The sequence below is a fragment of the Rhinopithecus roxellana genome, chromosome 8 (assembly GCF_007565055.1).
Source record: "Rhinopithecus roxellana isolate Shanxi Qingling chromosome 8, ASM756505v1, whole genome shotgun sequence".
Lineage (NCBI taxonomy): Eukaryota > Metazoa > Chordata > Mammalia > Primates > Cercopithecidae > Rhinopithecus > Rhinopithecus roxellana.
In genome coordinates, this window is record NC_044556.1 from 40,605,319 (window position 1) to 40,745,235 (window position 139,917).

The window sequence follows — 139,917 nt, forward strand, 5'->3', positions numbered from 1 at the left end:
CCTAGCTGACAACCAGACCTATGAGGAAGCCTTTGAGATGACTCCAGCTGCTGTCTGCAACCACATAAGAGACCTGTCAAGCGACAACTGCCTAGTTCAGCCCAGTAGAGCCCAGGACCATAATAATAATGAAAGAATGTTGTTTTAAGCCTCTAAGTTTTAAGGTGGTCTGTTACATAGCAATAGATAAATGGAAGAGTGGAGCTGAACATTTGCCACTGTTTTAATCTAATATAGTCAAGTGTTTTTGCACCAATAAGCCACCTTCTTGCTAAGTCTGTCTTTTCTCTTTCCAGACAAAAGTGCTAACCAGGACAGGGCAATGTATGGAGCTACCAGTGATATCTCTCCAAGCTGACTCAGATTTATTAACAAGATTTTCTGGGTATAACTGTTCCATTAACACACAGTAGGCATTCACTGACTATTTGTTAAATGAATGAGTAATGTTGTCCATGTTCCTGCATCTTTTAAAAAAGATAATATAATCAACCTAATGAAATGCTTTCATAAAATTCAGATGCATTATGCAACACTCCTCAGCAATACCAATCTATTAAACCCTTTTATTATAAAAAGCCTACAGCAAATGTTTCTTTCCTGAGTTCCCTTTTCATTAAACAAATAAAATAATGTATATATCATCTCAATGTAAAAGATTCAAGTCATACATACAAAAGTAAGGTAAAATATATCTGCATCTTCCCCAGAAATAAACCTTGTTGAGAATTTGGTACAGATCCTTCCAGGCCTTCTTTCTATACATTTGCCCTCATATATATGTTCATATTGTGGCAGAATGTATTTTCCAAATATGGCCACAACATTTCCCATTCCATGGGCTCTTCCAAAACCCTGAGGTTTGGAGCCTCCACATGAGGTGGAAGGCTCTGTCCTCTACCCTAGAACATGAGCAGGACTCTGTGACTGCCTCCACTAATGTATGAAAGCGATGCTCGCTGATACCCAAGGCTAGGTCATAAAAAGCAATATTGATTCCCCTTAGCTCTCTTTCTCAGGATAATGCCTTCGGAGCCCCAGTCCTCCTTATAAGAAGGCTGGCTACCCTGAAGCCCCTGTGCTGGAGAGACCACAAGGACCACGAGGAGAGACCAAAGACAGAAAGAGACTGTAGCTGTTCTGGACGCCACCTGCTTAAGTGTTCCCAGCCTTGGTGGCAGACATGTGAAGAGACCCCTCATTCAAACCTTGTCACACTGCAACAGCATGAGACCCTGAGGGAAAATCACCTGGCGGAATCCAGTCAATCCCCAAAAACAAAAGCAGTCATTGCTGTTTTAAGTCACTGAGTATAGATAGTTGATGAATACACACATACCTATACATGCTTATTTACATAAATAGACTATTCTTTTTTTTTTTTTTTTTTTTTTTGGAGATGGAGTCTCACTCTCCCGGGCTGGAGTGCAGTGGCCGGATCTCAGCTCACTGCAAGCTCCGCCTCCCGGGTTCACGCCATTCTCCTGCCTCAGCCTCCCGAGTAGCTGGGACTACAGGCGCCCGCCAGCCACCTCGCCCGGCTAGTTTTTTGTATTTTTTAGTAGAGACGGGGTTTCACAGTGTTAGCCAGGATGGTCTCGATCTCCTGACCTCGTGATCCGCCCATCTCGGCCTCCCAAAGTGCTGGGATTACAGGCTTGAGCCACTGCGCCCGGCCATAAATAGACTATTCTATAGATTGCACTGATAATTACTTTTTTCTTTTTTTTTTTCTTTTCTTTTTCTTTTTTTTTTTTCTGAGACAGAGTCTCGCCCTGTCACCCAGGCTGGAGTGCAGTGGCACGAACTCTGCTCACTGTAAGCTCTGCCTCCCAGGTTCATGCCATTCTCTTGTCTCAGACTCCCGAGTAGCTGGGACTACAGGCGCCCGCCACCACTCCTGGCTAATTTTTTGCATTTCTTAGTAGAGATGGGGTTTCACGGTGTTAGCCAGGATGGTCTCGATCTCCTGACCTCATGATCCGCCTGCCTAGGCCTCCCAAAGTGCTGAGATTACAGGTGTGAGCCACCGTACCTGGCCTTTTTTTCTTTTTTGAGATGGAGTTTCACTCTTATTGCCCAGGTTGGAGTGCAGCGGCGTGATCTCAGCTCACCGCAATCTCTGCCTTCCGGGTCCAAGCAAGTCTCCTGCATCAGCCTCCTGACTAGCTGGGATTATAGGCACCTGCCACCATGCCCAGCTAATTTTGTGTGTGTGTGTGTGTGTGTGTGTGTGTGTGTGTGTGTGTGTGTGTGTGTATTTTTAGTAGAGATAGGGTTTCACCATGTTGGTCAGGCTGGTCTCAAACTCCTGACCTCAGGTGATCCGCCCGCCTCAGCCTCCCAATGTGCTGGGATTACAGGCGTGAACCAGCACACCCGGCCCTAATTTTGTATTTTTAGTAGAGACGGGGTTTCTCCATGTTAGTTGGGCTGGTCTTGAACTCCCAACCTCAGGTAATCCACCTGACTCGACCTCCCAAAGTGCTGAGATTACAGGCGTGAGCCACCACGCCTGGCAGCTGCTTCCATCTTTCTTTCTTTCTTTCTTTCTTTTTTTTGACAGTGTCTCACTCTGTCACCCAGACTGGAGTGCAGTGGCGTGATCTCGGCTTACTGCAACCTCCGCCTTCCTGGTTCAAGCGACTCTTGTGTCTCAGCCACCCAAGTAGCTGGAATTATGGGCACCCGCCACCACGCTCAACTAATTTTTATACTTTTAGTAGAGATGGGGTTTCATCATGTTGGCCAGGCTGGTCTTGAAATCCTGACTTCAGGTGATCTGCCCGCCTTGGCCTCCCAAAGCGCTGTGATTACAGGTGTGAACCACCACGCCTGGCCTGAGACTTGCTTTTTTCACTAAACAATTTGTCTCTGGGACCACTCTGTCAGTGGGCCCAGATCCAGTTCATGCCTCATAAGGCTGTGCAGCATTCCATAGCACAGATGTTCCACAACACGGCACAGACGAGTTTCAAACATCTTTGGCTGTGGCCCGGCTCTTCAAAGGAAAGCTTAGTTGGAAGCCCACTGTGTAAAACAAGTGAACGAAGCCACGGGGCAAAGGAGGCAGAACCCCGCCCTGAACAGTGCCCTCCAATCCTCTCCTGGAGGAAGAGGATCCTGAAGGAACTCTTAGCTTTCCATGGCACCTTTACAATCACTCACCTATTTATAGGGTTCAAGAACAGGTTACGGGCTGGGCACAGTGGCTCACGCCTGTAATCCCAGCCCTTTGGAAGGCTGAGTGGGCGGATCACAAGTTCAGGAGGTCGGGACTAGCCTGGTCAACATGGTGAAACCTCGTCTCTACTAAAAATACAAAACTTAGCCAGGCATAGTGATGCACCCCTGTAATTCCAGTTACTCACGAGGCTGAAGCAGCACAATCGCTTGAACCCAGGAGGCAGAGGTTGCAGTGAGCTGAGATCGCGCCATTGCACTCCAGCCTAGGTGACAGAGCAAGACTGTCTCAAAAAACAAACAAACAAACAAACAAACAAAACGAGCAGGTTATGGCAGTGCATCTCGGTCTTGAATGTACATTTGAATCACCTATGCCTCTTGTTAAAGTGCAAACTGTGATTCACAGGTCTGGAGTGGAGTGGGATCCTCTGACATCCTGACAATCTCCCGGGTGATGCCCATTTAGCCAGGGATTAATTAGTGAACCCCATCTAGCTCCTGATCGTCCCTCTTTTTCTCTCTAGTCTTCCACAACAGTCGTGGGAATGAAATCCCAGAGTTTTGAAAATATCTTTCCCTCTTCTTAAAGATTAGAACCTCCTATTTTCATCTATAGTATTTTTACACCTTTTCTATTCTCCAAAATTCTTCACACACCAGGGACAATGCCACCACAACCATCTGGGCAAGTTCCCTCGGTGCCTCTGGTGAACTTCACAGGGTGGAGATAGGAAGTCACTGAACGAATGGGGCTGTAGATTTGTTTCTCACATTTTCAGAACTCCAATTCTCTTATTTCCACTTCAAACATCTGTCTTAGGAGAGAAACGAGAAGAAAATAGGAGTTGGGAGTTCTATTCACTCTGTCATCTGCCACCGTTACTCTACCTGCTCCAGCAGAGGTCCCTTTTTTGGCTTTTCTTGATACTCTTGCTCCAAAAATGACTCCCTTCCCCTGGTTCCCTCCTCCCACCCATCACCCCCCACCCCCTCGAGAGAGAGAAAGGGCCTTTTGCTATCCTTTGCCTGTTCTACAAACCTCTGCCAGGCTTTGGGCTTCCTGATACTATACCAACAGATTTGCACCCTCTTGAATTTGTTCTTGGTTACCTCTTCCTCCTTCTGTAGAGGACGGAAGGAGAGGCGCCATCCATTGCTGCAAGGCAACGAAGTACATTGCACATAGTTTACATGATCTATTGTAATTTTGGCAGCACTTCACGAACATTACTGTCACATAATCATTGAGAAAACTGAGACTCAGAAAGGGTGAGTGACTCACCCAAGGTCACACAGCTGGAAATGACTGAGCTGAGATTGGATCTCAGGTCTGTTTGACCCAATCTTCTCTCCCCACCTTCTCCAAATCTGAGCAATTGAGAGGTCCCTGGGTGACTGGATCTTTCAGTGCCCTTTCTGTCTCATTAGCACTTTATTTATTTATTTATTTATTTATTTATTTATTTATTTATTGAGATGGAGTTTCACTCTTGTTGCCAAGACTGGAGTGCAATGGCACGATCTTGGCTCACCGCAACCTCCGCCTCTCGGATTCAAGCGATTCTCCTGCCTCAGCCTCCCGAGTAGCTGGGACTACAGGCATGCGCCACCATGCCTGGCTAATTTTGTATTTTTAGTACAGACGGGGTTTCTCCATGTTGGTTAGGCTCAAACTCCTGACCTCAGGTGATCTGCCCACCTTGGCCTCCCAAAGTGGGGGGTTACAGGCATGGGCCACCACGCCCAGCCTTCATTAACACTTTCAACATTGAATTTGTGAGGGCATTATCCTAACAGTATTCTATGGGTTGAAATCCCAGAGCCACTCACTTTGTGCTGTATGAACATGAACATCCTCCTTCAGTTTCACCATCTGTAAAATAAGGCTGATTGTTCTTTGTCAGATGTCAAAGTATTATGGGCTATTGTCTGATGATGAAAATAGTGCACACAATGCCTTTCAGAGTGCCTGGCATAAAGCAGGAATGAAAGCAAAACAAGCCTGTACCCTTCTTGTCCTCAACTTGGCATCTTTCTCGTGGGCCTCACGTTGCCCCTGTGTCTTCTCGGCAATGCAGCCTCTGGGGTGTGTGAGATGGAAGACTCAAAACTTCCTAGCCCTTAGTGAGAGAGGGAGGGGGCTGAAGCACACCCTGTTCCCTGCGGAATTTGGGGACCGTGCCAGGGTGGACAGCAAGAAGCTATTCACCAGTATGTGCAGCATGTGTGAGTGTAGCGTCTGATGGGAGAACAGGAGCCTGCCAAGATACCAGAGAGGAGACAGGCACTGTGGAGGAGGGGCTGGGTGTCCGCCACCACGGAACACACCCCTCATCGCTTCCCCAGCACCCTGGCTGGCAGGTCATGAGTGCTTGATCCATGCTTGCTGAATGAAGGTGCCCTCTTCTGGATAGGGGTTGAGGCAATGCAGGAAGTGACGGAAAAAGGGAGGCAATGGCCCTCTGTCAACCCTGAGCTGCTCCTCACATTTACAGGCCCACAGGCCTGTTAGAGATGCAGTGAGGCAGGTGACAGGGTCAATCGACAAGTCTTTCCCTCTTGATCATTACCTCATTCAAACTCCAGTCCACCAAAAAATAATAATAATAATAATAAAAGAGAAGAAAAATAATGGCAAATAGTGCAGCACTTCAGTTTTGAGGACACTGAGACTTCCAGCAGATGGCTGATGGGTGCAGGGCCCCTATTGCCCCGCCACCTCCCTTCTGTGTAGGCTCCTCAGTAGCCTCTGTGACTGGGAGGCTGGCCCAGGGTCCAACTGGCTTCCCTTCCCATTCTGTCACCTCCCTACCAAGTTTCCTCCCTCAGGCCTTTGCACTTCCACAGAAGTTCCTACCTTTTAGCAGACGGGCAAGTCCTTGACCTTCCTCCAAGATTGGTGTGAAAGATGCTCACCCTTGTCTTTCATGTCCTAGCCCTTGCCCTCTCCAACTCTCAGTCCATGGAATGTCACACAGGTTCGCATGCACAATCGCAGCCTCCCGGAGGATTGTGAGCTAACTCAACAGGCTTCCTGAGCGATGGGTCCATACCTCTGTAACTGTCTTGGGGAGGCTGGGAGAGGGAGCCTTGAGCTTGGTCAACCCTTTACTGTCTCCCTGCCTCCCCCATACCATTGGAGACAGGGTCTTCTCCTAGGACCTCCAGGTGCACAGCCTCTCGTTGCTTAGTGATGGCGTACCTCTTCCCCATAGCTCAGCAACCTCCCACAGCAGCTCAAAGAGCAGCCGTGAAAAGGAGAGCTGAGCTGGACCTTGCAGGAGCTGCCACTGCTGCTGACGGAGATGTGTGGGAACAAACCCCAAAATAGGCCTGAGTGTGAAACCCAAGGCTCTTTTTAAATACTCAGGTCCCACACTGACTCTTGGAAAGCCCTGCCATGCTCCCCTGTCCCCGGCTTCTGCCACGATGCTGCCTTCCCCCGCCACACTGGGCCTCTTACTTCACTTCTGTGCTCTTGGCTGTCTGCCCCTCTGTCTGCCCTGGGTCTCTGGGTCTGCTCCTGGGGTCTCTCCCTCTCTTGGGGCTCAAGTGTCACTTTTGCTGCCCCTTGTCCTTCTGTCCATCCTATAACTCCTGTTCATGTGTGGGTCTCTGGGTCTCTGTGGCTGCCACAGCCTCTCTTGCCCTCCTTCCTGCTCAAGCTGTGTAACTGCCAGTCTCTCCCTCGCTAGCAAGAATCCCCTCATTCCCAACCCCATGGGCTGCTCACTGTGATAACCACACATTGCCAGAGCCATCATGACTATAATCCTCTGTTACTACCTTTTTAGGAAAGGCCTGTGGTAGGAGGGGTCACAGAAGTGGCCCTCAGGGAGACCTGCCTTTCTCACTTAGCCTGCCCTGTGCTTCTGTTTCAGTGGAAACTGACACTGGACTTCAGCGTAGTCCAATTAGAAGAGGACCAGGCCCGGCTGGGCACGGTGGCTCACACCTGTAATCCCAGCACTTTGGGAGGCCAAGATGGGCGGATCATGAGGTCAGGAGATCAAGACCGTCCTGGCTAACACGGTGAAACCCCATCCCTACTAAAAATACAAAAAAATTAGCCGGGCATGGTGGCAGGCGCCTGTAGTCCCAGCTACTCGAGAGTCTGAGGCAGGAGAATGGTGTGAACTTGGGAGGCGGAGCTTGCAGTGAGCCGAGATAGCGCCACTGCACTCCAGCCTGGGTGACAGAAAAAAAGAAGAGGACCAGGCCCAGGAAAGAAAAGAAGGACTGCCTTACCTCCATCCCTTCAGCTACCATGTCAGAGTTCCCAAGAGAAGCTCCTGAAGAGGCTCAGCACCCGTGACAGCCAAGAACTGCCCCACCCAGAACAGTGTTCTCCACCCCCAGCTGATGGTGATGCCACCCAAGGGCCTGGTGCCATCTCCCGGTCTCTGTGTTCACCAAACTAGTCCTCTGCCATCCCATCTCCCTCCACTGCTGATGCTTGGGTCTAACAATATCATCTGCGGATTAAGAATCCTGAACTAGGGAGTAGGTTGGCAAAGGGACAGCTGACAATAAGTATGGCCAGAGTCAAGTGGGGTGGGGTGGAGGACAGTTCTCAGGAAGGATAGGGGCTGGAGGGGTGCTGAAGTGAGAGCACGAGGGAGCTTTGGGAGGGAGGCCTGGGTTCTGCCTTCTAGCAGAGGAAGCAGCCAAACAGCAGAAGGAACTTTCAGGCCGGAGGCTGGACCAAGTGACCTCACCCAAACACTGTGGTCTGCTGCTATTGCAACCTGGCGAGTCTCCCAGCTCTCCTGGGTCCCCAAGTAGGAGAGCTTTTTATAGTTCACTCCCCAACTTAGGTTTGAATAATTAAACAAGACGGACAGAAATAGCAGCCGGACAGTGAAGGCAGGTTATTTTGGGGTTTTCTGGAACACAGTGCTCCTGGGTGTCACCCCACCCCTGCAGGGGGGCGGAGCTAACATCAAGGCTGATGGGAGATTCCTGTGGGGGAAACCCACCCACACCCCCAGGGTTCCTTGTGTTGAGGAGGTTGCTCTCAGCCAGAGGAGGGTCTCACCACTTCTTCCTCCTCCTCAAGGAAAGAGAGGGCTCTCACTGCCTTCTGATCATAGCTATTCCCCTGGCAGGAAGTCCCTCCTGTTGTCTGTCAGGCCTTCTACTTCAGAGATGGTGACAGATATTGAAAATCAGATCAATAAGCAGCTGCAAGACAGGCTGAACAAGGACAAGGTGGCTACTGCTCCTCTGGCCAAGGAACTGGAACCAGGTGATAGGAGGTCTTGTCCCCCTCCACTATAATCACTGGGGAGCTGTGGAGGGAATGAAGGTGGGGGTGGGGAGTGGGAGCCAGAGCTAGGGACAGGAGAGGAACTGGCTGGGGGTCAGGAGTAAGATGAGGCTCCAGAGAAGAAAAGCTCAAACGTGGGTTAGTGTTTGGACGAAAAGCTCCCCTTTTCCATCTCTCTTTTAGTGTCCTCTGTCCTTGACAGAAGCCCAGCCTGGGTTTCTTGGGACAGGGTTTCAGTAGCTAAACTGGGGATGAGGAGAGGTCAGAAGCCCCCTTCCCCACCCAGGTCTTCATCGCAGACCAATCCTTTGTGGCTTGTTTGCATAATACAGTACTTTTGGTTCAACTGTAGAGATTAACCTCAACTCTACCTTGAGGTTCTACCACAGAGCCTTAAAACCTGGGGCACAGAAGGGGCAGAACAGGTGGTAAGGGGGTATTTATAATGTTTTCTTCCTTTGGATAACAACTTCAGATTTGAGTTTGGAGGTCAAATTTCAGGGAATACTGAAATTGTTCACGTATTCATTTAATTTTTAAAATTTTTATTTAAGAGATGATGCCTCACTGTGGCCGGGTGCAGTGGCTCATGCCTGTAATCCCAGCACTTTGGGAGACTGAGGTGGGTGGATCACAAGGTCAGGAGTTCAAGACCAGTCTGGCCCATATGGTGAAACCCCATCACAACTAAAAAGATAAAAATTAGTCAGGCATGGTGGCACTCACCTTTAGTCCCAGCTACTCGGGAGGCTGAGGCAGGAGAATCGCTTGAACCCAGGAGGGGAGACGGAGGTAGCAGTGAGCCGAAATTGTGCCACTGCACTCCAGCCATCCAGCCAGGGCAACAGAGTGAGACTCCATCTGGAAAAAAAAAAAAAAAAAAAAGAGATGTTTATTCATTCAAAAAACTTTTTTTTCCTCGAGACGGAGTCTCACTCTGTCGCCAGGCTAGAGTCCTGTGGCACGATCTCGGCTCACTGCAACCTCCGCTTCCCCGGTTCAAGCGATTCCCCTGCCTCAGCCTCCCGAGTAGCTGGGACTACAGGCACGTGCCACCACACCTGGCTAATTTTTTTGTATTTTAGTAGAGATGAGGTTTCACCATGTTGGCCAGGATGGTCTTTTTTTTTTTTTTTTTTTTTTTGAGACGGAGTCTCGCTCTGTTGCCCAGGCTGGAGTGCAGTGGCCGGATCTCAGCTCACTGCAAGCTCCGCCTCCCGGGTTCACGCCATTCTCCTGGCTCAGCCTCCCGAGTAGCTGGGACTACAGGCGCCCGCCAGGTCGCCCGGCTAGTTTTTTGTATTTTTAGTAGAGACGGGGTTTCACCATGTTAGCCAGGATGGTCTCGATCTCCTGACCTCGTGATCCGCCCGTCTCGGCCTCCCAAAGTGCTGGGATTACAGGCTTGAGCCACCGCGCCCGGCCGGCCAGGATGGTCTTGATTTCCTGACCTTGTGATCTGCCCACCTCAGCCTCCCAAAGTTCTAGAATTACAGGTGTGAGCCAACACACCCGGCCTTTTTTTTTTTTTTTTTTTTTTTTAAATAGAGACAACGTCTCACTATGTTGACCAAGCTGGTCTTGAACACCTGGCCTCAAACTCCTGACCTCAAGTGATCCTCCCATCTTGGCTTCCCAAAGTGTAGGGATTACAAATGTGAGCCACTGCGCCTGGCCGAAAACGTTTTTAAAGCACCAATTATAAGCCTTTATCTCCCAGCTTGATGCTGGGGAATAAATCAGGATGGCAAGGTCCTTGTTCTCAAGAAGCTCACACTTTAGTGGGAGAGAGGGCCATGTTAAAACCTACCCCCACAATTATTGAATGCTTACTATGCAACAGGTACCATACTAAAACTTCACAGAAATTGATGCATTTAATTCAAACAGCAAGTCTAGCTCTAAGTAGCATTAACCCCATAGGACAGTTATTACAACTAAGATGAAGAGACTTGTCTAAGGTCACTCCACTAGTAAACAGTATTAATGGAATTGTAACCCAAGTTTATATTATTCCTAGTTCTGTGCTCTTAACCACTGCTCTCATGGTCTCTAATGCATGGAAGGAAGCGACAGGTTTATTAATTGCTGTGAGCGTTCAAAAGACAGTGCAATTGTCTTTAGCTGGGCGTGTTTGTGCTATGCATGCTGGGTGGGGCAATCAAGGAAAGCCACCTAAAGGAGGTGGTTTTGCACTGGACTCAATGGATCAGTTCATTCATTCTACAAATACTGTGCATCCATGGATTCAACCAACCTTGGATGGTGAATACTCAGAAAAAAAATTGCATCTGTACTGAACATGAACAGACTTTTTTTTCTTGTCATTATTTCCTTAAACAATACCGTATAACAACTATTTTCATAACATTTACATTCTATTAGATACTAAGTTATCTAGAGATGATTTAAAGTGTATCAGAGGTGGTGCATAGGTCACATGCAAATATTACATTATATCACAGATTCAGCAGATTTTGCTATGGGAACTGTCCTGGAACCAGTACCCCATCAGGTACCGAGGAAGGACTGGACTTAAATTGAGTCCCTACTACATGCTGCTTTCTAGATGCTGGCGACACAGAAGTGAAAGAAGTCCTTGTGCTTATGGACATGCGGGGCAAGGATAAGGGAAAGGCTAAAATTACAACTGGGCGAGTCTCAAATGCCAAGCCTCCACTTTCACAGTGGTTCTGCTCTCCTGCTCCTGGGTTTCTCTCTCATGAGCAAATACACCCTCCTACTCTGGGAAGTCCTTCTTAACGTCTACCCTGCATTTCTTTTTTCTTGTTTTTTTTTTTTTTTTTTTTTTTTTTTTGAGACGGAGTCTCGCTCTGTCGCCCAGGCTGGAGTGCAATGGCTGGATCTCAGCTCACTGCAAGCTCCGCCTCCCGGGTTCACGCCATTCTCCTGCCTCAGCCTCCTGAGTAGCTGGGACTACAGGCGCCCGCCACCGCGCCAGGCTAATTTTTTGTATTTTTAGTAGAGACGGGGTTTCACTGTGGTCGCGATCTCCTGACCTTGTGATCCGCCCGCCTCGGCCTCCCAAAGTGCTGGGATTACGGGCGTGAGCCACCGCGCCCGGCCTTTTTTCTTGTTTTTGAGACGGAGTCTCGCTCTGTCGCTTATTATTGTTGAATGCTTACTATGCAACAGGTACCATACTAGAACTTCACAGAAATTGATGCATTTAATTCAAACAGCAAGTCTAGCTCTAAGTAGCATTAACCCCATAGGACAGTTATTACAACTAAGATGAAGAGACTTGTCTAAGGTCACTCCACTAGTAAACAGTATTAATGGAATTGTAACCCAAGTTTATATTTATAACCCAAGTTATATATATAACCCAAGCCTGTCGCCCAGGCTGGAGTGCAGTGGCGCAATCTTGGCTCACTGCAACCTCCACCTCCCGGGTTCAAGCGCTCCTTCTGCCTCATCCTCCCGAGTATCTAGGACTACAGGCGCGCGCCACCACGCCAGGCTAATTTTTGTATTTTCAGTAGAGATGGGGTTTCACCATATTGGTCAGGCTGGTCTCGAACTCCTGACCTCGTGATCCGCCCATCTCGGCCTCCCAAAGTGCTGGGATTGCAGGCGTGAGCCACTGAGCCCGGCTCTACCCTGCATTTCTTTCTGCTCCAAGACATTTCCCCACACCCCATTTCGTTCCTCCCAGGCCAAATCTCATAGCCAAAACCTGGCAGGCCGTGAGCGTCTGGCCCTTTAAGTCTACCTTCTTCCCCCCACGTGCCGTCTGGTTGGGCTGGCGACGCTGACGCACGCGTGACGTCAATGGCAGCTGGTGGAGTTTGGGCACGAGGAGCGAAGTTGGGATGGGGGTGGGGGGGGCGAGAGAGAAGGCGGTTAATTTGCATTTAAAGGGGCCACTCCCTGGTTAGCGATCAGGGCTCTAAAGAAATGTGTATTCGGCAAACTTTCTGTCCTGGGTTATGGGGCAAGAAAAAGGCGTGGTACAGCTGAAATAGGCGGCGACTGGAGTTTGCGATGACAATTATGTCCTTCCGCGGAAAGGGGGAAATAGTCCGTCGGTGCCCTGGCTGGGAGCACGTGACCGGGAGGGGGCGGATGTGGGGGGGGGCAAGAGAGAAGGAGGGAGGAGCTGGGGAGACGACTGTCAGGCTGTGTTTCAGCTGCCCCCACCCCCACATCCTGCCCACTCTCCTGCAGCTGCCACCACATCCTGCCCAGCCGGGGGCAGGGAGCTTCTGTGGGGGTGATGCACTGACCGAGGACCTGGCTTTGGCACCCCCTCCCTGCCCGCTTCAGCTCCAGGGTGGGCCGTCTGCCCTTTGCCCCAAGCACCCTGATCCTGAGCTTGGGGCACAACTCTGCCAGTACAGCCTGACACCTCTCTGCCTGACTGCCCTTTCCCCCCAACTCTGGCCTAAACTTAAGTGGGACTTGTGCGGAGTGGTGGGACAGGCCAGACCACAGCCCCATCCTCAGGCTAGCACAGTTTTCAATGGACAAATGAGGTGTTCAATAAACGGTTTTATAATCTGAACTCAGATACATAGCTGCACACACATACACACACACACATATACAGATTCATGTTAACACATTTGCTGAGTGCATTCTATGCCAGGTCCTGCAAGGCCCAAAAGACTCAAAGTCGAGTTAGATTGCTGCCCTCAAGGGGCCCAGGATCTGGTGAGGAGTGTGTACAGAGGAGGCAGATACACAGAGCAGAGTGCACTATATAAGCAGGTGCAGAATAATACCCAAGTCCACACAGAGCATGTATATACAGAACTGCTGTACACCTGCTGATGGCCTTTCCTCTCACAAGACAAGGTGGCAGATGTAGGGACTGCTGGGATCACTTGAAAACTGGGGGAAAAATGATCAGCTCAATGGAAGGGATGAGGTGGATGGACATAGGGGACTGGAGATTGTCCAGATGGCTGCAGGGAAGGTGAGAGGGGGCCAACCAAGGTGCTAGACAGATTAGAGGCTGGACCAGCAGTAAAGGCTTCCCAGGGCTACGGGATAGGCAGGCAGAGAAACGGCCCTTGGGGCACGAGGATGAGGAAGACTTTTACAAATTTAAGTTGGATTAGGGATGCTTGGGAAGGGGTGAACAAAAAGAGTTGTCTATGTCCCTCTGTCATATAAACTTACGAAGATGATATGGTGGAGAGGAGTTTACACACACTTTTAAAAGACTTCAGTGAGCATGTAAGTGATTCCTAAAGGATTTTATAGCAGCTTTGGTCTGTTAGGTAACTTTTCTCTAGGAAAAATGGATGGGTAGCCAGAGTGGGAGGAGGAAAAATGAGACCTAGGCATCTGAACTTGCTCAGGTATACCCTACCCAGGGGATTCTGGAATGGGAAATCCAGGAGCCAGAAGAAAAAGATTTAGCGAGACACTTTGAGGAAGTCCTTATTTCAATCTAACTTCCAGCAACATTACTCCCAAACCCTTTCTTACCCCTCCATGGGTATTAAGGCCCTACGTTTGTTACTTTTGCTCACTCATTTGGTTTTCTCTATATTCTAAATTATACCCCAGTTGTAGTGTCTGCCTTTCCTACTCTGTTCTCTAGGGAATTCTGTCAGTATCTTGGGGGTCCAGCACACTGCATCTCACCCACTGAGCTCTTCCCTCCTTTCCCTTTTCCCTCCTGCTCCTGGCCCTTTAAAACCCTCCCCAGGTGACTCACCTTCCTTCCTCATTCCTTTGTTAAGGACCCAACATTCCAAGACTGGGAGGATCAATCAGCCAATCACAGCCCTGGCAAGCCTACCTCAGGCTTGAGATTGGCTGTAACTGTGGTTGGCGGGAGGCTCACCACGCTGATATAAAGGATGTTGGGGGAGGGGGTTTCTGGGAATCGGCCCTGGGAAAGAATTTGTTCTGGTGTTGGTTAGTTTTTGGAGAGATTCCTTCAAGTAGAGCTGGAGCCAGAGGGTTCTTCGACTTGGAGAGCCTCGAAACTGAAGGCGGCTGAGAACCCAGCTCTCTTGGTCTCCTGGGGACTTGGCTGACCCCTGCCCACTTTCTTTTCTTTCTTTCTTTTCTTTTTTTTCTGTGATCTGGGACCCAGAGGTCTGAAGACTGAATTCCCAGGCCTGATCCTAAGAAGTCTTTTCCAGCAGCCTTGGATCTCTTCAGTCTCAACATTCTGCTTTCCCGACGTCGGAAACAGCCGGAAAATAAACACCCTGATGACTAAACGGTTTCTCCAGCTAGAGCCTAGGGAAGCACTAAAAATAGAGGCCACAAGTGAGGGGAGGTTCCCCACTTGAGGGGGGTTGGCACTTTCCCATCCTGCTACTGCCATAGCCTCAAGCCTGGCACAAGGCTCTGTTCTTCTCTGTCCTTGGGGGAAGAGGCAGATGGGCTCCCCCTGCCTACCCTGAAGTCTTTTGGGCAAACTAGCCCTGCCTGGCAGGGGTAACTCACATCTTCTGGTGTTGGGGGCCTAGCCTCCCAGACCCAATGAGGAACTGAGAAGCTATATTTGGGGACACGGTGGGACACTGTTTCCTGAAACGGGGGTCAGGTAGAAGGGTTGGAAACTGAGGACAAGGAAATAGGAGCTTGCTGGCTTCCTGTCTTAGGACACACAAGATAAGTCTCCAACCTATTTGCAGAGCAAGTCCAGTGACCTCATCTCCTTTGAGGCTTGCATGGGCCAATGGAGGCCTAGAGGGTTCTTTGCAGACCAGCCCTTGGCCCAACGGTCTGGTTTGGGTTATTATACAGTATAAGACATTGTACTAAGCAATCTGCCTAGAAGAACTAATTTAATCTTCACACTAAATTTCTGAGTTAGCTACTATTATCACCATCTCTTGTCTACCCATGAGGACCATGAGGTAGGGGGAAGTTAAATAATGTGCCTGTGTTCACAGTTAATGAATGGTGGAGTGAGAATCTGAACCACAGCAGCTTGACTGCAAAGTTGACATTTCTAACCACCATGACATGTTGTCTCTCCCTATATATTGGAGTCTTTGTCCGGTAAATCAGATCCAGCCAGATAGAAATCAGGGTGTGTGTCTGGGCGCGGTGGCTCACGCCTGTAATCCTAGCACTTTGGGAGGCCGAGGCGGGCGGATTGCCTGAGCTCAGGAGTTCAAGACTAGCCTGGGCAACACGGTGAAATCCCGTCTCCACTAAAATACAAAAAATTAGCCGGGAGTGGCGGCATGCGCCTGTTGTCCCAGCTACTCGGGAGGCGGGAGGCGAGGCAGGAGAATAGGTTGAACCTGGGAGGCGGAAGTTGCAGTGAGCCAAGATCGCGCCACTGCACTCCAGCCTGGGCGACAGAACAAGACTCCGTCTCAAAAAAAAAAAAAAAAAAAAAAAAAAAAAAATCGGGGTATGTGAAGAACTGAGTGCCCTTCTGTTCTGCAAGGTTCTTTGAGATCTAAGCCAGATGCCATCATTTCCTTACGCTCCTGGGACAAAGCAGCAGGACTTGGAAGTAACACGGATACTGAAGAGGACGGGTCAGTTGTCCAGTAGGCATGGCACCCACACTCCTGTTGTAGGGCACGTAAAGATTCACCACACCCTGGAGCAACCAGGAATTTGAAAATAAAAAAAAAATTGAAGAGCTACTACTGCTCCTTTAATAAGATATCTCTGGGTGTTTACTGTGCGGCGGGAGGTGGGGAGGAATTAGGGTCCCGCCCCTTTAAATTGCCCCCTCGGCAGTTAAGTGCTGTGGGGCCCCGCAAGCACTGGAGATTAGGTCACCCAGGAACTATGAGCTGTCGCTTTAAATTGCTGGGCGTCTGCCGAGCCGGGCCCTGGGACGGGAGGGGGCCTGTCACAGGTAGAGGGAGCAACTGAGCTCCCTAGGTAACCCCCACACCCCCAAGAATGTCGCCCTTTTAAGTGGGGCTTTGTCACACACCAAGTGGGGGAGATGGGAGCTTTTCACCACTTCCAGTCTTCCCTTAATTTATCTACTTAGACTCCCACCTCCCAACTCTCCCGGGGCCCGGGGCTGGGAGGAGGTCCTGAGGTGGCGCGTGTTGAGAGTGTGCGTGCAGCTCGCACGGCCTCCCCGGAAAGGACCTCCTGGAGCACGCGGTGGCAGCAGCGCCAAGCGGGCGGCCGGCGTGCTCCGAGGGGCACCGTGGGATCGGACCGATCCCTTAAAGGCCTCTGGGTCTCGCTTTCCTACTTTGCCTCGCTTCGTCCCTTCCTCCCTCCCTCCCGGCAAGCGGAGGGATCCGCCGCTCCCGGCGCCACAGCCTAGCTTGAGAGGGGCGGTAGGGCGGGGGCCGACCTGACTCGGCCCGGCCCGGCCAGCCCTGGAGAAGCGGGGGGCGGGGCCGCGTCCTCGGGACCGCCCCAGCTCCGGCTCCGCCCCGCAACACCCACACGTGCCTCCCATTGGCCTCCACACCTGTCCGTCACCCTGTTCTCCCCACCCCTCAAGCTAGGCTGAGCTGTGCCTACGTCGGCCTCGACTCCCGGGGGCTGGAGGAGTTACCTTTGGAGCCCGAAAGGAGGAAGGAAGCAAAATATCAACAACAGCCAAGGCGGCTCGGGCGCTCGGCCCCGGTTCCCTGCTTGCCCGCCGCCCGCCTGCTGGCCCCCGCGCCCACGACGGGGGCCCAGGCCCCACGGCGCCGCCCAGGGCCCGCGCGGACGCCGGCCTCATTTATTATTCCCCCCGCCCGGAGCTGCGGCTTCCTGGTGTTGAAGATCCCCAGGACCAGGGGCGAGGGCTACCCGCTCTTTGCCGTGACAACACCGTTCCCCCAGGCGGGCTGGTGAGTAAAGAAAAATAATGCGCCTGCCACTTTAAGAGGCCCCCTCCCCCACCCGGGCCAGGGGTTGGGGTGGAGGGTGGTCTAGACCGTCCCCCTGAGGGGTGGGATGGGGCAGCCCCCGGGCCGGGAGCAACTCGCGATGCGGGCCATGTTTTCGTGTGGCGTTGGCGGGGATTACCTAGGGGACTGTTTGTGTCAGGGAGTCTGCCGTGGGGGACAAGTGGAGTGGGCTGCAATTCCCTTGGGTGTTGGGAGTACGGGGTGGGGACGGGCGGATTGGGGGTGCGCCCGCTTGTTCGCCTAGGGGGTTTACGACGGCCTCCGAGCGGTCTGGGACGGGGCGCCATCCTCCGAGGGGGTCTCCGGTGACAGCCGGGAGCGACTGACATTTTAACAGCCGGCCCTCCCTCCCTCTCCCTCCTCTCGCCGCCTGTTCCCTCCTCCTTGGCCCGAAATGGTGCAGAAGGGGGCCTGGGAGGGCGGCGGGAGGGTGGAGGCAGGGGGAGCCGCAGCTGTTTGGGAAGCGGGGGAGGGAGGGGGGATGTTGTTCAGATGACACCGGGGTGGGGGGGTTGGGGTGTGTGAGTGTGTGTGTCTCCGGGGCCCGTGTTTGCCGGGTGCCTGTGGAGTTGGGACGCGGAGTCGCCACGAGGTGGGCACGCAGGACCCTTCCTTGGGACCTCCTAGCCCCGCTTCCGAGACCCCGATGTGGTTTGTCAGCAACCCCAGCTGGAGAACTCCCTGGCCAGAAGTTTACAGCTGTTCAACATCTGGGCAAGAGTTCTCTAGTCCCTCTCTCCACCTATGGCAGGCGGAGCTGGGTTGCGAGTGGGGGTTTAGGGAGTTTGGGGAGCTTTTGGGAGGGTGGGCCAAGGAGACCAAAATGCATTTAGTCCCCCACTCCAATGCCAGCCTCCCTCCTACCAGATTTGGGTCTTAGGGGGATGGGGGAAAGGGGCCCCCTCCCCTAGTGAGTCACGCTGTCCTCTCAGCAGCCTTCTGAGGGCTCCCCCTGAAAGGAAGGCACTCTAGGAGCCACCGACTGGGTTATCCCAGGTTTGCCCTTCTGAGTGGGAGCTTCCCTCTGCCTCCCCTTACTTGGTGCACTGTTGATGGATTGGGGGAGGGTATCGCGGGCTTGGGGAGATCCTGTGTCCCTCTTTGCTGTGCCTAACCCCCATTTGAGTTTTCCTCAGAGTCCTGGTTTCTTTGCTTTGGGGTGGGGGTGGCGCTTATCCACTCCTCCTCCTATCCCTTCAGTGGGTCTCCGCAGCAATTCAGGGTCCAGCCGAGACTATGGGAAGTTTGCCGTCTGGGGCGGTGACCTTGGGCTGCTCTGGCCTGGAGATACGAGGGAGAGTGCAGGTCAGCCTGAGATTGGGTGTTTTGGCGTTTGGGAGCTGTCCACCTCCCACTCCTCTCCCAGCCCCAACAGGAAGGTCTCAGTAGCTGAGGAGAGCACCGAAAAGGCACATGTCAGTGTTCACAGATGTCCACTGCTTGTGGCCACGGGGTCACACCCGCCCCAGGACTTAGTCTGGCTCTCCCAGCTCCCACGGCCCTGCCTGGGAACGAATTTCCTTCCTGTGGTTTCCCAGTGTGTTGGGCAGGAGATGGGGGTGGGGTAGGACTATTGTGGGAGTGGCTGAGGACCTATTTATGTGGGGTGATTGGGGGACACTGGAGCTTATATGGAACTCCTTCCCCACTTGCCCCAGCATAGGCATTTGGGCCCTTGGGTCTCAGTGATTATATTCTCTTTGTTGTAACTCCCCTGCCCCCGCCAACACACCCTGTATGTTTGCATATGTGTGTATATGTATGTGTGTGCATGTACATTTGTAAAGGGAGGGGTCTCTGGTCTCTCTGGAGGGAAGGGGGAAGGGAGGAGCTTTTACTCACTCCTGTAGGGACCAAAAAGGTTGAGTTTTTTACCTGAGATCACACAGCAAATCTGTGTAAGAGCTTTCATCTTTCCACTCGTTTAGGCACAACTTCGTAGTAGGGAGGGATTCTAGGAAGGGAGACACACAGTCCGTGTTCATGGAAGCCCCAGTCCAAGGGGAGAAGCAGGACCCAGAGAGCGTCATGATCCTTATGTTGGGGGATGGGCGTGGGGAATTGGCTAGAGCTTCTGTCTGCTGTACTCAATGCCTGAGAGAGTGGTGGAGGACTTGGAGGGGTGGCAGGTGCTGTCCGTGTCCACTCCACTCTGCACTTGGTGCCCCTGGGCTGCAGGGCCTGGGCATCCTGGCTCTGCCCCCTTGGCTCCTGGTTCTCCTCATAGGCTGGGAGATATGATAGTCTTTCTGGCTGCTGTTATATAATCTCTCTGTAGCAGGGTTGTTTTTTTTTTTTTTTTTTTTTTTTTCAGTCTTTCCTGGGAGATGTGATGGGGAAGAGAAGGCAGAGGGAGACTCTTCAGGTTGGGGGGCGCTAAAGGAGCAGTAGTAAGGAAGATTGGGGTGGGAGGTACCTTGGCCCCTGAGGAGGCCTTGGGGATAGGCCCTCATTGATTATGGCCAGCCCCTCCGACCCTTCTCCTCTACTGTGCCCTCAAAGGGTCTCTCTGCTGTGGTCGTCCCTTGCTCTTATACCCCCAGAGAGGCCTGGACCTCTGCCCGTTTTGTCAACCTTCTCTTCCTGGCCAGCTGGGCCCCCTGCTCTCCCTGGTTGGCACTGGATCCAGAATCTCAGTGCTTTTGCTGGCCTGGTGTGGGCCCTTGGTTGCACACTTTGCCATACACCTGAGTACCTCTATGGGGACAAGGGAAGTCCAGGATCTGATGGGTGGGCCCAACATTTCCCTAGTTGTATTTGAGCCAGGCCCCCTGTTTCTTTGCCTCTTTAGTCCAGAGGGTGGTGGCCTTACTGGAAAAGAGGAGTTGAGGGCCTTGACTTAATACAGGCCTTGACCTCTTGGACACATCGTTGGTGTTCATCAGGTTCTGTAAGTGGGTATGAGGATCCGATGTGAGCTTGGAACCTGTCATCAAGGGTTGGGTTCTCAGTCTCCCGGCACTGTGGTGGTGGGATTCTCCCCATCCTGCGGGACCATGGCTGGGACTCTCAAGACTCTCTCAGGCCAGCTGGTTTAAGGCAACTATCTCTCTTTTATAGGGAAGGAGGAAATGGTGGCAGGCTGGCACAACCTCAGCATCACTGTAATCGCTGGTGGCTTTTATGAGCCAGTCATGGGGCCGGAGTCCGGCCAACTGTCTGTCCTTCTGTCCCAGTTTGGTGACTTACTCATGGAGGGAGGGGCGGTTAGGTACTAGAAGCTGTGTTCTAGAAGCTGGACGGCTGACTGTATTGTGGTTGATGTCACTCGTCTATCCATGATCACATGGATATATCACATATAATCTCTCTGTAGCAGGATGGAGGTAGGATGGAGCTTAGACTTCAAGAAGAACTTCCCAGTGGGGAAGGTGGGGAGAAAGAGATGGCTCTAATTTGGCATAGGAAAGGAGGGGAACTCAAAGCGCTTTCTTTTCCAGTGGCTCTCCCGAAAGGCCTTGACCTTTGGCCTGGTGGGGTCGGTGCTGTTTGGATCTTGGAATATTTATTTTCTTTTTCCTCTCCCTGCTTGTCGCTGAAAGTATTCTGAGGCATTTGTCCTGGAACTGTGGGAGAACTAGCCATTAGGCCCCTTTCTCCTAGTAGTGGGAACTAGATAGGGGTCTCATGTAGACAGGCATGCCCAATGCGGTCCACAGCATTTAGTGGTACACATGCAGGAAGGTGTGCAACGCATACATACTGGTATATACACACCCACAGAGCAGCTGCTGCACTGCGGGAGGTGGGGGGTAGTGAATGGCAAAGATGATTAAAGGATTGGAGAGTTGGGATGGGTTTGAGGGGACCGGAGGCAAGAAGGCGAAGGGCATAGCAAGAACTTTGAAGAGAGAAGGGCTGACTGGAGCAGGAGGGATTAAGGTTAGACCACAGATGGGCAGGCAGAGCCCTGTCTGCAAAATAAAGAGCATGGCTTGTGAGTCAAGGAGCCTTGGCTGACGTCCATCCGTGCCCCCTACCCCCGCCTCACATGCTCCTCTCTGTGGTCCTGGCACAGCCTGCCTCTGCCCCTCACACTGACCGTGTGTCCCCGGGTCACTCCTCTTGGGCCCCAGCTTTCCAGATGTACAGAGTTTCGCCTTTCGGTGATTAACACCTGGGTGTTTTGGTGGTTTGTCGCTGGTCTCTGTTGCCCTCCCCACTCACCTTGATGAGCAAGGCCACTGTGAGGCATCAAGGCTACATCAAAGCCCTCAGGCATTTGGGGGTAGGTCCTTGGCCTAGGTGATCCCCAAGGCCCTCTTCATCTGAAATTTTCCTTTTCCTGTGGCCGAGGCTAAAAGCCTCTCTTTTCTGAGAGCCAAGTCATGCTTCTGGTTAGTCCTGACTGGTGTGGAGACAGGGGAATGCATTCATTGATTCTGCACAGGACCCTGATAGCCAAGGCGGTGAGAGGCTCTTGTGCCTGTCTTACTTCTCTTCTTCCTGCTGTAGGCTGGGAGGGGAGGGACATGTCCAAAGCTCTGGCCTGTCGCTTGCCACACCCAGGCGGGACCATATTTACTCATTTAAACTTACCCTCCCAGGAGGCTCTAGGCTCTAGGCCTGGTCACTGACCTTGGCTTGTTGCCTCTGGCTAGGTACTCTGGCCACTCTCCTAGGAGCTGGGCAGACCAGCAAACCATACAGGGGGAGCTTTTTTTTTTTTTTTTTTTTGGTCCCCTGGTCAAAGGAGCTTCACCCTCAGCATTACCCCACTTGCCCAACTTTCCAGTATACTTTGAAGACCAAAAACCAAAACTTTTTAATTTTTTTTTTTGAGGCAGGATCTTGCTCTGTTGTCCAGGCTGGAGTGCAGTGGTGCCATCATGGCTCACTGCAGCCTCCCATTCAAGCGATCCTCCCACCTCAGCCTTCTGGGTAGCTGGGACTCCAGGTGTGAGCCATCGTGCCCCGCCCAAAAACCAAAACTTTTGAGATCCCAGTGGAGAGAGGTGACGGGTTCTCAAAAGGGAGGAAGGAAACTTCCATTTCTTGTGTTCGTGTGTACCAAGCTTCGTACTGAGCATGGGAACATAAGAAGACTGTTTCTCTCTAAAACTGTTATTTTGGATTGGAAAACAGAGTCTCGGAGATTTAAGTGACTTATTTAAGCTTTCCTAGTTATTAGGTGTAAAGGGCTTTTGTCTGAGATTAAAGGAGAGATCCTGCCCTGCAGGACAGGGCAATGGAAAGAAGGCCTGAGAGGAGGAGGAGAAATTGAAGGGAAGAGAAAACCAGGATTCCTCAGCAGAGGGCAGAGAACCAGCCTTTGGTGGCAAGGTGAGGGAGGTATTGCTTTGACTTGAGTGTCATGGAGAAAGCCCCCAAAGCAAGGGTTTGAGGGCAAGATCAAATGACACTCCAAGACCCCTCCTGCTATCCCTGTGAGCTGCCGCATGGGAGTAATGAGAAGACACTGGAGTGGGAAGGCTTGAACCACAAGAGGCTGGGCTTGTCTCAAGGCAGACACAAGGCCAGTGTGAGCCTGCCAGGCCCAGACCTGGGGAGTTGGCCCTGGAAGGAATGTGCTAGAACTCCCAGATGGAGGGAGACTCGCTCCCACTCCCATCCAGGTTGTGAGCAGAAGCCCTGTGCCCAACAGTCAGTCTGCCTCTGCCCCTTATTTCTGGTGACGTTGAGCAACTCCCTGCCCATCTCTGTGTGAGTTTCCATACCTGTGAAAGGAAAGTGGTGCTACCTGCCTCACATGGGAAGGTAAGGGAAGGAGGTTACGCCAGAAAAAGTGTGATGGTTGCATCTTTTCTCTCAGACCTTGAGCTTTAGGCTGGCCCAGGACTTGCCTGAAACAGGGGTGGGGGCAAGCAATGCCTTTGGTGTCCAGGTAGGGATTGAGGAGGCCTTGAGGGTTCCTCCTGGCCTAGGGCTCTGTTTGGCCCTGGGATGGTTTGGGAAGCTGAGCCCAGCCCTCCCCTCCCCATCCAGCCATCTCCTTGTCTGAGAACCTGCCTCCTCCACACTTAGCCCCACGAGTCTTGCCAGATCCCTCTGGCTGCTTGATTGCTTACCCCTCATGATTCTCTCATCCTCAACCCACCAGCGAATACCTAGGGTTGAGGGTTGAGAGAACAAAGAATACGGAGAGAGCCCATCCCTGAGTTTCAAGTAGAAATGCGCGGCAGGAGGCTGGAGTGAGGAGAGGGCGCTTGGTCCCTTTTCCTGGGGTCTTTCCACTCCACCTGGATCAAGTAATGTGTAGGCAGGGGAATAGAGCAAGGGGTTTGAGGGATGATCTCAAACCTTGAGATTTTCCCTTTAAAGCGTGCGTGTATTGTGCATTTGGTGAGAGATGATGGTTGGGGTAGACTAGGAGGATGGGAATGATCTGGAAGTGGGTTTTTCAGACCTTCCTGTCACCTCTCTCCTTAACTTATGGGCCCCTTTCCTCCAGCCACCACCACTGCCTCCTCTGTGCTGAGTCTCCTTATGCAGGCCTCTGGGGCCAGGGATGGCTGGGTGGGGACAGGTGTCCTAGCCCAGCTGCTTCCTCTTGTCTCCCCCACCTGTCAGCCTGGGGGTAGGGAGCTAAGGGGGCGGGGAGTTAGGGGAACCACTTAGCCCCTCACCTGTTCTGAGGGGTAGGGCCCTGGTTGTAAACTGTAGCAGGGGAGTCAAGAGTAGACAACAGGCAGGACTCCCCTCAGAGGAAAGATAACTGCAGATCATAGTAATGGCAGGGAAAACTTGATAGGCAGAGGTCCTTGCTGGCAAAAATCTGAAGGGTCCCTGCACAGCATCCTCATGAAAGGGTTAGAAGCCAGGTATTGGTAAGGGGCACGGATTTGGGGACATGTATCTGCATAGCCTTGTGCAGGTACTGCTCTCCCTACCCCCTTCCCTCTGGGCCCCCCCTCCATCTGGCTGGGCATCTTAGCCTCACCTGGCACCTTTCCTGAAAGCAGCAAGCTAATCCTGTAAGAGCTGCCTGGCTGGCCGCCTCAGCAGGCCCACGCAGCCACGATGCCCGCCCTCCTTCCGCTGCCAGGGGCTTAGAGGACTGTCCTTCGAGTTAGAAGGAGACCCAGCCATTGCCCTGAACAGCCCCTTTAAATCCTCAGTGGCTTCTCGAGGTCATGATGTCTCTAGGAGGATTTGCTTTCCCTGATTGGATTGGCCTCTTTCGGGTTCCCTGTCATCATCGTAGGTGAACCCTTCATGTTCTCCACCTCCCCTTTCCTCATAATTAGTGCTGTCCAGTCTGAGGTCCCAGACCTTGGACTCTCTCCCCTCTCTCTTTGCTCTCATGTCCCAGCAATGAGGGCTCAGACCCCTTCATCTGCTTCAGCCAAAGCAGCCTTGTCTCAGTTCTGTGGGTCAGAAGAAAGGATCTTGCTGCTTTAAGAAAGGGGACAAACACTGCCCAGGAAGAGAATGCCCTTCTGAGACTGTCTGCTGCCTGCCTCTCTCCATTTTTCTCTCTTCAGCCTGCCCTTCCTTTGGCCAGGGGCCCACACTCCTCATTACCCCATGCCCTTATTTCCATGGAAAGTCCCTCCCCTGGTCTAACCATTAGCCCACCCGCTGCAATGGCAGGCAGCCCAGACCCAGCACTGGTGGCATTATGCTCATTCCAACGGCTCTCAAGCAGATCCGCCCCCAAGGCCCCAGCTGCCACTTTCACTTCTGTCTCCTGAGACCCCAGAGGGAAGTTGGGTTGGGGAGGTGGAAGGTGACACACTAACCGTCCCAACGGCCCCCACCTCTCCTCAGTCAGGGCTTCTGATGGCTAAGGGCCCCTGTCCATTTCTCTTGTCTAGATGACCAAAGTGGGTTAGGTAATAGTGGAAGGATTGGCTGCGGTGGGAGGGACGGAAGTTAGATAGCAGGAAGGACTTCCTAGGACTGGAGACCACTGCTGGGCTTCATTGTTTCAGAGGATATGGGAGCGGTGTAGATACTCTGGACAAATGTAGGTCAGACTTAAAGGTAGGTAGGAGATTGGTTGTCTGCAGCTCCCGTTGGTTGGCATACAATGCTGGGGCCTCCATGCCCTCCCACGTGTCACCAGCCTCGCATGCTTGGTTGGAGGGCTTCTGACAAAGCAAGTTTGAGCCCCAGAGACTACTTTGAGTCCAATGACTCAGCCCTGAGAAGTTCTTTCTGTAGTCTTATATCTATCCTACCTGCTGTCCTGGGCCATTTCCTCCCACCCTGCGCTGTGGATGGGTTTTGGAAATGGAGATAGAAATGGAAGTAAAGGACAGCTCACCTCCATCCTGCTGCTGCTGCCCCAACCTTGGCACTAAAGAGGGGAATGGGATTCTTCTCCTGTGACGCCTCAAGGCAGTGACAGAGCCACGCTTCACCCTGTGAATCTTACCAAACTCCTGTAGCGGCCATGCTTGCTTATTCCTCGTGATTTCACACCCCTCCCCTATCTCTGCCTAGACAAGAGTAGGGGACCCAGTTGGACTGAGAGCTCTAGACTCTATCACTGTGGATTACTATAAACCCAATAATGCTTTCTGGTGGGGAAAGATGGGAACAAAGGCCTGAGGTGCCAAGAACTCCACTTGGTGTCCCCAAGTGCCTATGGATCCTGGGTGGGGGTGACCCACGTCCTAGAATGGGAAGTTGAGCCTGAAGGAATAAGGTCAGAGACACTATGCAAATCCTCATGCAAATGAGTGGTGGTGAGTCATTGCAGCTTGGCCTGCTGGGATGGAATCTGAAGACAGCCTTAGGCTTGGGTTCTAGAGCTGGTCCCACCAGGGACCAAACAGTGACCTTGGGCTAGTTGCTGCTCAGTAACCACAAGCAGGTGGTCTGATAGGCATTCCCAGTGTGTGAGGGGATTGGGATGGCTGAGCCTCTGCCACAAGGGCATTGTGTGCCCCACTTGGTACTTGTTCTGGCTGACCAGAGCCTTTGTCAACCCTTGGCCATCTGTTGGAGGGTTACTGTTTAGAAGACACCTGCCCCTTCACCAGCCCCATCCTGACTCTTCCTCTAGCACCCTCATTGCCTTTCCTCCCCAGCAGGAGGATGACAGACCCAGCCAGGCCATCTCTTTGGTTCCTCTCCATGAATTACACAATTCTGACCTCCCTTCCCTTTGGGCTTCCCCAGAGAGCACAGGAGCCATGTGTTTGGGCCAGAAGGGCATTTGGGCACCTAGTCCACCCAGCTACCCATAATACGGGACAGTGGGGTAAAGCCTGTAGAAGGCAGTGACTTACTCAGGATCACGCTTTAGACCAGAGCAGGGACTAGAACCCAGGTATCCAGAATCTCAGCTTAAAGACCCCATATTTCCCTAAGCTGTTCATTCCCCTACCTCACCCATCCCTTCTCTACTGGGACTCAATCTCCTGTTGCCCCCAAATACTTCCTGAGATCAGTCTGGGTAGCACTAGGAGCTTGTTTTGCGGGGTGGGGTGGTTACCTAGGAGCCAGTCCAGAGGCCATAAGGGGAAGGTCAGAGCTGGAGTGGGAAGTGCTGGACCCTGGGGGACAGGCTGCTGCCTTGTAGGGAGCCAAATGGCCTCACAGCTGCTGCAGGAAGGATGAGAGCTAGACTACAGGAAGGACAAGCTGGGGTGGGGAAGACATGGAGGAGGCTCAGGAGACAGACCCTCACTGGAGAGGCATCTCCTGGGCAGAGAACAGGATGACCCCATCCCAGGAGACTTGCCAGGGAGAAGAGGGCGGGAAGCCTAGGGTGGGGCTCAGGAGAGTTGTCCAGCGGAAGCTAGGGGGAGGGCTCAGCCCTGCTGTCCATACCGGGTGCTCCCCTTGGCAAGTCAGTTCCTGTCCCTTAAGCTGAGACTGCAGGGCCTGCCCCCCACTTGAGTTCCTAGGGTGCCTGAGGCCTGAGACCACCCCTGCCCCAGGCCCAGCTTTCCTGGACTGCCTGCCCCCACAGCCCGACAGCCCGCCCCCAGGTCCCCTGTCGGTGAGTTAAAATTAGCTCAGTGCCCAGGCTAAAAATAGCCCCTGCCCAGCCCTGAGGCTGCTGGACTGGGGGAGGGGAGTCCCCAAGGGAGGGAAAGACGGTGGGAACCAGGGATTTGGGTAGTGAGCCTGCCAGACAGAACTTTGAAGGGTTGGGGCTGGGGCCCTGCTTTGAGATCAGACCCTAGAAGCACTTCTGGGGTAAAGAAAAGAGGCTGCTGTGGGAGGGGGCGGGGACAGAGAGGGGGCAGAGAGAATGCAGCATGAGAGGGAGACCCGAGAGGGGCCCAGGAGCAGGGGCGTGGGGAGCAGGCCATGCAGGAGGGGGTGTGAGAATTGGGCTGTGTGTGGGATGGGGAGAGGGACAATGTGAGGCTCCTGCCTTGGCTCAGACTTCAGAGGGGTAATGCCCCCCACTTCCTTTGTGAAGGAAGAGCTCACTATGTGAACCACAGAACATCTTGCCTGGGTGTTTGGGGGCATCACCGGGTTCACCTCGCCACCCTGTCTCCCAGAGCTCCTTAGCCTGTGTCTCTGCACTAGGGAAGAGGTCCCAGGGCTGAAGTTGGGAGAGAGAAATGACTAGAAAGGTTGTGAACCTGGGGGTAGACTGGGTAATAAGGCAGGGCCTGGGGATCGAGCTGGGCAGCCATGGTCCTTGGTCCTCGGTCCTCACTTCTGCTGCCTCTTAGGGCTGGCCTGCCTGCTCTGGGATGCTCCTTCCGGGGCTGTGTCTGGGTCCAGTCCAGGCCCCCGAGGGCCCCCTTTCGTCTCCCTGCCCTTGCCCTGGGTGGGACCTGCCCCTCCCTTGTCTGTCTCTTGGCTGGACTGCAAGTTCTCAGAGGGCAGGGGTGGTGTCCTGTTGAGTTATTCCCCCAGCACTGGGCCAGGAGTCAGTCCTGGAAGCCGTTGTTGAACCTGTCTCTTGTTCTCTACCTGCTTCTCTCTGAGTCTTTGTCTCTGCAGGTCTCCTGCCTCTCCCTGTCCTCTAGCTCTCTCCTTGTCTGTCCCTGCTTCTGCCCCATAATGCCTTCTGGCCTTGCTGCCTCTTTTTCTCTGTTATCTTTCCTGTGTCTGTGTGTCTGTCCCCCCTCTGCCACCCTCTTCTGTGTCTGCCTCACCCACGCCTCCTCCTTCATTAGTGAGCAGGCTGCTTGAGGCCGCCTGACTGTGGGGGTGACAGGTGGATTGGATTGTCACCCCCTCCCCCAGTGCCTGCTGCTTATTTCATGCCCTGCAGCCCAGCCACAGGGAAGGGGCGGGAGGAGGGATGACAGCTGTCTCCAGCGCCTCCTGCCTTACCCTCCAGTCCTCAGCCTGCAGCCTGGAGCAGCCTGGGAGGGAGAGATGAAGGGCCCGCCTAATGAGAGCTCCCTTTCTTACCTTGAGGAAGAGCAGGTTGAGGCCCACTGCTCTGTGATGCGTGGCTGCTCACTCAGCCTCTCTGGGCGTCTGCTCCCTTTTGACCTGTGCTGGTATGGGAATTCTGGAAGCAGATGCCCTGTGGTTTCTTTGAGCCTTGGGACTACTAGGATGGGAACAGATATGGGTGGAAGGGTTTAGGGGAGAAGGAAGGTAGGTACTCCCCTGCCAAGAGCAAGAAAGAGAGGATAGAGGCTGGCCATGGGAAAGGAATTCCCCTGCAGCTCCATGGGAAGGACAGCTCTGCTCAGCCCTGCTGCAGCTGCAGGGAGGCTGCCCTGACCTCTCCCCTTCACCACTCTCCCCACTGGCCCCAGGCCACCTTCACACAGGAACTGAGATAGCATCATTCTGAAACCCGAGAATGGTTTGAATATTGCTCAGGTACCAAGAGGTGTTGCATTGGGGGAGCCAGGGACCTGTTTCTTCTCCCATGCCCCTTGCAAACTAGTCCTCCTTTAGGGTACCTTTTGCACATCATTTGTAGCTCATTTGTATGTAAACACAACCCACAGGTTCTAATTGGGTCTGTACCTGGGCTTGGAAAAATGGCTATCAGTGGGGTCCTTCTGGATTCCCCCTTGGTCCCCTCAGCTCTCCTTCTTGTCAAGGGTGTTGTCAGAGGGGCCTCCTGTCCTGCATCCTCCCTGCTGTCCATTTGTGAAGTCTTCTCCTCAGCCACCCTTCTCTATAGTTGGTAAGTCTGTGCCTGCTTCCCTCTCTGGGCATCTGCTCCCTTTTGACCTGTGCTGGTATGGGAGCTCTGGAAGCAGATGCCCTGTAGTTTCTTTGAGCCTTGGGACCACTAGGATGGGAACAGATATGGGTGGACATTGCCAAATGTCTTCCCCGTCTTTGCTTCTCACATGTCTACCAGGAAGGCCCTGCCTCTGCCTGTCCCAGCCCCCTGCCACCCACGAGGTTCACCCTGCCCCACCCTTGTCCTATCCACGGAGTCAGGTGAATCAGAGTCAAGCAGCCAGAGCCTTGAGAGCCTTTGAAGGGGAACTTTTGGTGACATAGATACTGTCAGTCCGAGGAGTCATAGCTGTGGCCTGAGGTCAGGATTCGGCAGGCCCTGGGGCCATCAGAACAGGAAGGCCATCCTGACCCACCCCATCTCTTTGGTAGCCCAAGCCCTCCTGAGCCCTGGGCTCCAGATACCAGGCAGGGTGAAGGAGAGAGGGTTAGAAAAGAAGCAGCCAAGGGCCAGATCATCTGCGAGGGCTTCCTAGAGGAGGAGTAGACCAGACAGAAGAAGAATGGGGCCAGGGGAGGCTGGAGAGGAGAGACTCACATCTGGAGAACAGATGCCCAGGCCTCTGGCTCCTGCCAGTTGGTTAGGTAATTAGGCAGAGGGCTAATTAAGGAGGTCCAGGTGTTCATTAAAACCTCCCTAATTGGGTAGGAGGGAAGTTTAGCCAGGATAGGCCTCCAAACCTTGGATAGGGTCAGGTTAAGGTATTTTGTGCCTACCTAGGCCCCAGCTACCCCTTCCTCCAAAATCAGGGTCGAGTTCATGTTGTTGCCTCTGGGCTTTCAAAGACCCTGCAGCAATGTGGAATGGAGAGCAGAAGGAAAAAAGGTCAGTACACACTACGCCTGCTTTGTAGAGAGATTTGTGGTTAGATGGGAGGAAGGACTGCCTAAGGCAGGGGCATCTCCTCCTCTGGCAGTGTTGGCACAGAGGTGGGAGCAGCAGTGGGGAAAGGGCCCTGGGAAGCATGGAATTATAAAAAGTGCTTTGGGCTAGCTTGATAGGGAGTGTGGATAGATGGGGCCTGGTCTTTTTAACCCTGACTTCTCTCTGTCAGACGATGCTCAGTGAATCTCTGTGGCTTCCCTGTCTTCTCAGCCCTGATCCCTCTCTCGTCCTAGCTCCCCCAGCTTGAGGCGGGGGTGGGGGGGGGGCGGTGTAGGAGATCAGCCAGGGAGCTGGTTGCCAGGCGACAGTTGCCTAAGCAACCCCATCCTCTCCATCTCCATGTGCTCAGGGCTGCTCCTTAGAAGACTTTAGAGTCTCACCCTCTGCACCAGCCAACCTGAGGGTGGGGAGGGTTGAGGACTAGGATACCAGGCGTGGTTGGAGGGTGGGTGGTGTCCAAATCTTCAGGGGCCGTTGGGAGAGGAAGGGTTCTAGCTCCACAGAGGATAGAGTGAGAGGAACTGGTACTGCAGCAAGACTATTGGAGGTTAGACTGCAAGAAGGACTTCTCACAGCGCCACAACAATGAAATAGTATTTTCTTCTTTTCAACAGACATTTCCTGACCTCCTTCTTACAGGAGATAGAATAGTGAAAAAGACAGATGTGATTCTTGCCCTCATGAAACTTTAGCCTCATGGAGGAGCCAGGCGTTAAATAAAAGCACAGAATCATAGTTATTCACAATGGCGATAAGTGCTAGAAAGATTACAAGAGTGACTTTTCTGAGGGTCATGAAAACAAAGAGAGGTTTATCTTCCAGTTCGGAGGAAGAGGCAGTATTGGTCATAAGCTGACAGAGGTTACATCTCAGCAAGAATTTGGTTATGAACTAAAGGTGCTGAGAGGGAGATAGTAAAGGGGAGAGAGGGAAGGTAGATGCTCTAAATCGAAGGAGCCCAGTAGTTCCTGCATTTACCAGTCTAGATTGAGTTTTCAAGGCTAAGCCAGAGAATCCCATTTAAAAAGCCAACTATTGGTACCCCCTCCCCTTGCCCTCTGTGTGCCCTCCCCTACCTTCCCTGCCAAAGCCCACACCACTGTAGCTCTAGAAAGCGCGGTCTTTGGATTGCACCGGGAAGGAGGGAAGCTGAAATCCCTGGGCTGGAGCCTTTGCAATGGGAACTTGGCAGACACTGGGGTCACAGGTGAGGAATGGGGTGTCTGGAGGTGTTTGGGGCCCAGGTGTCTGGTGGGCCACTCAGGACTGGCTGGGCTGGTGTTGCTCTTGTCCCAGGGTACCAGTAGGAGGCCCAGGGCCCATGGAGCACCTTGAGGACAAGGAGGAGGGGAAGAGGAGGCCGGACAGGTGGCTCACACCTCTAACCCCAGCACTTTGTGAGGCTGAAGCGGGAGGACTGCTTGAGCCCAGGAGTTCAAGACCATCCTGGGCAACATAGGAGGAGACTCTGTCTCTACAAAAGTCAAAAAATTGGCCGGGCGCAGTGGCTTATGCCTGTAATCCCAGCACTTTGGGAGGCTGAGGCGGGCGGATCACGAGGTCAGGAGTTTGAGGCCAGCCTGACCAACATGGTGAAACCCCGTCTCTACTGAAAATACAGAAGTTAGCCAGGTGTGATGGCGCGTGCCTGTAATCCCAGCTATGCAGGAGGCTGAGACAGGAGAATCGCCTGAATCAGGGAGGCAGAGGTTGCAGTGAGCCGAGATCATGCCACTGCACTCCAGCGTGGGCAACAGAATGAGACTCCATCTCAAAAAAAAAAAAAAAAGTCAAAAAATTAGTTGAGCATGGCAGTACACACTCATGGTCCGAGCTACTTGGGAGGTGAGGTAGGAGGATCACTTGAGCCCAGGAGTTTGAACCAGCCTGAGCCACATAGCGACACCCTGTATCTACAAAAAAAAAAATTATTAATAAATTATCTGGGTGTGATGGCACATACCTGTATTCTCATCTACTTGGGAGGCTGAGGCTGGAAGGTTGAAGCTGCAGTGAGCTGTGATTGTACATTCCAGCCTGGACAACAGAGCAAGACCCTATCTTAAAAAACAGCAACCACCACCAAAAAAAAAAAAAAAAGGTAGGGGATCATTTGAAGAGCAATGCATTTATCTGCATTGTTTTCCGTAGATATCCAGGCAGAGCAGAAGCTCTCCAGCTAGGCTGGGGAGCAGTCTTGGTAATGGGGCCGGTATTCCCAGCTCCTCCCCAGTTCATAGATTCCATGTCTTCCCTCTCCCGCTTCCCTCATGAGCAAGAGACCAAGGATGAACTTTAGCATCTACTGTGGTACCTTAGGGGCCATGTTGAGTTGGGCTGGAAAGACTCCAGGGAAACTCAGCAGCCATTGGCAGTGGGAGCTGGGGGGTAGGGGTAGGGGTTGTTCTCTGTCATCAAACACCTCTACCCAGGTAGTGGGCAGTGGGTGCAGAGGATCAGACAGTGGATGGGGGTCTACATCCCTAGACTCTGCAGTAGGGTCTCTGGGCATGGGGCTCTATGGAAGGGGAGCTCTGGAGGGGAGGGTGGGCATTCTCTGGTCCAGGCTTCTCCCAGGACCCAAATAGAGTGGCTTTAGAAAGCCTGGGCCCCAGTTCACTGTCCTCTTCCAACATCTTCCAGAAAGCTCCACTTTTGATGCAAGGACTCCTGGAATCAGAACTGGAGGGGCCCTGAAGTCATTCCAAGCCTCCATCCCATCCTGGGCCCTTCCAGTACCCAAGGACTCACCCAGCCTGTGTAGGCACTGCCCACACTGGAGAGAATGCACCTTTTCTAGCCCAGGCTGTGCTGCCATCCTTGAGCCCCCTCCCATCCTGTGGTGCCTCCTGGAGTTGTGCAGTGCAGGGGCTGTTTCTCCTCCTGGCTTTAGCATGGAGCTGTTCAACCAGTGGGCTGTGAGGGGGTTACAGGTGTCCTGAGACAGCAAGTTCTCTGCCTGGTGCCTGCATCCGCCTGGCTGCCAGTGGCCTCCCCAGGGTGTATCATTTGGCCCTGTATTTTCTCTGTCTGCTTCAAGATGTGCACGGTTGGGAAGCACTACTCTTAGACTGAACTTGGATTCTAGATGTGGCCCGTACCGCTAGAGCAGAAATCAGCAAACTATGGCCCATGGACCAAATTTGGCCCATGCCCATTTTTTTTTTTTTTTTTTTTTTTTTTTTTTTTTTTTTTTTTGAGGCGGAGTCTCGCTCTGTCGCCCGGACTGGAGTGCAGTGGCCAGATCTCAGCTCACTGCAAGCTCCGCCTCCCGAGTTTACGCCATTCTCCTGCCTCAGCCTCCCGAGTAGCTGGGACTACAGGCGCCCGCCACTTCGCCCGGCTAGTTTTTTTTTTTGTATTTTTAGTAGAGACGGGGTTTCACCGTGTTAGCCAGGATGGTCTCGATCTCCTGACCTGGTGATCCGCCCGTCTCGGCCTCCCAAAGTGCTGGGATTACAGGCTTGAGCCACCCCATTTTTGTAAATGTAGTTGTATTGGATCACAGCCATGCTCATGCTCATTCGTTTGTGTGTTGCTGTCTGTTGCTTTCATGGTACAGTGACAGAGTTGAGTAGTTACAACAGAGATTGTATGGTCTGCAAAGCCTGAAATATTTACTATCTGGCCCCAAAATGTGCATCTCCTGGTCTAGAGGAATGGTTTCATTGTTTTAAGCAGCACAACTCTTTCTTTCCTCAAACAAAAATCTTAGGCTGGGCGTGTCCGAAGGTAGCGAGTTAGCTCAATTGATTGTTCACAGTCAGTTACAGATCGAACTCCTTGTTCTACTGTTTCCTCTCTTCTCATTACTGCACTTGACTAGGCTTTTAAAAATAAAAAGAAACCTTAGGCTTAAGCTCACTGAGGAAACAGATTGGTGTGGAGGAACTCTAGTTGAAGGGAGATGTGGGTGCTACAACCCCAGGCCCCACTACAGGATCCAGGCCCCAGCTCTGGTATGTTCTTGAGCCAGGGGCACCAGAGACATCCCATCCTGGCACCAGGTATACCATGCTTGTTGTTCACTGACTGGGCAGATGTCCTCTCAGCATTGTCTCCAGTCCAAGCTCCAGAGTGGGAACCATAGTTCTAGGCCAGAGGAGCAGCTGGAGCACCCGGATGTCCATACTACAAGCAGGTTCTAGAGAGAAGAATGGGCCATGGGATATTCTCTGAGACCTGGACCCTTGGAAGCCAGGAGGTCCATTTACTCTGACCTAGAGCCTGAGGACAGCAGTGACCGAGGAGAAAGAGCCTGGGCCTTGGTGTGAGCTCCAGCTTGTGCCTGGCTGTGGCATACCATTCCCTCAGACAGCATTGCCTCATGTTGAGGGTGGAGCTCAGATGCTGCCAGGCTCTACAGGGGTGCTGCGAGCCTGGCCTGTGTGCCTAGGGAGCAGGGCTGGGGGTTTTGGGGGCTCAGAGTCCTCTCATGACCCTCCCCTTCCAGGAGGCTGTGCAGAAGGTATCCTGCAGACCATGAACTGAGCACTGTTCCCAGACTGTTCATGAGCACAGTGTAAGGTGTGCCAAGATCCACCACCCAGCGAGCCCCTCCCCTCCGTAGCACGAGGACCCTCGGAGAAGATGGGGAGGAAAAAGATTCAGATCCAGCGAATCACCGACGAGCGGAACCGACAGGTAGGGAAGTCTTAGAGCCACACGAAGCGGGTGAGGGCAGGGAGCAGGCCTCTGCCTCTACTCCCTCCAGGCATTCCAAGAGGGCTTTGTGGAAGAGGGGAAACTATGAGCTATTACAGAAGGGGAAGGGAGATTGGGAGAAGAGGAACCCCAACCTCTTCACAGTTCTTGGAGCTCTGTGTCCCAGGACTTCAAGGCTCATCTGCTGCCACAGCTAGATGAGCCCATGTTCCCATCCCAGAGCCATATGCAAGCCTTAGGTCATACCCCCAGGCACTCCCCATTTCCCAACAGGAATCCTCCCCCTCTTCTTCTCCACTGACCTCTTCATAGCTTCCAGCACAGAGGTGTGGAGTTCTGTTCACCTGACTCCTGCCCCTTCAGTGAGTTGGGCTCTGGCTTGTATCTCAGCTGTGTGTTGGCCTACAAGCACTAGCCTGGTCCTTCCCCAAACCAGGGACTCCTGAGACCAGGGGCTGTGTCACACTGAGAATGGGGGCTCCTGAGGGCAGGGGCAATGTCCAGCCATCTGTAGGCTGGGACTCCCAGTCAGGCCTTAACTGAGCCAGATCTGGCCACCCACCCATCCTTCTCTGCAGGTGACTTTCACCAAGCGGAAGTTTGGCCTGATGAAGAAGGCGTATGAACTGAGCGTGCTATGTGACTGCGAGATCGCACTCATCATCTTCAACCACTCCAACAAGCTGTTCCAGTACGCTAGCACCGACATGGACAAGGTGCTGCTCAAGTACACGGAGTACAATGAGCCACACGAGAGCCGCACCAATGCCGACATCATCGAGGTGGGCCCACACACACAGGCACCAGGACACACCCCCTGCCTGCATCCACATGGACACGTGCCCGCGTTGCATGTACACGCAGACCTGCCTATGCACACACCGTGGTATACATGCCCCTTGTAGCCCCTCACCTGTGTGCACACACATACAAACCCTCCTCCCATCACACAAACCCAGGGCCTGAGGAGGAAGCAAGGGCAGTTCAGGTGAACAGGCCAGTGCCAGGCTGCCGGCCCACACCCACCCTGACCTCTCCAAAAGTCTGTCTTCTGTCGTCCAGCGTGATGTAACATCTCTCTTACCTTCTTGCATCCTGTCTTTCTCTTTGTCTCTCTTTCCCCACTTCTCCATCTTTTGGTGTGCTTCTGCACCTGCCTCTTCCTTTTTTAAATCTCCCTCTTTGTTTCCATCTCTCCTGCTGTCTCTGTCTGTTTGTGGGCCTGGTGGTTCTATTTTCTGTTTCAAAGAGAGCCAACATTGTGAACTGTTGAAGGACATAGGCTTTGGAATTCAGCTCTGACCTTTATTGGCCACATGGCCTTGGGCAGGTGCTTAGGCTTTCCTGAGCCTTGGTGCCCACCTCCACAAAATGGGGCCAGTACCTGCTTTGAAGGGTGCTGTGTGAATTGAATGTCCCTGCTTCTCACACTGAGGTGCGTGCACCTTGGGGGTACAGAACTTGTGCTGACGAAGAGGGTGCCCGGGAAGCCACAGGCCTACTCAGAGATTTGGAGGAAAGTCCCTTATTTTTATGTTAGAGAAGACAGATTTACTCTAGACTGGAAGGTAAAATTTGCATTCATTTTAAAGACAAAGCAAGTATCTGTAAAGCTATTTTGAGCATGAAGAGGGCAGCTTTGGAGTCTACTGCAGATCCCCCAGCTGTGCCTCCACTAGAGTGTGGGGTGGTCACAGTAGGGACTCAGTGTTCATCCCCTTTCCTTTTCCACATCCCATTCCCCGCTCTCTCTTTCTCCATCTCTATTTCTCCCTTCCTCCTCTTCTCCTAAGCAGAGCCCAGGGGCTGGGATGAGCAGACCCCTGCCTACCTCTCCCTGGAGAACTCAGTACCTTCTGGTCAGGGCTTACCACAGAGTGGTCAGGCAGGGACTGGCCCAGGGCACCAGCCCCTTAGCCCATCCCCTGGAAGCCCCCTCCCTGCCTGTCACTTTGGAAGTACGTGTCTCCCTGCCAAGGGCACCCCCAGGTTAGGCTCACCTTCCAGCCTTGTTCTCTGTGTTCCGATGGCTCCTACCAAGCCGATCTTCACACGGTGCCCCAGGAGGCACTGTCAGTGGGGAGGGGCAGGTTACATTGAGTCGGCGGGGGAGATTCTGGGAACCCTGAGGAAGGAGGTCCGGGAAGAGGAGGGGGCCCTTAGGGAGGGGCTGGAAGGAACTCAGGTGAGGCGGGTGGGAAGGACTCTCACCCAGCTGATGGCAGTGGTGCGGTTACAGACCCTGAGGAAGAAGGGCTTCAACGGCTGCGACAGCCCGGAGCCCGACGGGGAGGACTCGCTGGAACAGAGCCCCCTGCTGGAGGACAAGTACCGGCGCGCCAGCGAGGAGCTCGACGGGCTCTTCCGGCGCTATGGGGTGAGCCCCACTCACTCTGTCTCTGTTGGCCCCCCCTTCCGGCCCCTTCCCCCCAGGCGCTGCACAAGAAGCACAGGGAATGTGAGAGCCCTGAGGTGGACGAGGTGTTTGCCCTGACCCCCCAGACGGAAGAGAAATATAAAAAGATAGACGAGGAGTTTGATAAAATGATGCAGAGTTATAGACTGGCCGTGAGTAGTCGCATGGAGCAGAGCCTCCCTGTGGTGCATGGTGTGGCTTCGCGCCCTGGCTCTCGGCTGCCCTGATGGGTGCTCCGCTCTGAGCCATGCTCGGGTTCTTAGTGACCTCTGAGGAACCTCTGACCTTGGTCATGATAAACCTGCATCCCTTGCTGAGACTCTACTGGGATGGAGCACAAGTTGTAAGTTGGAGAGGCCTGAAGTGTCCCCCTCGCCAGCAAGAAGTGTGTAGATGACATGAGATCCTTAGAGGACAGCAAAGTGGAGTGTGCTCTTTGTCCAGATGTTATTTTGGGGGAGAGGCCTGCTTGGGCTTTCTTTGATAGCCCAACCAGAGACACTCAGCCTTGTGTAGGGAAAGCAGAACTGCTGAAAGGGAAGGCAGCGAGGTGGGGGTGAGCTCTCTCTGCAGCAGGCCACATGGGTGGAGACTGCAAGAGAAATGATGTCCCGACTTGTGGCACAAGCCTTTAACAGCCGTGTGTGTGAATCTGGGTCTGTTCTCAGGGCCTCTAACCTACTCCCCGTGTGTCCTGCCTGGCTGAGGACTAACCCACCTCCACTAGGGGGTGTCCCTGGTCCTGTCTGCAGTGAGCAGAGCCCTGTTCTCATTCTCTGGGCCAGAAATGGACCCAGAGCTTCTCCCCAAAGTTCTTCCTTGTTGGGAGTGGCAGGCAGGACTCCACAAGGGCACAGGGCAGGGAGCTTGAACTGCTGGCCCTAGGATGTGTAGCCCAGAAATGAGAAGAACCCTTGCCTGCCCTCCCAGGAAAAGTAGGATCCATGGAAGGGGTTGACCTGGCCTGATCCTGCCCATCCATCTTTCTGTCTAGTCAGCTGTCCCGGCCCCCAACTTTGCCATGCCTGTCACGGTGCCCGTGTCCAATCAGAGCTCACTGCAGTTCAGCAATCCCAGCGGCTCCCTGGTCACCCCTTCCCTGGTGACGTCATCCCTCACGGACCCGCGGCTCCTGTCCCCCCAGCAGCCAGCACTACAGAGGAACAGTGTGTCTCCTGGCCTGCCCCAGCGGCCAGCTAGTGCAGGTGAGTGGGCTGGCAGGTGGGTAGGTGAGGTGGAAATTAGATGTGACGGGGACTTTGGGATTCCATTTTCAACGGCGAGTATTTCTTTTCACCTACCACAGCATTCTCCCATTTATGTGACTCCTGAGGGAAGGGAGTATGACTCTTCCTCCTGGGGTCATCTCTTCATGTTCAGTCCCGAAGACTCACTCTTGAAGGGGGAGTGCTGTCAGCTCATGCTGGTTCTGTTTTTCCTCCAGGGGCCATGCTAGGGGGTGACCTGAATAGTGCTAATGGAGCCTGCCCCAGCCCTGTCGGTGAGTGCAGCTATCCTTCTACCTGGAGGTGGGGAGGGTTGCCCACTCAGTGGCCTCAGCAGGTCCAAGGACCAGGAAGGACCTAGATGAGAGGAGGGGAGGATCCCAGAGCCAGAACTGGATGAAGAGTCAGTTAGAGATTTTAAGCCCCTGGATTTTGTTTTCTGTAGCAATGATTGGTGTGGGTGATCAGCAGAGATGGAGGCTCAGGGAATTCTGGGCAAACTGTGAGAATGGGCCAGCATTTCTAGTTGGAGGGGAAGACCCAAGTTTTTGCAGTTGAGTGTGGTTGGGATCTGGAAGATGAGAATGCCGGGCGTTGCCCAGACAAACAATAGGGACAGACTCACGTAAACACTCACACAGTCTCTCACACACATACGTGCATTCTCCCTCTTACAGAAGTATCCAGATGTTAGATGTGCACTTGTGAGCACACATACATAAGCCACAGAAGAGGCCGGGCGCAGTGGCTCACGCCTGTAATCCTAGCACTTTGGGAGGCCGAGGTGGATGGATCACCTGAGGTCGGGAGTTTGAGACCAGCCTGACCAACATGGAGAAACCCCATCTCTACCAAAAATACAAAATTAGCTGGATGTGGTGGCTCATGCCTGTAGTCCCAGCTACTCAGGAGGCTGAGGCAGGAGAATCGCTTAAACTCAGGAGGTGGAGATTGTGGTGAACTGAGATCATGCCATTGAACTCCAGCCTGGGCAACAAGAGCGAAACTCCGTCTCAAAAAAATAAAAAAATAAGCCACAGAAGAAAGGCTGTCCCCTACCCGTGGCAGCCGACAGCCCCTCCTACCCTGTGCCGTTGTCCGGCTGGGTGACTGTGACTTCGAATGTCATGATTGACGTCACCCTGACATTCCTGCCATTCCCAGAGTGATCCGGGAATTGGGATGGAGGCAGGCACACACTTCCAGAGCAGCAGTGTGCTCTTAGGGGACAGAGCAAGGAGGCATTTCTGACTGTGGTCACCCTCACATCCTTGGACCTCAGCATCCCCCTGCTCAGTTTTGGAGCACTATGTAATACCTCCCTGGTGATAATTGTGTCACAGGGTCAGAGGAAATTAAAGGAGTGTGTGAGTGTCACCCTCTTCAAGGAGAAGGTCAAAGAAATGCTTGTAGAACTCAAGGGAGCAGTGATACGTAGAGACCCTTGAGTCTAGCGTGTGGAAAGTGGGAGAGAGCACTCACTTGGCCTCCAGCCAGCTTTGTGGCCCTGGGCAAGTCGTTATACTTCTCCCAAGCATGCTCTAGTTTCCTCTTCTGTGAACAGGGCTAATGTCCTGTCTGTCTTGCAGAGTTAATGTGAGGATTAAATAAGATAATACATGTGTGAAAGGCCTGTGTGGATTGTAGAATAGGGAGCAGATATAAAAGATTGTTATTACATTTATTATTACCAGGCTAATTATGGTGGTGGCTGTGTTATCTGTCTACCAGTGCCAATAACACCATCACCAACAGTGAATGGCTTGTTTCTCCCAAGCTGTTGGCAACTTGTCACGTGTTGATCCAAATCACATCATCCACCCCCAGCTCACGGCAAATGGAGCAGTCCGAGTGGTTGTTGGTTTGTCACGGTGACCAGGCTTCTCAGTGAGGCCCAGATTCCAGGCTGCCGCCCCTTCCACATCCTGGTCATGGTGGGTCCTGTCTGGGGGAGACTGTAGGATCTCAAAATGCTGGACTTCCTGCCTGTGGAGACTAAAGAAGAGAGAAAACAGGGAGAGGCTTGGGTACAGAAGAACCTCTTGGCCGTCGCAGAGCCTAGAGGCAATGGTTGCTTTCCAGTTCTTCCCACGGACCTCAGAGTCCCATCACTGAGTCCCATCACATGCAGCTTGGAGTTAGGGAAACGAACCTAAAGATTCAGGAGTAAGGGGTACTTGCCTCCCATTATTCCCAAGACATGAAGTGTTTAGGGAATATCAGATAGCTCAGCCCCCACTCAAAGCCTGAGTGTGGCTTTGACAGGTTCCAGGTGACAGGAGTATTGTGTGGGGAAGTTAACAGGGCTGAAGGGTAGGCCTATGTTTTTCCTTTCACCCTCATGTTGTCACTTCTCCAGGGAATGGCTACGTCAGTGCTCGGGCTTCCCCTGGCCTCCTCCCTGTGGCCAATGGCAACAGCTTAAACAAGGTCATCCCTGCCAAGTCTCCACCCCCACCCACCCACAGCACCCAGCTTGGAGCCCCCAGCCGCAAGCCCGACCTGCGAGTCATCACTTCCCAGGCAGGAAAGGGGTTAATGCATCACTTGGTAAGTGGGTGTCTGGGCCAAGGGTGGGGGCTGGGGAATGGAAGAGTAGGGACAGGGAAAAGAGCAGACCTCTAGCAGGAGAGATGAAGGCTAGCCAGCAGTTAGGACTTCCCGGGAGAGATCATGGAAGCATGACTTTTTATGAGCTTTTTCTTCCCAGAGGGCCTTTTAAGAGGTTGCAACACAAGAAGTTCCAGCCTAAGGCACTAAAAAGGGACAGGAGGTGAGAGAGAAGGTTCTGTGATGGGGAGGATCATAGAAGGATTTGCCACTACAGCAGAAGGGATGGGGGATTAGATTGTGAGCATTTCCTAACTGGTGGAGATTGGGATGGAGCATCTCTGGAAATCAGTCAGGACAGTGACTCTGCCTTTGTAGGCTGGGTAGAGCCATCCGACTCTCATGCAGAGAAGTGACTCTAACGGCTGTGGGGACAGAGGTGTGGGGGAGGGCAGTGGCCAGAGACTGAACATGCCCTTGGTTTTATTTCTGCTCTCAGACTGAGGACCATTTAGATCTGGTAAGTGAGGCTGTGAGCTTTTTGCTGTGGCTTTGAATTCTGGGTGTTGCTCTGTGGTCCCTCAGCATGAAGTACGTGTGCGTCCTTGGCCTCTCGCCTGTGCGCAGACTGTTGCTGCTTCTTCGCTTAGTTGCCAGGAGCTGCGCTTAGGTGCCAAGTGGGATTCAGAGGTGAATGGGGCGGGGGTGAGAGGTCAGGCGTGTGTGTGTGTGTGTGCCTGTGTGTACATGAATGTCTGCATGTGGTGTTACATTCATTCAGGCATGCCTTTCTCTGTATGTACGTGTGCGAGGGAGTGGGCCAGCCCAGGACTCAGAGGCCCCACCCTGATCCCTGTACTAGGCCCACTAGTCCTCTGACTCCACTCAGGCCCACACTGCATTCTTGGGATCCAGGACAGGATCCTTCTCAGGAGGGAAGTCAGCTGGAAGGAGAAGTCAGTGTTTCAGAGGAAGCCAAGGCCCAGGACCAGGCTGGACTTGACCTTCTTGGTGGGGGCTTCCCACCTCCCCTGTCTCCCTGTGCTTCCTCCTGCCCTTAGCCCATGGCATGGGCACTCAGAGGCATGCACAGCTGCTCATTTTCCTCCTCTCTCTCACACACTTACATACACACCCCCAGCCAGGAGTGGGGCAGGGGCTCCTCCCTCCCCATCTCCCTGACGGGAGGCCAGAGAGGCTGGAAAAGGCAGGCAGGCTTTGGCGGCCAACACGGCGGCAGTTTCGGCCCCAGCGTGGAGTTGGAATAAACAAGTGACTCAGCGGCAGATGGAGCTGACAGCCCCACACACGTGTGTGCATACGCGCAGGCACACGCCACACCAGGCCCCACATTCCCCTCGCAGATGCCAGCACGGCTCTGCTGGGGCGTGTACTGCGGTGTGATGGATGGAGAGTGGGCTCCAGAGGGACAGGGCATGGACGATGTCTCCCTTCCCTCACTCTGCACTGGGAGGCTGGGCGAGTGTCAGTGCTGGGGCCACAGGGCCAGCACACGTGCCTTTATCTTTGCATGTGTGTTGGTGTCAGTGAATCTGTGTGTGCGTGTTTCCCTCCGTGGATCTGAGTGTCTCTGTGAATGCACCAACGTGTCTTTGTGTATCTGTGGGGGCCTCTGTGCTAAGACACCCCACCTTGGCTTTGGGATTCAGGGAACCCACCTTGGCCTCGGGATGGAGGGCCAGCATGAAGCTGCCCACCTATCAGCCACCTCCTGACAGACAGTTTTCTCCTACAGAACAATGCCCAGCGCCTTGGGGTCTCCCAGTCTACCCATTCGCTCACCACCCCAGTGGTTTCTGTGGCAACGCCGAGTTTACTCAGCCAGGGCCTCCCCTTCTCTTCCATGCCCACTGCCTACAACACAGGTGAGTGTTCATGTGACATGTGCATGTGTGCACCTGGGCTTGGGGCAGGCAGTGGCCAGACAGAAATGCTAGATATCCCCTGGACAGGCCCCATCTGAGGAGGGCCATTGATTTGGGGGAGTCCGCACCTAATTATGGTTAACAGATTTAGCAAATAAAAGCAAAGAATGCTTTTAAATTTGAATTTCAGACAAAATAAGTAGTTTTTTAGTACAAGTATGTCCCAAAAACATTCTTCTGCTAATGTATGTCCCAAAGACATATTTTATTTTTGGGTTTTTGTTGTTGTTTTTTTTTCTTTTTTGGAACAGGGTTTCACTCTGTCACCCAGACTGGAGTGCAGTGGTGCCATCTTAGCTCACTACAGCCTTGAACTCCTGGGCTCAAGTGATCCTCCTGCCTCAGTCTCCTGAGTACCTGGGACTACAGGCACATTCCCCCATGCCTGGCTCTTTTTAAATTTTTTTTTGTACAAACAGGGTCTCTCTGTTGCCCAGGCTAGTCTCAAATTCCTGGTCTCAAGCAGTCCTTCTGCCTCAGTCTCCCAAAGTGCTGTGTTACCGACTGTGCCCAGCACCAAAGACATACTTATGCTAACAAATTACGCATTGTTTCATCTGAAATTCAAATTTAGGCTTTTTTTTTTTTTTTTTTTTTAAGGCAGTCTCTGTCACCCAGGTTGGAGTGCAGTATTGTGACCTTGGCTCACTGCAACCTCTACCTCCTGGGTTGAAGTGATTCTCATGCCTCAGCCTCCTGAGTAGCTGGGATTACAGGAACGCGCCACCATGCCCAGCTAATTTTTATATTTTTAGTAGAGACAGGGTTTTGCCATGTTGCCTGGGCTGGGCTCAAACTCCTGAGTTCAAGTGATCCACCAAAGTGCTGGGATTACAGGCATGAGCCACCGTGCCTGGCTGGCGTTGTTTATTTTTTAAATAGTACTTAATGGAAGAGGGAGCCCCTGTCCTCAGGAAGCCTGGAGCCTGAGGAGGAGACAGGACAGAGGCAGGTCTGCAGATGGTTCAGGCTGACCAATCTCTAGGCTCCAGGTATGGGGAGTGGTGAGGGGGACATGGTCAGTTCAGAAAAGCTTCCTGGAAGAGAATGAAGGAATGAGGGAGAAAAGATCAAGGAGGCTGAGGAGGCCAGAGAGAAAACACAGTCAGGGTCAGTTTGCCAGCTTCCTGGGAAAGCCAAATGGGGGCTCCAGGGCAAGGCGGAGGGGGAAGAAGAGCGTCTCTCCTCTAGTTTTGGCATGGTGGTGGAATGATGATGGGGGAGGGAAGGAGGAAGAGGGAGGAAGGTTGGAGAAGGGGATCTGAAGGTAAAGAGTCACTTAAGGACATGAGAAAGGTCTCTGGATAGAAGAATTCAGGTAGGACGCCCAGTGCCCAGGCTGTCCTGGGTCCCTAGGGCCATCCTGGACTGTGTCACCCACTCACACCTGCACAGGAACAGTCTGTGATACTCTCAGCCATCCTTGCCTGTACTCTTAAGTCGCTGTGTCAGGAAGGACTTGCCATAAGGAAACACCTTGTCCCCTGGTTTCAGAGCATTCATGTGGCTGGGGAACCTGGGCTCTTTCCGGCTAGAGACCTCTGCCTTCCTCAGGTTCTCTCACATGTGAATGGTTATGTCAGGCCAGTTCCTATGGTGAGTTTAGTCTGGACCAAAAGACCCATAAACCTCTCCCCCTTCCCCAAGCCTCCCAGAGTTGCACCATGCTAGGTACCAGACACCAGTGCAAATACCCACAAAATCCCACCTCCTCCCCACGTGTAAAAATCCAGAACCCAGGCCGGGTGTGGTGGCTCACACCTGTAATCCCAGCACTTTGGAAGGCTGAGGCGGGCGGATCATGAAGTCAAGAGATGGAGACCATCCTGGCCACATGGTGAAACCCTGTCTCCACTAAAAATACAAAAATCAGCTGGGTGTAGTGGTGTGTACCTATAGTCCCAGCTACTCTGGTGGCTGAGGCAGGAGAATCACTTGAATCCGGGAGGCAGAGGTTGCCATGAGCCAAGATCGCACCACTGCACTTCAGCCTGGTGACAAAGTGAGACTCCCCCTCCAAAAAAAAAAGGAAAAGTTCAAACATAAAAAGACCGGGCACGGTGGCTCAAGCCTGTAATCTCAGCACTTTGGGAGGCCGAAGTGGGCAGATCACGAGGTCAGGAGATCGAGACCATCCTGGCTAACACAGTGAAACCCTGTCTCTACTAAAAATACAAAAAATTAAGCCAGGTATAGTGGAATGTGCCTGTAATCCCAGCTACTCAGGAGGCTAAGGCAGGAGAATCACTTGAACTTGGGAAGCGGAGGTTGCAGTAAGCCGAGATCACGCCACTGCACTTCAGCCTGGGCAACAGAGTGAGACTCCGTCTCAAAAAAAAAAAAAAAAAAATAGCTGGGTGTAGTGGAATGTGCCTATAGTCCCAGCTACTTGGGAGGCTGAGGCAGGAGAATTGCTTGAACCTGGGAGGCAGAGGTTGCAGTGAGCCGAGGTCACACCACTGCACTCCAGCCTGGGTGAGAGTGAGACTCTTGTCTCAAAAAAAGAAAAAAAAAAGAAAAATCCAGAACCCAGCCCTCTGTATAGGAAAGCCCCTCGTGGCAGGTAAGAGAGCTGGAAGGACTGCCTCATGTTGAGGGACCAGACTCTGGCTTGTGTGTCTGTGTATAGTTACCACCCAGGTGTCTGTGAGCCCCTTCTCCCTTGCATGTGCACCCATGTGTGTGCCCAGCCCCAGGCTACTATGTCCTGGCAACTTCAGAGACAGCTGCTTCAGAAGACACACCCTGTGGGCCCGTCTCCCCATCTGTAAGAGGAGTGGGTAGACAGGAGGTCTATGAGGCTTTTCCAGCCCTGCCACTGGGCCTCTGGGGCCCAACCAAAAAAACCAGCCCTGAAGGCTGGGTGGCCTGGGGACAGTGACAGTTGGCAGAGGGCAACTCAGACCATTTTTTAGACCACTTTTCTGGAGCTGTTTATCAGGGACTCTATGAGGGTGGTTTTCTGTTTTTCTGCCATCTTCTTGGGCCCACAGTCTTTGTGAAGCTGGAGGACAGTTAGTTGGTGTCAGCCAACCTGGGACAGGCACTCAGGAAGGCTAGACTTAAAGATTCTCATCTGTCACTCTGGCATGAAAGCAGTTTCTGCCCCTGGGCCACCCTTGGAGCCCTGCTGGGAAGTGTGTGAGATTTCTCATCTTCTCTCAGAGACCACAGGCTCCCTTTCCTCTTGTTACGGGAGCAGCTAAGCAGATCTCAGTTTAAACAGCAGGTGTTTTCAGGTGACCCTAGGTATATAAACAAAACCCCAGTGAACACATTGCTGTTTAGTTATTCACTGTTTACAGTCCTTGGCTGCAGTTCAAGTTCCGGCTGGGGGTAATCAGGCTATGGTGCCTCATGTGAGGACCTGGCCCCTTGTTGACACTGGCTGCAGAGGCCTGGCTGTGGTGGCTCTGGGAGCAGACCAGTAGGCTGCCAGGTGGCCTTGGGCCATGCTCCTCCTTGGGGAGCCAAGCCTCCCAGTAGATAGGGCTGGAATCTGGTGGGACAGTGCAGGGTTGGGAGCTAGTCTCCACCACTCACTCACTGAGGGACCTTGGGCTACACTGTTCTGGGCTTGGCTTCCTAGTTTGTAAAACAAGTGTTAGAAATAGTTGATTCTGGCTGGGTGCCGTGGCTCACGCCTGTAATCCAAGCACTTTGGGAGGCCAAGGTGGATGGATCACGAGGTCAGGAGTTCAAGACCAGCCTGACCAACATGGTAAAACCCCCGTCTCTACTAAAAATGCAAAAATTAGCCGGGTGTGGCGGTGTGCGCCTGTAGTGCCAGCTATTTGGAAGGCTGAGGTAGGAGAATCACTTGACCCTGGGAGGCAGAGGTTGCAGTGAGCCGAGATCACGCCACTGCACTCCAGCCTGGGTGACAGAGCGAGACTCTGTCTCCAAAAAAAAAAAAAGAAATAGTTGATTCTAGGGCCTGTTTCTGCCCTTGCTCTGCTTTTTAAATAAGCATTTCAAAACTCCTGGCCAACGTTAGGAGAGTAGAGCCAAGCACAGATCCCCCTCTAGAGTAAGATTTAAAGGTAATAGAGTTCTGAAGTACTGTCTTATCTCTGCCACTGGCTTGCTCCATGACCTGGAGCCTGTTCCTCAAACTTGAGGCTGCAGTTGCCTTATTTGTAAAGTAATAATAGGTAAATCTTTTGATTATTTTCTATGAACCAGACACTGTTCTACATGCTTTTTGTGTACTAACTTGCTCAATCCTCACAACAGCTGTGTGATGTAGGTAGGATTATTACCTCCAGTTTATAGTCAGAGTAAGTAACTTACCCAAGGTCACATGGCCTAAGTGGAGGTAGCCTGGAAGTGTGACCTCATAGCTCATGCCTTTAACCTTATTGCTATATTGCAGAGATAATACTATCTTCCCTGCATAAAAACAGACGGCTGGAGCAAATGACTCGCTGAGTAATAGCATAGTGGTGGAGTATTAGGATGATTGAGGGATGCGTTCCCCATCACTGCCCTCCCACTACCACAGTGCAGCCTCAGGGAGGACATTTTCTTTCTTTCAGAAATTCTTTTTTTTTTTTTTTTGAAACAGTCTTACTCTGTTGCCCAGGCTGGAGTGCAGTGGTGGTGCGATCTTCACTCATTGCAGCCTCCACCTCCCAGGTTCAGGCGATTCTCCTGCCTCATCCTCCTGAGTAGCTGGGATTACAGGTGCACGCCACCACCTGGCTAATTTTTGTATTTTAATAGAGATGGGGTTTCACCATGTTGGCCAGGCTGGTCTTGAACTAGGGAGGACATTTTCTAAACTCTCCCAAACAGGATACAGCATGAAACAACAGCGCTGTGTAAATTATGAAACATTCCGTGATTCTATTTATTCTGTGACAGTGCAAACATCAGTTTCTTCTTTAAGGTAGACGTTTTATGACGTAATGAACACCCCCTCATGGGGAAATTTGCTGGAACCTTGACCAGCTGTGCTCCCGGCATGGTGCCCTTGCAGCCCCTCTGCCCCGTGGGCATGAGGCCTCAGGGGCTAACTTGTGTCCTCTGTGTTTACATGTGTGTGTGGGCACAGCAGCTCAAACCCTGCTGCTATAAATTTTAGGTATTGACAGTTGAGGAGGCTTGGGGGCTGTGCTGGAGGTGGAATAGTAGTTGCAGGGATTTGCCTCTGAAGCCCTATTCACCAAGCTTTTACCAGGGCTCCCCACTACCTTAGAAAGGCAATTGGAGCTTTGGGCAGTGGGATATCATAGTCAATGAGGCTTATTCAAGGTGTTATAGTTGCTAATTGAAAACTTTACCAGTACCCACCAAGATGACTTGAAATATAATTGGCATTGGCAGTTTTTGACAGTCTCTACAGAGACTGAACCAAAAAAATAAAAAAAAGGCAGTTGGAGACTTGCCAGGTGAAAAAAGACGAGTTAGACATAGACCTTCTCTACTTATGTTTTTCCATCTTTTTATTTTTTAAATTGTTATCATGAAAGTGATACCTACACATGATTTCTGTTTGTTTGAGACAGGGTCCCACAGGCTAGAGTGCAGTGGCATGATCATAGCTTACTGCAGCCTCAGCCTCCCAGGTTCAAGCAAGTCTCCTGCCTCAGCCCCCTGAATAGCCGGGACTACAGTGCATGCCACCACACCTAGCTAGTTTTTAAGTTATTTGTAGAGATGGAGTCTCTTCATGTTGCCCAGACTGGTCTCAAAGTCTGGGCTCAAGTGATCCTTCTGCCTTGACCGCTCAAAGTGCTGGGATTACAGACATGAGCCACTCGCCCAGCTGACTTTTTTTTTTTTTTTTTTTTTTTAAGTTCAACACTATTTTTTAAAACCACCTTGGTGGGGCACAGTGGCTCACGCCTGTAATCCCAGCACTTTGGGAGGCCACAGCGGGCGGATCACGAGGTCAGGAGATTGAGACCATCCTGGCTAACACGGTGAAATCCCGTCTCTACTAAAAATACAAAAAATTAGCCAGGCGTGGCGGCGGGTATCTGTAGTCCCAGCTACTCGGGAGGCTGAGGCAAGAGAATGGCGTGAACCCAGGAGGCGGAGCTTGCAGTTAGCAGAGATGGTGCCACTGCACTCCAGCCTGGGGGACAGAGCAAGACTCCATCTCAAACAAACAAACAAACAAACAAACAAAAAAACCACCTTGGTCGGACGCGGTGGCTCATGCCTGTAATCCCAGCACTTTGGGAGGCTGAGGTGGGCAGATCACTTGAGGTCAGGAATTTGAGACAAGCCTGGCCAACATAGCGAAACCCCATCTCTACTAAAAATACAAAAATTAGCTGGGTGTGGTGGCATGTGCCTGTAATCCCAGCCATTTAGGAGGCTGAGGCAGGAGATTTGCTTGAACCTGGGAGGCAGAGGTTGTAGTGAGCCAAGATCGCACTGCTGCACTCCAGCCTGGGCAACAGAGTGAGACTCCATCTCAAAAAAACAAAACAAAACAAAAACCACATCTTTTCATTCCGTTAAAACACAGCACCTCATGGTTATTATGACTTAGGTTTCTTTAACTCTGAGTACCATCTTCACTGAATTTTTGTGGTCTTCTTGAATTCTTTACATCTGTCATTACATACTCCCTGTCCCCTTATCCCCACCGTCTTCCTGGAGGCAGCTCCCTCATAGGAGCCTTTGTGCTCTCCCCAACTCCAGGTTCATCCTCACTTTTCCTCCATGCAGATTACCAGTTGACCAGTGCAGAGCTCTCCTCCTTACCAGCCTTCAGTTCGCCTGGGGGGCTGTCACTAGGTAACGTAACCGCCTGGCAACAGCCACAGCAGCCCCAGCAGCCGCAGCAGCCACAGCCTCCACAGCAGCAGCCACCGCAGCCACAGCAGCCACAGCCACAGCAGCCTCAGCAGCCGCAACAGCCACCTCAGCAACAGTCCCACCTGGTCCCTGTATCTCTCAGCAACCTCATGTGAGTCCTAGGGAGACTCCATGTGAGTGTGTGGGAAGGGAGAATTGAGGAGCGGGAAGAGGAGGGGCCTCTTGGGAGCTGGGTTCCCTGCAGGGTTCTAGTGGACATCCTGTGAGGCTGTGCACTGCACAGTCTGTTAGACAACAGTGGCACCCCTGGGGTCTCTTGTATAGACCGAAGAGGCTCACCCTGAACCCCTTCTGAGAGCCAGCCCCAGGATAGGGGGTGGGAGGTGGGGGCCCCTGGGTTGCAGAAGATGACATGGGATGGAAAGAGAACTAATATTTCTTATTTCCCTTCTCTTCCCTTCATTCGACCCTATTCTGATCACTCTCCATCCAATTGCCTCTCCCCAATACCCCATCCCCCATATTCTCATCCTCTGTTCTCTCCCACTTTCTGTCTGGTGTCCTATCCCTTGTTCTGTCACTCACCCCCTCTGTCTTTACCCCTTGTACCCCATTTCCACTGCCTGCCTCCAGCCCGGGCAGCCCCCTGCCCCACGTGGGTGCTGCCCTCACAGTCACCACCCACCCCCACATCAGCATCAAGTCAGAACCAGTGTCCCCAAGCCGTGAGCGCAGCCCTGCGCCTCCCCCTCCAGCTGTGTTCCCAGCTGCCCGCCCTGAGCCTGGTGATGGTCTCAGCAGCCCAGCCGGGGGATCCTATGAGACGGGGGACCGGGATGACGGACGGGGGGACTTCGGGCCCACACTGGGCCTGCTGCGCCCAGCCCCAGAGCCTGAGGCTGAGGGCTCAGCTGTGAAGAGGATGCGGCTCGATACCTGGGTACTGTAGCATCACCTCTCCTGTCTGCCAGTGTCTGCTACACCCAGGGACTGCCCCGCGTGCCCCCTAACCTGTTTTATTTCCCACCCAAGAGGCCTTGTGGCCGGCTAGCCCTTCCGCCAGCCCTTCTAGGGCAGCACCAACACCCCTTCACCCCTACCAAAGGCCCATCTTCTCCCTCCCTCCAGCATTAGTCCTTCTGCTCGATGACTTCCTCCCCTCACAGCTGGCCCTGCCACTAGAATGCTGGCCCTATGGGGAGAGGGGAGTGGGGGGTGCATACCTGTAGCCTGGGCCACCCCCTCACACCCCCTTCTCCATCTCCTCTCTTCACAGACATTAAAGTGACGATTCCCACTCCCCTCCTCTCAGCCTCCCTGATGAAGAGTTGACAATCTCACCGCCCGCCCTTCCCTGCCCCGAGCTCCTCCCGCTCGACCCCCACTTCCTTTCTTGTGCTCCGTGTCCTGTTGACGGTTACATTTGTGTATAATTATTATATTATTATTATTATTATTATATTTTTTTTAATTTGGATTCTCGCTTTGGAGAGGGGGATGCTCTCATCCCCTCTTTCTGTACCCCCCACCATTTTCACTGGCTGGGGGGGCTCTCTTTTTCGCGGGAAGGGGGGACACTTTGCACGTTGTACACATATGCTGCAGGAAGGGGGTGGGGGGCCCAACAGGCCTTTGGGAAAGGACAGGTGTCGAGCCCTGCATGTGAAGCCCTCCCACCCCACCCCCAGATAGAGGGAAATAACCAAAAAACTATCAAACAACAGAAACCCACACTCTAGACTGAAACCCCAAAGTGGGCTTGATGGGTGGGTTTGTGTTTCAAGGGGAAAGTGAGGCAGAGGTTCTGAAAAGGGTCTCTGTTTTTGGGTTCATGTAGCCATAGGCACATGGAACAGAATACCTAAGCCTGGCCCCCAAATGCCCCTGCACACACACGTGCCACACCTGTGCTGATTCTTGTGTGTGCTGCACCCCCAAGGTGTGTGGGTGCTGGCTGAGCTTTGGGCTGGGACGGCAGCCTGGGAATCTGAGGCTGGGGACAGGGGTTTGAGGTGGGGGCCTCTCTGGAAGCACATTTGGAGAGAAAGACAGAGAGCCATGAGGAGAGGGCTGAGGAGGGCAGAAGGGCTAGGCAGGGGGCAAATTGGGCCCCTCCCTTCCCCAGCTTTTCTCTAAGATATACAGTGCAATAGCTCCCCACCCCTCAGTTGACACCAGCCCTGTAAAGCTGGCCACAATGTGCAGGGAGAATGGGGAGAGGGTCTTCAGTGAGGTGGCTGGGGTGAGAGTCAGCCTGGACTTCCCTGGGGTGCTCCAGGCCAGAGCTCTTTTCATCGGGGCGAGTGTGGTGAGGGATGTCCTTGGCCTTGCACACACACTACCTGGGGGAGTGGGCACTGGGGTAGTCTGTGGGGTGGGAGGTCCTACGGATGGGTCCGTAGAGGTCCCACCTCCCTCATTCCTCCTTGGCCCCTCTCCCTAGCTTCTCCTGTTAGCTCCTTCTGCTCCTGACCCTGCCTTCTTGCTCTTGGCGCCCCCATTGTCTCTGGCTACCTCCTTGTCCCACCACCTCCAGGCCGCATCCCACCTTCCCTCTTGGCTACTGTAATTGTAAATAGCGACCTTTGGAAAACGTTAGCGGTGTAACAGTCCAGGAAACTGTTTTTTTGTTGTTGTTGTTGTATTGATATGAAATGAGATTCTATTTTTGTCAAAGTATATTGTAATAATAATGACTCAAACGGCCCGTACTGTACAGATGAGATTCTTCTGCTGTTGTTCTTGCTCCCCTCCCCTCCTCTGAGTCCGCCCCTCTCTGCTGCCTCCTCAGCGGGGCAGTGGGCAAGGGGCCCAGGGGCAGCCGAAGTACGGGGTCCTGAGACCTCAGGCAGGATCGGAGATCAAACCAGAGGGGGCAGGCTCCCAGCCTGCTCTCTAGGATCACCCCCCGCCCTAAGGGGCCTGGCCTGGAGTGACGTAGGCAAGCAGACTGTCTACCCCACTCCTTCACACAAGCCCAGCTCCTCTTCCCAAGGGGTGCGGTGCTCCCTTGGGGTTTCCTCCCAGTTGGAGAGTAGAGTTAGACAAGGCCCAGTTTTGTGTTAGCTGACCGTCTTTGCCCGCCTCTGTGACCCAGCCTCTTGCAGTATTCCCATACTTGATGCAGGGAAGGAACCAGAAGCAGAGGAGCCTCTATGCAGGTACACACGTGTACCTGAGTGTGTTCATGAGGGCATCTGGTGTTTATGTGTCTGAGTGTAACTTTGTATTTATGTGTGTGTGTGTGTCTGGTTGCACGGGTGTACCTTTGTATTTATGTGTGTATGTGGTTGCATGGGTGTGCCTCTGTGTGTCTCTGAGCCTGGCCGAGTGTGTATGCAAATCTGTGACTGGAGCTCTAGGAGCATCTCTGTGTCTGAGTGTGCCTGGTGTGTGTTTACAAAGGGACAGTTGGCTGCTCCAGGTCCACAGCCCTGAGACCTTAACTCCCATCTTCCCTACTCCTTTCCCTGTGTTCACTCTCAGCTCTGACGCATTGAACTGCAGTTGGGGGGATTGACAGGTAGCCCTCTGTGCTTCTCCCTGCAGCCCTACCTCTGCCAGGGCCTCTCCCTCCAGGGACCTCTGCTTCCACCCACATTTTTCCACTTAGTCGCCCATGCTTGACACACAGTTCCTGGAGTACCCTCTTTCCCCGACCCCAGACCTGCTTTCAGAGCAAAACTCAAGTCCCTCTTCCTCCGTGAAGCTTCTCCCTCAGCTGAGCAGTGATCCGTTCTTACTCTTTTTTTTTTTTTTTTTTTTTTTTTTTTGAGACAGAGTCTCGTTCTGCCCCCAGGCTGGAATGCAGTGGCGGGATCTCGGCTCACTGCAAGCTCCGCCTCCTGGGTTCACGCCATTCTCCTGCCTCAGCCTCCCGAGTAGCTGGGACTACAGGCGCCCACCACCACGCCCAGCTAATTTTTTTGTATTTTTAGTAGAGACGGGGTTTCACCATGTTAGCCAGGATGGTCTCCATCTCCTGACCTCGTGATCCGCCCGCCTCGGCCTCCCAAAGTGCTGGGATTACAGGCGTGAGCCACTGCGCCCAGCCCTGTTCTTACTCTTAACCCCAATCCACTGACTGGGTGGGGGCAGCACGTCCAGCCTTCCCACCTCCCCTGCAGGCTTCTAGAGGGAGTTTCAAAAACTGATGAGCCTCGATCCAGGGCTTGAAAGAAGCCAGGGTGTAATCTTGTTCATGCATGCATCCCCAGAGCCTCGCCCAGTGCCTGGCACATAGTAGGCACTCAATAAATGCTGAATGGGTGAATGGTTGAATGATAGGTGCTCAATAAATGAATGACTGGCCTTCCCTTCTCAGGCTATTCCCACCATTAGTCTGCCCACCTTTCTAGACTGGGCTTGGCCACCATTAAACACGGGGTGGGGGTGAGGGCCCCTGCAGTTCACGGTGCAATATTCACCAGTTTTGCCCTGTGCCTCATAAAGGCAAACCTGGCTTTTGATTACCATGTGTGGATGTTTCTGTGTCCTTTCTTCTCTGTCCCTGGGGACAGGGTGGTCTGTGAATATGTGACATTTCTGTAGTTCAGTATCCGAAGGTTTCTCTTGGGGGTAGGGGCTCCTGGGCGGCCAGATGAATTGGGTCGCTGGGAACCCAGACCTCAGATGGGGACTTAATGGCTTCTTCCTCTCAAGCCAAATTCGCCTCCACCCACTCCCTCTGAAGAACTGGGCATTTGCCAAAGTAACCACTGGAGTCATCTAATGGCCCTCCCCTCCCCAGGTTTCCCACAGCTTTCAGGGACAGTGGGCAAGAGGACCCCACCACCACCACCTTAATGGAACACACCATCCTCCCCTCTCAACAGCACACTCAGTGCAGCGAGACTGACCCCTGACCCCCTTCCAACCCTCCCCACCTTGGACAGGAAGGAAGTAATGCACCTTCTCTTGCTGATTATTTATTTGTTTGGAGAGACAGAAATGTAAAAGTGTATCTAGAAATATCTGTATCTCTATATATTTTTAACTGACTCTTTGGAATCCCCTGGGGTGGGGTGAGGGGTAAGTTTAGGCTTTCGCGGAGGGGAGGAGACATGGAGCCTGGGAACTCCTTGTTCTCCCCTCTGCTGCCTCTCCCCACCCCTTAAAGCGGTTGGTAGAAGGAATGGCATTTGTATGGGGGGAGGGAGGCTGGAATGGAGAATCTGGATTCTCTCCTCTTCCCCATTCAAGTCCCAGAGGGAGGGAGGGAGGTGGTGAGGAAGAGGAAGGAAGGGGCAGGACGGGCCATGGAGGTGCCCCACCGCCACACCTGACAATCACCCACACTCCTGGGGCTCTTCCTGGGTCCTGGGGCAGGGCGAGTCCAAGTGTGAGGCTGTTGATTTGTTTTCAATATTTCTTTTCGTGCTGTATGGTGATGCTTTCTTAGTATTCTACACAATAAGAAAAGACAAAGTCCTTGAGATTCTTATGAGTTTTGTTTGAAAACTCTTTCACTATATTTGTTGTAAAGAGGTTTACTATTAAAAGAAAAAGAATACACGTTTCTGATACTTCGGCGTGGGTTTTGGTTTCTTTGGTGCCGCGAGGATGGGAAGGAAGGACTGGTGTAGCCCCATCATGATGAGAGGCAGCGCTTCACCTCAGCAGGGAAGAATGGGGGGCGGCCTGCAGGGTGGGGCACTTCACAGGTCTCAGGTGGGGTTTTCAGGTGAGAATTTCTTGTAAGTGTTCTATCAGAAGGAGGCAGCCCCAGGCCACACTAAAGAGGAGTTGCCCAGCTAGAAGCCTCAGGAGGGATTCTGGGACACAAAAACAGAAATGCCACCCAAGGTTGGGTTCAAACCAGGATGGTGTTGGGGGTGGGAGTGTGGCACGGTGAGGACCTTTGCCCACTGAAAGCCTTCCTCAGCAGAGAGTTGCCCGGGCACTGTGAGGCACAGGCGGATTCCACCCTCGTGCTCCTCACAGCATGCTTCCCTCCAGCAGAGGAAGCCGCTCTTGCCCTTTTGAAGTGCTTTAACAGTGCCAAGGAGCCTCTCTCTCCCCTCCTCACACACCCCACAGGACCACCCCACCCCACCCCGCCCCACCATGCCCTCCAGCCAGTGTGGCCTGCTCTTAAACGTGCCTCCTTGGCCGGGCACCGTGGCTTACGTCTATAATCACAGCACTTTGGGAGGCCTAGGCGGGTGGATCACCTGAGGTCGGGAGTTCGAGACCAGCCTGACCATCATGGAGAAACCCCGTCTCTACTAAAAATACAAAATTAGCCGAGCGTGGTGGCACATACCTATAACCCCAGCTGAGGGAGGCTGAGGCAGAAGAATCGCTTGAAACTGGGAGGTGGAGGTTGCGGTGAGCTGAGATTGTGCCATTGCACTCCAGCCTGGGCAACAACAGTGAAACTCTGTCTCAAAAAAAAAAAACCCTGCCTCCTCATACCCAGCACAGCCGTGCCCTGGGACAGATGCAGTGGCTGTAGAGGAAAGCAGATGGAGGAAAGCAGATCCGGCTTGGCTTCCTCCAAACAGGCTGTGGCTGCTTCTCTGTACCTAGCCCAGGTGCTGCGGAGACAAACGTGGAGTGTGAGGGGCCATATACAGTGGCAGAGACAGGCCTACAAATGCCTAAAATCCATGAGGCATGGTTAAGGCTGTGGGTGCTACACATGCAGGCTGTGGTGGGAGCACACAGGAGTCAGGCTTTGTGCCTTGGCTTTCCTCATTTGCAAAATGCAGATGACCATCTCTACTGGTCCTGCTTCCCTCATAAGGTCATTGCAGTCTTCCCCTCACTTCTCCCTCAGTAGGGGCAGAGAGGAACGATGAGCTGAGCAGGAAGGGGTTAAGAGGATACCACCCTCCAGATGAGGCTCCCTGCTGATTACCTGCTCCCCTGTAGCAGCTTCCAAGATGACCTCCAATGATCCCTGCCTGGTATTCATGCCCTTGTGTGGTCCCCTCCTTCAGCGAATCATGGTTGGTATGTGTGTCCAATTAAAAAAAGACAGAGTGATAGCATGTGACTTCCAAGGCTAAGTCGTGGTTTCTACTCCATCTCCCTCTCCCTCCTCCTCCCCCTTCCTCCCCCCCCCTCCCTCTCTGTCTCCCCATCTCCTCATTTGCCCTGGGGAAAGCCAGATCCCATACTGTGGGACACTTAAGCAGCCCTATGGAAAGGCCCACATGGCAAACAACTGATGCCTCTTGCCAACCACCGTCTGAGTGAGGTCATCCTCTCCTCTGTCCTTGTAGTTCCCAAAATTCTGCAGATGTTGGTACAGGTGAGAACCCACTGGTACAATGTACACTGTAGCTCAGCCACAGCCATGAAGAGAGGACCACTGTCTTCTGCACATCTGCAGTTGGTTCCTCAGACTGGCCTGTGCCTCCTTCCGTATAGCCATCATTCCATGATGTCTTGGGTAGGCGTTAGTATTGCCCACACATATTTCCAGTTCTCTTCCCTTCCTGGACACACGAAAGGCTGTGCATCCCAGTCCCTGTATAGTCAAGTGGAGTTATTGGACTAGTTCTGGGCTGTAGCCTATAATGGGAAGTAATGTGTGTCCCTTCTGAAATGCAGCTAGTTCCTGATTCTCCAAACACTCTTTCCCTGTTGTGGGAATTGCAGAAGCACGTGTTGAGGAGGAGCGCTAGCAGATCAAAGCAGCCTAGGCTGCTAAGCTGCCCTAAGGTTTTGTCCAGCACGAGTGGACTTTGTGTGAATAGAAAATAACTGTGTTTTGTTAAACCACAGTGATTTTGAGTGCTGTGTCTGCCATATAACCTATCCTGACTGATACAGTATCCCTCTCACACTTGGACAACCTTGAAGCCTGATCTACTGTATACTCCTTGTTGGTGTGGCACAAGGATCTCTGAACTTGGCATAGTCCAGAACTAACTGGTTCAACTCCTAGTTCTGCCACTTACCAGTTGTGTGGTCTTGGGTAGTCACATTCTCCTTAAGCCTCTGTTTCTGTAAAACAGAGCTAATAGCTGCTTGTTTTCTCTCATCCCCCACCTTCCCCCTCTTCAATTCATCCTCCCCATCTTTGGCCCAGCTCTGATAATCTAACATGTCATGGTTCTCCACTGCCCACCATCTAAAGTCCTAACTCCTTGGCCTTGCTCCCAAGGCCTTCAAAGAGCCAGCACAACCTCTTTTCCAGCCTTAGTCCCTATGGCTCCCTCTGCATCCCTTGGACTCTAGGCAGACCAGATAGCCCTATCAGTTCCCTTACAGATCTGTTGTGGTATGGCCCACGCCATAATCTGTCTGAAATCCAACAAACATCAAGCACCTATACTTTGTGAAACCTTGTGTTAGGCACTGGGGACATAGGAATGAGATAGCTCCTGCCTCTAGGCAATTCACAGTCTAATGGCCACAGGAGACAAGTGAACCAACAGTTTATACTTGAGTCTGTGTTAAATGTCACATAGAAAGAATGTAAGTGGGCTTTTGGGATCAGAGATGTGGTACACCCAAATCCAAACTAATGAAAATAAGAGGAGGCTTCTTAGAGGAGGTGCTTGAGCTGGATTTTGAAGACATACAGGAGTCGCCTGGGCAAATGAGAGTAAGGAAGACATTCCTTATAGCAGGAATAACACATAAGGTATGGAGAGACTATAGTGGCTTCAGGAAATCAAATACGGGGATGCAGGTCAAAGGAACAGCACATAGAACCGAAGAGGTGGGCAGAGGCCCCATTATAAAGGGCCTTGATTGCCAAGACTTGGACTTTATTTTGCAGATATTTGGTCATCAAAAGATTTTAAGTAGAGGAGGGATTTGACCAAACTTGCATTTCAGAAAGCTCCTGCCAGTAAAAGTTGCCCTCTGACAGTAATGCTGAAAATCAGCTGGAAAGGAATGCCGCATTGGAGGCAAGTGGCCTGTCAGGATCCTCTACAAGTAGAAATAGTGAGAGCCTACACCCAAGGAAGGCGTAGACAGAAGGATGGAGAAAAAATGAGTTTTGTAGATACTGAAGAGAACACTTACTACTGCTACTCGTCAAAGACATGAAAATAGATGAACTTACTTGGTTTGGGTAAGAAGAGGTCTAGCAAAAAACTGCTTTACCACGCCTATTTCTATCTTCGAAACCCTTCCTATCTTTAAGGTTTTACTCCTACAATTTTCCCATCATGAAACTTTTCCTGACTTCTCTCCCTCCCCTGTCCTGCCTAACTGGCTGTGGTATCCTCCAATGAAGTGTCTTAGGAATCTGCCCCCCGCTTTTTTTTTTTTTTTTTTTTTTTTTTGAGACAGAGTCTCTGTCACCCAGGCTGGAGTGCAGTGGCATGATCTCGGCTCACTGCAAGCTCCATCTCACAGGTTCAAGTGATTCCCCTACCTCAGCCTGCCGAGTAGCTGGGACTACAGGCACCCGCCACCATGCCTGGCTGATTTTTTGTATTTTTAGTAAAGACAGGGTTTCACCGTGTTAGCCAGGATGATCTTGACGTCTTGACGTCGTGATATGCCCACCTCAGCCTCCCAAAGTGCTGGGATTACAGGCATGAGCCACTGCGCCCAGCCAGGAATTTGCCCCTTCTTTATAGCACCTACCTCATTTTACCTGGAAATGTAGGTACCAGTTTCTGTTTTTTCTCTACAACCATACTGAAGCTCCTTTTAAAAATGTACTGCCGGCCAGGCATGGTGGCTTACACCTGTAATCCCAGCACTTTGGGAGGCCAAGGCGGGTGAATTACCTGAGGTCAGAGTTCAAGACCAGCCTGACCAACATGGTGAAACCCCATCTCTATTAAAAATACAAAAAATTAGCTGGGTGTGGTGGCGGGCACCTGTAGTCCCAGCTACTCGGGAGGCTGAGGTAGGGGAATCACTTGAACCTGGGAGGCAGAGGTTGCAGTGAGCTGAGATCATGCCACAGCACTCCAGCCTGGGCAGCAGAGCAAGACTCCTTCTCAAACAAAAACAGCAGAGCAAGACTCCTTCTCAAACAAAAAACCAGGTATGGTGGTATGCACCTGTAATCCCAGCTACTCAGGAGGCTGAGGCAGGAGAATTGCTTGAACTCGGCAGGTGGAGGGTGCAGTGAGCCGAGATAGTGCCACTGCACACTAGCATGGGTGACAGAGCAAGACTCTGTCTTGGGGGTAAAAGAAAAAATGCACTGCCTTGCCCATGTTTGTATGTGGCCCCATGCCTGGCACACAGTATGTGTTCAGTGGGGCTAAAATGAAATAATGCATGTGAAAGTGCACTCTGTAAACTGTGGAGAGTACTACAAACCCTATAGATTTTTTAAAATAATACTCAAGAGCATATAACTTTTTGCAGCATCTCCTCTACTTTTCAGCTGCAAGATCAGCTCCTGAAGCAGCACAGATCCTTAGGGTCCCAGTTTCCTGGACTCAGATATGGGTCCACAGAAGAATTAGCACCCACTAGGCTCCTGTACCCAGAGGCAGGCGGCTCTTGGTAGGCGGGAGGCAAAGGGTGGTATTTGTTCCAGCCAAGAAGGCCAGACTGCCAGACCAGTTCTCTGTAGCTCATCTTCTTCTGACTCACACCCCTCAGTCCCATGGGCTGAGTAACTTTTCCAGCCTTGTGATTGTGGAAACTTGTTTCAGAACAGCGGATGTGAAAGGGACACTTGGGCGACCCCACCCCAGGTTCCAGAATGGCTCGATTCTACTGGAGCCAATACCCAGGCTGGAGTGCAGTGGCGCGATCTCGGCTCACTGCAACCTCCGCCTCCTGAGTTCAAGTGATTCTCCTGCCTCAGCCTCCTGAGTAGCTAGGATTACCAGCACGCGCCACCACACTTGGCTAATTTTTCTGTTTTTAGTAGAGATGGGGTTTCACCATATTGGTCAGTCTGGTCTCAAACTCCTGACCTCGTGATCCGCCTGCCTCAGCCTCCCAAAGTGTTGGGATGACAGGCCTGAGCCACCGCGCCCGGCACTCTGTTTGCAGTCTAAAATCACTGTGTCACTGCCCAAAGTCCATTCCCCTGCCCTATTTCACAGTTGGTAAACCAGAGGCCCAAGAGGAAAAGGAGGCACTAGGAAGCTCCCACAGCCTCCCGCTCTTCTCCCAGCTAGGTCTAGTTCAGATCAGCCTGGGTGGGGGGGGCTCAGGATTTAGTGCTTCCAGTCGGACTGATTTATATTTGACAATGCCCCCGCCCCCGTCCCCGTCACCCTCTCCACCCTGCCACCTTTGTTTTGTACTTGCTGCCAATTGTTTACAGCTCCAAGGGCTTCGCTCAGGCAGTTTGTTTGGTCTCATAAAGTGCGGTCCCGCCTTCGCAGGGGAGAGTCACTCCTATTTACTGCGCATCAGCCGCCACGTGCCCCATAAAAGCTGGTTACGACGACGCCGGCCGGAGCTGGGAGGAGAGGGACCCCGCCTACGGGAAGGTCACGAGCCCGCCAGGCCCCGCCCTCACGTGACCTGCGGGGAACGTCCTCGCCTGTGTCACTACCCTCGGCGGAGAGCGAAGCCTGGCGCCGGCAGTGGCATCCAATCCCTGCCCTGCCAACTATAGCCGGGCGGGGAGGAGGGAGCGGTTCCGGGTTCAGGAAGAGAAAATATCCATCTAAGGCGAAGGGGTAGAAGGGAGGTCGAGGGAAGGCAATAAAGTCACTTTTTTAATCTCCTCTATGCTGTAAACTCCCCGAAGGGAGAAATCACCATATTCCTATGTGTATGGCACACAGGAGACGCTCAGTAAATGGGCTGATTGGCAACTGGCCCTCGGACCCCGCTCGGATGCAGCGCCAGTCCCGCCGCCCTACGTAGCAGCCCCTTCACCCCTCTCCCCCGGCGTCCTCCCGGCTGTGACAAGGCAAATGAGGCAATGGTTCGGCCAACCAACGCTTCCAAGCCTGCGGCCCGCGGCCAGGAAGGCGCCTCAATCCGCTTGTCCAACACTGCAGTGGGTGCGGACAAAGACCCCAGTCCACTCTCCGCGCCCCTGCCCATGGGCGGGAAGCGGAACCTCAGCCTCACTCGGCTGGCTCTGCCAGTGACAGACGGAATCATCAGCCAACTGCACCCGGGCAGGACGCATGCGCACCCAGAAGATGTAGCCCTAGATGGGGAAAAACCGAGCCGAGAGAGCCAATTTTGGCTGGGTCTCTCAAGGTCTTCCCAGAGAGGGTGCGCATGCGTAAATCTAGCACCTCCTCTAAATCTAAAGCCCTGCTCAGTTCGAGGGGGACAGCGCCCTCTGTCCTCCTGGCCGTTTTCCTGAACTCCTAACCTCAGTCAACACTGCCTCGGGACCTCGCGCTGCCTGGAAGATCCAGAAGAAAGGAAGCATCTTGGCCCCTGCCTCGGGGGCGACACGACCGTCCCCAAACACAGCGAGTCACTGGCCTGGGTCTTTGTGCAGTGGCCCCTCTAGGAGCGGGGGACCAACGATGGCACGAACATTAATTTGAGGAGGATGCTTCGCAGTTTACGAAGCGCGTTATATCCATTGTCTCAGAAGTTCTTCACAAAAAAAAAAAAAAAAAAAAAAAAAGGTTGGCAAGAAGCTGACGCTCAGGAAGGTGAAGGGGTCGAGTCCAAGGACACTGCCTGTCAAGATGAAATGGCCTGGAACCCAGGCGACCCAACTCCCCATTCAATGCTCTTTGTTTTTATTTTGTTTTTTGAGACAAGGTCTTGCTCTATCGCCCAGGCTGGAGTGCAGTGGCGCGATCTTGACTCACTACAACCCCTGCCTCAGCCTCCCAAGTAGCTGGGACTATGGCGCCCGCCGCCACGCCCAGCTAAGTTTTTGTATTTTTAGTAGAGACAGGGTTTCACCATGTTAGGCAGGATGGTCTGATCTCCTGACCTCAGGTGATCCGCCCGCCTCGGCCTCCCAAAGTGCTGGGATTACAGGCGTGAGCCACTGCTCCTGGCTCCATTCAGTGCTCTTTTACCATGATAAGCAGTTTCCTTGCTCTCCAGGAGCTTGTGTTTAGTTGGCCTAACAGCACATAAGATCAAGGAAAAGGCGGTTTCAGTCTTTTTAAATTTTTTTTTAATAGACAATGGGTGCTAGAGGCGTTCAGAAACGGCACAGGCCACTTTGTGCTCCTGTGATCTGAAGGCAGCGTGAAGAAGATGAGGCTTGGAAAATGGATGCAAAGTACATAATTGGAGTGGATCAATCTTAGGAACAGGCCACGCTCAGTGGTTCACGCCTGTAATCCCAACACTCTGTGAGGCCAGGGCGGGAAGATCACCTGAGCCCAGGAGTTCCAAAACAAGCAAAATTAAGCAATATAGGGTTAAATATAGCAATATAGGGATAAAACTTTGGGAAAAGCAAGGAATGATAAGCACAAAATGTATTAATAGTTACCATAGAGAGATTGGGGATGGGAGGAAAAAAACACAGGTGGATGCCATTGGTAATGGTGCAGTTTTTGGGATAAATGGTAGATTTATGGGTATTCATCTAATTATGTATATAACACATATATACATTATAATTATTCTTTTGTATGTATAAAATGTAATTTAAAAGATGATAATGGAATCACAGCCTCCCACCCCAGTACATTACACAGTTGAAGAGAGGGAAAGCCAGCCAGGCGTGGTGGTTTACGCCGGTAATCCCAGCACTTTGGGAGGCCGAGGCAGGTGGATCACTTGAGTCTAGGAGTTCGAGACCAGCCTGGGCAACATGGTGAAACCCCGTCTCTACTAAAGATACAAAAATTAGCCAGGCATGGTGGCGTGCACCTGTAGTCCCAGCTACTTGGGAGGTTGAGGTGGGAGGATCACTCGAGCCCAGGAGGTCTAGGCTGTAGTGAGCCGAGATTACACCACTACACTCCAGCCTGGGGGACAGAGCAAGACCCTGTCTTCAATCAGAAAAAAAAAAAAAAAAAAAAGAGGAGGGTGCGGGGTGGGGGTGGAAAGACTTATATGTATTGTAGTTGGTTAAAGAGCATTTCTACATACTTTATACTTTATACCAGGTGATTCTCACAAGAAGGATTCAATAATCTGCATGTTAGAGATGAAGAGACTCAACTGAAAGTTACTTAAGGCCACTAATTTTTAAATTTTGTAGAACACGGTGGCTCAAGCCTGTAATTCCAGCACTTTGGGAGGCCGAGACAGGCGGATCACGAGGTCAGGAGATCGAGACCATCCTGGCTAACACGGTGAAACCCCATCTCTACTAAAAATACAAAAAACTAGCCGGGCGAGGTGGCGGGCGCCTGTAGTCCCAGCTACTCGGGAGGCTGAGGCAGGAGAATGGCGTGAACCCGGGAGGCGGAGCTTGCAGTGAGCTGAGATCTGGCCACCGCACTCCAGCCTGGGTGACAGAGCAAGACTCCGTCTCAAAAAAAAAAAAAAAAAAAAAAAAAAAAAAAAAATTTTGTAGAACAAAGTCTTGGCATGTTACCCAGGCTGGTCTTGGACTCTTGGCTTCAAGTGATCCTCCCTCCTCGACCTCCCGAAGTGTTGGGATTACAGGCATGAGCCACTGCACCTCACCCCCAAAAACATTTGGAAGGACAAGTTAACAGGACTTATTGCCAAAATAGATATGAAGTATGTTGTTATGGTTATGTATATTATTGCATGTTGTGTGTGGTCACAGGATTTTTGATCCGCTGTAACTGGAAGAAATGCCTAACGGGCAATTAACAACATGGGATAGTGCTCAAGAGAGATAAGGGGTGATATGTCACACTGAGATATAAGGGAAAGAGCACTGGAGTTGGAGTTAGGAGACCTGATTTCTAGACCTAACCTTGTCTTTAATTAACAGTGTCATCTTGGAAAAATCCCTTCATTTGCCTAAGTCTATTCCCTCATATACTAAAGATATATACACACAATGATAGCTCTAAGGAAGAATGTGCCCATCCCCTTCTTAAGATCCTACTCATCTAGTTAAAAAAAACAGATATCCAGTATTAAAACTTGGCTTCCGTGGTGAAACTCCGTCCCTACTAAAATACAAAAAATTAGTTGGGCATGATGGTGGGCGCCTGTAGTCCCAGCTACTTGGGAGGCTGAGGCAGGGGAATCACTTGAACCCAGGAGGCAGAGGTTGCAGTGAGCCAAGATGGTACCACTGCATTCCAGCCTGGCAACAGAGCGAGAGTCCGTCTCAAAAATAAAATAAAATAAAATAAGAAACTTTGCTTCCCTCTGTTGTCCCATATTATGTTCGTTTTTCTATTATAGGACTTACCACATTTTACATTGTATGCATGTCTGTCTGCTCCAACAGAAGTGGCTTTCTTGAAGGAAGGAATTCTACCTTGTTCAACTTTATATTCCCCCACAGTGCCTTGCAGAAAGTAGGAGCCCAGTAAATGTATATTGAATTGCTCAGAATTGTGTGGTGAGGTAGAAAGTATTGCTTAATCTCTCCGAGACCTCAATTTCCTTATTTGTAAATTAAGCTGCTCGTTAATTTCTAAATTTCTTTTGAGTTACAGAATTCTGTTACCCGACAAGGTTTCACAGATTGAGAAGACTGAATTATTTGATTTCTAAATTCCCTTTCAACTTCAATATTAAATGATTTTATAATACCGAGTTGCAAGTGATCTACATGGAAGTTCAACAAGTTATCAGAGGAAAAACATGTGCAAAAAGACTGAGAACAGAAGTAACATCTAGCTATCCAATACAAGAGAGAGAGAAGCCACTGAAAGTAACATGGAAGAGTCAGTCTGAAAAGCAGGGGAGATAATAATAGAAGGAGTGACAGAATCAGATGCTGAGAGGACTACCATGCAAATGAGTGAAGTGGTCCACTGGTAAGCATTAGGGAGTTGTGGAGAATGGAGAGGCCATGGCCCATCTAAAGTCAGCTGTGTCGTGTTATCGATGTGTGTTGCCACATCTTCCGGGTTTTTGTTTGTTTGTTATTGTTGGTTTTGTTTTTTGTTTTTTTGAGACAAACTGGCTGTCACCAGGCTGGAGTACAGTGGCATGATCTCGCCTCACTGCAACCTTCTTCGCCTTCTGGGTTCAAGCGATTCTCCTGCTCAGCCTCCTGAGCAGCTGGGATTACAGGCGCACACCACCACACCTGGCTAATTTTTGTATTTTTAGTAGAGACAGGGTTTCACCATGTTGGCCAGGCTGATCTCAAACTCCTGGTCTCAGACGATCTGCCCACCTTGGCTTCCCAAAGTGCTGGGATTACAGACATGAGCCACCATCCCTGGCCTAGTTTTTAAGAAGCTGGTAGGCCGGGCGCGGTGGCTCAAGCCTGTAATCCCAGCACTGGGAGGCCGAGACGGGTGGATCACGAGGTCAGGAGATCGAGACCATCCTGGCTAACATGGTGAAACCCCGTCTCTACTAAAAATACAAAAAACTAGCCGGGCGAGGTGGCGGGCGCCTGTAGTCCCAGCTACTTCGGAGGCTGAGGCAGGAGAATGGCGTAAACCCAGGAGGCGGAGCTTGCAGTGAGCTGAGGTCCGGCCACTGCACTCCAGCCCGGGTGACAGAGCAAGACTCCGTCTCAAAAAAAAAAAAAAAAGAAGCTGGTAATACAGATTTTTATTTGAAATCTCATTGTTTGGCCGGGCGCGGTGGCTCAAGCCTGTAATCCCAGCGCTTTGGGAGGCCGAGACGGGCGGATCACGAGGTCAGAAGATCGAGACCATCCTGGCTAACATGGTGAAACCCCGTCTCTACTAAAAAATACAAAAAACTAGCCGGGCGAGGTGGCGGGCGCCTGTAGTCCCAGCTACTCGGGAGGCTGAGGCAGGAGAATGGCGTAAACCCGGGAGACGGAGCTTGCAGTGAGCTGAGATCCGGCCACTGCACTCCAGCCCGGGCGACAGAGCGAGACTCCGTCTCAAAAAAAAAAAAAAAAAAAAAAAAAAAAAAAAAAAAAAGAAATCTCATTGTTTGTAAGTGTTAGCAACAAGTTCAGATTACTTTACAATTCTGTGCAGGTCAAAAAAAAAAACACATCATTAGGCCAAATATTTGGGCCACCTATCCATAACCTCTCCAGTATAGTACCAAAGGAGGAACTCTTTTTCACCGTCAAATCATACATGCTTAAGTATGATGTTAGTGGAAGAGCCTCTCTGTTCATAGCAGCTCTGTGATATGCATCCCAACCCTTCCTGGTACTTCCAGGACTTTGCCCCATTGATTATCTCCTCGTTCTCCTCTGTTTTCAACTTCTCCTTGTCTACTTGCACCTTCTCTTCATTCTAAGAACATGCTGAAGTCTCTCCACATTCTGAAAACTCACTGCTCCATTGTCTTATAGCCACTTACAGGCATTTTCTAGAAAGTTCTTTCTTTTTTTTCTCTTTTCCAACAAATTTCTTGACAACATCAATTACATTTGCTATTTCCTCTCCCTCTCTTCCCACTGTAAGTTGGCTTTACTCCTCAACTCACAGAGTTTGCATCTACACTTCAGCCTTTCTCAACAGGGCAAAGATCTCCACTGTGAAATTCATTGACACTGCCCAACTAGGTTAAAACTTCTCACGCTCAGATATTAAGTATTATATATTTTTTATTTTAGCACCTAAGAGATGTTCAGTCAGTGTTTATTGAACCAAAGGGGAACCAGTATGTGTTTACTGAACCAAAATGGAAAGAGTTTTCAAGAAAGAAGGATGGTCAGCGTCATCAAATTTGCAGAAAGATCAAAGACTGTGGTGGCCAAATGAAACCCACTGGATTTTAAGATAAGGAGATTACTAGTAACTTTTGAGGGTGCAGTTTCGGTTTAGGGAGTTGGTTGACATTGCCGTGGTTTATAAGGAAGATGGCTGTGGAGTGAGTGTAAACCATGCATTGGAGAAGTTTGGCACAATAGGGAGGAAACAGCAGGAAATATTGGAGACAATCATGCCAGTTAGAGTTCTCAGGATTGAGAAAATCCTGGCATATTTGTAAGTAAAGAAGACAAAACTAGTGGCATAGGAGATGCTGAAAATGTTTGATAAAGAGAACACCCCAGAGCACACCAGCAGAGGTGACGGGAGACAATTGAGAAGTTAGCGGATTCAAGGAATTGGTTGGCCTTTACAAGGAGGTGAGAAGTCACCTCTGAATTAGGCAGAAAGGTTAAAGGCATGAGTCATAATTATACACAGACCCTTGAGTGAGGAAATGTGATGGAGGAGAGCTCCTGCGCATTTTATCAATAAAGTGGAAACAAGGTTACATGTTTCCAGTAGTCGGCTGGGGTAGTAGTAGGTTGCTAGCAATCTCAGAGACTATTCTTTGCAGGCTCTACTCCTTTTGCCCACCTTGTAAATAGTATTGTTTCCTTGCTGAGGATGGGGGTGGCGGTCTGTCTTTGACTGCCCTCTCTTCTTCTTTTTTTTTTTTTTTTTATTATGCTTTAAGTTCTAGGTTACATGTGCACAATGTGCAGGTTTGTTACATATGTATACATGTGCCATGTTGGTGTGCTGCACCCATCAACTCATCAGCACCCATCAATTCATCATTTACATCAGGTATAACTCCCAATGCCATCCCTCCCCCAACTCCCCTCCCCACAATAGGCCCCTGTGTGTGATGTTCCCCTTCCGGTGTCCAAGTGATCTCATTGTTCAATTCCAACCTATGAGTGAGAACATGCGGTGTTTGGTTTTCTGTTCTTGCGATAGTTTGCTGAGAATGATGGTTTCCAGCTGCATCCATGTCCCTACAAAGGACACGAACTCATCCTTTTTTATGGCTGCATAGTATTCCATGGTGTGTATGTGCCACATTTTCTTAATCCAGTCTGTCACTCCTTTTCAGGGCAGTATCATCTACTCCTTAGTTTTAAGCAACCCCTAGAGGCTGATGGCTCCTAATCTACGTCTATAGCTGAAATCTCTCTCGAGCTTCAGACCTATGTGTATAGCCATGCTTATGGCATATCCCTAGGATATTTCACAGGTTAAACCTAACAGGAACTCTGTATTTTCAGCACTGACACTGCTAATTTCTCCTAAATTCTTTGTTTTAGCTAATGGTCACACTACCTCCCCAGCTGCTCAAGCCAGATACCTCTCTCTCTCTTTCCCTCCCTCTCTCTAAATATGTGTGTGCCTGTATCTGTGTATGTAGACAAGTAGGTATTTAAAAGAATAGGAACATACTTATATTTTTTGTATTATATTATGTTTTCTTTTACATTTACTAATACCATGATCATTTGATCATGCCAATAAATACTTTTCTACATTTTTAGTGCCTGATAAGTATTATCTTCTAACCATGTACTGTATTCTACTGCCTTGTTGAAAATGTGTTTGTTTTCTCTTTTTTTTTTTTTTTTTTTTTTTGGCTATCAGGAATAGTACTGAGTGAGTCCAGGTGTGGTGGCCCATGCCTGTAATCCCAACACTTTGGGAGGCTGAGGTGGGAGGATTATATGATCTCAAGAGTAAGACCAGCCTGGGTAACATAAGGAGACCCTGTCTCTACAAAAAATAAAACAATTAGCCGAGAGTGGTAGAGAATGTCTGTGATCCCACTTACTTAGGAGGCTGAGGTGGGAGGATCATACGAACCTGGGAGGTCAAGGCTTCAGTGAACCGTGATCGCACAACTGTACTTCAGCCTGGGCAAGAGAGTGAGACTATTTTGAATAAATAAAGAGCACTGAACATATCTGTACGTATATTTTACTTCCTTAGATTGAATACTTAGAACTGCAAATAGAGGGCCATGAAGTATACGCATTTGAGATGGATTCTCGCTCTGTCGCCCAGGCTGGAGTGCAGTGGCACGATCTCGGCTCACTGCAAGCTCTGCCTTTCGGGTTCACGCCATTCTCCTGCCTCAGCCTCCCGAGTAGCCGGGACTACAGGCACCCGCCACCACACCCGGCTAATTTTTTTGTATTTTTAGTAGAGATGGGGTTTCACCATGTTAGCCAGGGTGGTCTCGATCTCCTGACCTCATGATCCACCCGCTTCGGCCTCCCCAAGTGCTGGGATTACAGGCGTGAGCCACTGCGCCCGGCCCCCTGAAAATATTTTAATACATTTTGCCAAATTGGCCTTCCAGAAAAATTATACCAGCAGTATATGATAACATCCTTGCCAATATGGATATTATCATTTTTAATTTTTGCCATTGTAGTAGATTATATCTGACCCTCCAACTCTCAACCACACCTTTTCCCTAAATCCTTCATCATTCCCTTCCAAGTACCCTCACAACTCCCCTGGGACACATAACTTAATTGAAAGGCAGAGAGGAGGGACCAATTTCCCATAAGGATGATTCCCAATCTTCTCCACTTTCCTCTAACCCCACTGTTGCTGCTCTTGTTCATAGAGGTTTCTAGGCCAACCTGCGCAAGCTTCCAAAATAATTTTTTGTGTGTGTGTGTGACAGAATCTCACTCTGTCGCCCAGGCTGGAGTGCAGTGGCTGCTCACTGCAAGCTCCGTCCCCCAGGTTCACGCCATTCTCCTGCCTCAGCCTCCTGAATAGCTGGGACTACAGGCGCCCGCCACCACGCCCGGCTAATTTTTTTGTATTTTTAGTAGAGACGGGGTTTCACTGTGTTTGCCAGGATGGTCTCGATCTCCTGACCTTGTGATCCGCCTGCCTCGGCCTCCTAAAGTGCTGGAATTACAGGTGTGAGCCACTGCGCTCGGCCCCAAAATAATTTTTTTGTAACTCTTTAGTATCTTCCTCTAACTCCCTCTCTTCCTAAATTCCTGTCTCTGAGAGATTATCTTCCCCCTCCTTGCTGAGAGTGACTTTTCAAAAGCACTTTGTCCTTCTTTCCTCCCCTAACCTTTGCGTTTGTGTTATGCCATTGCTGCCTCCCATTAACAGAGTATTAATTTCTTCTCTCTGCCAAAAACATATTTGAATCTCTTCTATTCAAGAAAAAAGAAAAAGAATTCCATTATCCTCAAACCACCACATTCTTTTCTCCTTCCTTCACCATCAATTTTTTTTGAGATGGAGTCTTGCTCTGTTGCCCAGGCTGGGGTGCAGTGGTACAATCTTGGCTCACTGCAAGCTCCACCTCCTAGGTTCGAGCGATTCTCCTGCCTCAGCCCCTGGAGTAGCTGGGATTACAGGTGCCTGCCACCACACCTGGCTAATTTTTTTGTATTTTTAGTAGAGATGGGGTTTCACCATGTTGGCCAGGCTGGTCTCGAACTCCTGACCTCAGGTGATCTGCCCACCTCAGCCTCCCAAAGTGTTGAGATTCAGGCGTGAGCCACCACGCCTGGCCACCATCAAACTTCAGAGTGCTGAGAAGTGTCTATTGACTCTCATGTACCTCTCAGCATCTTGAATTCTGGGGTCCAGCTCCTTACTCCTGAAATTGCAGTCTTCAGGGTCCCAGGCAACTTTAAAGCCCTATCAAAAGCCTTGTTCTTCACCTCGTGGTAGTGTGGGGTGCAGGTCCCTGCCCTCCCTCCTGAGGCTGTCTTCTCCTGGCTGGATGGTTCGCCCTCTCCTGATTCTCCTCTCAGTGGCGGCTGGGATCCTGCAGTCCTGCAGGCCATGTTCATGAGTCTCAACTGTAACTCTCCTAGCTCTTCCTTCCCTCTGGGTTTTCTCACCTGATCCTGTGGCTTCAGTTTTCTCCTTTATCTTGCTGATTCATAGCCCAAGTGGAATCCCAGACCCAAATTATGTAGTTGCCTCCTAGACAGCTCTACCTGAATGTGATTCCTCAAATTCCACAGATCTCAAACTGAATTTGTTAGCCAGTTTCCCCCACCATTCCCACTGCCACACACAGACAAAGAGAAAAACCCGCCCCTCCCACTGTGTTTCCCATTTTGGTCAATGTCATCATCAAACTTTTAGTCATCATGTTCAAACCCATAAAAATAATAGCTGCCACATACTGAGCACCTGCTTTATTTGCCAGGTGCCTTACATGCAGAATCAAATCCAATCTTCCCACAATAACTGTGTAAGGCGGATTTACTATGTCCATTTTTATAGATGAGGAAAGTACCCGAAAGTGGTGGTATTCAGTAAGTCCAGTTAGTGCCCACACCTCTGCGTGGAGTTTCACCACATAATCTCTCCCTGCTCCTCAGTACCGTATCCAGCCAGTTTCCAGGTCCTCCATGTTCACTATATAGTACATCTGCCCTCTCTTTATCCGCCCACCACCAACTCCTTAGGCCAGCCTCACTGTTCTTTGCCCCCCAGTACTCTTTTTTTTTTTTTTTTTTTGGTAGAGACAGCATCTTCAGCATCTTGCTCTGTTGACCAGGCTGGTCTCAAACTCCTGGCCTCCCAAAGAGTTGGGATTACAGACATGAGACCACTGCACCTGGCCTCACTGTTCTGTTGCCTGGAAATTAGCAAAACTTCTTCAACGATCACTAACAAATGTCATTATACAGCATAGCTTTATTTTTATTTTTATTTTATTTTTTTGAGACGGAGTCTCGCTCTGTCACCCAGGCTGGAGTGCAGTGGCCAGATCTCAGCTCACTGCAAGCTCCACCTCCCGAGTTCACGCCATTCTCCCGCCTCAGCCTCCCGAGTAGCTGGGACTACAGGCGCCCGCCACCACACCTAGCTAGTTTTTTGTATTTTTTTAGTAGAGACGGGGTTTCACCATGTTAGCCAGGATGGTCTCGATCTCCTGACCTCGTGATCTGCCCGTCTTGGCCTCCCAAAGTGCTGGGATTACAGGCTTGAGCCACCGTGCCCGGCCTACAGCATACTTTTAAACATTACTCCTTGCACATGAAAATCCTAAATGGTTCCTACTGCTGAGTGGGGTTCTAACCCTTTAGCCTGGTGTCCAAGGCTCTCTACCCTCCAATGCCAGCCTTATCTCCTGCCTATGCCCTTGGTGAACCTTATATTCCATCTAGCCAAGAATACAAGTTTTCAGCATGCCCTGCACTTCCCCCCATGACCCAAGTCTTTGTTCTTACTATTGCTTCTCTGTAATTCCCTTTCTTCCCTATCTAATCCCCCTCTCATATGTGCCTGTTGAAATCCTACCAATACTTAAAGCCCAGTTCGCTGCCACCTCCACAGAAAACCCTTTCTTTTTAAAAATTAATTGCCAGGCGTGGTGGCTCACGCCTGTAATCCCAGCACTTTGAGAAGTCAAGGTGGGTGGATCACCTGAGGTCGGGAGTTCGAGACCAGCCTGACCAACAAGAAGAAACTCCATCTCTACTAAAAATACAAAATTAGCCGAGTGTGGTGGTGCATGCCTGTAATCCCAGTTACTTGGGAGGCTGAGGCAGGAGAATCGCTTGAACCTGGGAGGCGGAGGTCATGGTAAGCCAAGATCGCACCACTGCACTCCAGCCTGGGCAACAAGAGCGAAACTGCACCTCAAAAAATAATAATGATAATTAATAAATAAATTTTGAGACAGAGTCTCACTTGTTCACCAAGGCTGGAATGCACTGGCGCAATCATAGCTCATTGCAACCTCAAACTCCTGAGCCCAAGAGATCCTCCCTCCTCAGCCTTCAAAAGTACTGGGATTACAGGCTTGAACCACCACACCCGGCCAGAAAACCCTTTCAAATCTTCCAAGGAGTCATTTAGGTCTACCTCTTCCAACTCCCACTCTTAGTATTTTTGCATTTTTTTTTTTTTTTGAGATGGAGTCTCGCTCTATTGCCCAGGCTGGAGTGCAGTGGCACAGTCTCGGCTCACTGCAAGCTCCGCCTCCCGGGTTCAAGCAATTCTCCCGCCCCAGCCTCCTGAGTAGCTGAGACTACAGGCGCCCGCCACCGTGCCCGGCTAATTTTTTTGTATTTTTAGTAGAGACAGGCTTTCACCGTGTTAGCCAGGATGGTCTCGATCTCCTGACCCCGTGATCCGCCCGCCTCGGCCTCCCAAAGTGCTGGGATTACAAGCGTGAGCCACCGCGCCCAGCTTTGTCTTTTTTTAAACCATATTTTTCCTCATCTCAGAGATACTTTTGTAAATGTTTGTCTCCCCCTCTAGTCTTTTATGTTCTCAGAGGATATGGACTGGTTCTTAGTCATCTTTGTATCTCGAACATTATCTCCCCCACTAAGCAGTGTCCTGAGTAGGCATGTACAATGTACCAATTTTAGTTTGACTGATTCTAATTAATCATTCAATCCACTCTTGCTAATCCTTCCACTTCTGCATTCCAGGTTCTGTCAGGTGAGCTGTTGTGCTGTATTTCTGACCTGAATTGCCTTTTAGGAGGGAATCAGTACTTGGAAGCTGGACTACATCAGGGATACCCCTAAAACGAGAGAATGTTTTTTTTTCCATTGGATTCTGACATAAATAAAATTTGCCCACTTTGACAGTCAGCTGTGTCCTGAATGTTGGGAAGAGGGAAGTCATGTTCTGGGCTTTGAAGTCATGCAGATCTGGGTTCAAGTCCTGCCTCCACCAATTTCTGCTTGTGCGATTCAATGCCCATTGGTTAACCTCCTCATGGAGTTGAGAGGATTAAATACAATGCAAGTAAAACACTTAGAACGGTGCCTAGTAAAGATTAAGAGCTTAATAAATGTTAAGTATAGTAATCATGGGAATAAATAAAATACATTCAAACTGGGTTTTATCTGTTTACACTTGAGTATGAATATGTCTGCGTTTCTGGAAATTCACATCAATGTCGATTAAATGATGCTATTTCCGGGACTTTCTTCTCAACCCAGCTCAGCCCCTCCAGCCAATCTCCTGCCTTTCCTCTTGCCTGCTATAGCCTAGTGCGGCCACCAGGAGGAGCATTTGTGCCACAGAAGGAGTCTCACTTCTCAGGCAGGAAAAAGCCTTCCTCACTCTCCAGGCCATATCCACTCCCCTCTGGAGCACGGCTTGTGACACCGCTGCCCTCTGCCTGTCTTCTCCTCCCTGCCTGGGAGGAGCTCTCTATTCTAGGTTTCCATTCTCTCATTTTGGACAGCCTGCTGTAAAGACATACCCTCCGCCGGGCGCAGTGGCTCACGCCTGTAATCCTAGCGTTTTGGGAGGCCGAGGTGGGCGGATCACTTGAGGTCAGGAGTTCGAAACCAGCTTGCCCATCGTGGTGAAACCCCGTCTCTACTAAAAATACAAAAAATTAGCTGGGCATAGTGGTGCACGCCTGTAATCCCTGCTACTCAGGAGGCTGACCCAGGAGAATCACTTAAACCCGGGAGGTGAAGGTTACAGCGAGCCGAGATCATGCCACCACAGTCCAGCCTGGGTAACAGAGCAAGACTCCATCTCAAAAAAAAAAAAAAAAAAAAAAAAAAAAAAGAGATATACCCTGAATGAGAGCCAGGAAACCTGTTACTTGCTCAGCTTTTCCACTACATCCCTGTTAATCAACTGCTTGACTTTCTTTTATTTCTTTTTTCTTTTTCTTTTTCTTTTTTTTTTTTTTTTTTTTTTTTTTTGGACACAGGGTCTCACTCTAGTTGTCCAGGCTGGAGTGCAGTGGCCCAATCTCAGCTCACCACAACCTCAAACTCCTGGGCTCAGGTGATCCTCCCACCACAGCCTCCCGAGTAGCTGGGACCACAGGCACATGCCACCATGCCCAGCTATTGACTTTCTTTAGCCTGTTTCCTCACCTGTGAAATGGGAATGCTAATACATACCCTGTGACCCTCGGTAGGGTGCTGTAAAAATGAAATATCCTGACATATACAGACCCTCTTTATAAAGTGTCAAATAGGTGGCAGCATTGTCTAACCTCACACTGTGTCATTTCTCTCTCCTGCTGTCTTCAGTGGACACTCTCATCCAGCCAGAGCCTTGACTGGAAATGGATTGTTAGGAAGGGATTACAGAGCACCTAGTCTCCACTTACGCTAACAGAAGGGAATGAGTCTGAACCATAGCAAGAAGTACTAGAATTAAATTTACCTGGAATATTCAGAGAAAGGTTAAAGTCACTTTTCACAGAAAGCAAAGGATAGCAAGGGAACTGTCTAGAACAGAATGACAACAGGAATTCCTAGAAACGACTGGCAGGGCAACTTGCCTTCATAGCTGGCCAGAGGGAAGGTTTAATATATTTTGCTGAAAGATGGAAAGAATCAGTGAATCTGAATGAATGAAATATAGGTATGATATTTTAAGGTCTTGGGACACTAGGTGGCAGCACAAAGCAACAAACCAAGAGAAGACCAGCACTTCTTCCAATCCGGGGGCGCTGCCCCAGGAGGGGCACCTCCTCCGTATTCCCCAGACTTTAAGCACCCTTTCCCCTTCTATATCTGTCTTTTCAAATGATGCACTCTCTTCAGTGATAAAGACATTGAAGCAGGCAAGGAAGAGAAAACCTGGGGGAGCCAAATACATATTACCTAAGGTTTCTTCTTTTCAGATAGGCCGTGGAATTAGAGTTCTGCGTCTCCAAAAAGGGCATACAAAAGGAAAAAAAAAATGGGAGCATTGCATGAGAAATCTGGATTAGGGTGAGAAGGCATTTAGATCGGGTTACCCAATCTACACTGATTGGGGAAAGATCTGGTGACAGAATTTTTCTTCTTCTTCTTCTTTTTTTTTTTTTTTTTTTTTTGAGATAGAGTCTTGCTCTATCGCCCAGGCTGGAGTGCAGTCGTGCAATCTCGGCTCACTGCAGCCTCTGCCTCCTGGGTTCAAGAGATTCTCCTGACTCAGCCTCCTGAGTAGCTGGGATTATGGGTGTGTGCCACCATGCCTGGTTAATTTTTGTATTTTTAGTAGAGATGGGGTTTCACCATGTTGGCAAGGCCAGTCTCAAACTCCTGACCTCAAGTGATCCTCCCACCTCAGCCTCCCAAAGTGCTGGGATTACAGGAGTGAGCCACCGCGCTTGGCCTAGCATTTTTTTTTTTTTAATCAAATAGTAGTACCCTGGGGAAGTTACTGCTTCACTCGTTTCTTCCTCAAGACACCACAGACCCCTCTCCTCCAATTTATTGAGAGAGAGAGAGAGAGAGAGAGAGAGAGAGAGAGAGAGAGAGAGAGAGACTGTGACTATAGCTCTTCTCAGCAAAGCAAAAGCAAAGCAGAAATCAGGCTGTGTAACTACTGGGAACTCTTCATTGCATTTTTTCACCAAGTATTGGTTCTGTGATACAGGAGAGAAAGCACTGCCAAAAGCCAAGGGCCTTTGAATAAATTCTCAGTCAGGAAACCCTAAAAAGTTACTGTGGTAGTAGGCGGCTACAGGGAGTTGATCATGCCTTGGCCACCATAATGCAAGCCTTCTGAGTCATGAACATAGTGCCAGTGGAAAGATGCCCCCTTCTTAGCTTCACTCTGCTTCGGTTTGTAACTCTAAGACAAAACCGCCTCTCTGTATCATCTCCATTCCTAATGTTGTTCGGTTAGGTGTCCTGTTTTAGCAGCCATCAGTGGATATGCAGCCCAGCCATGCCCCTCCCAGTTTCCTTTAACACAATGGAACCAAGACCACCATGTTACCCTCTGTCCTCTCTTCTGTGGGTGGTAATTCCCTGGCCTTTCCTGTTTCCTCCAAGAAGAAATCCCTTCTTCCCATGGTGAGGGAGGAGAAGTAGTGAGCATTGTGCTTTTTACACCGAGCTCCTGTAACACTGTCTTTATAATATGCATATAAAGCACTTGTAACAGAACACTAAAAAAAGTGATTATCAGCCGGGCACAGTGGCTCACGCCTGTAATCCCAGCACTTTGGGAGGCTGAAGTGGGCGGATCACCTGAGGTCAGGAGTTCGAGACCAGCCTGGCCAACCTGGTGAAACCCCGTCTCTACTAAAAATACAAAAATTAGTCGAATGTGGTGGCACACACCTGTAATCCCAGCTACTTGAGAGGCTGAGGCAGAAGAATCGGTTGAACCCAGGAGGCGGAGGTTGCAGTGAGCCGAGATCGCGCCACTGCACTCCAGCCTGGGTAACAGAGCGAGACTCCGTCTCAAAAAAGAAAAAGAAAAAGAAAAAGAAAAAGAAAAGTCAGTGACTATCATGGCTACTTATAACTATCTGCAGTCTTTTCCAGTGTACAAGAACTTTGACATGCATTATTTATTCCATTCATTTAATCATTAAACAAATATTTATAAAATGCACTATATATGCCCAGTACTCTTCTGGGCCATTGATGAAGAAATGGACCACATGGGCATGATCCCTACCTTCATGAAACTCTGAGGAAGCTTAAAATTTGTAATGTAAGTTGACATATTCACTGCTTTGTATTAGAACTTTGACATTGGAAAGAATGTTAGAAATCAGCTAGTGCAAATTTTATTTTTTATTTTGTTTATTTATTTATTTATTTATTTAGAGATCGGTTCTTGCTCTGTCACCCAGGCTAAAGTGCAGTGGTGTGATTTCAGCTTACTGCAGCCTTAAACACCCAAGCTCAAGCGACCCTCTCACCTCAGCCTCCAGTGTAGCTGGGACTACAGGCACATACCACTAAGAAATCAGGTAGTTCAAATCACTTACCCAAAACAGAAATTTGTTCTTCTAAATCTTGGTCTAAAATCACCAAGAATTGGTGGCCGTTCTTGACTCAACATTCTCTGTATTTGGTCTTTTCTGACCATTTGTACATTCTTCTTTATGCCAAGCCCTAATGTGGTTCCACTCACTGATTCTCCTCCTGTACCATTCAATAAGTCTGCCCCTCTTCTATGCGGATTGCCCATTAAATAGTTAAAGACAGGTACCATAGCTCCAGGATCAGTTTGTTCACAATCCTTCACTTAATGAAGACTTCTTTTTCAAGAATCAGTTGAAGTATTTCCCATGTGCCAGGCACTTTTGTAGGTATTCTTATACAATTTCATTTAACCCTCACTATGAACCCTGTGCAATACACTTCGTTCTGGTTTCATTGATAAGGGAAATGAAGATGAGAGAGGTGAAGTAACCTGCCCATGGCCACATCCCTTATATATAGCAGAGCCCCCTCGACATTTGGTTAATCCTTTTCTCAATGCTCTCTTATATGTCAGTATCTTGCTTCAGATGGAGTCGGTTACAAGTACAGTAACACTCTTCAGCTTTCTTGATTGGAATGTGATTCTTCTTCCCAGAGCCAAGGACCACATTAGGTCTTAGCAGTTCCATCACGTTACTGGCTCATATTGAGCTTATGGTTACCTAAATGTTCAGGTCTTTCCCATATGCGTTACTGTCAAGCCTGGTCTTTCACATGCACTGCTTTATCCTAGGCTCTGCATGTTCAGGTCCTATCCTTCCTTCAAAGACCATCCAACTCATGCCCACCTCTTTAGTGAAACCTTTCCTGATTCTACATTACCCCCATTGAACATGATCTCTTTCTCTCTCCATAGAATTTCTATCTATATTTTCTGAGCAATAATTTGTGGCTTTGTTTTTGGTATTTAATTAGGGCAGATGTCTCCTTCCCCGTATGTCCCTTAGTACCTGGTCCATAGAGTCATCCAGCAAACACTTGTCAAATGAACAAATCTTGTAACTAGAAAATTTATATTTTGTCTCTAAATGCAGTGCTTTACATATCCCTGTTGAATTTCTTAAGCAAATTCTAACTTCTCTGTGGTTTGGGACCCATTCTCTGCTCTATCTCACACAGTGCTCTGTGCAGAGCACCCACCAGGAACCGTACATTTCCCCAGCAGCCTTATGAGGTAGGCATGATTCTTGTTTTACAAATGAGGAAATGGAGAAACAGAGAGTCCAGGAGCCATACCCAGGATCACACAACTCATAAGTAGCAGAGCTGAGCTTCATTCAAAATGAGATCTGCCTGACTCCGATGCCTATGTTGTTCCTGTCACCCTATCCTTTTCTAAAGTAAAACCTGTCTTTACAGGAGACCAGATGCGTCTAGTGCAGAGTTATCCCCAACAGACAGCTGTTTGCCAGAGTCTGGGAGATCTACCTCTGCAGATTGTCCTGCAAAGGATAAGACGGTTGCTGGAAGCCCCTCTAGTTCCTGAACAGGTTACGAAACAGCTGCTAACAATGATGACGGAAGAACAAAATGGAGTAGAGGCAGCCAAGACAGAAGGAAACTGTGAGAAGAGACTGGATGTTCCTTGTGTGTGGAACTTTTTCCTGATTTCCTCGTGAATAACTCTCTTATCTCCTCTGTCTTTGCTCCAATGCCAGCTTCTCAATGAGGCCCCACCCAGTCTCCTTATGCTGCTTTACATTTCATTTATCGTCCATAGCGGTTATCACCTTTTAATATATAATGTGCATAATCTAATTTCTGCAGCCCAGTTTGCACATACACGCTCCTGGTTCTAGTGATCAACTTCCCTGAGACCTTGGGCTAGAAGGCACTCCCCCGAGCCCCTCTCTTCCCCATTTACGAAGCTGCTTTCTGCAACAGAGTAATAACAAATAAGAGAATAAATGTGAAAACCTATAGAACAAATGACTCTTAGATGGAATCAAATTAGTGTTTATGTGGATTTTCGTGTCCTTTTTCCCACAGTTCTGCCAAGGGAGGGACGAAAGTTAGATTTTAATAATTATTTTCCAACAGTCATAGGTGGAAGAAACTCAAAAAGACTAGAAAGGGACCAAAAACGGGCTGGGGTAAGGTGGCCTCAGAGCAGAGACAGCAGGACGGTGGGGCACAGAACAGCCTGTCCCACACCTCCGCAGGGGGCTGATCCTGAGAACCTCCAGAGCCCCGGGGCCCGCCCCTCTCCCCATTTCCCATCGTCGCAGGCTCCTGAGAAGAATGCAGGTCAGGATCGTAAGTGACCTTTCACACCTCAGACAAGCTAAGTTTGTTTTCTCCTTTTCTGTCCAGCCCTCAGCGGGAGGGAGGGGGAAATGGGATGGGCCTTGTCGAACTTTCTCCTGCTACAATACCCCAGAGGAGTTGAAGTGGAGGGAGTAAAGGATCTATTTATTTTGGCTCAGGAGGGACAATGTAAGCAGATGGTCTTTGATGGGATTAGCGGCGTAATCTCTAAGACCCTGGTAAATTGGAAAATGATCCATTATATTCCACGAACCTTTCGCGGCTTCAGCTCCCGGGGAGGGAGGGGCAGGGCCCGGGGGCACCTTGTTAGAAAGGACCCCCCTCTGGGAGCAGCCAAATTCCGCACAGAGAATTTGGGGAAAAGTTCGTTAGCTGCGCAATGCAAGCCCCTCTCCTCTTGAGAGAGCACAGAAATAAGAATTTTCCCTGTGCCCTCTCGAACCTCTTTTTTCTCCTTTCCCACTCCCCCTCTTTCGGGTGCGCTGGGGTGTCTTCTCTACCACCCCCTGCCCCAGCCCTTTGCATTCCCAGGGTGTTAGGGGACTCTTCTCTGGGGAGAGAATGTTACTGGGCCTCTTGCCTTGGAAGGTTAGAATTCTTCTTAGAATCCCAATAACATCCCTTCCACTGTAATCTCAGTTCATTTCCCACCCACTGTCCTCCAATGCTACAGCCCACAGCCCGGGAGCACTCTTCCACTGGCCATGTATGTCAAGGCAAGGCAGAGAAAGCACCAAGTAGGGGGAAGGGGCAAACTGCTGGTGGGTGAGGCTGAAAAAAGTGAAAAGGGAGATAAGGTGATAATGAACCATGCTGCCCAACCCTCCACACTCTCACCTCACCTCCATTCCCCAGAGCTCAAGCGCCTCCAGGCCTCGGATCCCCTCCATCTGGAGATCCCAACCGCAGAGATGGGGCATACGGGAGGCCCATTCAGTATGAGGCGTAGTGTGGTAGGACGCACTGATGTAGTTTGGGTCACATAAGTTATTTGCAGTACGTATAATATCGTGCATTCATAGAGCATTTGTAGATTATAAAGAAACTTTGATGTATAGAATTTCATTTGGAGCTCATAACAACTGAATGAGAAGGGCATTCCAAAGACTGGAAAACGGGGTCAGTGACATGCCTAAGGTCACCCAGTTTAGTCAGTGACAGAGCCAGGACCGAAACTTGACTTTTTTGACTCTTAGTTCACAGCTTTTTCCTTTCTTCAGTCTATCATCTTCCACCACAGAAACTTATGTTTCCTCTTGCCTACGCTTTCATTTCCTGCGGTCACACACGCATTTTCTTTCTTTGACTGTCTCTCGCAAATATGCAAACATACTACGAATACTATATGTGTATTTCATGTGTTTTTTATCTGTATAAATAGAATAGTGCTACTTCTCTCATTAACTTCTAACTTTTTCACTCAATATTACACTGTGACATCTATTCATGTTCATAAATGTCTAAATTTTTCCTTTCCTGCACAACATCTTGTTTATTCTTTTCGGTATTCAACTCACTTCCAAAACTTCATTGTTACATATCTATCCTTGAACAGGCATTTTATTGGAATTGTATTAAATGTATAGGTTTAACTTGGGCTACTAAAACCAAAACAGTCAAAATATGCATTTTTCCATACATAGAATCTCCGTAATTCTCAGAAAATAAAGTACAGAAATAAGGAAAGTGGGGGTGGGGTGGACAGACAGAAAGGCAGTACAAATTACTCAATTCCAGATAGGAATACCAACCCTTTTGAGTGTGTTAACTTTAACTGTAAAAGATGCAGCAAGTAACTGGTGGAGGTTCCAGGAAAAATTTGACTTCCACAGTGTTTTATTGCAGGCTATTTCAATGAATTGAGGGGTGTTTTATTTTATTTCAGTGTCATTTTTTAAAAGAACAACGCTTTATGTTGTATATTTAATTATCTGCAATAATTTGAGTCTGACACAGGGATTAAGAGACTGGTTAAAACTGGAAGGCAAGAGTGACAGGCAGCAAAATACAGCCATTCCCGACACATCCTCCGCTCAGCGCCACCCCAAACAAGAAGATAAAACAATATGAACATGACATTCCTGAACTGGAAACACACACACACACACACACACACACACACACACACACACCCCGATTTCTTATCCATGAAGAGTCAAGCAGGTACATTAATTTATTGAGTTCGTATTACCACAACCCAGGGAAGTTGGTTTCCGCTCCTCCATTTTGCCTGTTCAGAAGGAGGTCGGAGAGTTTAATTGGCTTGGAGTAACACAGCCAGCCTCAAACTGTGCTCTTCCCAGCACTAGTACCCTCCACCAAGCTGTCAGGCGTTTATGCCATCCTCTTCTGCCGCAGCACCCTGTCTGGTCATTGATCTCGTATCAGGGACCCTCCTGGGAAACCCTCTTGCTCCCTGTTCTCCTGGCCTCTCAGAAGCAGCCCACTGCTCGCCTCCCACCCTCTTAGCGGATGGCTTTCTTTCAGATTGGCCCACACCCAGCCACGCATTAATACACAGTATGTTTACTGACGAGGTCCAAAATGTTCCGGGATGAGCTTAACTGACCCACCAAATCTGGGTTGGTCTCATTTGCAGTGACTCTTACGTCCCATTCATTCCCAGCTCTGACCATCTTTCCACTGGAGGGACTTCCATGGCTTCCAGCCCCAGACTCTCCGTTTATAAAGGCAAAAAGGGATGGAGGAAGTGACTTGACCAAGGCCGCAAAGCTGGTCATAGCAGCCCTTTCCCCACCTGTCCGGGGATGAGGGCGGGGTGTGGGAAGGGAGGCTGTGGGAGGTATTTGTTCAGGTTGTTTGATTCCTCCCACACTGAGGCCAGCGGGAAATTTATTTATCTTTTTTAGGATGGGCGAGCTCTGAATCAGGCCAGCCTCCCCTAATGTGATCCCAGAAACGGCCCTGGATCCGGGAGTGGGGGGGTGGGGGTCTGCTGGCTGGGCCCTTCTCGGAGACACTTTTTCTGTGCCCTACAATGTCACAGCTTCTCTATAGCCCACAGTCTCTCCATCCCCTTTGCCTGCTTCCCAGAGAGCCACGGCCAAGGTCGGCATCTTTGGATGCTGGCCCTACCGTCTACTGGGAACGTAGCGTCTAGGGACAGAATTCGGCAGCTTGGAAAGAAAAGGGAAGGGGAGCGGCTCCCAGCAGCCGCGCAGGGGAGGGGGATACGGGCGCCTCTGGCTAAGCTCCCAGAGAGGCCCGGCTGCCTCTCCCACCGCCCTTCGCTTCTCTTTTTTCCTTTATTTATCTCATTTTTCCTTCTCCCCAGCCTTTCTTCCTCTCTCGCCCGCCTCGCTCTTAACCCCCTCTCTGTCTCCCTCTGTCCCTGTCTCTCTGTGTCTCTCGGTCTCATCTTCCCTCTCCCTGGCTTGCCAGGCTTCCCGCTCGCCCTGGCTTCTCCTGGTTGTTAATTATTCAGCCCCCTGGCCCCACATCCCAGTCCAGGCTGCCGCGTGGAGTTTGCGCGGAGAGGGACGCTGTCCGCTTTCCCCCAGGCTGGGGTCCCGAACGGCGGGCGGCGAGCGGGCCGCGTTCAGCAGTCCCCGCGCTCTCCGCTGCCCAGGCTGGACCGAGGCATCGCTTGACGCCGCGAACCCAGACACTGCGCATGCAGGGCCTCGCAGCCTAGAGCACACGCTCGGGGAGACCCGGCTCTGGGAGGCGGCGGCTAGGAGGATTTCCCCTGGCCGGGTTCGGCGGGTGGTGGAGGTGGGGGCGAAGGAGTCCCGCGGCTCCCGGCCCTCGGGCTCCAGCGGCTCTCTGTGGGTGGAGCTGGCTGACCGTCCAGCCGGCTCTTCGCCCCAGCCGGGTGCCGGCGGCAGGTAGCGCGCGGAGGAGGCCCCGGCGCTGCGCACCTGCCCGGCCCCGCCGCGCCGGCTGCCGGAAGCTCCCAAACGCTGCGTCGCCCCGTCTAGGGCCCCCTTCCCTGCGGGCGCCTGGGAGCCCTTTCCTAGCCCTATTGTTTCTTCGCCTTTTCTATCACTTAGTTTAACGCCTTTAACGTCTTTAGTATGTCTCCTTTTTATTTCATTTAGCGTTACTTTATCCCTTTTGTTGAAACGTTTTATTTCTTTTTGAGTGGGTTTTGTTTTTCCTTTTTATCTGTTTCCGATGGATTCTCTTTTCGCTTTCTGTTCACTTGTCGCCTCAGCTCCGGAGCCCGCCTTTTCGTTTCCTCTTCCCCGCGCGCCCGCGGCCCTGCGGCTGGCGTCGGCGGTGCCCGCGGTGGTCCCGCCCCGGCGAGGGCGCGAGGGTCCTGGTACCGCCCGGGCGAGGGTGCGAGGGTGCGAGGGTCTTGGCTCCGGCCAGGCGAGGGTGCGAGGGTTCTGGTTCCACCCGGAGCTCTGTCCGCGCGCCCAGCGAGTCCGCGCCCCGTGCGGCTGCGGAGCTGAGACTTTGTCGAAAGCGGGAGCCGAATCGCTGCCGCGGGCGAGAGCGCCGAGAGCAGGCAGAGGTGCCTGCGGGGGCCCTGCCGGCGGGTTCCAGCCTGGTTTTGGCCTGGCCCAGAGGCACACAGAGGGCCCAGACCTGCAGTTCACACGGAGGCCGCAGGCCCACGCTCACTGAGACTCAGGAGCCTGCAGGCCATCGTGCACGGACCACACAGACACCCACCGAGTTACCTGCGAGCCTCACCGCCAACTCAAGGGCGCAGGCACACCCAGCACACACTGACAATCACACGCATAACAAATATCACACACACACGCAGCCCCAAACCACACACATACAAAACACTCACAGAGTGTGGACATACACATGATCACGGGACACATACACGAGAACAGCACACACATGACTGCACACTGCAGGTAGACACCACACACAGACACGTAAGCCTACTTGCCAACACTCTGCCACCCCAGAGTGTTTTAACCCTAACTCAATCCATCTAGGTGACTCTTAGGCCAGTGTCGGGCAGCTGGAAGGGGACCTGCCTGGTCTCACCAGCGGGCACAGCAGTAGCCTAGCAACTATAAACACGGTCACTCAAGAGTTCAGTACCTCTACCTGGACTGAGGTTGCCGGGGCGCCCACACTGGCTGCTTGTGTAGCTGAGGGATGCAGCCGAAATCTAAGAGCCTGAGCCCCAGAAATGAGCATCAGACCTAGAGAACCCTATTTGAAGCAGATACCAGTACTGCACCAAGAAATGGCACCACAGTACACAGTATGAAGCAGACATGCCATACATGTGCCAGTATGTGTTCAGTGCCACATGCATCATATACGGTACTAGGATTTGGCCAGTACCCACATAGAGACCGTTATTTATGTGAAAACAAGCAGAAGAGATGTATATGGTTCTAGGAATAAATGTCACGTGTGTACAAATATAGATACCAATCTACACCTAAGGAGATGTAAAGTTGAAAATCTCTTTCCAGCTCATGGGTACCGTTATCAAGCTGGAATACTAGCCTATGTGTCTGTGGTGAAGTCTGGTCTCCTTTCCAGGGCAGAAGGGGTCATTTGGTGCCATGAGAGCATTGTGGTGAGGCTGGATTATGGGAGAACTATATGTACCTGAAATGTAATCAAGCCACTGAAAAGGGAGATTTGGGTAGCTTTAGAGGGAACCCCATGGTAAAGGGCTGTCTGGGCTGTGTCCTTAGAATTGCTGGAAGGTGCTCTCAGTCACAGAAGCAGTAAAAGTGGTGGCCAGCCCTGCATGGCGGAGGATGGCGCCTGTCTGCAGGCAGGTGTCTGTATGCACAGACTATGCTGGGTAAAAACACAAACTTGTTCGTGGTACACACAGATAGATCCTGACAACCAAGCCCAGCAAGACGCAGACAATGTGTGGCCACAGATGTCCAACTGGATTGTCAGGGAGATGAATTTTGTAGGAGAAAATATAAGGGTAAGAGACATTTTTGTGCACACACAGAGTTCCATAGGATTGGAGCTTAATTTTTGTACAGGAGAGCTGCAGAAGAAGGAAAGTACATAGGTCAAAAGAGAAATGCTGGGTGAGCCTCATCCTAGAAGGCCAGGATGAGTGGAGACAGGTCTGTATGGGGCAGCCCAGGGAGAAGCCCATCCATTGTCCAAATAGCTCCAGAGTATTATACCATGACACTTGCAGAGAAATGTGCCTGGTGAAGTTGCAAATAATATGTGCCAATTTCTTGGTGGAGCCTGGAGGAGAAGCAGGCAGAAGGGAGGGCCGTATACCAGGTCTCTAACATGGGATAGAGAATGGAAAGCTTGGCCCCTGGGGCTGGCTGTCAGTCTCTACGTCTGCCCTATCCTTGACCAGGTTTCTGGTGCCTCTCAGCACCTTTCTTTCACTCTTACAGGTCTCGGTCTCTAAGTCTGTGCCCCTCTCAGTTTCTTTCTGTGCTCAATTTGTCTTTCTCTCCCTAACTCTTCAGCTCTTTTACTATTCTGTACGACATGGCCAGAAAGAACAAGCAGCAGTCAGACTTAGGAGCAAATATAAATACAAAAGCATGTCATAGATGCAGAGGTCATTAGTGATAAAGTCCATCCATCTTGCTGGTCTATATAGATATACATGACAGCAAATTTCCATTTGTGCATAAAATCCAAGTATAGCCTTGAAGTTTGTTTCTTTTTAGTCTTTTGGCCACTGCCTCTTTGGGTGTCTATCTCTTTATTTCTTTCTGGGACCCTTCTTCATTATGCCACTCAGGGTCCCTGGACACTGCCACAGTTGCAATAATCTTACCTCTCCCCAATATTGCCTTATTTGAAGTTTGGCTCAGATGGGCAAAGGCTTTTTTGAAATAGAGGTAGCTAGATAGCCACATTGCAAGCAGGGATGTGGAGAGAGACATTTGAAACTTGATGGAGATGCTGGTATCTCCAGCATCTATCTAGTTTTGGGATCAAACAGACATACACCATTAATCCACCTGGGGAGTGGAGTGACAGAAGGATATGGTGGAGTGCTGGAACCCCAGTGCCTCATTGGTGCCAAGGGCCAGCAGAATCCCACCCAGCCAGGCAGAGGCAAAGGTACCCAACTCAGTGGAGGCAAGTCCCTGGGACAATATAGAGGAAAAACTGTGAAGGTCCCAGCTTCCCAGCCACAGATCTGGTATAAATAACGTCTGAGTAAGAGAGGGATGGAGTACGAAAAGGGAGGCAGTGCTGCAACTCCTTAGATACCGAGGCACCCTGTGGAGATCCGACTGTGGAGCCTAAGAGTGAACCTACCGAAGGTAGCTTAACCTGGAAGGAAGAGGGGCTTGCGGCTCAATCCTGGTGGGAGAAAGGAGGGTCCAGAATTGGACCATGTCCATGTGGTTTCTGCTCATTGTGTGTTGGTTGGAATGAATGCGTGAGCACACCAAAAGCCACTGCTTGGGGTCCCATGGCCATTGACTAGGTGGTGGAAAAAGGAGAATGGATTGATAATATGGAATGGGCTCTGGATTAAGACTCAGATTCAGCCTCTAAACCATCATAGGGTGGCCCCATCCTGGCCCCCTGCCGAATAAACCTGGAGAGCTCATCCCTTCCAACTCCAAATAAACAGTTCCTTGTTTTCTTGCCGGATCTGAATTCTCTGTGCCTTGCTCTATGTGAGTTTGTGACTCTATCTCTGGCTGCCCCACTCTCTGTGAGCTGCAGTTCTCTCCCTCTTGTCTCTGTCATTGCTTTGAAGCTTTTCTGGCTTCATCTGTCTCTGTTTTCAGGTCCCTGTCTCTTCCCTCCTGCCCCCCGCCCCTGCTGGAATTAGCCTTTGTGAATTCAAAGGCTTCTCACTGAGCTCCTCCCCACTCTTCCCAGAATAACATTGAGTAAAATGAGATAAAACCCTCCCGCCCCTAGGTTTTTTTCTGTCCTACTCCCCTCAGCCCCCTCCTCCAGGGCTACAACCCCCTCTTATAATGTCAGATAATTGCTGGTGTGCAGCTCTGAGGAGCCAGAGCTGATACCAGGAAAGGAGAAAGGGGGAAAGAAATAAATAATAATCTGCCTCCATTCAGCGTATATAGGTTACCTGATTTGCATATATGCTAATAATGCTATAATTACCCTGCTGTTCTGGCCTATGATCAAGTTCTATAAATACATAGGATAGCAGAGCTAGGCCTAGCAACACCACCCCCAAAATCATGGAGTATATGTATGTATATGTGTGCATTTTATGTACACTCTAAACCTATGAGCCTCTCTTTGTTAGAACACACTCCCTTACAGATCCCAGCTCTTTAGACGTTCAGCTACCCCTCTTGTGTTTTGAAGCTGCTCCAGAGGAGGGAAGACATGCCTGAATGAGGAAACATTCTAGGTTTTACTGAATTATTAGTATTAATTTCATTATGAATATTATGGCTCATTTTAGGAAAATGAGACTTCCCCAAATTATTGAATTTGTTATTATCACCTGGATTCCCCCACCTCTTACAATCCTACACCTTGGGGTACAGGCTGGTGGGTAGGAACAGGAAGCCCCCATCTCTTAGGCCTACTGAGATGTTTCAGAAGGCGCTGCCTACGGGAGAGGAAGTGGAGTCCTCTTCCCCAAACCTGCCCCTCATGCCTTAGTCTCCTGGCACACTCACCACTCGAAGGAAACCAGGGGGAAGATACACAGGGGGTTGTGCAAATTTTTGGGTGATGGTAGCAGAAGTGGGGAGGAAGCTTGGAGGAACATAAAAGATGCAATCCACAGCTGTCTGCTTTTAATTATAATTATCCCCTTTCGCTTCCTTTCTGGCTAATGAGGGGGGGGGATTTAAATTTTTTTCTCCCTTTTCTCCCCCTCCCTCCTTTCCCTGGAATTGAGGGGTGGGGTGAGTTCAGGATCCTCCTCCCCTTCCTCCCTTATCCCCTAGTTACTGGGAGAAAGGCAGACTCCAGAGGGTGGTGACAGTATGAAGAGATTTGTAGGAACAAAAGAAGGACAGGTTTGGATTGCTGGACACGTCCCAGAGTTGGAGAGACCCCCCCCATTCCACTGGCACCCCCTCCCATCAACCCCCCAGCTCCCTAGACAAGGAACTCAATGTCTTCCAGCCGGTGAGAAAGGAGCTAACGGGAGCCCTGGTCTAGAGAGAAGGGGGAGGGAAGGGGTGGGGAGTTGCAGGGGGGTGCAAAATTAGTCTCAAAGGATCTTTATTTCTGAGCTAGTGAAGCAGATGTAATCAAGGGGAGAGCAAAATAATCATAATGGGAGGAATGGGGGAGGGGAAGTGGGGCTGGAATGGGGGGACTGGGCCAGGACAGGGCTGAGAATTGGGGGGCAGAGAACAGTGAGTGGGGAGAGTCTGTTGCCTTTTCTCACCCCTCTAAAGTCTCCCTACTTTAAGGTGGGGAAAGAAGGACCCAGTCTATAGACTCTGACCTTAGCCCTCAGAATCCCTCATTCAGAGCTGAGGGATCGCCAGGCCAGAAGGTGGCTGGGAAGGCACCAGGGAGAGAAGAGAGCCTCCCGCCCCCAGTTGAGGGAGGTGGTGAGGAGAGGGGAGACTAAAAGCAGTGGGGGAGGGTGAGAGAGGGGAACCAGCAGAGACTCAAGTGGCCTCCAGGTCTGTGGGACAAAAGTTGGAGGGAGATTTGTATATGAGAGAGGAGGGGAGGGGGCCGTGGGGAAGGGGGGGCTTTGACAATGAACTTGAGACAAACTTCATTAGCATGCAGGCCTGCTGTCTGTCACGTCGAGCTCAGACCGAGTTCCCATGCAGACCAGGAAGAGTGGGAGGGAGAAAAAGGGAGGGGCTGAGGGTGGGGGTTAGAGAGAGAAAAGAGACCCGACCATTGTACCATTCTGGGCCCCAGCTTCCACCAAATATCGGGACCCCAGCCCTGGAAACCAACCCCCAAACTCCTCTCCCTCCTCTAAGAAAAAGATAATTTATCTCCCACTTTGACTTTGTGGTCCCACCCCTTCTCTTCTCTTGTCTAGACTTCCAAGTGCTGGCCTTCATCTCCCTGCAAGATGCGCCCCCCTCCAGCTCCCAGCCTTCATCTTCCGACTGTCACTGTCTCCTTCACAAGTAAGATCTGGATTTGTGATTAGTTAAGCTGACCACGAAAGGAGTTGAGGGGAGGCCTGGGAAGGGGGGCCTGGAACGCCCTGAGCCTTCAAATGGCAAACTGTGTCACCTTGCCATGACTCCTCATCAGCTCCTCACCTTACCCTCCATACACCACTTAATCACTCTCTCAAGTTCCAAAGCGAATTAAAACTCGGAGACTAGGGACCAAGTCTTTCTGTCACACCCTTTCTCTGGCTTCCCTTGGGGATGAGGGTGGCCTGGAGGAACAATAGCTTCCCTTAGCCCCTTCTTCCTGCCTCGGGTTAGAAAAGGCAGTAGGGGAGGTGGCAAGCAGAGTGGAGGTGACAAAGACCCCTGCCCACACAGGCATTGGAAGGAAGAAGGAGGGGTTTCGTCAGAGTGGGCTGTTATTTTGGTGGTGGTGGTGGTGGTAGTGTCTCCAGAGAGGGGCAGCACCCCCTTTTTACTGCCTTTCCAGGGAGAGCAGCAAGAGAAAGAAAGAGAGAGGCAAGCGAAATTCCTGAATGGATAGACAGATGCTACGTCATCGGAGCTGCATCCTCCACTCCACAAGAGGCTAGGAGCTGGGGGGAGAGAGGCAGTCCAGCCGCAGGGGCCACCCGAACAGTCTCTCCTCCTCACAGAAGCCTGGTAAGTGCCCATTCGGGTCCAGGGAGGATCCCAGCCCCCTCAGACATCTAGGTTGGGAGTGGGAAGAGATCCCCTAAAATCAGTCAGGACGCCCTAACCTTCCTACTTTACCTACTGGTTAATGGAGGCTGGTGCAAAATCATCACAGAAAGAAAAGGCTGATAAAAGATTTAGGGGGTCCCCAAAATAGATGAGGTATGTGTATAGAGGTGGAGTTGGCAGCAGGGCTCTCACCTCCAGCCTCCTGGGTACCTATCGCTGAGCCCAAGGCAGTGGCTCTGCCCACCCGCCCCAGAGTGGCTCCTGGTTCCCCTCCTTCCCCCAGCCCATGCTGGCTGGAGACAGCTCACTAAGTTTGTCAATGGGATTGTAGGGGGGCTTTAGGGTCACGGTGCTACTGATCCTATTAATCTGCCCCTCCCTTCTCTCCGCCAGACATGGTCAACATCTTAATGCTTGCACCAGAGGAGAGGCAGGAAGGAAACTGTAGTGGAGATGGGAGGGAAGGAAACTGTAGTGGAGATGGGAAGGAAGGGGAAAAATGGTTCTGTATTTGGACTCCTGACCTTGTTTCCTCCATCTGGCTCTTATTCCTTTCTGACCTAGAGACTTCAGCTTTTAGGAGAGGACAAAGTCTGAGGGACTTGGGCATGGGGGGAAAGGAGCCAGATGTCCCCCCATGAAAGAAAGGTGGAGACCGTAATTGGGAACAATCCAAAAACATTTTATAGGATTTAGATTAATTTAATCCCCCCGTTCCCCCCTTTTCTATGGTATGAGCTGGCAGGTGGGAAAGGGGCTGAGTGGAACCTAAAGGCAAGTGAGGTGTCGGAGAAAATGCTTAGGTTCTAGAAGGGGAGAGAACCCTACCCCAACCCTCTTCACACCCATCTAATGGAGGGGTTTTATGTGTGTGTGTGTGCGCATCTGTGTGTGTGTGTGTGTCTGTGTGTGTGTGTGTGTCTGTGTGTGTGTGTGTGTGTTTCCTACGGAAGGCCAGGAGATATAGAAACAAGGCACTTTTCCTGCCCCTAGTCCCCCACCCACACTGTGCTTTCTGGGAGACAAGATTGGGGCCATTGTGGGGTAGTGGAGGCTGGAGCGGAGCAGACTATTCTTGGAACCCCAGAGTCCAGATTGCTGGGAGAGGCTAAGGCTGCCAGCCATCATACGTACACACACATGTTCCATGCCTGCTGGGCTGTGTTCTTCATCACCATGTTCCCCTAGGCATTGTGTATGCGTTGTTGGGGGGTGGCAGGGCAGAGATCAATGATGAGGGGGATAACTGCCCCAGGGACCCCAGAACTCTCATTGATTAGGGTGGAGGGAGGAGCCATCCTTATGTCTGTTTTCTAGCATGTCAGCAAATTGGTGGGGGGTGGGGGTAGCCCCTTCTTTGGTATGAAGATAATTTCAGACTGAGACATCCCTTTATGAAATGGATGGGCTGGCAGAGCTGAGGCCGGGAGTCAAGTGAGTATTTGTGAGTGTTAGAAGTGGGGAGGGGGCATTTAAAGCACCCCTCCTAGAAATCAGGCTTGGAGGTAAGGCTTGTCCTTGCTCCCCAGCCCCCCTTTTTACTGCTTTCCTACATTTAGGTAGGTTATCTTCCTGACTTAAAAAAAAATTAGTTGTGGAATTGAGTTTGAGATGGAAGAAGTCACCAGCATACCCAGCCCCCACACACACACATATACATGTAAAAACACTCATCACAGTATTTTAGGAGCTAGGTCACCTGCAGTATACATGCCTCTCCCCCAAATCATAATTTAACCTGATAGCCAAATTCTGGAAAGATAAAACTATAAAGTACCGAGACTGGGTTCCCATCCAACACTAATAAAAAATAAATGCTTTGTCTTCACACCTTTTGTGTGTATGAAAAAGAGAGGGAGAAAATTGATCACTACAGGATCCTGAGAGACATACATGGATAGGTGATAGGTAGATAAGTCGCGACAGAGATGAGTGGAGAAAGCTAGAGAGATAACATGATTGAGAATATCATAAATGTGCATAACATTTTACAGTTTACACTGCATTAGATCTAGACAGACAAAAATATATCTCTAACCCTAGCTCCTTCATTCTCTAAGCATGCTCTCCCATAGACCCCAGGCAGCAGGAATCTGCAAGGAGATAATGTCCACTGGGCAGGAGATTACTTCTTTAGATTTAAGTCTAAGATCTCCACAGGCTGTTTGAACAGGGCCAAACCCCTGGGCCCAAAGGTTTTGGATGGAGATGGGAGAGGTTGTGAGGATAAGGCTGGGTTAGAGTTGCCCAGGCAAGATGGAGCTGACAGGCCCAGGCCGGAGGCCCTACCTGCATGTCTAGGCTTTTCTCATTATCCCCCTGTGCAGCCTCAAGCCTGTCGATTGAAGAGGGGAACATAGACTTTGCAGGTCCTGAAGATGCAGGATTAGGAGAAAAGGAGGGGCTGAGAGAGTGACAGGAAGCCTGGGGTTGTCAGGGAAAGAAGGCTGGACTTCTTCTCAAAGGACTTTAACCTTTGCATTCTCCTCCTTGACAGGAGCTGGACATCCAAGAAGAAGCAGCCTCATTTGTTTTCTGGTGTCATCGTAGGTGGCCACTTACGGCTTTTGGGGTATTTATTTTCTTATGTATTGTTTATGATGGTGGAGTGGGTGGGGGAGGAAAAGGAAAACTGGCCCTGTCTCACCTATGTTTTCTCCTGTTCTCTGTACCCCTCTACCCCACTCTCTGTCTCTTCCAGCTTTCAGCCCCTGACTTTGGTCTACTCCGATTGTAGAAAGACCTACATAGTCAATGATAGGCCACCCTGCTTCCAGTTCTGTGGCAAAGAGGAAAGGCATTGGGGATACAGGGAACTCTTTCCCCTTCTCCCGTAGGCTCTTGAGGGCAGAGTTGGAGTCCAACTGACCTTGGGGGAGATGATTGGTTGGAGAAGGGAACAGAGATACTTGTATCTGGGTAACAGAGGTGAGAAAGAAGAGGAGTGTGGGTTATGGTGAATGGGGACCCAAGGAGCTTAAATAACTGTGAGTGGGTATGTATGCCAGGATATACAGCTGCAAGCATTGGCAGGTGGTACTGCTGGGAATATCTGTGGATTTGTTGTTGCATTGGTCTGAGTTGATAAGTTTGAGTATGTGTGCATGTGTGCGCGGCGCGCGTGTATGTGTATGTGTGTGCGTGTGTGTGCGTGCATGTGTGTGTGTGTGCGTGTGCATCTGTGTATGTGTACGTGTGTGTATGTGTGTGTGCGTATGCGTGTGATGCGCAGCACCCTTGCACACTCACGCTTATGCCCCTTAAGGAGGCCATTTGCCGATGGTTGAGGGTCTTGCAGAAAGGACTCAGTCTGGATGAACCAACCAACCCTCTACCATCTCTGCCACCTTGTTCTCACCCGCCCTGGACACATAAGGTTCTCAGGCAAGTGAGCAATGTGTGGGCTCAAGAATAGAACTGGGAGTAGGAAAGGAAGGCAGTGCTTACACAGGCCCAAGGAATTCTTAAGCTGGCCCCTCAATAGGAGGAAAATACCACTCTCATGGGGAAGAAGTGTGACATCCTTAGGGATGATATCCTCCAGATTATTTCTCCATACCTCCTACCTTTTCTGCCCACATGAATAGATATTATATATATATATATATATATATATATATATATATATATATATATATATCACACAGCCTCAGTATTTTTTACTGCTAATTCTTGTTTTTGTCACTATCCCACAGACAATGCAGATTTCTATAGCAAAAAAGTATATTGTTCATAATGATGCACTTATAAGACAAATATCTGAATCCACCCTCTCCCAAATGCAGCTTTCATCTGTGTCTTCAAGGCAAATTAAGCTGGTAACTGAAACAAAGAAAAAATATATGCTTTTTATTTAATTACCTGACTATTTCAAGAAAGTGCTTGACTGCCAAAATGTATTCTGGAACCTGAATTATAAAGATCTATCCAAGAGCTGCATCCAGAGAGCGTAATTCTGGCCATGTTTTTCTCTACTTGGGCCTCTTCAGGCACACAGACAATAGGTGGGCATCAGGGCTATAAGGGATGGGGGTGGGGATGGGCACTGGCAAAAAATGCGGGCTCCTAGGCTAATCGAGACACTTACAGTCTCACATCAGCACCAGGGCATCAATGTGCTCTCCCCCACAGCCCCCTAGAAATTTCCCCGGAAGACTCAGGGTGGGGTCTGCAGTCCACCGCTCTACAGAACACTTCAGCTGACTGCAGTGTGCTGGAATCAGAGGTCTCTACTCCAACTGAGACCTTCTCAGGAATACTGAAGCTGGTGGGCCAAGCCCAAAGGGCACCTAATGCACCCATTTTACTCCAGCTGTTATACTGTTATAGGCCTGCTGTATCTAATTAGTAGAAGGGTCTCCTCTGGTCAAAGGAGCTATCAAATAGTCACGAACACACAACACAATAGACATAACTCTCCCCTCCCCCTCCCTCACAGATCCCACAGAACACACAACTTACCAAGACCCTCACTCGCCATCTGTAATGCCCTCAATCTACCTGATGGCAAATGCAGACTTGCAGACACACTCACGGTACACAGATCTCTATTAATTGATCAATTACTAGGCACCCACTATGCTTTAGGCATAGTGTTAGTTACCATGGACAAGAATATGTGTGAAATTGTCCCTTCTCTGGAGAGGCTGTCTCATTTGCCACCATCCAGGTAGTTTCTTTTTTGAAACTGGAACAATGGTATATAAACCAATCCCAGTTAACATGGTGGTGGGGAGTTTTCTGCTTCCTTCATGGTTGATAGCTCTTTCTCCATGGAAATAAAGACAGATGCCCTACTCACCTTTATCCTTGAGCAGGTGTGGTGGGAGACTGGGTTGTCAACCACACCCAGACAAAACCAAACAAAAAATTACTTCGTCAGCAACATTGACAGAAGTGGGGATTTTATGTGGGTAGTGCCAGGACAATTTAGACTAATCTCCGTTTTCCTTTGTTGGGGGTCTCTCCTTGTATTTGGACACTCTGTTTAGGCTGAACTACCTATGTAGAACCCAAATCCTCATTAAGAGGCAGAGGGATCTTACTCTTTATCAAGCTATTTGGAGAAATTTAGATATATTTTCAGAAGACATCTAAGCATACCCATTTCCATCTTGACCTTGGTTTTTTAGGAAGTCCAGCTGAGTCTGAATTTGACCAATAGAGGTGGAGAGGGGGAGCCTCTGATGACAAAACAAAAACAAAAACAAAACAAAAAAAACCTTTCTGTTATCTCTCCACTCCAATAAAAATAAAAATACAGCAGTGGCTGAAAGAGAAAGGAGGTTCATGCTGATTCCAGTTGCCTCTTACGGCACTGTTTGGTCAGCCCAGGCCAGGATAAGGGGTGGTACTGATAAGCCTGGGCCCCACAGAGGGCAGAGGACTTGGTTGGAAATTGGTAACAGAGGAGAAAGGGGAGAGTTTTAGCTATAGCAGAACAGCCCACTCTTCCTCAATAGCCCCAGCCTCCCAGGTGCTGGTGAGGAGGGGGTAGATAGGGAGGAAGGTTTGCTTAAGGTGCTTTTAAGGGATCTCCTGGGAGGGCATATGGGGAGATATTTGTAGGGGGAGTTGGTAGTATGTTTGGAGAAGCATAGGCCCTAGCTAGAATTGCTGGAGTGTCTGGAGGGTATTGGGGATCCTAGAAATGGGTATGGCGTGGTTTCATGAGAAATCTTTGAGGGGATTTATAGTCACGGAGGGTAATGGCTGGAAAGCCTATAGATTTTCCGGGCTGGATGGGGTATGCATTTAGGGAATGCCTTTAGCAGCATACCAGGAGGTAGGTCTATCTGTGAGAATATTTGAGAGGGGTTCTGGGTTTTTTCACAACTCTACTGCAGAAACAGGGACCCCAATGCTGTGCTCCCCAAGTGCTTCATTCTAAGCTGTAAGAGCACCTGGGAGGGCGCAGGAGGAAAGAAAATAGGGAGTGGACACTATCTCTGCCTCTTTTCTTCCCTCGTCATCATTGGCTGGTGTGTTCCCTGTACTGGAGGGTGAAAAAATTGACATTGTGGAAGCATCTAGAAAGCCTTTCCCTTGGGTAAGGGTCTTGAGACCCTGTGGCAACTGACAGAAGGAAAAAGCTATGCCAAGCCCAGCCCTGCGAGCGCCCTGAGACCTGGGAAATTAGATTGTTTTCTTCTGCCCCATATTATCATCCTGGTAGGGAAACACCCGGCTCCCAGGCTTTATCTTATTCCAAACTGCCTCCCACCCAGCAGTCATGTTGCCAACATCAGTGGAAGCGATAATTCAGACATTCTCCAATCTTTGGGGGATGCACCGAATTAAACCCACTGCCCACAGGCTTGCATCTAACCAAGAACAGCTTTCAGGCTTGGCTTTGTCCTGGGCTGTGCAGACAGGCAGATAAAACAATCCGATGGGGACTGATGACAAAACTGGTCATCCCCTCATGCACGCCCCTGGTGGCCTACTGTTCAGGGACCGCTGGTTATAGGAGCTGGCCCAGGTTAATCTGGCTGACAGGCTCCAGGTATCTGAGTCATAGTTTTTTTTTAGTAAGGCAGTGGAGAGTAGAGTGGGTAGAAGGGTGGCTTGGGACCAGGAATTCGAGCTGCTCCCTGGCAGACCTCAGGTAGGGGCCCACAGCTCGTTCTTCCAGCTCTACTGGGCAGCGGGATTTGGATCCTGCCTGCCGCCTAGTATATACCTCTCAAGGTTGAGACCAGGCATTATTCAGCCCTGATTCCCAGCGCAGAGAGGCCGAGCCAGGAATGTAGCGCTGTGCCAGATAAGGAGCCACGTCGGCAAAATCTCAGACGGAACCTTGCTGGTGGGCGATCCTCCTCCCATAACCGCAGCTCTCCAGACACACCTGGAGCTGTACCATGGGCTAGAGGTCGGAGTCTCACCATGCTGGGGAAGGGTAAGAAGGAGCTAACAAGGGCCTCCATGGCTGGATGAAAATCTGTGGGTCTTGCCCTGGCTGATGCCAGCTGGAATCCTCACCCCAGCCTCCCCTACCTGGAACTTTGGTGCTGCGAACACATTCAAGAGATATTCCAGTTTCTGCAAGGCAGAAAAGGGGGCTCAGCACCGCTCAACACCCGCATCTCCCTGTAGGAATCCTAAACTTCCAGAATCTTTCCCTCATTGTTTTGGGTTGAAAACCAGGAAGACAGGTTCCTGCCCATTCTAAAAGGTTAGGATCACAGTCTGCTAAGGATCAGAACTCAAGAAGCACAAAGAATATTCTGATGGGAGGAGGCAGGTAGGAGTAGAGTCTGCAGTCCTCTGGTTCTTTCTGAGGGGCTTTCACCTGGCCTCTTTTCTATCTTTGTGCCCTGGTGTTGGTGCAGCATACCTAGGGCCAAAATGGAAAATGTAGAACCTACAAAATGAGTGAGGTTGGAGATCAAAACCACAAATGGCAATGGATTGGAGGTGGCAGGCGGGTCTCGGGGTGAGGCAGCAAGAGGCTGAGAATCAGCACAGAGACGTAGTAGTCCCCCCATCCCATTCTCTGAGGGGAAGGGCGCCCCAATTGCGCTCCCCGGCCGGCCGGGGAAGGGGGAGGGGCGGGGCCGGTGGGGAACGAGCCGGTGACGTCAGACGCGGTAGAGCCAATCAGAGGATGGCCTGGGGAGGAAGTGTGAAAGGATGAATGAAAAGTCCGGAGCCGGAGCGCGCCGGGGCCAGAGCCGCGGCAGAGGCAGAGGAGGGAGCGAGGAGGTGAGACTCGCTCCACCCTGCTCGCCTAGGCTCGGCGGAGGCTAAGAGCAGGGCGGGCTCCTCTGTCCGGCGTCCGCTGAGCCCCGGCATCTGGGACTCAGGGCCCTGACGCTCCAGGGGCGGGAACTGGCCGGGAGGACCGCACGGGAGAGCACGGATGGGCACCCTGGGCTCGATGTAAGTGGCCTGGCCAGCATGGGGCACTAGGTGGGCGAGAGCCTCGGAATCTGGCGTGCCTGCGCGTCCGCCACGAGGGGCCGGCCGAGCCCCCACCCTCTTCGGGGCTGCGGTTTCCCTTTCCTGATCGCACCCCCTGCCCAACCCTAGGGCACCGCTCGCCTCGAACCCCCGGCCATTTTCACAACCCTGGGTGATCTCTGGTCCTCTTTGCACAAAGCCGTTTCTCCGGGGCTCTGCAGGGCCTGGGACTCTGGTCACCTGCCCGGTCGCCCTCTGCTTTCCTCTCCTCCGCCTTTCTCCTGGGTACTCTCCCGGATCTCTTCCCGAGACTCTCCTCGAGAGACTCGCTTGGGAGTCTCTGGGTCGCCCCCACCCTCCCCTCACAGCCTTTCCTCTCTCTTTGGGTCGCCGGGATTTCCCTGCTTCCTGTTAGGGCATCTCCGGGGTTTTTACCTCCTGGGTTTGGCTGCCCATTTCCCCTTTTAGTCGGCCTCTTGGATCCAGCTCTTTCCCCCACACGGGCTCCCCTTCGCTTCCACCGCCCTTCTGAGTTGGCGACGTGGCCGGGCCGGAGCCGCGGCTCCCCATTTCCATCCCGCGCCAGGCTCGGGCTCCGCCGAAGGCAGGGCTCTGGCTGTCGGATGCGCCCTCGATCTTCCAGAGGAGGGCAGTGGAGAACCGGCGAGGCTGGGGAGGCCTCTGCCTGGGTCCCTGCGGTCTTCCCGGGTGGCACGAAAAGCCCGCGCGTCCCTTCCACCTGGGACCAGCGGAACTCTTGCTCCTGGCCCGAGTGAGAGAGCGGGAAATGGGGTACCAGAAGCTCTTTGGGTCTGGGTCTTCGACGCCACCGGTCATTGCGTCCTTTCCACGCCTTTTTTGGTCTCTGTCGTGTCTGTATCCTGATGTCTGAGGTTTTTGTTGTTGTTTTATCTCGGACTTCATTTCACTCTTCACTCTCCCCTCCAACTCCACTCGTGTCCCTTCCCTCCTACTCCCGCTGGCGGGCGACCGGGAAGCTAAGGAGGTGCTGGCGGCGGCGGCCGGGAGGCTGCGTGGAAGAGGCGGCGACAGCAGCCAGGAGGCGGGGTTGGTTGTTATCTTTGGTTATCTAGCTGTATGAGTGGTGTGGAGTCTTCATAAAGCTAGATAACCGAAAGTAAAAATAACCCCATACACTGCGCAGAGGGGCCCGGAGAAAGCCGGTCTCAAGGGCCGGAGGGGGAGGCTTGAGCGAGGGGCTAGAGCCGCGAGGACTGACCAGCACCAGAGGACACAAGAGGAGGAGAGAGACCTCACTGGTTCGGGCGACATTTCACCCCCCAGCACCCCAGTCGGCACAGGTAGGAGTCACAGTCCCATTTCACTTTAGCCAGGTGCCATGTTTTTCCCCCAGCAGAGTTGGAGGGGAGCAAGGAAGCCTCATTGTGGTGCCCTCTGGTGGTCCCCGCTCAGGATGGGGCTTTTTCTGGCAGTCTGGGTCACTGATTGGGAAGCTGATCCAAGGGAGAAATCAGTTGAAATCTAGCTGCAGAGTTATTCCGGCTCCTGGCTCAGGCCTCTCCCTCCAGCGGGAGCTGATGAACAGTTTCCCACAGGCTGTCCACAGCTATGGCTAGGTGGGGGAGTTTGGAGGAAGTCACCTGAGAACACTGGTCTTTGCTTAAGTCGGCTCCTTAAAGCCATGTAGGGCTATCCAGTTTGGTTGGAAGATGGGGGTGTCTATGTGAAAATAGGTGGAGATAGAACTGAAGGTGCTGGGGGTGGGAGGGTTGCTCAAAAATGTAAACAGGGTGGCAGAAGAACCTTTTTCCCAGTCTGGGTTCTGAGGCAGTGGAGTGTAGAGCAATCTCGGTTCCATTTGCGTTCGCCTTCCTCCTTCCGCCCCAGGACCTGAGGCCAATCTCTTTGAAAGATCCTCATGCTGCTCTGTCATTACTGACCAGAGGGGCTGAGTTGGGGCTTTTTAGGACACCTAACCTTTCCACCCCATCTTCACTCTTGGAAATCATCTCCAAGAACAAATGGCCTTGAGAAGCTCTGAGGATCTCAAACACAAAGGAATGTGTAGCTTAGTATCTATGCTGCCCAGAGAAAGCAAAGAATTAGAGAGATTAATCAGGGACTTTCCTAAAAGAATCTATTTATCTGGCTTGACCTAAATATTTTAAGTGAAAGAGTGTTTAGGTGTAGTTGAAAGGAGTATAGTCTAGAGTCACTTTGTGGAATAGAAGTCAATGTAGCCAAAGCTAGAAGTAGCCCCCTCTGCATTTACTACAGCTCCGCATCCCATACGCCTGCACCTGGCTTTCCAGGACACGGGGCAGGAAGGAGTAATAAGGGGGTGGAAGAACTGGACAAAATGACCTTGACTGACTCCAGTTTCCTATGTAAATTTAACATTTCCTCCCAGGACCTGATTTTATAGCTAGAAGATAATGATTCAATTATATATTATGTGGGAGAAATATCAGAGAATCCAAACTCAAAAAAATTGTGCTTCAGGGAGCCTAGAATACATATGTCTTCTTCCTTTAGCGATTTAGAGGAAGGCGAGATTAGTAGCTTCTTACTTTCTCAGCCATTTGGAATTTGGGTTTTCTGGGGGAGGGGCAGGTGGAGACTGGATTAGGGAGAAAGGGAGCAGGTTGTAGGCGAGGACTAATCATTCCTAACACTACTTCCTGGGCACTAGGCCTGCATCCCTTTCTTTGCTCTTTCAACATTGTGAGATAGTTGTTATTAACCCCATTTTACCAATGAGAAACCACGGACTCAAATGAGTTGCTAATGATGTTACTCAGTGGTTTCCAACCCAGTGCCCCCGTGCTTTTTCTTTCTTTCTTTTTTTTTTTTTTTTTTTTGAGATGGAATCTCACTCTGTCACCAGGCTGGAGTGCAGTGATGTGATCTCAGCTCACTGCAACCTCCCCCTCCTAGGTTCAAACAATTCTCCTGCCTCAGCCTCCCCAGTAGCTGTGACTGCAGGCACGCACCACCATGCCCAGCTAATTTGTATATATTTTTTTTTTAGTAGAGACAGAGTTTCACCATGTTGGCCAGTATGGTCTTGATCTCTTGATCTGCCCGCCTTGGCCTCCCAAAATGCTGGGTTTACAGGCGTGAGCCACTGTGCCTGGCCTAACCCAACCCAGTGCTTTTTCTACTGAACTTGCCTGTGGGAACAACTGGAGAGAGACTGGGCAGGGAGGGTAAGATGGGATTGAGCTAAGATTGGAGGACATGGGGCACAGGAGGGGGAAGGTGCACCAAGAGAACAGCCCTGCCTGTGAGCAGGGGCTGGGAGCGGAGCTGGGATGAGAGAAGCAGCACCAAGAAAGATAGGATTCCTTTAAAAACAAACAAACAAACAACAACAACAAAAAAAACCTTTCATGTAGCTTGTTGGAAATGTGAATTTGGGATCCACTGAGGCTCATTCACATGAGACTTAGAACCTGTATCAGTAACCACGATGGGTTTACATCATTATTGTTGTCTCCTGAGGTAGCGCATTTGAGCTACCTCAGGATATCCAAAGGAGAATAGAGGGAACTGGGGGGCTGAGAACTGACGCCCTACAAAACCAGCACCTCAGTGGAAAGGAGGAATAGAGCCCAGGAGGGATGTGGGGGTGAGGGTTTGTGTCTGCCTTATGTGAGCATATGGTGTGTGCGTGTGGATGTGTGGGTGGGGTTGTCAGGAGAGTGATGGGTGACTGTGTTTGTGAGCTGTGTGTGTCTGCTTTATGAGGGTGAGAAACTGAGTGGTGTGTGACCTGGTGTGAGGTCGGATGTGTGTGCCTCCATGGTGGGTGGGAAGCTCGGTCGTGACATTAGGGACACCTGGAGGAACAGACATTCTTGGATTTGGAAGGAGGTTACCAAATGCAGACATCACAGTGACACTGCTGAGTTCTCCCCAACCGCTCTGTACCAGATCGCATCTCCTCCAACTGAACCCCACAGGGGAACTGTGGGACGGGAGTGCAGGGAAGCCATGTTAAAAGGGGCTCAGAAAGCCCTAACCAGAGTTACCAGTTAGGAAATTTCCTCTCTTGTATTATCACACCTCTGCCTGTGTCTAAGAATTTTCAGTTCTATTCTTTAGATACTGCTACATCTACTATTTTTACTGGAAACCAAATTCTAAGCTGACTTCATTATTCATTTCTCTCCTCAGCCCCTCATTTTAATACCCTCCTATTGAATTCTAGGTCCAGGAAGCCAAAGGCAATTTTCTCTCAAATATTTGACCCAAGTGTTGCATTATCAGCCACACCCTCACTCTGGGACAAATTCTCCCCCCGACCCAATTCCAAGCGTGGAAAGGGTTTTGTTGATAAGTTCTTACAGTCACAGGAATCATCCTAGTCAGCAAACCATGGGAGAGACAGAAATAGAAACCGCAAATCTGACCAAATCAAGGTTCATGTTTGGGTGTTTTCATTTATCAAGCATACAAATCTCTGAGCCTCAATTCTGATATTTGTATAAGGAGAATAAGAAACCCTTAGGATTATTGTGTGCAGAAAATGAAGAATTCTATATAAAAGATCGTATACTGTTATGACACTCATGGCTAAAGGGTAATTCTTAGATTGCAGAGAAGTTAAAGGCTACAGTTTGGAAAAACTGATAGCATATGATTGGTTTCAGAATGTAAAAAGGGAAGCTCTGGGGCGTGTTCCTGACTGAGGATCTCATAACATTTAACTTGAGGAACTTCCTCCTTTTCCAGCTTTGGGAGTCAAGGTGAGACTCCCGGGACCTAGGTAGGAAGTATCTGAAGACTTGGGAGAGGAGGCACAGCCCTTGGGAAGTCTGATAAAGGGAAGAGGTTGGAGTCCACGTGGCAGAATGGCCATTGTTTTCTTTCTCCTTAATGGATATTAAGACTTATTGGTAAGAGCACTTAGGATGGGTAAACTGACTTACATAGATAAATACAGCATGTGTAAATGATAATTTCAAGTTTATGCCATTAAGCTCCTGGATTCTAAGTAACTAAAAACACAGTTTATTAAATTAAAGGACAAGTTAGGTAGTGGCTATAATTAACAAATCCTATAAACCTGCCTATCAGCATGCAGACTTATGTTCACAATTGAGTGACTTTAAGAAGGGATGTCTTCTCTGCCTTCGCCTCACAAACCAACATCCCCCCAGTCCCCAATGCGATTCCTGAGGTTGATAACCCACCAGAGACACACAGTCCCCTACGTCTGAAAGTCCTTCTTGAAGTCTGCATGTTCAAGTTTTGAAAGTTGGAATCTGGTTATTTATTTTTTCACCTTCCTTCAAATCACTGGAGGGAAGGAGCAGACAAAACTACAAAAGCATTCTTGGGGCTTTGAGGAGAATGAGGAGCAGAGTTATGGAAGGAAGAGTGGGTGGGTGCATATTTAGATAGGAGAGATAAGGGGAAAAGGGGAACCCCCTCCTTGCCACCCAGGCTCTCCCAGGGCCAAAGTGACACCCCCTCCTCCTCCTGCCCTAATCCCCCCATTAAGGCAGCTCTGAGTTTGTTATGACAGCGGCTGAAGGCTGCTGAATTGCTGTTTGCTGTGTCTGCTAATTGGGCTGAAGGGTTGGAGTCTGGACACTGAAAGGGACCATTGTTGCTGTTTACCTTCCACAGCCGCCTCCCTGGGGACCTTCTGGGTAAAGGGGAGCAGCAGCACCCCCTTAGGGTCATTGCGCCCATTTCCTGCACAAGGGACTGCAGTGGGGAGACAGTTTGTCTCATTGCCTTAGGGTGGGTTTGAGCTTCTACAGCACAGAGGAGACAAGCCAACACCTGAGCCAGTCTCATCTCCAGGCCAGGCCTAGGGGCTATCCAGGAGCTCCCAGGAGAGAGGAGTTACATGCTTGTCTTTCTCCTCCCTATTCATTCCCTTCTTCTTTAGGGATATTTGCTTTGCCTCTTCCTCCAGCTAATCAGGCTTCACCCCTGCACCTTTTCTGACCTGCTTTCTTCTAGGTCAGTGATTCTCAACTTGGTTATGCACTGAATCACCTGGGGAGCTTTTTTAAAAATGTTGATGTTTGGGCCCAGCCCCAGACCCATGAAATCAGAGTATGAGAAAATGATGCCTAGGCATCATTATTATTTAATGTGCACCTGAGGTTATGAACCACCGAGGCAGGCTCACCTCTCCAACTGGGAAACACACACACACACATATGCCTGTGTAGGTGGAGCAGACTGTGCACACACAAACATGCCCTGGCCTTTCCCCACCTTTCCTCCCAAACTCCTGATATCTATAATACTATCAGACAGGTTGTATATCTTTTTAATTATTATTTCTAAATTCCTTGTAGGAGCCTTAGAATTTAGAACGGAATTTAGAGGTCTGTACTTTATCTCCCACCTCAATCTGAGCTCCTCCCCAAGGGAAGGGACTATGATTCCACCTCCCTGTGGATGCCCAAATAGGATCTAGAGGAAGAACGCGCTAACTTATCAGAGATTCAATGACTTTTGTGCTCTTCCTTCCTCAAAGTAATATTGACGATTTGGAGGTCTTCAGAGAGGAGAAACTTTCTTCAGGTATCATCTTTCTTTCCCTTTTCTTACTGTTTCCAAATGTTTTTGCTTCTTCTCTTCCCTTTAGTTTCTCACCTGGGGCGGGTGGGTGCTCCAACACCCTCCCACCCTCCTTCCTCCTTGTGGACGACAGAGCCACATCCAGCACCACGGACAGCTCCCGGGCGGTGAGTGAGATGGCTGTGCTGACCCCCTTTGAGAGGGTTAGGAGGGACCCTCCTGTCTGTACAGTCAGCTATCAAAGACTCTAAATTTTTGAATCTGTGGGAGTTGTTTGCAGTCAGCCGTGGAGTCTCAGGGAGAGGCAAAGGCTGAGGGAAGTTGGTATTCTGTCTCTGGGCAATTTGGTTTGTCTTCATGTTTGGAAGTCTGAATGAGAAGGACTGCTCCAGTAGTAGGAAGAATGAAAGTTATATTTCAAGAATGATTTAACCTAGGTCATATAAGACACGGAGGGCATAGATCTCGTAGAGCTGAAATGAGCCTTAGATATCATCATTCCTATATTCCTCATTTCACAGATCCCATGGGAGTGGAAGAGGTATGATCAGGTTGCCCAGCTGGTTAGCAGAAATGCCAAGATCCAGGCTCCTGACTTTCAGCCTGGCCCTTTCTATCTGTCTGATACCTCCTTTAGGAGTCTCTCTGCCTCGGTTGGGTGGAGCGGGCCTGTTGCTGGTTGGGGGAGTTTGCAGGTTGCCCCTATGCAAAAAAGGACAGGATACATGACTGGGCATGTGAGGTGTTCAAGAAAGCCAGGAAAAGGTGGAACAGACTGCTACCTCTGTCTGAAGTGGTTTGGAGGGAAGGCCTCAGGGACAGGGCATACCTAGCAGTAACTGGCAAGCCCATGGGAGAAAAGGCAAGGGGGCAACCATCTGCCAGGACACAGAGGCCAGTGGATGGCCACAAGTAGTCTCCAGAGGCCAGTGGGAGTCATGCAAACTGGAACGGGGCCTGGGAAAGGCCCTTCTGTGTGCCCAGGCCTGTTCCCCCAACACCGTGAGCCTACAAACAAAGGGACCATTCTCTCTAGGATTTGATGCTGCCATCTCCGGCTGGCAGTGCCAGGTGGTGGGGGCATCAGGGGATGTCAATCCATTATCCCCCCCCCAACTCCTAGGTCCTCTGGGGCTGGATGTTGGGGAGGTGGGTGTTCAATGCTATGTTGCCATGGCAACCCCCCCCCCACTCCCAAAGTACAAAGAGAGACAGCTTTCACCCCCACCCCCAGAAAGAACCTGGGTCTGGCTGGGAATCTTCCCTTGAGAATCCTCCTTTCTGATGCACAAGCCATGGCATGCATAAGCGTCACCCTCTTTTCAGCACTGGAAGCTGAGGGTTCTGCCATCGGCAGGCCACATAGGCAAGGAAGCTGGTGCATGCAGTGTCTCTGGGCAAGGTAATGCAAGTGAGCACCAGCCCCTTATACTTAACCCCCTCTTCCCAAGCTCGCCTGCCCCTCACCTACCACAGCCAAGGACATCCCAGGCCTTCTCAGCTGAAGCGATGGGGCTTTGACCTTCTACTCTTTCCCAGAAGTGAGGGACACCCGGCTACCTCCAGCAAACCTCCAGGCTGTGGGAACACAGAAGAGGAGGGGGCCATTCCTGCCACCCTCCATCTGCACCCTCCGCCATTACGCCATTACTCATTAGGCATTCTGCCCCCTCCTTCCGCTCGTTAAGCCTGATTTGCATACATTTGCATAATACAGTTCATTTGCATTCCAGGAGGCTCATGGTAAAAGCCAGGAAAAAAGGGGAGGGGGGCTGGAGAAGAGAAAAAAAGGGAGAGATTTTGTTTTCATCAAAGTGTTGGGGGAGGGACTAGGGGGAGGTGGCAGGAAGAGGACAGAAATAAAAACTTACACTACTTTCTTTCTTCCTTTCTGCCCTCCCTCCCTGAGCTGGACTCAAATGCCAAAGAGAGATGCCAAGGGGCCAGCTTTTCTGTCCTTTTTTGTCTTGCTTCCTCCGTCCGGCCTTGGCTCCCCAGCCTGGCCCCCCACCTTGTTGGGCTGAGGCTTCGAAAAGAAAGAGGCAGGGGTAGGAGGCAAAGCTGTGGGAACGGAAGCGGAGGGTGAGGGAGGCCGCCATCTTAGGTAACTGGCGCCTGTAAGATGGCTGCCTGACCAGGTGTGCACTGAAATGCTGCTCTGGTTGGTGGACATGGAAGAGACTGAGGCCCTAAGAAGGACTTCCTGGCTCACCAGAAATACTGTTGAATCTTCCTGCTAATGGAATTGGGAAGAGAGGATGGAGAAAGAAGGAAGGAGAGAAAGACCAGGAATGGCGGCCCCCAGAAAAGATGTAAGGTTGAGCACAGGAGCAGGGGTGGTAGAGAGGCCTCAGCACAGGGCTTAGTTCCCAGAGGACTTAGAGGACTGTGAGTAATAAGAAAAGTACTGGAGGAATCAGAATGGGGAATATCAGCAGGAGGAGTGAGTGGCCAGGCAGTATCATTTGCCAGTTTGAGGGTCTCTCTGGGGCCTGTGAAAGGTGACTGTGTACTTGAGGAAATGCTCCACCTTCTCTCCTCAGCGCAGCACTCTGGTTTCCATCTTTATAACTCTGGTAAAACTGCACCCTCTCAGAGGCCACTCACAGCCTCCTCAACAAAGACCTCTGGCCCTTCCCAAGCCCAGTCCTCCTTGACCTATGGAAAATTTTATGCTGTTTTCTCAGTCTTTTCCTTTGGCCTTCAGTTCTTCTGTTATATCCATGATCATCTGTTCTTGGTTCCATTCATTCAGTCCTCCAGATGGACCAGTTCCTTAACTAGAAGTGGTCCCCAGGATCTGCTGGTAGCACTTTGTTTTCTCTTCCTTCTCACTCTTCTCACCACTTTTATCACTTCAGCCATCGCTTGAAGTTATAAATTCTCCCTGCTTTCTTTTTTTTCTTTTTTTCTCTCTTCTTTCTTTTTTTTTCTTTTTGAGGCAGAGTCTTGCTCTGTCACCCAGGCTGGAGTGCAATGGTGCAATCTCAGCTCACTGCAACCTCTGCCTCCCAGGTTTAGGCGATTCTTCTGCCTCAGCCTCCTGAGTAGCTGGAATTACAGGCACGTGCCACCACACCAGGCTAATTTTTGTATTTTTAGTAGAGACAGGGTTTCACCATGTTGGCCAGGCTGGTCTTGAACTCCTACCTCAGGTGATCCACCTGCTCTGGCCTCCCAGGGTGCCAGGATTATAGGTGTGAGCCACTGCATCCAGCCTCTCTCCCTCGTTTCTTTAGTCTTGACCTCTTTTTTTTTTTTTTTTTTTTTTTTTTTTTTTTGAGATGGAGTCTCGCTCTGTCACCTAGGCTGGAGTGCAGTGGTGCAATCTCGGCTCACTGCAACCCTCCCGGGTTCAAGTGATTCTCCTGCCTCAACCTCCTGAGTAGCTGGGACTACAGGCATGCACCACCATTCCCAGCTAATTTTTTGTATTTTTAGTAGAGACGGGGTTTCACAGTGTTAGCCAGGATCATCTCAATCACTTGACCTTGTGATACACCCACCTCGGCCTCCCAAAGTGCTGGGATTACAGGGGTGAGCCACCGCGCCCAGCCTAGTCTTGACCTCTTTTAAACTCTGGATTCACACCCCCAACTGCCAACTACCACCTGTGGTCCTGCCATTTGTCTCCCAGTTCAAAGATTAGAACTGTACATCTGCTTGGCCAAGCCTGGATCACATGCCTAGGCTCTAGCTGCAAGGAGGGCCCAGAGAGTACCTGTGTTTTCAGTTTCCGTAGTGGCATAGAAGTGCCACTTCCCATCAAAACCCGGGAGGTGGGCCATTCCCCAGGCAGTTTGGATGCTCCCTCTGCATTGTGCTTCTGCTGCCTTGCCTCTGTCGGTGGCCTCATTAAACTCCTAGGCCCCCAGGTTCAACTCCTGAACATTTTCCTGGACTTGTCCCCACATCCAAATCAGCCACATCAAAGCCCATCACCTTCTTCCTGTGTAGCACCTCTCTCATCCATACCTTTCCCTCTGGTACCCCTGCCTCCATGTCAGGGCATTCATTCAGGAGGCACTGAGGGTCTCTTGTGTGACAGGAGCTATGCTCAAGGGGAGCATGGAATACAACGCTGCTCTGAGGAAGTGGCAGTCTACTGGGTGAGACAGACACACGAATGATTAGGAGACAGTCTGGAAAGCATTGTCCTGCAGACCTGCGGGGAGCTCAGGAAGGCTTCCTGGAGGATGCCAAGGGATAAGCGATACGAGATAAAACAGGCATTTGGCAGTCTACTGAGTCTGGGGAGGTGAATGGTGGACAGTCCACAGCATTCAAGAAGGCAGAGAGGTAAGGAAGAGCAGGGTATGTTTGGGGACTAGCATGGCAATCGCAGGGAGTCTGCTGGGAAGAGAAGGGAAACAGAGGTAGGAGTTCCTCTGTAAAGCGTCTTAGGTGCTATACCAGGGAGGCTGGGGCAGTTAGCTGACAGCCTCAGAGGTGCCAAGTGTAGGGTGTGGCTGGAGAGCAACACATAACCACTCCTAGGAGGGATGGGGACTCCTACATCTGGTTGTCCACTGAGCCCAGCCAGACACTTAACTGGCTCTCAGCCAGTTCCAAACAAATGAAGGACATATGAAAGACCTGGAAGCCACTTGAAGAAGGGATGTCTCTACGACCCGCCTTCAGAATCCCTCCTTCACCCTCCACATGGTGGGGCAGCAAGCTTATGGAAGCTTTCTGGGGAGAGATGTGGAGAAGAGGAGGTTGGTGTCCCTCAGCACAGTGAGCACCCTGAGGTCAGGGCAGAGGATGGACTGCTGGGGTTTGGGGGACAGGGATACTGGCTCTGACTTTGTGGGGCAACAAGCTGGTCTCTGAGCTCTCTTATGAGAAAGAAAGAAAGGAAGGGAGGGAGGGAGGGAAGGAGAGAGGGTGGGCGCAGTGGCCCAAGCCTGTAATCTCAGCACTTTGGGAGGCCAAGGCATGTGGATCGTCTGAGGTCAGGAGTTCGAGACCAGCCTGGTCAACATGGTGAAACCTTGTCTCTACTAAAAATACAAAAATTAACTGGGCATGGTGGCCCATGCCTGTAATCCCAGCTATGTGGGAGGCTGAGGCAGGAGAATCATTTGAACCTGGGAGGCAGAGGTTGCAGTGAGCTGAAATCGCACCACTGCACTCCAGCCTGGGCAGCAGATCAAGACTCTGTCTCAGAAAAAAAAAGGGGTTCAGTGGTCAGGGCTGTGTGGCTCAGGGGGCTGGAGCAAAGCAGCAGAGAAGGAGCTCAGTCCTGGAACCGTCCTGAGGGAGGGAGTTATGGGTGAGGTAGTAGCCAGGGCCAAGTCTCCGAGGGAATTCTTCCTCAAGAAAGGGGATGAGAGGCTGGAGAGGCAGATGGGAAGATGGTGAGGCTGCTGCTGGCCGCTGGGCGGAATGTAAGTGGGGGTGCCCACCACCGCCCATCCCCCAGGCCCAGCTTATGCACAAAGACTTCTCTGTGAGTGGCCATGGAAGTGGCCTTGTCAGGTGAGGGGGCTTAACTCCTAGGGAGTGGGGTGGAATGGGGCTGGAGGAAGGGAGGGCTGAGAGGTGGCCTCAGGCTTTAACCAGGTCTGGGCAGGAAGGAGAGAGAAGCTGAGACCAGGCCGGGGTCTCATGGTGAGGCCGTCCATGGTCTGGTCCAGCTGTCCCCAGGATGGGCTCCTCTCCATCATCCAACCAAGGCCCCAGGGCCCCAGCACCAAGGCGCTGACCTGCCCCTGCCTTCTCCCCATGTCTTCCCGGCTATAACTCCTGATCCTGCCAGGCCTCTCCAGCCTTCTTTCCCCTCCTTATACATGCTGTCTCCTGATGCTCTTGGGACTGATCCCGCTTGGCACTGACCCTGCTTGAGCGTCTCTCATCTTCCCAGCATGGGGTCTCCCTCCAGCTCCTGCACAGTGATCCCGCTTCTGGGAGGGCTGTGTTGAGAGGGTGGAAAGACAAGATTGACCATAGCTAAAAAGGAGTCCCAAGGCCACCCTCGTCTCCACACCCACTCTTGCCTTCCCTGGAAGAGGCTCCTCTCCTGGCCTGGCCTCAGTGTCACTTACTGCTAATCAGCAATGTGTAGAGACCTTTCTCTCATCCCCCCACCTCCAAGACCTTGTTGGGCACACTGGGTTTTACTGGGGTTTTTTTTTTTTTTTTTTTTTGGAGATGGAGTCTTGCTCTGCCACCGAGGCTGTAGTGCAGTGGCACGATCTCAGCTCACTGCAACCTCCACCTCCCAGGTTCAAACGATTCTCCTGCCTCAGCCTCCAGAGTAGCTGGGATTACAGGTGCCTGCTACCACACCCGGCTAATTTTTGTTGTTTTAGTAGAGACAGGGTTTCTCCATGTTGACTAGGCTGGTCTCGAACTCCCAACCTCAAGTGATCTGCCCACTTTGACCTCCCAACGTGCTGGGATTACAGGTGTGAGCCACTGTGCCCGGCCTGCAGTGGCCCTTCTAGTGAATGTTTGGGTTCAGGGTGCATGAAGCAGCAGAATGCTGGTGGACACCACCTCAGCTTGCAGGCTGCTCTGGGTTTGATAGTCAGTGGGGCTCTGTCGACAGGAAGGACAGCAAAAGAAGGAGCTTTTGGTTTTTGACTCTGAAATTGGACAGGCTGGTCAGGATACAAATTCTGACTTCCCCCACTTACCAGTTGGGTGACCTTAGGCAACTCCCTTCATGTCTTCGGTTCCTAACTGCCTTCCTTGGTTATGCTGAAGATCAAACAGGATGATGGGAATGAGTGTTTTCTAAGGCTGTGTGCAGATGTTTAGTGTTAAATGCTAAGTGCAGAGGGACACAGTTATGGGGCCATTGAGATAGGTGGGGGCAATCAAGGAAGTCCTCCTGGGTTGTGAGGGCCATGGATCATCGGGTGCAGTCCATCACGGAGGCCTGACTGAGAAATGTGGCTGGTCTCCATGGCTGGGGCTTTCGTGGTCTGAAGGAGGTGAGCATCTTGCTGAGGCTGTTTCGAGAGGGACCCGTTGTTAACAATTAGGTGGTGAACTCCATGATGGCAGCTTCTTTTATCCACTGGCCAGGTGCGAATGCTGCCCAACATACCAGGAGGAGGGGACAGGTAGGGTGCAGCTCAGCCACATTGCCCCTAATCTGCCCTGCTCCCTCCCTGCAGCCCTCATCTCCTCGTCCTCCAGGCAGCACAAGCCATTGTGGAATCTCCACTGGGTGTACAGGACGGTGCCTGTGCATCCTGCTGCTCAGGACCTCTCAAGTCCCCGATGTGATGGCTCCTCAGCATCATCAGGAGTGAATGTAATTCAGACCTATTTAGATCCGTCAGCCTATGGGCCAGGGGGACCTTCAGCAGGATAGTCTTTTGTCTCCAAGCAGTCATTCCTTGTTATACAAGCAAGAGTCAGGAGGAGGAATGGTTTTGGCATCATCCCCCACAGACAGCAATGGGGCCTTTAGGTCTGGAGGGAAGGACCAGGCTGAGGCTGGCATATGGAGGTTGAGCCCTGGGCACGGGGCATCAGCTTCACCCGGCTGGGGATGCCTTCTGCTGGGTTTGTCCATCTGGCACCAGCTGGCTTCCCAGCACCGCCCCCACAACCAACCAGACTCCTTCTTCTGCTGTTGCCATGACAATTGGCTGCCATATTGTACCTCAGAGCACTAGCTCCTATCTGGATTTTCCTGTGGGGTTCCTAGAGGGTGGGAGATGGGTCTCCAGGGATTTATCCCTTTCTCCTGATATCCATCCAATAAAAATTCATAATAACATGATTTTTTTAAATAGTCTAAGTGGAGGATTACTATGTGTCAGGCTCTGTGCCAGACACTCTCTACATGTTATTTAATGTGGATAAGAAAGAATTAATGAGATAGAATTCAAGAGGTTCCCATCCAGTTTCCTGCTACTACGACAGACTTTTTCTCTCTCCAACCAGGAAATTCCATGATCTTGCTTATTCGTGTCTTGGGAAGTCCTTCTCCATGTCTAACCAAGATCTGTACGGCTGTAGCACCAACTCTTTGGCTCTTGGCTTGGCATGGCTGAGTTGAGAGGTAAGGAAGGAATGCCACCTAGCTTTAGTGACTTCATAAAGGTTCCTGGGCCGAGTGTGGTGGCTCAAGCCTGTAATCCCAGCACTTTGGGAGGCCGAGGCGGGCGGATCACAAGGTCGGGAGATCAAGACCATCCTGGCTAACGTGATGAAACCCCGTCTCTACTAAAAATACAAAAAATTAGCCGGGCGTGGTGGCGGACGCCTGTAGTCCCAGCTACTCGGAGGCTGAGGCAGAAGAACGGCGTGAACCCGGGAGGCGGAGCTTGCAGTGAGCCGAGATCGCGCCACTGCACTCCAGCCTGGGTGACAAAGCAAGACTCTGTCTCAAAAAAAAAAAAAAAAAAAAAAAAAAAAAAAAAAAAAAGGGTTCCTGGACTCCAGCTATTAGAATTGGGAAACTGAGACTTGCCTAGCTTGGTGAGAGGTCTGAGTGTCCCTTAAAGTCTTGGGAACCCCCACCCAAACCTTCTGTTTACAGAAGAGGAGTAAATGCCACATAATGCTTTGAAATTCCCCCTCTATGCCCCCATCAGCACCCCAGAAAGAGTCAGGAGCCGGAGACCATGGAATAGCAATAGTCTCCCAGGCCCTCTGGGCTCCCCCTTTGGAAGCCAGTCTCCCAGCTCCTGCCTTGCGGGGAACGTTCCAACAGGGCCTCAGATCCTGGGATAGTGAGAGTTCCCTCCTTCTGGACCCCAACCGGAAGGCAGAGAATGGTCACTTTGACCTTGAGGGGCATCTATAAGGGGCACTAAGCAGAGGCCAGCTTTGCTGAGGGAATCCTGAATGAGGAGCAGGTGGAGAGAAAAAGGAGGCCATTCTCAACTGAGGAAGGGTGGGCTGGGAGGGAGGGGCTGGGGATAATTTATGATATCATTGTTCCCCCACCCCACTTACTTCCCAGCTACTGTACTGTTGCTAGGAGAGCCTGGCTCTGTCTGGGACTGGGAGGGTGTAACAGGCGGGAGGCTGTTCCATCTGCACTCCTCCTTCCCCACCCAGGGGAGGGCACCGCATGGAGCTGCATCCACCACCCCTTCCCAGGCCCTGACAGACACCAGTCTCTTCTGTTGTTCCCCCAAATCTAGCCACTCAAGGGATAGCAGGACTCCCAGGTGGGCTGAGGATCTAGAGCAAGGAATGGGCAAGGGAGTATGGAAGGAGAGACACTGGCAGACTTAGAGGGGCACTCAGGAACAGCTGGCCCACCTCAAGACCTGGGAGCTGGCCGGGGCAGGAAGAGGGGGTCAGGGAAACAGTCCTGGCGGAGCCCAGGTTTGGAGAAGACAGAGTCCTTACATTTGAGGGGTTCCTGATGCGATGGGCAAGGCGGACCTCTCATCCCCACTCCTCCACACTGTCAAGATCCAGGTTGGAGAGCTGGCAAAGGTAGGGGAAGGAGGAGCTGGGGCAGGGAGGAGGGAGGTGAGCTGGGAGAGGCTGAGGAGAGTCTAGGAAGAAGAAAGGCCACACTGGTCTAAGTGGAGCTGGGCCATGCCTGGCCATGGCTGAGATCCCCTCCTCTTTCTGAAATTCTCTTCTCAGATCTTAAGGCTCTTGGAGAAGTCAAGGGAGGTGAACTTTGGGGGTTTCCAAAGCTGCTGACTCCCAACCCTGGATGGGACAGGAAAGGAAGGCTGTGCCCACAGCTGTGCCTGACACCTGATTCCTGTGCAGCCCCTACTGGGTTTATTTGCCTTTCCTGGACATAGCTTCTCCACCCCAGAAAGGAAGGAGCTGACCCTGATTTGTGCCCATGTGGTTGTGCAAGCCCCTCCGTAGTCATTATCTCAGCTAATCTTCCCAACAGCCCTGAAAACCAGGTGATACTGTCCTCACTTTATGAAGGAGGAATCAAAGCCTCAGGAAGGCTAAGACACTTTCCCAGAGTCACAGGACTGGTAAGTTGGGCTGGGCTTCAAGTGGGGCTTCGTAGACCCCAAAGCATTTGTCCCCTTCCCCCGCTGTGCTGACTTCTGAAACACAAATGGAGGGACTGAGAGAAGAGAGGACCAGGTAGACAGGTGGAATTCTTGGCATGTTCTCCAGTGTAGGGGTAAAGTCTGAGAGATGATAAACATCTTGCAGGTTGAAGACAGGATTGGGGAAGAGGCCATGGGAGCTGTGGAAGTGACCAAAAGTCTACTGGGCTAGTCCTTAGCCTAAGTGCAGCCTGCTCCCTGCCTTTCTGAAGCAAGTCCCCTGGGCTCCCTGCCTAATCTCTCCTGTTCTTGGGATCTGAGTTTCCGCCTTAGGCATTTCCCTCATCTCCCCATTGCCTTGGATAGAGCACCTGGAAGAGGTGCCTAGACTCAAGCCACTATCATGGCAGATCCCTTTGTGATGACCCCTTCCCTAGCTCCTCATCTTGACTGATGGAAGTGAGCTCCTTCCAAGACCACTGGAAGTTTGTCCTCTGCCTCCTTCTAAAGTCTCCATCCAAAGAGTAGTTTTTGGCCGGGCATGGTGGCTCACGCCTGTAATTCCAACACTTTGGGAGGCCGAGACGGGTGGATCACTTGAGGTCAGGAGTTCGAGACCAGCCTGGCCAACATGGCAAAACCCCGTTTCTAATTTAGCCGGGTATGGTGACGTGCGCCTGTAATCCCAGCTACTCAGAGGGTGAGGTATAAGAATTGCTTGAACCTGGGAGGCAGAGGCTGCAGTGAGCCAAGATCATGCCATTGCACTCCAGCCTGGGTGACAGAATGAGACTCCATCTCAAAAAAAAAAAAAAATATTTTTCTTTACGCTTGACAATTTTCTTTTCAGACAAAAAGAAGAATGTACTTCATCCAGTTGGACTGGATTCCCTCTGAGAAGCCTTCCCAATTGACTAAAAGATGAGGCTAGGCTCTAGCAAGTTGAAGTGGAGAACCAGCTCCTTCAAGAAGCTTTCAGCAGAATGGAAGTGGGGAGGACCCAGATTCCAGCCCAGGCAGCCCGTTGTACCTTGAGCCATCTGGGATAAGACTTCGACCCATGACTCCCATATCCACAACCTGTTCATCCTGGCCCTTCCCAGTTTATTCTGTGTCATTTGAACTGGGATTCCCACATCCTCTGAGATGGAAGTCCCATCCCAAGTCTTCAATAAAGACTCTTGAATATTGAATCACATTAATAGTGGTTGTGGATATACCTGGACAGGGTTGGAAGGGGAGGGGCTGCAAGAGAGGGGGCAATACTGGGCTCCCTCCAACAGAGATCGGTGATACAGAAGCCAACCTTGCAACAGTAGTGGGGGAGCCTCTAATACCAAAACTCTTACCTGGTGGGTGGGGCGGTGAGTGAACATCTTGGCTCCTTCCACCGCCCTCAGCCACCCCAAGGCCAGAACTCCATCCATGATCCAGTCAGTCCCAAGTCCAAGTCATGGGCTAATGCTTCCAGCCAAGGAAGCACCTAGGTGCCATACTAGGGACCAAGAGAATGGGAGAGGGTGGTGATGCTTCCCCAGAGTGCCTGTGTAGGAGGTCACTGGGTGGCCTTCTGTCTCCTCCACAAAAGGACTCTCATAAATGTCCTCCTGGGTTTGAACAGACCACATAAAGGGAGCACTCCTCCCCCAAAAGGGTCTTCCATTCCTGCTGCTTCTCTGTCCACCCTCAGTGGAAACATAAGGGAATGAATATGATTATTAAGAGGGATTCAGATTAGACAGCAGGTAGAACTTCCCAACAATAACAAGGCCTGAGGGGGAACTTGAGGGGGCAGAAAAGCCATAGCAAAAAACTAGGACTGTGCTCTTGACCCCATTTTCTCCATAACACATCTGTATCCAACATGCTCCCCTAAAAGACAGGCCCCTTCTCGTCTCTAAAGAGCCTTGCTGGATGATGTTAGCAGAGCCCAGACTGGCAGCACCATTTAAGCTCTCCATCACCTTCCAGAAAATCCTCCCTCCCTTCCATAATCCCTCCATGGAACTATGAATCCTGGAAATTTTCTAAATGAAAAAGCTTAAGATAGCACACATGACACAATTCTAACAGCACAAAAGGGAAATTACATCTCCTTCCTACCCGTGTCCCCAGCCACCCACCTCCTCTCCCAAGAGGCAACAACTGGTACCTATGTCCTTCTCGGGCTACTCCATAGACACCCAAGCACATGTGTATAAATTCCTCCTTTCCATTTAAACACTGACTGCAGCCTTTTTAGCTCTTCTAGACCAGGACTCCCAGCCCGAGGTCAATCTGGACCTCAGGGGATGCTTGCAAATACTAAAATTGCATGCAGAATGCTGGCCAGGCGCCTGGGCACTATTTGCAGGAGGAGGGCTAACATAATGAGCCACCTGGTTTAGCCCAGTTCCTCATTTTATAGAGGAAACTGAGGCCAGAGAAGAGAAGGGCTATGTCCAGGGTCCTCAGAATGGTGGGGGCCCATCAGGAGAAGAATCCCAGGCTCCCCCTGATCTGTATGTCCAGGAGCCCTAGAACTGGGACTTGGAGGGCTGACTGAGACTGAGGATGCTGCTGGGAGGAGGAGGCAGTTTCCTTTGCATCACCGTCTGGCGTATCTAAGGGGCTGAGCTCAGTCTCACCACGCCTGGGCGCTCATCAGTGCTTCTGAGGTTCCAGCCCTCATTTCGGGGCCCTTCCACCTCCTAGGCTTGCCAGGATCCACTGTGGCCCTGGGGAGGTGGGGTGAATGGAAGCAGGATCTGGCTTGGGGTCCATCCGATCCATATGGAAGAAGCTTCCCAGGTCTGCCCGCCCCTCCCCCGCTTTTGTTTGTACCCCACAACCTGAGTATCAGTCTTCATGGTTCCCTTACCATAGTGTTGGGGGGCCTAAGCAGGGAGAGGCAGCCAGCCACTGTGGCCAGCCCTCTGCCTCCTCTCCTGGCCTCTGGCTTGGAGAGGAGATTCCCGGTGGGGGAGCTGGGGCAGGCAGGAGGAGGTGGGTGGAAAGGACTCCTCTGAGCACAGGAAAGAAAAGCAAGCAGGAGAGGGCCCCAGAGGGTGGGCTGCCTTTTGGAAACAGAATGACCCAGACCCAGACAGGGGCAGAAGGGGCGGGGAAGGGCCCCTCCCTGGACAGAGATGTCAGGACTGGGGTGGGAGGACCCAGGCAGGACACTTTGGAATGTGCTCTCAGAGTCCCACTGAGCATATGCAGATGAGGTCTGTCTGTATGCAAATGAGCCGTCTGTATGCAGATGAGGAGAGAGGGCATTCTCTTCTCAGGGTTACCATAGAGCCCACCTCCTCCCCTTCGCTCTGGGCTCCAGCTGCAGGGCAGCCTGGGAAGAGTCCAGGCCCTCGGAGAGACAACCTGCAATCGAAGGTTAGACTTCAGGAAGGACTTACCAAAAAAAAATGGCTAGTTCTGGGAAAGGAACTGGAGATGAAACAGGGAATATAGAGAGGCTGTGAGAGAGGCAGGTAAAAAAGATGGGGGTGGACCATGAAAGGACATCTCAGCCATAGGAAAACAAAGGCAAACTCACAGAAAGCTTTGAGAGGGAGGCTGGGGAAGAGGAGGAAAGGAGTGGCGACTGAGCAGCCACTCCCTGCTGAGTCCCGCACAGAACGCCTTCCACTCAGTCTCACTGGATCCCAGCGATAACCTTGTGAAGCCTTTTGCAGAGGAGGCCTAGAAAAGTGGAGAGACTCACCCACATCACACAGTTTGCAAGTGGCAAGGCCCTGGCCTGTCTGACTCTATGGCAGGCAGCCACAGCTTAGACCCTTCCCACTGCTTCCTGGCAGACACTGAACAGCTCTTCCTACCTGAGGGGAGAGGAGGGGCACTAGGGGTTGGACAGCCATGCCTTGAACAGGGGCTTGATATACTCTGAGGGGAGGTCCAGTTGGGTCTCAGCCAAGGTAGGGCCTGCAGAGGGCTGAGAATTGCCAGTGCAGTGCCAGAGAAGGCTACAGGGGGAACTTGGGTGGGCTGCAACCAAGAAGGGACCATCATGGCTGGGAAAGATGCCAGGGATGATCCAGTGGGGGAAACTGAGACCCAAAGAGGTTAAACCAGTTGCCCCCTCACTCAGCAGGTCCAAGCAGAAGCTAGGCCTAAACTCTAGCCCCTGGGCCCCCAGCCCCTTCCTAGGAGTGCAGAGGCCAGAGGTGGAGGGGTCTCTGAGAACAGCCTCCCCTCTTCCTCCGGTGGCCCCTGGCCCCCAACATCCAGTGGCGCAGCCAAGGCCTTTGTGGAGAAGCTGTGGGGAAGAGAGGCCCCTTGTTGGCCCATTCATCGTGCCGGAGACTCGGCTGATGCCAGCCCCCGGCACCGGCTGGGCTCTCCTTCCTGGGGGTGCCAGCCAGCCCCCACCCGCTGCCACAGCCCGCTCCCCAGCTCTGTCGTTTCCTGGAGCCTCGGGGTTTGGCCGTGGTCCCGGCTGAAGGATGGCGGGGAGCCCCAGCCCCCGCGCCCCCCGCACCTCGCCTTTCACACGCTGGCACCAGAGCCGTGGGAACGCTGGACGGCAGCTGGGCACCGGTGCCCGGCTCTGCCCACCCCCAGACCGGCCAACCTCAGAGAAGGGGAGAGGAACAGGCTGCCCCCAAAAAAAGCCCCTCCAGGATGGGGCTGTAGAAATACTTAGCACTAATTATGAATCTGGGGACAAACAAGGCATTTGCAAGTCAATTAGTGACAGAACTTTCCCAGGAAAGAGGTTCATCCAGGCTCAGCTTCAGACAGGGCCACATGCTGGGTCATCTTGTCCCTCCCCCTGCCTCTGTCCTGCTCGAAGCTCCAGGGATACAGACCGACCCCATGTTCTGCCAGCCCCTATGTGGTTGAGGGTGCCAGGGTCCTGAGTGAGCCTCGGGGGGCGGTGGGAGGGAAAGGCTGAGCCCTACTGAGGTCAGCTGGAGGTCAAAATAGGGCTGTCACCAGGAGACATTCTGCCAAGGCTCTGGCCTCAATTCCACCTGTGACAGAACCTGGTGGCTCCTGGAAGGAGATGCCAAAGAGGCCACTGGCCCAGACAGGGTGGCCCGAGTGGGCTGACAGGGAAATAGAAGTCATTGTAAAAGGGCCAGTGGGAGATGCTTCCCAGATAACACAAAGAAACCAGGAGAAGAGGAGACCAAGGGGGAAGACAAAGGGTCTTCAGGCATCTCAGCAATTGTCCCCAGGCCAGGAGGCACACTGCGGGAATTTCAGCTCTGCCGGCAGGGGAGCCTCCAGGTAGACCAGCACGGATATCTGGGGCCACTGCCCATGGAGAAAGAGACAGAGCAACAGATCTTGCTCCTCCTGGGACAGAGAGGCCTTTAGCTGGGAAAGGGGCTCTCTACCAAGAGAACCCCTTAATTGGGGAAAGAGAGAGAAGGAAAGGGGCTGTGCAGGGTAAAAGCCCTAGAGCCAGCCCCACCATCTGAGGGAGATTAAGGGATTATTATTAAATGGTGTTTGAGGGGCTCCAAGCAGGTGGGTTGGGGCCGGTGCTAATGATCTAATTGCTGCTTCACCAGGGTTTCCACTGGGGCCTGGCTGCTGGGGCTCTGTAATGAGTCGGGCGTTTTTTTAAGGGAGGTGGAAGAGAAGAGGCGGAGCTGAAGGCCCAGGAGGGGAAGTCTTTTTCTTCATTTTGAGCGCTCAGCACACATGCTCACATGCTCTGGCCAGTCCTTCCCTTAATGCCCTCCCTGGAAAACCAAGATGAAGCCTGCAGCCTAACGGAGTCATGGGAGGCCTGGAGAAGACTTCTGGGAGCCGGGAGTGAGCAAAGAGGGTGCTTAGATCCCCACAGAGAGAGGACACCGAGACAGGGGATGGTACGGGAAAGAGAGGTGTCCTTGGAATAATTATAGCAGATGTTGGAAGTAAATGCTTGGTGCCACAAAGTGAAAATAGCACTCAGGCAAATGTTTTCTCAACAAGGCAATTTACTTCTACAGCAGGGTGCGTCTTGCGGATGGAGCAATGACGAGAGCACACCAGACAGGGAAGGAGAAGGGGGTCTTATTCCTAATGCAGCTAGTCCCTACTGCTGTGTCTTTTCCCTATTGGCTAGGGTTGGACCGCATAGTCTAAACTAATTCCGATTAGCTATTTTAAAGGGAGCGAGGGTACGAGCTGGAGTGGTGGGGTGAGTAGTCTTGGTGGGAAGGACGGTTACAGAGCAGGTGACTAAAGATGACTAAGGACAGAGCAGGTGACTAAGGATGACTAAGGACAGAGCAGGTGATAGAGGATAGGAGGGAGTTGTTTACTGAGACTAGGGGCAAGAAGACATAAAGAATGAGGAAGTTAAACTTTAAAATGGAGAACAAGGCCGGGTGCAGTGGCTCACGCCTATTACAGGCACTTTGGGAGGCCAAGGTGGGAGGATCACCTGAGATCGGGAGTTCCAGACCAGCCTGATCAACATGGAGAAACCCCGTCTCTATTAAATATACAAAATTAGCCGGGTGTGGTGGCGCATGCCTGTAATCGCAGCTACTCGGGAGGCTGAGGCAGGAGAATTGCTTGAACCCAGGAGGCAGAGATTGCGGTGAGCCGAGATGGCGCCATTGCACTCCAGCCTGGGCAACAAGAGCAAAACTCTGTCTCAAATAAATAAATAAATATAAATAAATAAAATGGAAAACAAAGAAAAGGGGAGCTGGACATACTGATACATTGGTTCTTTGGAGAGGGACTCAGAACTCATTATACTTAACAATTTTCTCCCTCTTGAATTTTAAAGGAAGTTAACAGGCTAAAACCTTTGAAGAGGAATGTATTATATCCCACACAGAGTACAATTGAAAATGTAGTCTGTGTCAGGCACTGTACTGAGCACTTGACAAACTGACTTAACCCTCACAACCATACAGTAAAGACTGAGAAGGGCCGGGCACAGTGGCTCACACCTGTAATCCCAGCACTTTGGGAGGCCAAGGCAGGCGGATCACCTGAGGTCAGGAGTTCAAGACCAGCCTGGCCAACATGGTGAAACCCTGTCTCTACCAAAAATACAAAAATTAGCTGAGCCTGGTGACAGGCGCCTGTAATCCCAGCTAACTCGGGAGGCTGAGGCAGAATTGCTTGAACCCAGAAGGCGGAGGTTGCTGTGAGCCAAGATCATGCCATTGCACTCCAGCCTAGGGGTCAAGAGCGAGACTCCATCTCAAAAAAAAAGACTGAGGAAGAGATACGCTCCCCCAGCTAAGTAGATGTCAAGGGTCCTAAAGACCAGGGGTGGCCCCTTTCAGTCCCTTCCTTCTTCCTGGGATGGGTCAGATGGTGAAACCCACTCTAGACTCTGAGAGTCTACAAGCTGGAGGTCAAGAGTGTGCAGCTTGCAGCCCAAAGACCTCTGGCTATGGGAGTCCAGACTCACCCAGTTTGTGCAGGCTGCTCTTTTGCCTCTCATGCAAAAAGCACACCGTGGGCCCGGGCGTGGTGGCTCACACTTGTAATCTCAGCACTTTGAGAGGCCGAGGCAGGAGGATCACTGGGGCCCAGGAGTTCAAGACCAGCCAGGGCAACATGGAGAAACCCTATCTCTACAAAAAAAAAAGTTTTAAAAATTAGCCAGGCATGGGCCGGGCGCGGTGGCTCAGGCCTGTAATCCCAGCACTTTGGGAGGCCGAGGTGGACGGATCACAAGGCCAGGAGATCAAGATCATCCTGGCTAACATGGTGAAACCCCATCTCTACTAAAAATACAAAAAAAAATAGCTGGGCGCGGTGTGGGGGCGCCTGTAGTCCCAGCTATTTGCAAGACTGAGGCGGGAGAATGGCGTGAACCCAGGAAGTGGAGCTTGCAGGGAACCGAGATTGCGCCACTGCACTCCAGCCTGAGTGACAGAGCAAGACTCCATCTTAAAAACCAAACAAAAAAAAATTAGCTGGGCATGGTGGCTTAGGGCTGTAATCCCAGCTGCTCAGGAGGCTGAGGTGGGAGGATCGCTTGAGCCCAGGGGCAGAGGGTACAGTGAGCTGATCTGGCCACTGCACTTCAGCCTGGACAACAGAGCAAGACTCTGTCACAATAAATAAATAAATACATACATACATACAGAAAGCACCCTGTGAACCTGGATGCACAGTGGTGTTGCACCACTGAGGCTTTGCACATGCTGTTCCCTCCCCTTGGGAAGCCATCCCTTCTGCTCACTGTCACCAGTGAACTTCCACCCACATGGTGATACTGGGGGGTCTTCCTTTCCCCTCCATTCCTGGGCTCCCCTCAGAGTTGAGGGTCAGTTATCTCTGGCAACCCAGAGCCAGGCTGAGAGGGTGCTCACTACTTTTTCAGGACACAAACAAATGAACGGCCTTGTGAGGGGTGGGCATTCACCTTTATAAATGAAAAGCCTGAGACAGGGTAGCTCTGGGAGGACAACCAGGAACCAGGCGATGTGGGCTGTCTCTGGGATGGGAAATGGGTGCAGAGACGCAGCGGACAGCAGACCTCCTACTGTATAGTATACTCTTTTGCACCTTAAAAGTTTTGGTGGTGTTGTTGTTGTTGTTGTTGTTGTTGTTTTGTTGTTGCTGTTGTTGTTGTTGTTGTTTGAGATGGAGTCTCGCTCTGTCGCCCAGGCTGGAGTGCAGTGGTACGATCTCGTCTCACTGCAAGCTCCGCCTCCTGGGTTCACACTATTCTCCTGCCTCAGCCTCCTGAGTAGCTGGGACTACAGGCACCCACCACCACACCCGGCTAATTTTTTGTATTTTTAGTAGAGACGGGGTTTCGCCATGTTAGCCAGGATGGTCTTGATCTCCTGACCTCGTGATCCACCCGCCTCAGCCTCCCAAAGTGCTGGGATTACAGGCGTGAGCCACCATGCCCGGCCACTGCACCTTAAAAGTTTTATTACATGTGAAGAAATTATTTATTGAGAAATAAATTTAATTTAAAATATTATTACCTTTTTTTTTTTTTTTTTAGGCTGAAAGGACAGTGTTTAACCCCAAAGGCCAGAGCATAAGAGAACCTCTGGCTGGGCACAGTGGCTCATGCCTGTTATCCCAGCACTTTGAGAGGCCAAGGTGGGCGAATCACCTGAGGTCAGGAGTTCAAGACCAGCCTGGCCAACATGGTGAAACTCTGTCTCTATTAAAAATGCAAAAATTAGACAGGCGTGCTGGCAGGTGCCAGTAATCCCAGCTACTCAGGAGGCTGAGGCAGGAGAATTGCTTGAACCCGGAAGGTGGAGGTTGCAGTGAGCCGAGACAACGCCACCGCACTCTAGCCTGGGCAACAAGAGCAAAACTCCATCTCAAAAAAACAAAAAGAGAGAGAGAGAGGAACCAGTGGCATTTCAGTCCCTTCTCTTGGCCTTCCCCTTTCATCACTCTACCCCTGCCTCCTGCTGGGCCAGCTGGGCCCACTCATGGTGGCCCACACTCACCCTCATCCTTCAGGAGCCTCTCAGGATGATTCCCTTCCCATCTGCCATCCCCCAGTTGGCATCGTGAACAGAGCACCTGGATTCTCACTAGTTGTGTGCACATTGAGCAAGTCACTGAAGCACCTGCCCGTGAAGGGTGGGACAGTGATGGCTACTCCCCTACTGCAGCTTGGGGACAGGAGCGAGACATCACCTGGAGAAATGAGGGCTTCCGCTTGCCCTTCCCTGCACACAGTGAAGGGGATCTTGCTGCCCCGTTGCTAATCTGCATGTGCTCTTCCCCAGGCCACGTCCCCTCTCCGAACCTCAGTTGTCCTTACTGGGACATCGTTGCATCCCTGCCCTTCCCTTGCCTGTACAGCTGAGCCGAAGAGAAAGAAACTGTAGTTTCTCAGTCTTAGCTTTCTCATCTGAAAAATGGGGATATAAATAGTAGCTATTTCCCAGAGCTGTCAGGGGAATTAAATGAGACAATGTATGTAAAGTGTTTGGTGTAGGAGAGGACTCATAAATGGTGGCCTTCATTATAGTTATTAAACAGGAGGGACCCGGCAAAATGTACTAGTACGGGGAAGGGATTTCTCATTACTACTCCAGCTGGGAATAAAGAGGCCTTGTGGAAATAGCCCTTCACCCTCCCAGGCCCCTCTGACAAAAAGACGCAGTGGCTGTGGATGGGGCCGACAAAGTCAGAGTGAATGGTACATAATGGGACACTTAGGGGCTTATCCCAGGCTGGGAGTGCTGGGAAGGAACCCTCCGGCTGTGGCTCCAGGTGCCAAAGGATCCCACAGGCCCAAAACACAGCTGACAGGCCATCCCTTTCCTTGGCAACTGGGCCAAGAGCCTCTGGACACCGCATCACCCAGGCTCTCACTCACAGGATCGAGGGCATCCCAGTGCCAGGTGCTGCTCTTCTTGCTGGGGCACTGGCCAACCGGCCTGCACAAATGAACCCCAAGACCTCTGACCTCATGACCTTTAACCTAGTGTAGCCCACTAGCAAGAATCAAAACAAATAGGTAAAATACTTATAGAGTGCCAGACCGTAATAAATGATCTGGAGAAAAACAAGGAAAGGATACAAGGCAAGGCTGGGCTGGGGATGGTGAACTGCAATTTAAAATAAGGTGCCTCCAGCCTGGCCAACATGGTAAAACATGACATTTTTTTGTAAAAATACAAAAATCAGCTGGGCATGGTGGTGGGCACCTGTAATCCCAGCTACACAAGAGGCTGAGGCACAAGAGTCGCTTGAACGCAGGAGGCAGAGGCTGCAGGGAGCCGAGATCGCACCATTGCATTACAGCCTGTGTGACAGCGAGACTCTGCCTCAAAAATAAAATAAAATAAGGTGCTTAGGGAAAACCAGGTTTTGTTCCACTTTTTCTTGTGGAAATTTAAAAATAGATATAAAATAAACAGAATAGTATAATGAGCCCCCACCTATCCCTCGTCTAGCTTCAACATCTGCCAATCTTGTTTCATCTGCACTCCCACCTCCTTTCCCCCACTTCCTGTGTAATTTTGAAGCAATCCCAGACATCTCCTTCCATGAAGGATGTGATTCAAGCGAAGACCAAGGGAGGCGCAGAATCGGCCCTCGGGTTGTTTGGGAGGTAAGCATTTCGGTCAGAGGGACAGCATGTACAAAAGCCTTGTACCTGGTACAGTATCAGGGCTTTCAAAAAACAAACAAACAAACAAAAAAGAAGGATCCAGCTCTAATTTAATTTGTCCCTAGCTGGATGTGTAACCTTAGACAAGTCTGCTAAGTGCTCAGTTTGTCGTCTGTGAAACGGGGCTAATGCCCTCATCCCATCGGGAATTTGTAGGAGTGGAATGAGAATCCCCGTGTTTCATAAAAGAGGACATGGCTGGGTCAAAGGTCACTGTCTGCTCCCAGGCAGGTCTGGTCCCCAGAGGAACTCAGTGTCTCAGGGGAAATGAGACAAAGCCCCAGGGTACCCAACATTAGGTGGGGGTTGAGAGGGAGGCTGGGGCGGTTTCCTGGAGAAGCCACCCCCGGGCTCAGTCCGGCAGGCCACACTGATGGGGAGGGGGCCTGAGCCCAAGCTTGGTCATGTGTGTTGGCCTAGCCCTCACCCCACCCCCCAGAGATGGGCCACTGAATCCCAGGCTGCTGGAGACAAGAGAGGGGCTGGAGGCCTGAATGGCCAACTGTTCTCTGGGGAGGTTTGGCCCCCTTTAAAGATCCTCCTCACCACCTCCACCTCCCTCCCAGGGTGATTATCGCCAGAGAGGCCTTTCCTGGGGGACACAAAGAGACCCTCAATTCCCATCCTCAAGGCAGGATAATGGGCCATTCACACTGAGGGGACCCCAGCCCCACACCTGGCCCTCTCAGGCAGCCCCCGACTGCCCCATTGTCCCAGGCCCACCCTGCACACGGGTGTCAGTGGCAGAGAAGCCCAAGCGCCCAGCTGGGGGCACTCCTGGCCCTTCCCCCACCTCTCCAGCCGCCTGGACTCTGGGCCCGATGTGGGGGAGGTGGGCCTGCCATTCATCCCACACCCGCTCACTCGGAATTTCGCTCCTCTTGAAGGTCCTTACAGAGCGATGGGAAAATCGGAGGGAATAATTAGGAAAATCATTAGCGTCTCAAGGCCCATCTGAGAGGGATTAAGGGATTAAAAGCCTTCCAACCAATCTCTCCTACTTTAAGGTTGTTGTCAGGGTTTTGTTTTCAGGACTTTTTTTCTCTTCTTATTCCCTGGGTTGGGAGAGACTAAAGAGTCTTGGTGGATTCTTCCTTCAAAAGCTGTAGGAAAAAGTCAAGACAGCGAAGTTGGGGTGGAGAAGAATGGGGGGAAGCAGGTGTGTGGGGGAGGTTCCTTCCCAAGCTCTCCTGGGCTGCTGTGGATCACTTCTTGGGGTGTAAGTGGATGACAGAAGGGGGTGCAGAGGCCAGGCTGGGCTAGAGGGGAAGCCTGGGCAGCAGACAGCTCCTGGAAAGGCCCCCAGGGCCCACCCTGCCTGGCAGATCACATCTTACCTCCTGGAGTCCCAGCTGAGAGCAAGCAGGCTCTCCTGCCCCAACAGGGTCCAAGTGGGGCAAACTGGACCAGAGGGCTCCTTGCCACCCCTCTTGCTCTGGTAGCCCAAGACTGGAGGTCAGGCAGGGGACAGCAAAGCAGGGAAGGGAGTGGATGGAGGGTGGCCCGGAGACAGGGGCAGGAAAGGCTTCATCCCCAAAGCCAGAGTGGGCTTCCACTGCCCTTGAGGACACACAGCCGCTGTCCTCGCGCAGAGCACAGCCCCGTTGGGGTGAACAGACAGACAGCTCATTGCAGGCAGTGTGAGGTGGGATGCCACATAAAGGGGTGAGGGAGACATTCAGGGACAGACGTCATGCAGTCTGAGGTGATGGGGCAGTTCCCAGGAAGAGATTGCCTTTTGTTTATGACAGTACCCCCTGGCCTGGCGCATGGTGGCGCCCGGTAACTGAGGGAAACGTTCTGGTCAGAGGTGTCTTCTACCTTCTTACAGAGAGCGCCTCACTGTCTCGCTGAGATGGCCCTAACCACGGTGAAACCCCTGCAGGAGGGACCACACTCCACAGCCTGGTTTGCAGGGCAGCAGGCAAAGGGGGACTCCAGAGGGCACTTGAGCTGTGAGCTGCCATAGAGCGGGGCTGCCCGTGCGGGCGCCCACCCACGCTCTCTCCAGAGCCTTCGCACTCGCCACCCGGCCCACCCCGCGTGCTGGCATCAGGTGGGTTCATAGGCCTTTCACAGGCACACATCCTGGCCTCGGCCTGCCCAGTTTGGGGGCTCCCTGGAGTGCAGGTTTTACCTCCATTTCTCTGCAAGGCTCAGTGAACTCCTCTTGGCGCCTTTGTCTCCACCCACCCTCCCCTGGCAGGGCCTGAGGCGAGTGGGCCCAGGAAAGGGAGCAGGTCCTTTCCAAGATGGAGCTGGGCAGAAGCTGGCGGCCCAGCGCTTGCCAGCGGTGCAGTGATTAGATGCCTGGGCTGCTGCCTGCTACAGCATTAATAATCGTGTTTATTAATGGTCTTAATTAGCAACCGCCAACAAGAAGCCCGGTGCTAATTTCACCAATAATCGAGGCTTGTGGGGCGTGGACAGGAAGGGCGGGTGAGGGGATGGATGGCTGCAGCACGGGGAATAATGCAGCCGCTGTGGGCAGTGCCAGAGCCGAGGCCAGCAGGGCCAGAGGCTGGAAAGATGGGGAATGGGACCCACCCTCCACTCCCCACCCCCCATCGCCTCCCACACCAGGATGCCTTGACCCCCCACAGTGCAGCTTCCTCAGATGCTGTTGGGACAAAGTGAAGTGTGAGGAATTGCAGGGAGGAGGGGAACCTCTGTCTGTGTCTTCAGAGCCGGAACCCAGACAGTAGCCCATGGGATGGAGGCAAATCTATAAAAGCCCGAGTGAAATGAGCTAGAAGGGGATTGGGAACAAGCCCCACAGTGTCCTGGAGCACATTCCTTGCTCTGGGGAGACGGAGATGGATGATGCTGAGCTGGGAAGGAGGGGACGTTGGTGTGGTGCGGGGGCAACTTCTCCAGCTGAGGGCTTTCCTGCCAAGAAGAGCAGGGTGGGAAAATCCAGACGATGCCCAGGCACAACAAAGCCCACTTCCTCTCTCAGCCTCAGAGCCAAGCTGGGCCTGCTTGGCGCCTGCCTGGGGCCCCAGAGACCAACCCAGAGAGCCCTGGAAATCCAGGCAAAAGGGAAAGGGACACTTCGGGGCAGGGAGCTCTGGGGCCTGCCCAAAGCAATGGTGACCATCTGCTAATGCCTTGGAGAGGGAGGGCAATGGAAGGGACACGTATGCTCTGGGACTTGGGTGGGCAGAGGAGAGGGGTAGGGATGCTGGATCACTTTCTGAGTTTCCATGAGACTGTGCAGCCCCAGGTCAGAATGCTGTGCAGGGATTCCAGGTTGAACTAGCACCCTAGATAGGAGAGTGGCTAGATGAGGAGCTGAAGGAGGGTCCACTACCCCAAATAGAGGTGAAAAGAACTCTGGCTGCCTCCTCGGCACCATGAAATGCCTCAGCTCCTAGGCCTGGTCCCTGCTCCCAACCTTCCTCTCATCTAATAGTCTTCCAAATACTATTCCAGAAGCCAGGCCCCACTGCCTCACACACCCCAGAATGGCTGACATGCATGCTGCACCTGGATCTTTATAGAGGCCAGGGGGACAGAGGGGAAGAGCTGCATCTCAGGTGGAAGGCTGGGCCAGAGCACAAAGGAACAGGCCTCTGAGCCCAGCGCAGGGGCCCTGCCTTCCAGAAGACTGCCTGCCCTCCTCCCTTCCTCCCTCCTCCGTTCATCAGCCTCTCTCGCCTTCCTGCCACTGAAGACCTGGGGATCCTGGGACAGTTCTCATTTTGGTGTTGCCCCTGAAGCCATTATGAATCCTGGAAGCATCACTGCTTCAAGGACCCAAGCACCATCTCCAAAACAGCATCTCACTTGAGTGGCAGAAGCCCTTGCTCCTGAGTCTCAGGGTGGGTTTAGAAAAGGTGAACTCAGGTCCTGTGCCTTGCAAAGGCTCCAGCCCATTCATTGGAGCTCAGCCTGGAAGTGCTCAAGTCCAGAGTGCCAAGTTCCCAGCCAGAACAGGCACTGCTTTGAGCAGAGAGCTCCCCTGCCCGCTGCCCGGGTATTCTCAAGTATATGATCAGTGCCTTCTATTAGATGGGTACAATCTCCCATGCTGGGACACAGGGATGCACTTCTTTTGCTTGTGGGAGGGACTTTGTGTGACAAGCCCACACCTCTGTGTCATTGGAGAAGTTTATTTTCATCTTGCCATAACTGGCCTTTCTCCCAGTAAAAAGTTGGGGCTCCTTACCTGGTGGTGGATGGCAGAGAAAAGAAAGAAGGCCTGGACTGGGCCTTGGGGCATCTCTGCCCAGTAACCTCTTTTGCTTTGGGGACACCACAAGTATTTCTCTCAGGGCTCTGGAAAGAACTGGCCTCAGAGACACCTGTCAAAGTCTTTTGGGTCAATATGAAGTGTATAAATGGATGGAGTTTGCAGGGAGCAGGTTAAGAGGGAGGGAGGGTAAGAAGAGCCCCAATGATGACCAGCTTTAAACCCCAAGAGACACAGGCTCAGACTTGTGCAGGCCCCCAGGCTAGTGATGGGGCAGCCAAGACAGGGGCCACCATGGCCAGGTCCCCAAGTCAAGGCTCTTTGGGGAGAGGAGTAGGTACGTGGGGCAGGGGACAGATGCCCACCCCTCTGCGCCCCAAGGCCTAGTTCCGGTCACCCTCCGCCTTCCTCTCGGGCTGGGCTGGCGGACTCCACTGGCGATCACACGACGGCAGCACAGACAATGGCGCTCTGTCCCGGGCGCTCCGGGACGACACCTCATCCCTATGCAGTGGCCGCCTCCCCCATCCAGGCCCGGCCGCCAGCCCTTTTCAGGCCGTGGAAGCCCAGGCGGCGGCGAAGGGAATTCTCACAGGCCGTTGGGCATTTGCATAGCCGGCTCGCCAGCCCGGAGACATTGGCCCGCATTGTTCCCGGGCGGCGGCGGCGGGCGCACCGGCCGGGGCGCGCGGGGCGGCGCGGCTGACGGGCTGGGAGCGGGCGGGCCAGACAAAGGAGAAGGGGCGCGCAGGGCCCGAGGGGGCGGTGGGGGAGATCCCGACGGTGGGAGCGGAATATCGGGGTGAGATGGGGGGACGCGGCAGCCGCGCTAGTCTGCCCCAGGACGGCCACCGCCCCGCACTTGGGACACCCACGCCGTGTCTAATTCCTCCCTGAGTTGGGGCCGCCGCGTCGTGATGTGAATCCCAATAGGGGGGACTCTCAGGCCTTTCCCAGGCTGCGCGGGGTTCGGAGTGCCGGGTCCTCTAGAGGTCAGAGGAGCAGCTTCTAGCTCCTGGCCGACGGGGCTCTGGCCACACAGGGCAGAAGCACCTGGGGGCTCCTGGGGACCTTGGGCCTCCTATCCAGAGTCCCTGGGCAGGAAATCCTGCTGTCGTCCACACACACTTGCGCCAAGCCAGAACAGCGGCTGGCTGCTTCCGGAGAACCTTCCCTCAATGCCGCTGGCCCCATGGGCTTCTACCTTGACTTCAGCGCAGCCTGTCTCCCCGCATCAGTCTTCTCTGGGGCGCAGGCAGGGGCCGTGTCCTCGTCCATCATTGTCTTCAGAGATCAGGCATTGGAGTTGGATAGACAGAGTTCATGAGCAGGCAAGTGTCCAATTGTCCTGCACTGAGAGGAATAATGGTGCTGATCAGAGGGGCTGTCCCTGAGGGGCAGAGGCCTCATTGTCCTGAAGGGGTGAGGAAGGAGACCCCTTGGCCCCTGTCCCTGCCACCTCCTTGACCTGCTCGTTGTCCCCCTGTTGACCCAGCCTGAATAGATGAGCCACCATGTGGGGGACAATGCTGCTGAGGCAGGGACTCCAGGGGAGAGGAGGGAAGGGCTTGTTCGCATTTGAGCAGGGGCGCTAAGGGTACCTGTCTTTCCTGCCCTCTGCGCTCCCTGACTGAAATCCGTGGTGGGATGATCACCCACACCCAGACCACAAAGAATGGCTCAGTCCTATGAAGTGGAACAAGGTCTGGAGGGCCCATGATGAGTCCAGCACTCAAGGTAAAGTAGTGGGAGGGAGAGGAGGAAATAGAGTGAAATACCAAGGGTTAGGCTTAGGAAAGTTCCGTCCTGGGCAGACAGTCCCCTGAATGAGAATGGGATCAGGGTGCAGGGGCTTGAGGCAGGGATCAGCATCATTGCCTGGGCCATGGGAGGCTTCACAGAGGCGACAGAGCTTGGAACTATCTGTTTACAGGGCACCCACAGGGCCACCTCTTATGGGTTAGCTCTCTCCCTGACCCTTTCTCGGACATCTTGGCAAGCTATGATGAGACCTATACCCTTTGTCCTGTGGAACCTGGATGGGCAACTGCCTTCCCCTAAAGAGGGCTCAGTTGTCCCTTTTCCAGGAAGCCTCCCTGGATTGAGATGGGCCGCTCCCCCCAGCCAATGACCAGTCGGGGCTAGAGCTGCCCATTTTTTTCAGACCTGGAGAAGATTTGGTTGTAATCAGGAAGGAATCAACCAGCAGAAGAAAAGGGTCAGGTTGTAAAATGTTAGTGACATGAATTTTTGTTTGTTTGTTTTTTGAGCTAGGGTCTTTCTCACCTAGGCTGGCGTACAGTAGAGTGATTATGGCTCACTGCAATGAACTGCTGGGCTCAAGCGATCCTTCTGCCTCAGCCTCCTGATTCGTGGAGACTACAGGTGCACACCACCACACCTGGCTAATTTTTTTGTAGAGATGCTGTCCACTATATTGCCCACGATGGTCTCAAACTCCTGGGCTCAAGCAATCCTCCTGCCTCAGCCTCCCAAAGTGCTGGAATTATAGGTGTGAGTCATCTTACCCAGCTGGTGCCATGAATAAATGAAGATTTGTAGCTTTCCTCACCCAGAATGGGCTGGGGCGGGAAGAGATCTCACCCTATCCTTGAATCCCCCTTTCCTGAAAGTCTTCTTTCAGATCTCTGAGAACCGGCCAGCTGGCTGTACCTGGGCCCACGCAGAGCAGAGCTGGGAACTGAGGACCCATAGGCAGAATGTGGGGTGGGGCCTCAGCTCTCCCAAACTCCCTCCCTTCCTCTTAGCAAGGGCTGACAGTGGCCAGGAACCTTCTTGTGATCCCAGCAGTCATTCTTCTGTTTCCACACAAGGGTCTCTTCCCAACACACCTACTCCCAACCAACAATGGGCATGGGGAGCTGTGGAGGAAGGAGAGGAGCTGAAGAGACAGAGGCACAATTGGGCCACATGAGCTGGGATGGCTCCACAGAAGCCTGTTCCTCAACCTCCTTCTCCTCACCCCTGTGCTTGGCCTCTCCAACCAGCCCAGCTCAGTCCCTCCAGCTACGGTGAGCATGGAGCCTGATGGGACCACCTTTTGTCCTCATTCCAGGTCTAGGTCCCAGGAATCCTTCCACTTCCTCCTTAGGGTCCTATGTCTGATTGGTCTTGGTTTTAGGGGAGAGATAGCTGTAGTCAGAAGCCTAGGGGACAGGCAGGAGAAGGCGGAGGGGGTCCCAGTCCTTCAGTGTTGGAAAGGGGGCTCCAGTCTACTTGGAGGGATGGATTTCTGCTGGATGAGAGACCTGAAACCCCTGGCATCTGCCTGACATGTAGTGGGGGGATAGGAACTCAAAAAAGGCTCGTGGCATGAATGCATGAGGACCAGAGATGAAGCAGACAGGAAGGGGGTTAGGCTGTAGGAAGGAGTTTCATTCTTCATAGAGGACCAAGGAGGGGCATAAAGGCGGCATCTTCCTCTTCTGGATTTGGAGCGCCCTCTGGTGGTCAAATGACTTCAGGACAACAGAGGCCCTTGAGTGGGCATCGGGTGGTGTCTTCAACCTTCTCTGCCACAGCCCTAATCCACACAATGATACCCTTGCTATTCCCCACTCCTCAGTCTCAGGACAGGGACATAAGTGGCAACTAGGTGCTGGCTGCTTCTAGCTTATTGGTGGCCCTTTGGGCTCTGTGGGTACCCTCTTCCTTCACTGCTCAGAGGCTGCCCGAGTTGAAAGTCAGAGTAACAGCAGTTCTGGAACAGGAAGAACTCTCTCCCACAGCCTAAGACATCCTATAACAAAAAAAAAATCCTGTTTTCTGGGAGAGAATGAACTCCCTGTGCCTGGAGACAGGCAAGCCTAGGCGGGGCACTGGCCTGGTAGGACATGGCACTGGAGAGGGACTTCCACAGATCAGGAATCAGGCATTTGTCAGCACTAAAGCCCTGTCCTGCCTCTCCAGGAACCTCCAGGAGGTTCTACCATTGTCAGTTAGAAGGTAAGAGGAACTTCTTATGTTCCCAGGGCACAAAGACAAGGAGTCAGAACCTTAGAGATGGTGGCATTCATCACCCTCAAACCAGGCCTGGCTCAGGCTTCACTGTAACTGTGTGACATGGGGCCAGTGGATCACTTGGGTGCCTCACTTTGGCCTCTTCTACCCAAGTGCAGGCTGGTAGGGCAGTCGGTTCAGGTAGCTGGTGAGTTTCCCCTACCGTACCCAGTTATGGCCCCACTCCCCACCATCTCCCAGCCTCCTGCTGCCCCTCTCCCTGTGGAGATGCTGCCTGTGGAAAGGGGCCTCCTTCTGGCTCATGGCTCCCTTCTTGCAGCCGGAGGAATGGGGGCTCAAAAAGAACTTCCCAGTAGCAGCCAGTCAACATCTTTGAAAAGGAGCATGTCCTCTCAGGAGCCAGCAGTGGGTTAGGCCTGAGTGTCTGCCTCCTCCACCCTCAGAGGTCTCTGGGCTTCATCTTCATGCTCGCCAGGCACCTGGAAGGCAGGAGTGGGTAGAGGTGAAAGGGTAGCTCCAGGAGCCTGGGAGCCACAGCTTAGGGGTGTACCCCAGAGGAGAAGCAGCAGCAAGGAAGGAAGAAGGCAGCTTGGGCCACAGGAGACAAGGCAGGGAAGGGAGACTCAGGGTGTAAGCGCCCAGTGATGTCTCACCTGCCAGTGAACTTGGTCCTCGTAGCACTGGGAGTCTAGGGGGGAGTCCAGAAAGGGTAGCTTCAGCAGGAGCCCTGGTGGTGGTAGGGAAGGATCTGTGAGGCTTCTCTGCCCCCCACCATGGAGGAGGGTGCCACCCAGTGCCATAGGGCACAGGGGTCTAGGAGGCATGAGACCAATATGATGCCTGTGCAGGCAAAAGCAGTATTTGTTGAGTGTCTACTATGTGCCAGGCCCTGTGCAAAGTGCTTGATTAGTCTTGCTTTCCTGAGTAATCACAACAACCCTGCAAGGCCAATATTACCCCGTATTACAAACAAAGAAACAAGACTCAGAGAAGTTAAATAATTTGCTCAAGTGTATGCAGTTGGTAATAGAGCAGTTCCTGATTCCATCATGAACCACAGCTGCTGAGCTTTCTGTGGCCTCCCACATAGGAGGGGCACAGAAAATGCTTATTGTGGCCGGGCGCAGTGGCTCACGCCTGTAATCTCAGCACTTTGGGAGGCTGAGGCAGACGAATCACTTAAAATCAGCAGTTCAAGACCAGCCTGGCCAATATGGTGAAAGCAAGCCCATCTCTACTGAAAATACAAAAATTAGAAAGGGTGTGGTGGCTCACGCCTGTAATCCCAGCACTTTGGGAGGCCAAGGCAGGTGGATCACCTGAGGTCAGGAGTTCAAGACCAGTCTGGCCAACATGGTGAAACCCCGTCTCTACTAAAAGTACAAAAATTATCTGGGTGTGGTGGGGTGCACCTGTAATCCCAGATACTTGGGAGGCTGAGGCAGGAGAATCACTTGAACCCGGAACGCAGAGGTTAAAGTGAGCCGAGATCATGCCATTGCACTCCAGCCTGGGCTACAAGAGCAAAACTCCATCTCTCTCTCTCTCTCTCTCTCTCTCTCTCTCTCTCTCTCTCTCTCTCTCTCTCTCTCTCTCTCTCTCTCTATATATATATATATATATATATATATATATATATATATATATATATGCATAGTGGTATGCCACTACTTGGGAGGTTGAGGCAGGAGAATCATTTGAGCCTGGAAGACAGAGGTTGCAGTGAGCTGAGATTGTGCCACTACACTCCAGCCTGTGTGACAGAACAAGACTCTGCCTCAAAGAAAATGCTTATTGCATAAAAAAAGTTATTAAATGAATGAACTAAACCATATTAGAGAATGAAAATCTCCAGGTGGTCGGGCACTGTGGCTCAAGCCTGTAATCCCAGCGCTTTGGGAGGCCGAGGGGGGCGGATCACCTGAGGTCAGGAGTTCAAGACTAGCCTGGTCAACACGGTGAAACCCCATCTCTAGTAAAAATACAAAAAATTAGCTGGGTGTGGTGGTGCATGCCTGTAATCCCAGCTACTAGGGAGGCTGAGGCAGGAGAATCGCTTGAACCCGGGAGACAGAGGTTGCAGTGAGCCGAGATCGTACCACTGCACTTCAGCCTGGGTGACAGAGCAAGGTTCCATCGAAAAAAAGAAAAAGAGGCCGGGCGTGGTGGCTCAAGCCTGTAATCCCAGCACTTTGGGAGGCCGAGACGGGCAGATCACTAGGTCAGGAGATCGAGACCATCCTGGCTAACACGGTGAAACCCCGTCTCTACTAAAAATACAAAAAAACTAGCCGGGCGAGGTGGCGGGTACCTGTAGTCCCAGCTACTCGGGAGCCTGAGGCAGGAGAATGGCGTAAACCCGGCAGGTGGAGCTTGCAGTGAGCTGAGATCCGGCCACTGCACTCCAGCCTGGGTGACAGAGCGAGACTCCGTCTCAAAAAAAGAAAAAAAGAAAAAGAAAGGACGGAAGAAAAAGGAAGGAAGGAAGGAAGGAAGGGAGGGAGGAAAGGAGGGAAGGAGGGAGGGAAGGAAGGAAATTTCCAGGTAAGAGCAGAAGGGAGGAGATGCTGAATCAGGTTTTATTGTGAAGGCCAAAAAGACTAAGGCCAAACATGAAGAGGGACTGCCTGACCCAGGGCCATGGGCAGTGTGCCTCTGTGAAAGGTTTTCGCACTGGCATCTGGAGGTGGCAGGCTGTCTCCTCCCCTCCCTGTCCCTGCCCCACATGGTGCAGCCAGCCTCTTCTAGGCCTCAGCCTGAGGTTGGGCTTCCCTCTAGTGGGCAGACGGAGCAGCACAGGCAAGCATAGACCTGTAAGAGAGGGCCTCGCTCACCCCTCGCCGACTCCCCAGTCGCCCTTGGCACCAGAAAGGAGCAAGCAACTGCATGCACCTCTGTGCCTGCAGGAGGTTGGTTACCCCTTAACCCACAACCCAATCCCTACTTTATGGCACAAAGTAGATGCTCCATAAATATCTATGATTGAATGAATTCATGTCAGGGGTATAGGATCCCATGCCCCTTCCTCTGGAAAATCCAAGGTTACTCACCTCCGAGGCCCCCACCCACAGAGGCAAACATCAGTGTGACAAACAGCCCGAAGAGCTGGTACATGGCCTGTGACGTGGCACTGCGCTGGCTCTCAGCTATGAGTGGAAACACACGCTCCAGGCTGCAGGGAGACCAGATGGTGGAAAGGCAGTGGTAGGGGGAGAGAGGAATGCAGCACGGAGCCAGGGCTACTCATGGCACTGAAACTCGCCCTGGGGGATGCGAAGTGGCCAAGAGGGTCTTGAGGGTGCATGCCAGGCTGAGTCTCACCTCCAGGCCACTGCTTAAGCCAGGCCCACAGCCTGGAACACTTTTCCACCCTCGTAGGCCAGCAGACACCTAGGCACCTTTCAAGACTCCATTTGTGGGTTGCTCTTGCCCACCCTTGATGTGCAAAAATAGATCCTAAAGGTTATTAACTCTTACTGACCCTTCAGTAACAAGTAACACTCTTTTTTTTTTTTGAGACGGAGTCTGGCTCTGTCGCCCAGGCTGGAGTGAGGTGGCCGGATCTCAGCTCACTGCAAGCTCCGCCTCCCAGGTTCACGCCATTCTCCTGCCTCCGCCTCCCAAGTAGCTGGGACTACAGGCGCCCGCCTCGTCGCCCGGCTAGTTTTTTGTATTCTTTAGTAGAGACGGGGTTTCACCGTATTAGCCAGGATGGTCTCGATCTCCTGACCTTGTGATCCGCCCATCTCGGCCTCCCAAAGTGCTGGGATTACAGGCTTGAGCCACCGCGCCCGGCCACAAGTAACACTCTTGAAGTCATTTGTCCATGACCTTCTGCTGCACTTGATTGAGGACCAGGAGGGCAGTTTCTGGATTGGTTTTGTTAACTCCAGTTTCCTTTGCTCCCAGAATATGGAGGAATGAATGAATGAATTCTTTTTTCTTGGTCACACACAAAGAAAGAGAATGGCAGAGGTCGTTCCAGAGGGATGGTGACTGCAGTGCGGGCTGGGAGGAAACTCACCCATCTCCATAAGCTTCATGGGTGGCAAGCCCAGCCACAAGGACCCCCAGGAGGGCCCCCAGGACCCCTGGCATCCCATGGAGGTTGTGGACTCCAGATGTGTCTTGGACTTTGAATTTTGATTCAAGGATGGGCTGGAGGGCAGGACAGATCATGAGTCTCCTGTGCCCACTCCCCACCACCTCATCCTGTTGGAGAGGCGGGAGAAAAGTCATTGAAGACTCCATGTTCTGCCCAGGCCCCAAGAGGCATCTATACCGTAAAGAACTTGTACCCCAGCGTGGAGACAGTCCCAGCCAAGAAGCCAGCTGCCAGAGCCCCAAAGGGTGTCAGCATCATCTCACTCGAGGTCCCCACCACAACCCCTCCGGCCAGCGCTGCATTTTGGATGTGAACCTAAGGGAAGAGCAAAGTATCGGAGGCCCTTTCAGATCGCCACACCCACAGCAACCCAACCCTACCCACCACAGTGACACCTACTGCTTCTGGAAGTCCCTCTGCCATCTAGCCTCTCACTCTCCCGCTATCGTATCTCCTCCCATTCTGACCCCACAGCCACCAACACAGATGGAGCCCCTATGCCTGTGCCCTTATCTGTTCCCCGGGAGAATCTTTCCTGAGGGTCTCAGACCTCTCCTCCCCCACCCAGGCCACCCCCTCTGCCTCTCTGAAGTCCTCTTCCCCATACCATGTCAAGCCTCCCGTCTTCCCCCACAAGGGCTGACAAGGCAAAGGTGCTGAGGGTGCTGGCAGCCAGGGAGTAGTATGTGTTGAGGGCCGTCCGATGCTGCCCAGTCCCCAGTGCTGTGAGTGCAGAGTTGAAGCTAGGCCAGAAGATCCACAGGAAGATGGTCCCTAGATGATGGACAGGCAGGCGGAATGAGAAGAAGGAAGTGGCTCCCACGCAAGGTACAAGTTGTATAACTGCAGGCAAGTCACCTACCCTCAGCAGCCTCAGTTTCCTCATCTGTTCAGTGGGATTGATAACAATACCACCTTGGGCTGGGCACAGTGGCTCAAGCCTGTAATCCCAGCACTTTGGGAGGCCGAGGCGGGCAGATCACTTGAGCTCAGGAGTTTGAGACCAGCCTGGATGACACAGTGAAACCCCATCTCTACCAAAAATACAAAA

The 139,917-nt window shown here is 51.6% G+C and overlaps 3 protein-coding genes and 1 non-coding gene across 16 annotated transcripts in view; 3 read left to right on the forward strand and 1 right to left on the reverse strand.

Annotated features, from left to right (window-relative positions):
- Positions 1-16,870: 16,870 nt before the first annotated feature.
- Positions 16,871-52,559, forward strand: MEF2D (myocyte enhancer factor 2D). Of its 5 annotated transcripts, none has more exons than XM_010356418.2 (12): positions 16,871-17,220; positions 34,716-34,906; positions 35,506-35,709; positions 37,167-37,304; positions 38,338-38,548; positions 38,788-38,844; positions 40,929-41,119; positions 41,619-41,639; positions 42,876-43,005; positions 49,750-49,990; positions 50,473-50,779; positions 51,116-52,557. In XM_010356418.2, exons 2-12 carry the CDS (start codon positions 34,853-34,855, stop codon positions 51,125-51,127), a joined length of 1,566 nt encoding a protein of 521 aa, XP_010354720.1. In that variant the 5' UTR covers positions 16,871-17,220; positions 34,716-34,852; the 3' UTR covers positions 51,128-52,557. The 5 variants fall into 5 exon arrangements, with proteins under 5 accessions (XP_010354720.1, XP_010354723.1, XP_010354724.1 ...); XM_010356421.2 differs by lacking the exon at positions 37,167-37,304 and adding an exon at positions 37,361-37,495; XM_010356420.2 differs by having other exon boundaries at positions 16,886-17,220; positions 34,728-34,906.
- Positions 48,278-48,415, forward strand: LOC115899325. Its single transcript, XR_004059064.1, has one exon. It is a non-coding gene; the product is annotated as a U4 spliceosomal RNA (small nuclear RNA).
- Positions 52,560-90,888: 38,329 nt separating the features above from the next.
- Positions 90,889-116,712, forward strand: C8H1orf61 (chromosome 8 C1orf61 homolog). 9 transcript variants are annotated; one of them, XR_004058996.1, is made up of 7 exons: positions 98,801-99,015; positions 102,527-102,649; positions 105,635-105,734; positions 106,089-106,332; positions 112,695-112,828; positions 113,473-113,590; positions 116,365-116,712. XR_004058996.1 is itself a non-coding variant. In XM_030937093.1 (5 exons), the coding sequence occupies exons 1-5, from the start codon at positions 98,996-98,998 to the stop codon at positions 116,426-116,428; spliced, it is 270 nt and encodes an 89-aa protein (XP_030792953.1). In that variant the 3' UTR covers positions 116,429-116,707. The 9 variants fall into 9 exon arrangements, 4 of the variants coding, with proteins under 4 accessions (XP_030792952.1, XP_030792950.1, XP_030792953.1 ...); XR_004058999.1 differs by lacking the exons at positions 98,801-99,015; positions 102,527-102,649; positions 106,089-106,332; positions 112,695-112,828; positions 113,473-113,590 and adding exons at positions 90,920-91,092; positions 93,632-93,706; positions 103,674-103,769 and having other exon boundaries at positions 116,365-116,707; XR_004058997.1 differs by lacking the exons at positions 98,801-99,015; positions 102,527-102,649; positions 106,089-106,332; positions 112,695-112,828; positions 113,473-113,590 and adding exons at positions 90,920-91,092; positions 93,632-93,706; positions 106,894-106,978 and having other exon boundaries at positions 116,365-116,707.
- Positions 116,713-134,057: 17,345 nt separating this feature from the next.
- RHBG (Rh family B glycoprotein) overlaps positions 134,058-139,917 on the reverse strand; it is a 19,771-nt gene continuing 13,911 nt past the window's right edge. The window contains exons 5-10 of the mRNA XM_010356424.2: positions 139,474-139,640; positions 139,044-139,181; positions 138,786-138,919; positions 137,812-137,933; positions 135,415-135,488; positions 134,058-135,240 (exon numbers count right to left, since the gene is read on the reverse strand). Coding sequence (XP_010354726.2) covers positions 135,172-135,240; positions 135,415-135,488; positions 137,812-137,933; positions 138,786-138,919; positions 139,044-139,181; positions 139,474-139,640 — 704 coding nt within the window. The 3' untranslated portion in view covers positions 134,058-135,171. The remainder of the gene's footprint in view (positions 135,241-135,414; positions 135,489-137,811; positions 137,934-138,785; positions 138,920-139,043; positions 139,182-139,473; positions 139,641-139,917) is intronic.

Excerpts from the sequence above, each read along its gene's own strand:
- MEF2D (XM_010356418.2), top strand. The coding sequence starts at position 34,853 with ATGGGGAGGAAAAAGATTCAGATCCAGCGAATCACCGACGAGCGGAAC. Across the intron at positions 37,305-38,337 it reads GGCTCTTCCGGCGCTATGGG|TCAGCTGTCCCGGCCCCCAA; the intron begins GTGAGCCCCACT and ends CTTTCTGTCTAG. Across the intron at positions 41,120-41,618 it reads AGGGGTTAATGCATCACTTG|ACTGAGGACCATTTAGATCT; the intron begins GTAAGTGGGTGT and ends TTCTGCTCTCAG.
- C8H1orf61 (XM_030937091.1), top strand. The coding sequence starts at position 98,996 with ATGGGCACCCTGGGCTCGAT. Across the intron at positions 99,016-105,634 it reads ATGGGCACCCTGGGCTCGAT|TTTCTCACCTGGGGCGGGTG; the intron begins GTAAGTGGCCTG and ends TCTTCCCTTTAG. Across the intron at positions 105,735-112,694 it reads CCACGGACAGCTCCCGGGCG|CCCTCATCTCCTCGTCCTCC; the intron begins GTGAGTGAGATG and ends CCCTCCCTGCAG.